This window comes from Periplaneta americana, chromosome 5, assembly GCF_040183065.1.
Source record: "Periplaneta americana isolate PAMFEO1 chromosome 5, P.americana_PAMFEO1_priV1, whole genome shotgun sequence".
Taxonomy (NCBI): domain Eukaryota; kingdom Metazoa; phylum Arthropoda; class Insecta; order Blattodea; family Blattidae; genus Periplaneta; species Periplaneta americana.
In genome coordinates, this window is record NC_091121.1 from 86,421,622 (window position 1) to 86,565,800 (window position 144,179).

The window sequence follows — 144,179 nt, forward strand, 5'->3', positions numbered from 1 at the left end:
TGTCAAAGCTCTTAAAGACAGTTCAATAAATTACCTACACCTTTTTATTATCACATTTATTTTGACTAACGTCCTTGATATATTTTATACTTATGAAAATAATACAACTATGAAAATTCTACTTCTCTGCACTACATTAGTTTTCCGAAATTGTTTACTATAAACACAAGCTTCGACAATGTTGATAATGGATTACAATATTACTAACTTTCCTGTCTTCTCCAGGTCAAAAAGACACCTCAGCGCTTGCATCACATGTCTCACATTCATGATGTTATGATGACTGCCCACAATTTGCAACACATCAGTGGTGTCTCGAGAGATTTTAATATTCTGCAACAAGTAGTCATGCATAGTACTTGTTGATGGCTGCAGATCTGAAATACAATAAAATTTGTCATTATAAACAGACCCTCAGGTGAAATATAGGTTGATTCAAAGTGTAATGTATGACTACTGCTCACAGAATAAGAAATGAAACTGTGCTAGAAAGGCTGGGCAAAGAAAGAATAATGCTCAAACTGATCACGAAGAGAAAAAGAAATTGATTTGGTTACTAAGAAGAAACTGTCTACTGAAGGATGCACTGGAAGGAATGGTGAATGGGAGAAAAGTTCGGGGCGGAAGAAGATATCGGATGATAGACAACATTAAGATATATGGATCATATGAGGAAACTAAGAGGAAGGTGGAAAATAGGAAAGATTTGAGAATGCTGGTTTGCAGTGAAAGACCTGTCCTTCGGCAAAAAACTATTAATGAATGAAGAAACAGTGTTATTTTACAAGGTGTCCAATGCATATAGTATATATCTATATATGTACGGTAATTTTGAATCCTTTGTATTTCAGCTGATGAAGGTAGGGCGATATGGCCGATGTGGGAATGCGAGAGCAGCAGTGGCGTGAGGAGAAACGGCGAGAGTGGGGTCAAAGGGCAATAGGGGAACTGGCGTGGGCACCGATCTTTCATATTATATATTCGTAAAATTTAACTCGCGATCATTCAAGTATTAACCACAGTCTAGTATATAGTCACGAAGCTCAATACGTAGTAAATATGCATCCATAGATAGTTGCTAACCACTAGGATCGCTAATATCGCCTCATTATAGGCAATGCGAAATAGTACCGGCACAGTCTATTGTTCGTAGCACCCTCACAACTCAAGCTTCGTGACTGTATATACTAGACTGTGGTTTTACTGTACATGAATCGATTAATTTATATCGTTAGTTGAAAAATATTATCGAAAGTGTGTCTTGTAAACGATTTTAACGTGAAATTTTCAACTGTGTTGTGGTTTAGAGGTTAAGTTGAGAAACCACTAAGCAGAAGATCCCTGGATCGATTCCGAGTGGCTGCAATACGTTAAGTAAAATTAAAATACATAAATATGTGTTGATCTTGATATATAAGTGCACTGAAAATACTAAAAAGTGAGGAGAGAGAAAAGGTAGCCCATATAAGAGAGAAGAGAGAAAAATAATAATAGTTTTTATTTGGGCGGCCGGGTAGCTCAGTTGGTAGAGCAGCTAGCTACGGACTGGAAGGTCCGGGGTTCGACCCCAGGTGGCGACAGGATTTTTTCTCGTTGCCAAACTTTCAGAACGGCCCCGAGGTTCACTCAGCCTCCTATAAAATTGAGTACCGGGTCTTTCCCAGGAGTAAAAGGCAGTCAGAGCGTGATGCCGACCACACCACCTCATTCTAGTGAAGAGGTCATGGAAAGCATGGGGCTCTACCTCCATGCCCCCCAAGTGCCTTCATGGCATGTTACGGGGATACCTTTACCACTCCTTTAGTTAAACAATCGCGTAATAGTCACCGTCACATAGCACGATTCTGGGCATCAGGCACATTTCCCCTTCACGGGCAGCAATGAGCGGGCAAAGGAGGAGAGGTTATGTTGTGTAGAAACAGTAGGAGTATCTGCAGCAATAACAAGCAGCATAGCCTTACGATGTCCGATCTTGATTCGTTCACTTCGTGCGGGCAAGTACCTGAAGCCCGGTAGGACAGTGTAATGATGGCGTCTGGCATAACACATTTGCGTTAATGCATAAAAGGGATCAATCGCAATAAAGAGAACGCCAGTAAATGAAGTTATACCCACTCAATGAAATGTGCATTCGACACAACACTCACCTATCACATAGTGTGTCTGGTGAGCTAGTTGGGAAAAAGTGGAAGGGGTGATGGGCGGAGCTTCTACGTTCTGTTTATTGCGATTTTCCCCATAAATGATATTATATGGAAAGTGGGCGGCTTTAAATCTAGGCGTATTATGGCTAATTATCTGTTAAAATTGTATCACTAAATAAGAATGAACAATACCTTTTGTAGACAAACATCGAAGAAGATTCAAGTTTAGAGGTGTTCTCCGTGCAATATGAGTACGCAAGGCCAGACTGGATATTGCTGAAAAACTTAACAAACCCACAGCTTTTTGTGCCATTGTTAAAAAATACTAGCAGATGCCTGAATAACTAAATAAAACAATTTCTACAGTGACAATATATAATCCATGTCATCCTTTGTGCTTCCACAATATTAGAAGAAAATTAATACGACTATATGGTACGTTCTAATGTCCAATCCACACTTCTTTGTTTTTCGTTAAAAGAATATCCATCTATTCAGCCACAATGAAACCCGTGAAGAAATGAAACAAACATCATCTCCAAGCAAAATCCTGTCCTCGTGATTTGTTTATATTTAGTTTCAAACATCACCAATAAATCTAACCTAAATACACCGCCGAAGATATTATGTCCCCGAAACTTAATCAAATATATGCACTGATATCTCCTCAATATTCTAAGACAAGCGTTCACGTGTAGCACTTTCAATACACATTATTATTATTATTATTATTATTATTATTATTATTATTATTATTATTATTATTATTATTAGTGCACATTTAGATCCTTATTTTCAATATCCTTTATTTGTCTTTAGGTTATTACACACACACACACACACACACACACACCATTTGGGTGTGTTGCCAACACCGATTTAAGAGATACCACCAAGAAGCACAGTGTGCTAAAGCCACTGGATTCCTATATATTGTTAATGAAAAAAGAAATACTTTTGCCTCCCAATGAAGTAAAAACTCCGCAAAATTTCTACACCTGCAATGATAAACTGTTCAAAATTCCTCGCCAGCTGAATGTTAAAAACCTCCATATTTGGTGGCAAGCCGCTTACATTGGCGACACTGCTGTACATTATATTTGGCAGTGTCGCCAACTCGTTGCTTGAAGACCCACTATAAAATAATGCATACTATAATTGCATACTAAAAAACAGTGCGAAAGTTGTAAAATGCACATATCATCAATGCAAGAAGTGATCATTTTGCCTCTTTGTGGATAAAGACAACATAAAACGACAAAATTAATATGACTATTACACTCTTACTACGTCATACTACTTTTGACCAATATAACGGTACGAAAGGACGTATTTCAACCAATCATGGCTGCTTCTTATCGCACAATTTTATCGCGTCCCTAGCATTTGTTTCTTTGTTTGCCAACATTTGAAACTGCGCTGGTCTGGACGTCAAAATATATATATAATTTAATTACAAACCACTCCCGTCGATGCACAGCAGTTTCAAATATGACTCGCATTGGCAATCAAGAACAAGAATTAATAAAAATCACACTAGTTCCACTTCTATTACGCACACGTCCAATATAACATCAATTGAACCACCAACCACATTCAAATTTGACAAAAGTACATTCAATAATTATTCCTTTCAATATTATTCATGTTTATTTCTTATGTCATCGTCGTTAATTAAAACTTTTCAAACACTTGTGTATATTAGTTAGGTTATGTTATAGCTTCTGCTATATGATATTATGGATAGTCACGTATCAGAGATTGTTTAATATTAAGATTTATTGAAAATCATCTGTCAAGTGTATAATAGATCGAGAACTTCTCGACGAGAAGGCATTGCTCACTACTGCCATCTAGCATGCATCTAGCGTAATATCTTTAATGTTGAGATGGTACAATAATACATTTCAAGACAGTTGTATTTTCGTAAGTCAATTAATATTTTATTGTATTGGAGTACTTCATTACTTCTACTATTTATATATTTTCTTCTAATCGTGTAATAGTCAATTAAATCCCACTCGAGTTTTGATTTTCTCTAGATAAATCTGCTCATGTTCCACTCGCAGGTTTATCGATAAAATCAAAACGTCTAGTGAGATTACTGTTGATAATTTTAGCCGCTGATACTTCCAGTTCAAGTGGAAAAACCATTCAGTTGGTGGAATTGATATTTGGGCATGTTCCATCCCTGATCAGTCACATACAGTACGATTATTTAGTCCTGAAAGTCACCGACAGTGTGCGCCTGGGTCAGGTGAATTCATTAAGTTACGCCAAGGGGTGTTCGGGCACAGTTTAATACATACAGTCGCGCAACTTCAACACTTTTTTTGCCAATTTTCACGACACTAGCGCTCAAGCGGCAGGCAAGGCACTGGTCATAGGGTTGATACAGCCAGCACGTGCTTTAAAGGTATGCGAGATGTTATAATAACGTTTTCATCAAGCGTCGGAATAAAGGCAATGTGTGCAATGACGAAAATTGCAGTAACAACAAGTTTAAATCTCCGAATTTGTCGTTCTTCAGATTCCCTAAAGATCAAGAGAAAATCATAACTCAGTCATAACCTATAATTCACTCTGTAGGTAGCCTACGTATTGTGTTCTATAAAACATTTATTAGTTATCAGTTACCTATTTGTATGTCAGGAAGGAGAGTTTAAATAAAAACAAAATAAATACCTGTTACAATATATTATTGTTTTGCAGAGATCATGTGTAACCATTCCGATTTTGATAATGTATCTACAGTTTTTAATGCAAGTAATTCCATAATTTTTGTATTCGTGTGTTTTTCTTTATATTTTTCAAAAGTTGAATGTTATATTGCATTCAAGTAGGGATTATGGTGTTAATTTTTTCAAGAATTCATGGCGTATTATAATCCTTTTGCAAAATATTCACTTCTTGAATAAATCCAGACTGTGTCGATAAATTTCTGATGTGTTGGTGTAGATTCATGTGGCAGACGTATTAAGTTCTCAAGAAATAAAAGAGCCTTTTTTAATTTAATATAAAAAGCAATCCTTTCTATAATAATTTGCATGACAGTTATTGGTGTTGATTTTACATTCCCAGTGATTATTTGAGCCGTTCAGAGCAGAAGTAGTATAAGTCAAAATTAAGTAATGAGGTTTAAAGTAAAAATTCTGTAAAATACATCGCAAAGTAGCAATTAATATATCCTTCGTGCTATTCACTGACTACTAATAGTTTAAATGAATTCAATATTAACTGCTACTTTGCGCTGTATTTTACAGAATGTTTACTCTAACCCTCATTACCCATTTTTGACTTACACCACTTCTGCTCTGAAAATAAAATTAGGCCTACATTTTCTGAGTTAATTAAAGTTACAATTTTTTCAACAAAGTTGTGTATTCATTTCTTCTCACCTACGTCATAATAACAGTAAGTGCATGTAAATTACGTATTATATAGGTAGGGTAAGTTAAAATTAAGCTTATGTGTGAAAACTGGAAATGTATTGTAAAATGCGGTAAACTTTCGATAAAAATTTAAACCATAATATCAGCACTATTAGCGACTCAAAATATTAATTAAAAAAATTGAAAAAACAATGAACTTCATAAATCAAAGTCTGTCAAATTAAGGTTTAAATCTTCCCCTTTTTTATTTTTAAGTTTACCTCAGCGGCCGAGTTTACTCCAATTTGCAGTATGGAAAATAGTTAATTTCTCAGGAAATCGGGAGAGGAGTTCACCACGCGATGTACCCTACGAGATATGCCCTACAATGTTGACTCTTCTCACAGGAAATATAGAGTTCCAATGGTTTATAAATATATTTAGGAATGTATTGAATTAACCGTCCACGTACAAACAATTATATTATTTCAAACCATGATACGTGATCAGGGCCATGATTCAGTTGTAAGGAGCAGAAAGAATTACGTTTATTCCCAGCTTCTGAAACTTGTAGATTAACTGCGTGTGAAATTCTTCCAGGATTCTAAAGTAGAATTAGTAAGAACCATATACACTTATTGTATAGCATAAAAATATAAAATAAATTACGCAAAACCCGTTTTCTGTGTTATCATATGTCGTGTGCACACTTTTAACTTGCCTGCCGCTAGAGGGCTATTGTCGCGCCAGCTGTCAAATGTTGGCATATTTTATACGTATGAGTTGCGTGACTATATCTATTAGACTGTGGTTCGGGTTAGTCGCTTTCATTCAGAGCGATCGGATGTCACGCGTCCGGTATGGCGGTGTGTTTCCAATACAGTTAAGCTGTACTACATTTCTTTACTGACCGCTCTTATCTCTACTCCGGAGCTCTCCCTACTACTCCTATTACTTCCCCTCTTTCGCGTCGCCGAGCTGTCAGGACTAAATAATCAGACTGGAAGTGGAGGAAGTAAGAATATGGAGTTGGCGCTGTTGGTGAATGATGGTGAGGGGAAGCGTGCCAGGTGACGGAAGGGGAGAAGAGAGGTTGAATGCAGAGAAATTGCTTTTAAAGGACATCAGGGTTTCAAAATACATAAACTATTTAATAAAACAGAGTAAAAGAAACTAAAATATTTGAACATAGAAGATAAATGGCAAATTAATGACATCATTTCTGTATTGAAAAATTATAAGCATAATATGAAGTCATTAAAACAATAATTTTAATAGTATGTACTTCTATTCTAGCCCTGTTGGCTAAGATTTACTCCATATTCTTACTCCCTCCACGGTCTTTCTAATCTGGGTCACATATAATGTATGTATGTACGTATGTATAACTTTGTGTGTGTGCCTTAAGGAAGAATATAAGTATTACACATGTTATGTGCACTGCTATTATCATGCTTTAAATTTCATAATGACCCACGCGACTGGCCAAGACACAGATGTCCGCATATTTTCTTTCAAATCTGGAAGAGATCCGCAGTTTCTTTTCATGCTCGGCACAGTGGACAGTAGTAATGGATAAATTACTATTGCGTGCATTATTGCAAGATTAATATTCAAATCACGTACAGTTCAAGTTGTGTATGAGAATATAGATTCTTTAATTGAGGGTACGAAGTAGATTGAAACAAATTCTCGCCCTACCCCCCCCCCCCAAATTCAGTTTTGGTTAGCTCTATTTGACAAAATCATGCCACATGTAGATATTTTATACAGTGAAGTACCAAAAAAAGACCAACACACCTTAATGAAATGAAAAAAGCATTATTTCATAATTTTCAAGTAGATATTCAGAAACTCACAGATACAAACATTAACTCTCTAGCATGTGTTGCATGTGAATATACAGCAATTCCTTAGCTCACAAAAAGGCGATATACTGATTCAGAAGTTCCCAAAGCTGTAGTTGCCAAGGACGTCAGTGACACTTCTTCAAGCGAAGGGACGATTTGCGTTCAGCGATCATCTCCTTGCTGCATTTTCCCATATACTTCTGCAGAAAACCTGTTATGCATATTCATTCATAAACAAAAACAAATTAAGAAAGAACTTAAAATATTATACAGGGACATCATTTTATTTTTAATTCAATTTTTAATGTACCTGAGTTTTAGAATGTACTGCATACCCACCCCTTCTACTAATGAAGTTCCAACTGTCCTCCACACAGAACCAAGGCCGCATATAGTAAATAGCACTGAGTTAGTGAGTATAGTACGTTTCAGGAACATGTTCGTGTTTTCCAGTGACGAAAGAGCTTTCAATATTGAATCATATTTTCGCACAGGTAGTGTCCGTTTGCCTACTCGCATCCCGATTTCCCCCACCTGCTTCTGCTCGCCCCTCTGTAAAATCTGTGCTGTCTTAGCTCTTTTCTGAAAACATTAATTTCTGTTAGGAATTGGACTTCTACGTAATATTATACAACTATTTAAAATAACTTAAATAAAAGGGTCTCGTGAAGTAATTAACTGTCACGTGATTTTCCCCCTTTCTACGACCCTGCGACATAACCACTTTGACGAACAGTAGATAGCATGTCTGAGTAATTTTCTCTCTGCGGGCCGGGCAGAAGTGAAGATTGAATTTACAGTAAGTAAGGTACTTTTTTATAGAGTAGATACCGGTACAGAATTACTTCAACATGAGTTACTACATAGTATGAAAGACGAAATTGGTAATTGAAATTAGATGTAATAGTCTATAGTGCGATACTATGCACAAAAGAACTGAAGCCTGTATCGAAATGAACGGCCACCATTTTCAAAAATGTGTTTAAATATCCATATTATGATTATTTTTCAATTTAACTTCATTCTCTATATTGTACGCTAATGTGCTGTAGACAGTATAATATACACTGCATAATGAATACGTTCGCATGGATAACTCAATTCGTGAATAAAAACACTTATTCTTAATACAGTACTGTATTTTGATTAAACAAAAACTTAATGAAAACTAACAAACTCAAAATTGCGATATTTTCTAGTTTACGTAAATGGATGAACTAAGTTTCTTCCCCCCTATATCTAGTAAAGTGATTTGTTTGCATTTTACGCAGTATCGTCGAACTTCAGTCGTGGAAGGGGGTAGCAAACGGTGTTTCTGGTTGTCAATCATTAATCCAAAGGTATAGCCAGGTTAAAATTAAAAATGTTAGTAAAAATAAAATGATGTCCCTATACATGCGAACATTTTCGTAATTAGGCCTAGGCAACCCAGGCAGTTGCCTTGGGTGGCAATTTCCAGGGAGGCGGCATTTTCTCTCTCTTTTTCTCTTCCCCTTTTTTCATTTTCATTTTACAGTACTGTAAAATTTGTTTGAAAACACTTGTTGGTAAATCTTTTCTGATGTTTGTTTTTGAACACCTTGTGGAAGTCGGATATTGTTTTGTTGTAGCATAGTCGTGGACATAGCGAGAGTAAAAGGAAAGTGTGCAGCTGCATAGTTATAATTATTGTAATGCCGATGTCACATTATTATACTATGAAACTGCTTAAATTTATTTGCTTTTTTAAACAAGAATGCACTGTTGAAAATCAAATTGGATGTGTGTATTATATTATCGCTATGAATTTATAGTGACCATGACTCTCAGTCACATTTTCAATATAATATTATATCGTCAACAATACTATTCAATCACTTTCCAGCATGTGCACTATATAATTCGATATAAAAGCTTTATTCCGCAAAGAGTTGGAGTTTATTTTTCAATCTGTTTTATACTTCCTATCGAAGTAACAAATACTCGTAATAATTATACACCCACAAAACCAATGCTTAAAAATGAACCACAGCCTGCCTTTCATAGATCAATTTTGTTTCAACGATGAATAAGTTTGAATATAGTTCTTTGCATAGAGTCTGATATGCTTCGTCAGATCGAATTTGATCACATCATCATTGCTTTCTCTGTGAAGAAAGTGCGAAGGAAATCTTTATAATTAACAAGTAAGATGCATGTACGAGTACAGTATCTTGATTCCAGTAATTTATTGTTTTCTGATTTCTGACATTTCATTTAAAACTAATTTAAACTAAACATGACCTGTATACTAGCTGCTCATGAACTGTTTGTGAGAGTTGGAGGGCATCAAATTTTAACACTGCCTAGGGGCGGCACTATACCTAAATCCGGCCCTACGTGCGAGGTGACTTTCGTGAAGTGTCAAGTGCACTTAATATTCAGCAATTATGACAGAGAACAATTTGGAAACAACATTTAATAAATATTTAAAGTTTTAGAGCAATAGTAAAGCATTCCCATGACTACTACTGATGCTGAATGCTATTTTTTCCAATCTTAAGCGCATAAAACTTTCCTGCGCAATACCATGACAGAAGAAAGATTAAGGCTTTCTGTCGACTGAAAAAGAATCGATTAGAGATAGTGTTGATTTCAATGAGGTAGTGCAGTGACTGATTTACGCATGGATAAGTTTGTTACTTTATTACCTGTTCCATGTACTTGTAAGACATTGTAATTATTCCTATTTATTTAAGGATATTCTGTATTTTACAAATTTAATTGTGATTCTTTGTACAGGATGGACCATAGACAAATAAATAGATACAATGACAAGTAGAATATGACTTCCAGTTTCGAGAATGAAACTGCAGTTGATTTGATTTAAATATTTTATTTTTTGTTTCGGTTACAAATTGAGAGTATGGTTCTATGATAAGAGAAGCAATTAATGAAGAGCATGTAATGTATTTTCTCTTCATATGAAGCGACGTCCCGTAATTAGCCCCAGCTCACAACAAATTTGTCACTAGTGTTCATTCTAAGAGTATTGTACATGTTTATTATCACCTTAATATTGCCAAACTTGCCATTACAAATCAAATGTGTGGTCGCACCAAAGAGTTTGTAATACTTATATTACAAACTCTTTGGGTCGCGCAGATCTGTAGCTGCTTCCGATGCTGAGATATTACCGAGAGAGGCAGCGCAGCACGGCTAATTTTATATGCAACTTCGGCGCCCTCATGCCCTAGGGAGGGAAATGGTGTCATTGGGCATGATCACACAATATAAATACTTTTAAGATACAATACAGACTTCGCTGAAAATTAAAAATGAATTGTAAAATGATCACACAAGTTCATTGGTTCATGTCGTAACTACTAATAACATTAATAATAGTCTTTATTAAACACGAATATGTAGGCGTATAACTTTGTCATTTTTAACTAATAAGTTATTAGCAGAGACCGGAACTTTGGCAGAATGCCTTTTTAAATGTGTTATATCTATTTTCATTTTGAAAGTAAATCTGCACTAATTATACCTTTGTGATTGAAGCGTCACAGTTTTATGTTGCCCTTTTCTGCCTTTTTTAATATAAATGTCTAATTTACAAAATAAATGCCTTTTTGCCTTTATTTGATTATTTATCTATTATTTATTAATTTATTATTAAAAATTGCCTACAGGTTTATTTTAATTTATTTATATAACCGCTACAATGAAAGTGACTTCACCGAATGTATATTATTGTCTTTCAGTTAGTTCATATTCTCTTTGCAACAATGAGTGAGGTCTAACGTTATTTTTCTTTCCGTTTTCATTGCGACGTTGTTGTAGCTAGCAGCAAGATGCCGAAATTCAGTGTTCCTTTACGAAGTAAATTGCAAAGTTACGTTAATACTTTTGGATCCGACGTATTTTGTACTGATGGTAAAGTACTTATATGCAAAATATGTGAGCAGTCAGTGAACTACGAAAATAAATATTTCATATCACAACATATCAGTACAACCAAACACAAAAATGCACTTTCCAAGGCTACTGGGAAGAAGATTTCTTTGCTTCCAATAGTAATTGCAACATCGTGTCGAAAATCTCAATTTGCATTCAAGGTAAAGCTTTTCTTGCTGTCGAAAGCCCTTTATGGAAATTACAAAATCCTACATTAAGACAGTTTTTAGAGAAGTATACGAACGAATCTGTGCCTAGCGAGTCAAGTTTGCGAAAATGTTACTTAAGCGAATGTTACGACGACACAATGAAAATCATTAAAGATAAAATTAAAAATAAGATCTGGATTTTTATCGACGAATCACCTGATCCTACGGGTCGTTTCATTGCCAATGTCATTGCTGGGCCATTAGGTCCTTCAGAAGATGAATCAATGAAACCATTCCTGCTTACAGCAGATTGTCTGAAGAAAGTTAACAATTCAACTATCGCGCAGTTATTCACCAATTCATTGCAGTTACTGTGGCCTGAAGAAATTCAATACGATAAGGTGTTACTTTTCATCAGTGACACTGCACCATACATGAAAAAGACTGGAATAACTTAAAAAGTGCTATTTCCAAACATGCTTCACGTGACCTGCGTAACACACGGCTTTCATAGAGTGTCAGAAGAGATACGATGCTTGTTTCCGGATGTCGATAATTTGATTTCCAGTATTATGAAGATCTTTCTGAAAGCCCCATCAAGAATTAGAATCAGAACTGACATTTAAATCCATTGCACCAAATATACTTCTGCCCCCCCCCCAAATCTATCATAACGAAATGGGGGACATGGGGTCTCAGCGGCACTTTACTACGCTTCAAATTTCCTGACTTTAACTGAGGTGGTGAACGCTCTGGAGGATGAAGCATCTTCAATTATAGCAGCCAAGAAACTTCTCAATTCTTCGGAAGTGAAAATTTATTTAACTTTCATGGCGGCCGAGTTTGGTTTCCTGCCACAAGTGTTCTGCCAGCTTCAAGAAAGAGGGCAGCCTTTGACGAAGTCAGTGAAAATTGTGGATGATGCAGTGCAAAGTGTCCCAGGGAAACGGGGTTCATTAGTTAGGGAAAAGTGTAAAAATGTGTTTCCGAAAAATTGTGATCTTGATAAACTTAGAAACATTTCAAAAATTCTACAAGGTGACAATTCTATTGCAGTTGAAATGAATCCTACGATCATGCTCCAATAACCTCTGTCGAAATTGAGAGGTCATTTTCTCATGTGAAATATTATTGTGTTATCTGACAGGAGACTCAACATGACCCCAGAGAACTTAAAAAAGCATTTGGTTGTCGTGTACAACGAATAAGGCATTGCAATAAATATGCCTTTTAATAAAAACTTTTTCATTTTTGTGTCAAGTGCAACACTATAGTCCCGTCGCTCTAATTTCCGGCAGCCAATCGCGTTGCAGGTCGTCTACATTTAAACGTGTGCGTCTTGTGATTCGCTGATTCATTTCTTAAGGCTCGATAAATACTTAATATAATCGCCCGCCATTTTAGCTCTTTTTTTGGCGTTCGCAGAAAACACACGAAGACGTTATTTGCCGCTCAATTATTTGCTGAATTACATTGCTTTTTATTTATTATCATAGGAGCTACGACATGATAACGTTTAACGGTGCGGCAAATAGATTCCTCGTAATGTAGCTCGGCAATGTGAGAACAAAAATGGCGAACGATACTAAGTACCTAGACTTCATAGAACATTTACTTTCTAAGACGTAAGCAAAGGGGCGGAGTCACGCCGGAAATGACAGCGTCGGGACTATAGCATTGTGTTTAAAACTTTAATAGTACATTATGCAACGAACCTATAATGGTAATAATTAAGACGCAAGTATGTTTGTTTATGATACGAGCACAAGCGAGTTTCATAATTTTCATACGAGCGTCTTAATTACCATTATAGGCAAGTTTCATACGACTTTTTATGCTCGACCATATTCCTAACTTGAAATTATTCAAAATTAGGTCATGTTATGGTTATGTGCGAACTGACCTGAATTGTGAGATGTGCGCAGACGCGAAAGTATTGATTTTTTTCCGAGGCCGAATGTCATTGACCTTGATAGAGAGTAAGATGAACATTAGTCTTGATATAACCTGGAAATTGATTTAGAATTGAAAAACGAGATGACAAATTGAATTTAGTTGAATATTATGTACAATTAACGCTAATTATTATACTAACAGAACATAACCTTATACGACAGTATTGGTTTTCCAGCCTCCGTGACTTTCCGCTAATTGTCTGTCGATTGCATACCCGAGAATAATCGATACTTGCGGTTTTATAACGGTACAAAGGTGACTTGACATTGGCTGATCACTTGAACTTTAATGAATAGGTGTACTTTAATGAGGTGCATTAAAGGGCTACTGCCAGGTGTATAATTACTACATTTCAGCATGGTCGAGCATAAAGTTCTTTAAAATATGACGATCGAGTTATTGAATAGTGTAATCTAGTAAATAAATGGGTCTAGTGCAAGGGTTTTGTAATTGCTTTTTATTGAGTATTTTAGGTATTTATAATGCCTTTTTGCCTGACTATTTTAGCTATTAATGATGCCTTTTTGCCTGCCTATTTTAATGATTCATAATACCTAAACTTCCGGTCTCTGGTTATTAGTTAAATGTTAATGTTACGTTATTAGCAATAACGTAACATTAGCATTCGGCTGTAGCTCTTAGTTTTGTTACTGTCCTGATTTCATTTATAGTAATAGTATAGGCTGTTGTTTTAGAATATAGAAAGAGTGAAGTAAAAAAAAAATATTTTTTTTTATCAAAATTGCATAAACATTTGATTTATCCCATTTGACGTTAAGCCCTCGGTAAGTAAGCATTTGATATTGAAATTTTTTGTTTCACTACGGATTTCGGATTTGGTGCGAGGAAAGACGTAGTCTACCATAGCCTTCTTCAGTTACAAGCCGGAACCATACGTTGGCAATACTGTAATTAACTGTCAAACGGAGGCCTACTATCCAGAACTTGTGTTTGCGCTAATGCCGATTTTCAAAGTAAATTAATGTTAATGTACGTGTGTGTCGATGGAATTATGTTCGCTGTCGTACCAAACGTTAATTGTTGATGTATTATAAACGAAGTGCGTGTTGGCGATAAAACAAGACAATAAATTAAAATATGGCTGCAGTCTTTAGCAATTTTTACGGTTATTATTATCGACAAAGTGATTGACAATAATTACTCTAAATATTAAATATTGTATAAACTACATTTTTATAGTCTTACTTGTGGTTTGTGGTGTATCAGAATTCTAGCCAAATTGTTGGGTCTCGCCTGCTATATCAATAAATTTACGCCGCTGATTTTCAAGTTCATTGTCAACAGCTGTTTTGTGATCCCATAAATGTTGCAGTTTTGTTGAAGATTCGGAATGCCTGCTATACGTCAGAAGTTCAGAACTATCTATAATTTGTAAATGCATACACTCACTTTGTTGGTTTTCAAGGTTTATTTATTAACATTTCTTTTGTAATAAATTAGTTATAAACATGTTTCTTTTCACTTCGTATTTACAGGATTTAAAGTTCACTGAGTTTACGCTAATTGGCACATACTTAATAGATAATGATGTGTTTTGTTACGTATTATGTCGAAGGTATGTTTCTCCATTTTTCATAGGTCTTTATATTTGGCCTTGGACTATTTAAAATTATATTTTAGAAAATTTATAAGAAATAATTTAAGATAACAGTATTGTTGTGGTGACTGGCGAGGTTCAAACTAAAACTAGCTTCCTGGGCATCTGAAATGTTTATAGAAAAGCACGACAGATAATCACATGAAATTAAAATGTATATGATATCCAGACCTTTCACGTGAGAGGTGAAACAACATAAAGCGGCAAAACATTGTCAATTTACTAGCCACATAATGGTTAATTGAGTGGAATAGGATATTGCGAAAGTACGTCGTTATTTTATTTATTTTTGGTACAAGTAAGATTTCTTTAAGTTTTTATTTATTTTTTCTTGTACCACCAATAAAAAAACACGTATGCTTTTAAAATTTTTAAGTTATAAGTGGCTGTATGCAAGTACTTACGCGGTATTATGAAACTCAAATAAAATACCATTTTGGATTCCGTAATAAATTACGTACATCACTACACTGAATCATGATCTTATGCACTTAGTTTTGTATCAATTAATGTCGTAAATGTACATGTGACAACGAAATCAAAGCACTAAAACGTCAAATGTCATGCCTATGTCGCCTTCGCCCGCCTCCACTCTGCGTTGCCAGACCTACCAATGCTCCGGCTTGTAACCGAAGATGGCTCTGAATCTACGTAAAAATGACGATGCAATTATTAGCCAAGAAAAATAAATAGGTAAGATGTTTGTGTGTCCTCTAAGATCACAGTCTACTATATACAGTCGCGAAGCTTGAGGTTATTTTTTGCAAATCTCGTGATAAAGCGCTCCACGCGGTTAGCAACTAGAAACAATAGACTGTCCACGGTCGATTGGACTGTGTCGTATTTACATTGAGTGCTAGCTCGTTGCGTATTTCACATTGATGCTTGTGAAATGTTCGTTATTGGTTGTAATGAAAATGTTAATGGCTAAAATACAATAATTACTACAGACGTAAAAAAATTAAGTTTGTTTTAATGAAATTTATTGATCACGTTTTATTTTCAATTCTGGTGGGATTATTATTGCTTAGGGCTACTTTTTTTTTCAAAGGATATGTTTTTAATTATAGCTGTTAATTTTGTTGTTATTTTTATTTGTTACTTTACTAGAGACGTAGAAAAAGTCCGTTACAATAAAATTTATTGATCACGTTTCATTTCCAATTCTGGTGTGATTATTATTGCTTAACCTCATCCCACTTTGTTAACTACGTAAGCCTACACTACAAGTACCGGTACACGTAAGTTAATCCATTAATTCATATTTCCATTATTATTGTTGTAAAGGGAAATGCAATTATCGCTATAATCTTGAATGAGTGAAGCGATTACAGTAAATTTCAGTTCGTTTTTCACAAACAAAAATAATATTAACCTATTTCTTGCAGGTATATTCGAGTTTATGGTGGAATTTAACATACTTCATTAAAATAATAAATTAACTTTATGCATTTAATATTTCAATAATGGAAGGAAGGTGTTAATTTTTCCAAAAGAACACAACGAAAACAATGACGTTATAGTTACCTACCTAGACTCACAGCGAGCGCTGCTGTGCTGTACAAAATTGAAACCCTTCGCGCATCGACATCATTGTGGCAAGTGTGGAATTTAACAGGTAGTTGTGATAGTGACTGCGAGTATATCCAGTGTGCATTTGATTAATCTATCATAATGATGCATTCTTGTAAGGCTTATAACTGCACAAATCTCTTCAGGAAAGGCTACAGCATCATTTTTCTTGCGTAAAGATCGATATTTAAATGTATATAATAGTTTAGGGTGCAGTTAATGCAGGCAATAAATAGCACTTTTGTGTAAATCGAATTATTCTGTTAGCTTACACTAAAACTATTTCGGCAAACATATTGCTGCTATTTTTTTTTAATAAGATTATTAACATTATTATAAAATGTGTTATTTCTAGCTTTCCCCCTAAAAAAACTACTGTTGCGATTGGTTATCTGACATTAGAAGAGATAATTTTATTCGAACAAATTATCACAACATTAATTGTATTCTGAACATTCCACAGAAGATTGCTTCCGGAAATCACATGAAAAAAGGAAAGTCATGCAGTTTCATTCCTCTTTAATTTTTCAGAATATCTTATGCTGGTGGTTCATTGTTGAAACAAGTTAAGTTTACATAGACCTAATTTCCATTGGCTTGAACTTCATCATTTGAAAGTATAGGCTATTTAGTAGAATTTCTTTTTTTTTTCGTGGTATAATATTATTTTTAGGTAGGAAAACATCCTATGAGAATTCTGAAAAGTACTGGAGTCTAATAACCAGACAATGGAACTGCTATTTCGAATTGTTCACACGTCCTTGATACTATTAGTGCGGAACACAATTATATGCTCAGTCTCAAAAAAATTGAGATTAATGGAAAAGGTGAGTTATAGAAAAAGAATGAACAGATTAGGAGTTTGAAAAATGAAAATCTGGCTTGTAAAAGAAAATGTGACAGATTGTTGTTTAGTCAACTGTCCGAAGACAGGCCTGAATGTCAGAAGTGATACCAAGTCGGCTCCACTTATAAGGCAGCTAGGTCAGGAGATAATGGGATAGGGTGGCCAGTTCATTTTCTCCTCCATTGCATACATCGCCGACTAGCTACATATTACACTAATCAGATTTCAGATGCATACAAACAATTGCTCTTTCTCTGACACATATCGTTAAGTGAGATGTACTGCCTGATAATAGATGTAGGCCTACATATCAGCCAGAACCTCAATCAGAGGATGTGACAGAAATGCTACTATAATATCAAACTTAAGAACTTGACTAAAAAACTGAATAAAAAAACAGCCTGATTAACGAAAATTTGCATGACATTGTAAACAGTAAATTTTTCAGATCTGACGCTTAATATAATGAAGAGAGCTACAATAGCCCATAATAATAATAATAATAATAATAATAATAATAATAATAATAATAATAATAATAATAATAATAATAATAATAATAATAATAATAATAATAATTTAATATAATGGCCCTAAATTATTATTATTATTATTATTATTATTATTATTATTATTATTATTATTATTATTATTATTGAGATTCCAATTTAATGCATTTTGAAGTAAGATTTAGTGGATTGATTAATAGCACTCAACATAATAAAGTCTCTTTACTTTTTTTAGGATAAATAATAGGTATACATTTTCTTCATTCCTGTCCGTTTTTATTGCCACTTTGTTCGTCACAATAACACTTGTATAGTATTTAATATATGATTATCAAGAGGATTGTTAGTTAAAAAAAATATATATATATATCATTATAGAGTATATACTGTAAGTACTTTATTTCTTCAAGTGCAGTAGGCAGGCCTTCGTACGAAACTTTATTGACGGAATGTAATCCAGTTATATTGGTTTTATAAATCGTATTGTGTACTTATTATTTTATTATAGTAAGGATAAACAAAAATTTCACAGTTCATCATATTTTGAGGCACAGTCTAATACATACAGTCGCGCAACTTCAACACTTTTTTTGCCAATTTTCACGACACTAGCGCTCAAGCGGCAGGCAAGGCACTGGTCATAGGGTTGATACAGCCAGCACGTGCTTTAAAGGTATGCGAGATGTTATAATAACGTTTTCATCATGCGTCGGAATAAAGGCAATGTGTGCAATGACGAAAATTGCAGTAACAACAAGTTCAAATCTCCGAATTTGTCGTTCTTCAGATTCCCTAAAGACCAAGAAAAATCATAACTCAGTCATAACCTATAATCCACGCTGTAGGTAGCCTACGTATTGTGTTCTATAAAACATTTATTACTTATCAGTTACCTATTTGTATGTCAGGAAGGAGAGTTTAAATAAAAACAAAGTAAATACCTGTTACAGTATATTATTGTTTTGCAGAGATCATGTGTAAATGTGTAACCATTCCGATTTTGATAATGTATCTACAGTTTTTAATGCAAGTAATTCCATAACTTTTGTATTCGTGTTTTTTTTCTTTATATTTTTCAAAAGATGAATGTTATATTGCATTCAAGTAGGGATTATGGTGTTAATTTTTTCAAGAATTCATGGCGTATTATAATTCTTTTGCAAAATATTCACTTCTTGAATAAATCCAGACTGTGTCGATAAATTTCTGATGTGTTGGTGTAGATTCATGTGGCAGACGTATTAAGTTCTCAAGAAATAAAACAGCCTTTTTAAATTTAATATAAAAAGCAATCTTTTCTGTAATATTTTGCATGACTGTTATTGGTGTTGATTTTACAATACCAGTGATTATTTGAGCCGTTCAGAGCAGAAGTAGTATAAGTCAAAATTAAGTAATGAGGTTTAAAGTAAAAATTCTGTAAAATACATCGCAAAGTAGCAATTAATATGGCCTTCGTGCTATTCACTGACTACTAATAGTTTAAATAAATTCAACATTAACTGCTACTTTGCGCTGTATTTTACAGAATGTTTACTTTAACCCTCATTACCCATTTTTGACTTACACCACTTCTGCTCTGAAAATAAAATTAGGCCTACATTTTCTGAGTTAATTGAAGTTACAATTTTTTCAACAAAGTTGTGTATTCATTTTTTCTCACCTACGTCATAATAACAGTAAGTGCATGTAAATTACGTATTATATAGGTAGGGTAAGTTAAAATTAAGCTTATGCGTGAAAACTGGAAATTAATGTAAAATGCGGTAAACTTTCTATAAAAATTTAAACCATAATATCAGCACTATTAGCGACTCAAAATAATAATAAAAAAATTGAAAAATAATGAACTTCATAAATCAACGTCTGTCAAATTAAGGTTTAAATCTTCCCCTTTTTTATTTTTAAGTTTACCTCAGCGGCCGAGTTTACCCCAATTTGCGGTATGGAAAATAGTTAATTTCTTAGGAAATAGGGAGAGGAGTTCACCACGCGATGTACCCTACGAGATATGCCCTACAATTTTGACTCTTCTCACAGGAAATATAGAGTTCCAATGGTTTATAAATATATTTAGGAATGAATTGAATTAACCGTCCACGTACAAACAATTATATTATTTCAAACCATGATACGTGATCAGGGCCATGATTCAGTTGTAAGGAGCAGAAAGAATTGCGTTTATTCCCAGCTTCTGAAACTTGTAGATTAACTGCGTGTGAAATTCTTCCAGGATTCTAAATTAGAATTAGTAAGAACCGTATACACTTGTTGTATGGCATAAAAATATAAAATGAATTACGCAAAACCCGTTTTCTGTGTTATCATATGTCGTGTGCACACTTTTAACTTGCCTGCCGCTAGAGGGCTACTGTCGCGCCAGCTGTCAAATGTTGGCATTTTTTATACGTATGAGTTGCGCGACTGTATCTATTAGACTGTGTTTTGAGGTATTATTAAGGGTCCGGATACTTATATTTGTGATATTTGTAGCTAGAAACTTGATAGCCTGCTACCTTGAGCTGCCACAGTAATGGCGCCGTGCGCACCGTTCTATTTGACCTATCCCGTATGGCCTGCGCAGCCACTGGTGTAGGGCCTTGAACGAAAGTGTAACATATTTTGTCGTCTGCTAGGAGAGAGATCTGCGATGATGAGGCGATAGTAGCGATCCTGGTGGTGGGCAACTATCCATGTTTGCATTTTTACTACATATTGAGCTTCGCGACTGTATATAGTAGACTGTGCTACGATATGGTTATATCACAGTCTAGTATATACAGTCGCGAAGCTCAATACGTAGTAAATATGCAAACATTAGATAGTTGCTCACCGCTAGGATCGCTAATATCGCCTCATTACAGGCAATGCAAAATAGTACTGTTACAGTCTATTGTTTATAGCACCCTCAAAACTCAAGCTTCGTGACTGTATATAGTAGACTGTGGTTATATATCTATTTTTTGTAGTTATTCCCAACGAGTTAGAAAGAGAAGACTATAGAGTGGCCATGTTGTCCTGTACAGCGCTCTTTGCGGTGCCACCGCGAAACACGGCAGATCTGAGCTAAGCGCCCACCTTTGTAAAAATTCGTCTGCTTACAATGTTGTATAACGGAGGTAAGAGGTACAAAAAAACGAAGAAAAATCATGCCTGTTGTGTGTGCTGCATATAACTGCAATGTCAAAAGGAAAAAGACAACTGATATATCATATTTCATGTAAATTTTATGAAGTTAAGTCCATAGTTTTGTTAATTAGCAGCATTTTTTATCATGCATAAATGTGTAACAACGCCCGGCATAAACAAAATAAATGGTTCACTGGTAATGTACTTAAACTAAGTACGGATAAAACCAATACAATTCCGTTTCAGACCCAGTGAAAAACAAATAGCAATACAATATTAAAACTGTATTTCGACACCGGCAGCCTTTATTTCTGCTCCATCTGTCCTTACTGCTTATACAAGAAGACGATGAGCTGTAGCTTATAAGAAGTAGGCCTATTTCGAAGACAAACGATTAATCGAATAAATGGTTCACTAGTAATAAATTTAAACTAAATTCGGATTAAACCGCTACAATTCCGTTTCAAACCTAGTAATAGCAATCAAATATTAAAATTGTATTTCGACACTCGCATCCAAAATAACGCAAAACTCTGGGGTAGGTCGTATTGTTGTTAGTATTTTGACTGGAAGGACATGAAAGAACATAATTGAGCACCCACGTGCAATAATGGGGTAAGTATGAATATATTTCGTAACTACTTACCCCATTATTGTACGTGGGTGCTCAATTATACACTAATAATTATCTGTGGTGCCACAGCCCTTGAAAGGCTCAGACAGACCAGCCGGCTGTTGGCCTCACGTTCACATTTCGATAATAATTATACTCTACTGTAACAAAAAAAACTGAAAGCGTGTTTTGTCATGTTTCACCCACGTTACAAGCTTGGAGGTAAAGGTTGTTTACTACAGACAGGGCCTACTTTCATTCTATATCTTATGGTATAGTAAATAGTTTTGCAACGTGTAGAGACTGGGAAAACAATTTAATAAAATCATCCGAATTATACTCGTTCATTTTATAGGCAATCTTGCAGGTCGCATTTAAAAGAACTTAGGAATATTAACATTTTTCTTCAGTATATTTGCTAGGACTTCTTGTCATAGTACGTGACAATTTTGCTTAGGTTATTCTTTTAAGCATTCCTTCTAGGAATAGCTCAAGTGTTTTAAATTTAGCGTACATAAGTTTAGATTAAGTTCCTAGCACGTATTTGACGAAATACTAGGTTTTTCCACTTCAGTTTAACTGATTTATGCAAACGTAATTACGACAGCTGACGATTCTAATGTCAGTTATCACAACGCCCACTTTGTTTTGGGCGCATAAGTTCATTACCGTCGGTCGTTCAATTTTCTTCAAACATGGCGGCGCAATGACCACTCTATATCTTACTCTTTCTAACTCGTTGGTTATTCCGTATGGCATGACCATAAACTCTGTTAGACACTATGGACGTTGATGACGAAGCTTCATAGATTGCTGACCGAATCTTCGAAATTCGAATTCCAAGTGGATTGTTTTTCGTATGCTCGTGTGCATCATGGAGTGTTATGGAGTACGACAATCGAATGAAGTAGGTACAAAGTTGTTTGACGTCTTTTATAACGTGTTTGCTAATTTGAAATATATACGTAAGTTTCATATTTAGGTTGACCATAATTCCTTTGAGTAAAAGTGGGACTTAATCATTTTCTTCAGGAAACAAGTGGGACACGATGTTTTTCTAAAATTCAGTATTTATTTGATTTAAACTTAATCATAAGATAGATACACATATCAAAATGGTAAATAATACTAAAAGAAGAAACAAATGTTAATAATTTCAAATTGTACTTGATAAAAATAGTGTTATAGCAGTGAGAAGAAATTAAATGCACTTTGAAAGTTATTAACATTTAGCTCGTCATAAATTAGGCTTCTGAAGAAGTATATTTACTTTTTTAAACTCCAATCTTACTTAGAAGCAGCTATTGCATTCATCAACTCTGGTTTTGGAAGCAAATATGAATAAAAATCATTGCAGTTTTATTTGCTGAAGTTGAAACAAGTTAGCAAATCACATGTTATACTCCTTACAATAAACCTGTTTCTCTCATCTGCCCATTGTGATGAACTGATGACAATAAAATGAAAATTCTTAACATTTGCTTTATGTGCTAGAACTGAAAAGAAATATTGAAGTACGTTAAGTAATTCAGTTAACTGTTTATCACATTAGCAAGAATTGAAGAAGCTACACCATTTTTCATGTGCCTTAAGCTGATTCCAGTGCTCACTGTCAGATTCAGTTTTATTTTTTGTGACTGATTTAACATGAATTATTTCATCAAACAGTAAACTGTCATTCACAATAATGTTTTTTTTTTCTCACTTAGCCATGTAAGAGTATTTTCAACTAAGCTTACTGACTGATTTGGCAGTTCTTTAAGCAACATCCAACTTAAAAATTTTATTGTCATTATTAATAGATAAAATCAATAGCATAGAGAAATTACCTTCCATGTTGACAGTACGGTATGCAAGTATTGTAGAAGAGATCAAATTTATGGGCACATTTGTAAAATGTTTACATCTTGCAAACTTAACGCCAAAAATCGGGATAAAAGCCTGTTTATTAAAAAAAGTCACGTCAAGTTTTTCAAGGCTCAAAAACTAAATAATCCCGATTAATCGGAACGTATGGTCATCCTATCATACTGTATTTTTTTATATTAGCCTGATACTGCTATATAATGGTACTGTAGGCCTATTAATTTTACGGTGGACATATAAATACGTCAGTTTACACTTTTCCACTTGCACAAAAAAAATTAGCAAACTTTTTTTCATAATAATTAGTAAACAACAAAACTTCGAATACATGTAACTCGCCTATTGGTCGTTATGTATTAATTTTCTTGGTCTTACATAGTCTTCAGAAGAAAGTGACTTGAATATCCGCATATTGTATAGTGTGGTATGAAACCGTATTGTAAAAATGAGCAATTTACATGTGACCGTAAATGTAATTGCGATCTTTAAAATGGACTTCAAATAATGTCAAGAAAAACTAGCGCTGAGGTAGTTCTCTTCGTACTCCGCTCTTGCAAATACGAATTTGTGACAGGTTAGGTTTGGTTAGGGGATTACTGAAGAATACGATACAGCCACAGTATAAAGTATTCTTCTTATACTGTAATACAGCCATATTACATTACAATGCTGAAACAGAGATGGCTACTTTGGCGTAATATAATAAATTGGATATATACGCAAGGCATGCCAAAAACTTTACGAAAACTCTCAATCTACTAAAAAACATAAAGTTCCGTATCATATTCTCCAGTAGATCCTTGATTAGTTTCCAGACCCGTGCAGACTTTGCCCGTACGTTCGTATTCTTGCTCCTAACGAAAAGAGAGCAGTGAAGGTCGACCACGCAATGAACGGGCTGGATGCAGCATCAGTGGCGTATAGACTACCACTGCAGTAATCAGACACGTTGCGAACTGTGTTATGCGTTCTATTCTCAAACATGAATAATGTATTATTTTAGAACTATTTTAGACTTCGCTGTCTGCATAGAAAATATGATAACTCAGGCTAAGAGCTGACTCATTGGTAATCAAATTCTGATCCACAATCTAAAAATGAAATGAAATTAAATATATCAGCAAGAAAGATCAGTCTAAGAAGCAAAAGAGGATTGGAAAATAGGTTTCCCTATTTCGATTTCTCGTCTTGTAGGTAGCAGTATAATAGAAGTTTGACGGTATCCAATGGTTTTGAGTAAAATTATCGTTTTTTTTACAGCACATATTGAATTGAAATTTTAGCCACGTACTGCTAATATATACTAAAATGCGCCCTACCAAAATTATTAATATACCGGTATATATTATGGACATATGGCTTATATTAATCTCCACCGTTTTCGATTCTACTGGAATTTGTGTTTTTTGAACACTCTGAATCAGTTAGAACGATTCAATCTTAAGACATTATAGGTCTTATGTTGTATCATAGTAAGGATTATGCTGAAATCAGAGGTGAACAACGTGTCATACAATTAGATCAACTCAAGGCAGCACTGAGAGCACAGAACGTAAGAATAATATATTTGAACTTAATGTACATAAAGTATTTATCCATATTGTTGTGATCCTCTACTTAATGTGATAATTTTATTTATTTAGTCATTCATTCATTAATTTTTTCATTTATTCATTCATTCACTCATGCACTTATTTACTGTATTTGTTTATCAATATATTTTTGCAGAGTTAAAGTCATGAGACTTTCTCTTCCACACCATCAGAAGTGACATTTGCATACGAGTAATAATAACAGTAGTAATCAGTTACGTAATATTTACTTTAGTGTATTTTATTTCGTCAATTTTTTTTATTGCATAGCGCATTTATGAAAAATAAGTTTCTCGTCTATGACAACAATCAAAACAAAAGCGAGAAATATCCTTAAAAATGGATAATATCATTGTGTGATGTGTCGAACACATAGTTCAGATTTTAGAAGCTACCGGTATTTTCTAAAAAAAACAGTCCCTTTTATGGTATTAATTATTTTTCACTTTATATCGGTAACCTCTGAAACATTTTTTTAAATGTTATGTTTATGTTTCTAAATACAATATAATATGTATGTTTTTAAACTTATGAACTCAGTTATATAATTGAAATTGGCACGGTTAATAAAATTGATGACATTTTGTTTGCATTATCGACTAGATGTCTGTGCAGGTTTCATACAGTCTACATAGTACAAGAAATCAGATCACTAATTGTTGTTTAATCGCACATTGTCTTTTGACATGAATGCGTCTTTAAAATCAGACCGAGATATAGGGTATCAGGACGGTAATGGCATTCTTTTGAGTTTCTCCTGAAAAATGGTAACAAATTGTTGTTTAAAATTGTGCAAATTTAATTGCATATCCGAGAAAAACAGTAGGCCTAGCTACTTGTCATAGCATACGACACATCAATTCGTTAATACACTGGAATGAATCAAATTTCTATTTGCCAAGTGATGTCGATTAGAAATCATGTTTCATTAAATATCCGCCTATTTTATCTCTGACTATTATGTTAATATCTTGGCCTTGCAAACGGCTGTTCAAAGTACTTCACAGTGATAAGGTAGATCGCTATATTCGTTATCAAGATTGTCAAGGAGAGTCTTATGACGCACTAAACATTTTGTAATACCATTCACTTCTATGAATAAGAAATCTTCCCATTCATCTTTGAATGATAAAATCGAAGACTCCATTTAGTAGGTACTGCTTGTACTTGGGTGAGACATAGTTGTAAGGTATACCTACTGATATGTTTCAAATCCATCACTGACTATGTATGACGTCATAATCTTCTACCATTGGGATGCGCCCGCTGCCACTAAGGTTGCTCTTTGCCAATAAACACGATTCTGCACGGGACTGGTTTAGGCTTTTGTTATACCTTGCATATACGATTAACTGCATCACCACAAAAAAAAAAAATCCCTTATATATCCAATGATTTTCAGTTCAGAAATCACCGTAACTACCCCAACGCTAGTTTCACCATTTTTCTTCTTCTTTTTTTTTTTTTTAATTAGCTATTTAACGACGCTGTATTGGTCTATCAATTATACGAGGTTATTTAGCATCGTTAGGATTGGTGATAGCGAGATATGTGGCGAAAATTCGCCTGACATTTGCCTTACAGTTGAGGAAAACCTCGGAAAAAAACAAACCATATAATCAGCCCAAGCGGGAATCGAACCCGCGCCCGAGTGCAACTGTGGATCGATAGGCAAGCGCCTTAGCTGACTGAGCTACGCCAGTGGCCACTTTCTTCTTCACTTCCAAATTTATGTTAACATTATTTTGATAAAATCTGTAGATAAAACTGTTCTAATAGTACAAAAATAAACATAAAAATGTCTGCCGAAATCTTAATATTTTTATCTTTATTGAACATCATCCTCTCATATTTGTACCATTAATCATATAACTCATGACAGTTCCATCATAATACAAATAATTATGTAGAATATTAAACCCATTTGTCAAAGTTCAATAAAGGTAAGCACACTTTACCTATGATAATGGTACTGCGAGGTTTGTGACAAGGCTAGAAGGTGTTTGATGAGCAGTTAGCTTAGATTGAAGTCTGTTGTAAATGTGTTGGTAGTGCTTACTTCAATTCAAGTTTTATCGATAAATCTCCAGAAAATCTACATTAAGGAGCATTTTTCCTTGTTTTATTTGCTTCTATGAGATGTAGACCTATATTGTTATTAGTGTCGTGCATTTTAAGTGCTATGTTCGGTTCAACTTTGTCGAGCATGACAAGAACCGAAGTCGAGTTGAAGCGAATGTGTGCAGCTCGCTCGAACTTGTCCCTTCAAGCTCGCTGGCCTCTCTTACCCACTCCTCCCATCCCGTCATGCTTTTAGATGACTAAGAATTTTATAACGTGCCATGTGAAGTTTTATTTAGTTGTAAGGATAGATGATTTTTATTACAAAAATATGAACCATAGAAATATATGTATATAGGTTATACGGAAATCACATTATGCTTTAAAACATACTATCTAACCTGTTTAATAAAATTAATTATATCATATTCATACTACACATTATCGTCAAGCATGCCAATGTTCGTTTTCCAGGAAGAGGCCTTTCATGTTTGTTTGCCAGTATTACGAAAATGTTTGCTGTCCTACTCTCCCAATATTTTAAACTAGCGTCGTGCATTACAAGCGCTATGCACTGTTCAAGATTGTCGAGTCTGGCGAAGTTCGATATTCGCCTATGTTCGTTCTGCATAAGGATGCCTGTCATATTTGTTCCACCTTGTTATAAAAATATTGGTGCTTCATGATTTTAGGTTAGGTCTTGCAATTAGTTTGTCATATGAAATAATACCAAGTTTATAATGTCTTGGTTGTTGCTCTCATGTTCGAACATTGCAGGACTTTTTTTAAACTGCTTAAGAATCTGAGCACGTATATTATGATTAGTTTTCATATGGAATAAGAAGTTTGAAATGTCTTGGTTTCCTCTTTCATATTTGAACATTGGACAATACTAATCGCTGCTATGAACATCAGCGTTTTTTTTTTAAGTATATTTTGTTTGACATATATTTATACATATATTTTTGGTGAATATTTAGACATATTAATAATAAGAAGAATGATCTAGACTCATTACTGTGCGTAACTTCGCAAGATATGTGCCTGACATCTTTATGCAGCTAAAGCATAAAGGCACAGGGAGAAGAGGAACTAAGGAGAAAGGATATCACAATAAGGCTACGGTGCGTCTGGAGTAATGACGGACCTAAATGTTCTAAGAAAAAAAAAAAAAGAGAAAAGCACCAAACATATGTGAGGAAGGGGAAAGATTGAACAAACACAAAGGCAGCTTCGGTTGTACAGAGACTTGACAAATATGAGACGAACATACGAGTAAGGCTTCAGACCGGTTTTCAATAGAGTCGGTTATTTTAGTTTACATGCTTCTTTTCCACGTATTGTTGGATGGCTAGGGCGAAGTTTGTAGTATCTTGATATCTCTCTCATGTTCGTACATTGTTATAAACATGTGGTTTTAGTTAGCAGCCACAAATATTTTCAACATAAAAATCGATGTATATTCTAATGCACTGTTAAATACAGTAGCTTCCCTCACCCATCACTTGTTACCATTATAACACTCGAGAGGTTCAGGATGCAATACTAGGGAAACGGATCTTTTACCTACTAATTCGTTCTGTTATGTTGACAATTAGTAGAAATGAAAAGAAGATGTGCCTCTTTTAGTATATAGTTCTTATGGAGATTTACCTCATTTTTTATTATTTTTGTTTTGTAATTAGGTATGCAGTTATCCAACAGAACAGATAAAACTAGTGTGTTTTCAAATCAGACAATGAGCTATGTATCATTTGTAACAGAAAAACTAAAAATCTCAAGAACATTGAAAGCAAAACTAGAACAACACGTTAGGATCGAACATGATCCATTGGAGTGAAATTTTGAAGAATAAATACCTAATCCCAGATTTCTCTAGGATATCAGTGGCCTTATTCCGTCTCCATACAAGAAATGACTACAGAATCATTTCTACAGAATATGACTCTATCCTTCACTTTACTGCCCACTATGGCAAAGTCAACAAATAATAAATAAAGACCACCTTTTCAAGTGTCAGGCCATCACAAGGATTTATGCTGAAAAGTCCTACTGGGATGGAAGACCACAAATGGAGGATATTCAAAGCCAAGATCACCAGCAAACAACTTTTTTATATGTATAGACTGAAACGTAGGTAATGCTACTAATTTCAGGGGATTATTCTTTGAGATATTTCAAACACAGACATTTAATATAACTTTGCTTGTTTTTGCTTCCTTCTCGATATAAAAAATTGTTTTATATGAAGCATTTCATGACATGTTATGGGAAAGCCATTGATTTAATTCTAAATATGCTCAGTCATCTTAAGAGAACAGTATATTATGATAATAAAATAATTGAAAGAATTTTAGTTTTGTCCTTAAAGGATGCAGAAATTTGATACAAACAACTGTAATATTTTGTTGTGCAAAGTGGGCTGACACAATGGCAGAATCCCACATCGAGTGCACACAAACTCAGTGTGACTTTAAATTGTTGTTTTCTGTTAGTGTACATACAGTAACGTCTATATTATGCAAATCTAGCTTTCAGGTAAAACTCCCTGTGAAGCAGACTTGAATAAATTCAAGGGTAGAATTGTTCTGAAGCCGGTGACGGTGATGAAGTTCCTGGGTAGCTCAGTTGGTAGAGCATTGGTGCGCTAAGCAAAAGGTCCCCTGGATCGATACCCAGCCCTGGAACAATTTTTTTCTTGAATTTATTCAAGTCTGCTTCACAGGGAACTGTACCTGAAAGCTAGATTTGCATAATAAGTTATATACATTACTGTAGGTACGTTAACAGAAAACCATAATTTGAAGTCACACAGAGCTTGTGTGCACTTGATGTGGGTTTCTGGCATCTTGTCAGCTCACTCGAGTTATGTGGATAAAAGGGGAAAATTGAGACTGTGACTGGTGAAGTTCCTGGTTAGCTCAGTTTGTAGGGCATTGGTGCACTAAGACAAAGATCCCGGGATCGATACCTGGCCCTGGAACAATTTTTCCCTTGAATTTATTCATGCTATGAAATGTGTTATAAAAAACAGGCAAAATTGTATTGAACTTTTTGTTTGAAATATCACAAAGAATAACTCACTGAAATTAATTACATTACTTACAGTTCACTCTGTATATGCTTATAACTGTATAGCACAGAGCACGTACATCATCTGGAGCTATATAACAATGAAAATACTGGTAGGCCTACATGAAGCAATAGTATGTTATAAACGTGTTTCCATATGTTATTTTTTTATACAACAGCATTATAAAACAATTAATAAAGAAATAATATCAGGTTTGTAATGATGGTTTGATTTTCTATGAAGAAATACAAGAATGATGTATTAAATATTATATCATGGCAAATCGTTTCATAATGTTAATTTTATGGCATACACTATGCCGTCATAATAGAAGTCACGACATTTCAGTTGGCATGGTAATGTTTTACAGCTCTGGTACAATAATGTGGCATATTATATACGGTTTTCACTAACGATAAAGACTTTATAATGCTGATGTACAAAAAAAAATAATTATACATTTATCAGAATTCCTCACTGAAAGTAATGTTTTGAAAACGGGTATACTGTCCAAATTTCACGAGAGGATCCCTGCTAGGGGAGTATGGTTCTTGCAGAGTAAGAGAAGGTAAGCTAGTAACTCAGCATCTTTGATAGATAAATATGAATCCTAAGTAACAAATGGCTACTTTATCTTGTTAATAAAATAAAAGGCTAATTAATAATGTAATATGAATGCTTTAATTGTAGAAGACTATGGTAATGATGTGGCATGGTGCACATGATGTTCTCTCAAATTGTAATCTATTTTTGAGAAAATGTCATATACCACATACTGTCCTGTATTGGCATCATAAAATTTGGTAGTTACTGGAAGTGTCATTTTTATGATCCATCACTCTGAGCTGTGTAGGAAGTGCATGCCGAAAATATTTGCTTAGCAGTTCAGTGATTCTTCATATGTGCAATTAATATCATCACCAGTAAATTGTTCTCATTACTAGTATGAGAGCAGTAGAAACATCCGTTTACCTATAATAATAGTGGAGTGGATTACTTCACTGGGCTATCATCAAATTTTGTACAGAATCCCAGTTAGCAGTCACACACAGTAAGGGTCGTTTTATGTGAGTCGAAATTACCTTTTTCAACAGAGGTATTTTTAATTTAATTACAACCAAATTCCAATAATGCTAACATAAGTGAGAATCATTGTATTGTTGGAATTTTGCACCATGGCATAAGACATAACATATGTGTTGCAGCTATTTCCATCATACAGACAGCATAAAGCCCATGCAGCAATTGCCAACGTGCTGACAAACAGAGGATGGGCAGCACAGACCCAGGTCTGTACATGATTCAGTGTGTGTTTGAAGACAATTCTCATAGGAGGGTGGATATAATTGCCATCAATAGAAGAACTCAGAAAGTGATGGTCTTAGATCCTACGATATGCTTTGAACAAGACAAATCAGGCACAGCCTTCCATACCTCAGTAAAAAATATGGCACTCTGCTTTACAACTGGGGTGTTACAGGCTTACTATTTGGAGCGAGGCAGTGTTTACCAAAATTCACATGTAATATCTTTAAATTTTGTAATATTCCTTTTTTGTGAGATTCAGAAGATTGTGGTGGAAATTCTGAAGGTCTCTTTTCAATTTCTGCACTATCATTTATATGTAAACACTTAAATTGTTATTAAAATGTACAAACTGAATAATTATTTTACTCATATCATTTTCTTTTATATTTTCATGTTTGTAATTCCAGATCCCAGTGATCAACCTCGCTTGAGGATGGATGTAGTAAAAAAAATATATGACAATTTGAATGATAACATAGACAGCTTATGTGATACCTTCACTCTAAAAAGTAGAAAAGCAAACCACTTTAAAAAGTTGTAAAATTAAGGAATTAAATTTGTCAGCAGGAAAGGGTTGGACTGTAAATACAAAAGCAGTAATTAAGACTGGCTATATTTGATATGCACAAGTTCTACAATCCTGCACGCATTGTATTTTTCACCTGAGATAATTAGGAACATTAAATCCAGACGTTTGAAATGGCAGAACATGTAACATGTATGGGCGAATCCAGAAATGCATATAGAGTGTTAATTGGGAGAATGGAGAGAAAAAGACCTTTGGGGAAGCCGAGACGTAAATAGGAGGATAATATTAACATGGATTTGAGGGAAGTGGGATATGATTGTAGAGACTGGATTGATCTTGTTCAGGATAGGGACCGATGGCAGGCATATGCGAGGGTGGCAATGAACCTCTGGGTTCCTTAAAGGCCATAAGTAAATAAGTATGTTCTACAATCACGTGTTCTGCAAATGTCTGAGATGAACTCTTTCTATCGCCATCTCACTGCATGATTTATTGAAAGTCCCCCTATTAGCCATGGTTCCTGCTAGATGTGTGGTATGTAGTACTCCATATTTGAGGTGTGAGTTAAAGAAATACTTGACTTCCAGTTAGAGGATGAGGATGGGGATGATGAGCAAAGATAAATTATGATTTTGATTAGAAATGGTTAGGAAAATTTACTTGTTTCCTCCCCACTCTCCAATGAGCACAGGGTTCAACTCCTTACAAATCTACATGGGACTGTTGGTTTTGCTTTTGCATTGAAGAAAACCATGTTAAGAAATAGCATCACTGAAAAAATTGGTAAGATGAATTGTGACCTGGTAAATAATAGACAATGTAATGATCAGGGAACGGATTTATATGGACTAAAAATATATGAAATATGTAAATATATATGTAGTTATTTTTACCAAAATATGGAATTAAATATGGATTTTTACCAAAATATGGAATTAAATATGGACTTAAAATTATAAAAAAATGACTATGTACGTTAAATATTGGTACATTTTAATCAAACTAAACAAAAAATATAATGGACGTACCTTATCTTCCAATGTAGTTTCAACAAAACACAATTTTTATTGTCTGTTACCATAACAATAGGTTACAAACATTTCTTTCAAGTGCTGAAAAGTGAATCTTCTTCTATTGTCTCTGAGGATAGATTTATACTGACTAAAAGAGCATTCGACGTCACAAGAAGTAACTGGTACATAATTCAATTTCACAATGTCTGCTGGGGATAAGTCCAAGTTAATCTTCACTGTTGATTCACCACTCATCACAGCAACAACCTTTTGTAGTTCTTCATATCCAGGGTTTTTTGAAAGTACAGTGTCCACCTTAGCTCTTACTGCATCTGCAACTTTACCTCTACCACGATTCAGTTGTTCCACAGTACTATTTATAATTTCAAAACTTTCAGATAGTGAAAGGTGCCTATTTTGGAGACTTTTGAGCGTTTTTATGATGCATGAAAATGTATGCTGAATGTGAGCTAAGTCATTCTTCACACTTATGTCACAGGTAACTGTTTTCGCAGTATCAATTGAGACTGCATCTTCAGAGTCCAATGCAAGGAGAACATTGTTAATAGAGTCTATATGTTCGGCATAATATTCAACTGCTTCTAGCCATGTACCCCATCTAGTTAAAATTGGCTTTGGTGGCAATGGAATTTCAGGGTACATTTCTTTCAACACGTTAACTCTACTGGGAGCTTTGAGAAATACTTTTTTCACTGATGAAATCAACAAATCTACTTTAGGGAAATTGTCTCTGACCACTTCTGCCACACGATGAAATGCATGCGCCACACAAGTAAAATGAGTCAATTTAGGATATACAACAGATAATGCTTGTCCAGCTTTGACCATATAAGGGGCAGCATCGCTAATAAAGAATAACACATTATCGTACATAATACCCTTTGGCCACAGGATACCCATAGCTTCGTTGAACAGTTTAACTATAGTTTTGTTATTGCACTTTTCTAGAACATCACAATGTAAAAGAATTCGTTCAGAATATTGTTCACTTAACAAACCGATAACTACATTACCAACAAGTCTACCTTCTTTGTCGGGAGTCTCATCAATGGAAACCCAAATTGAACTATCTTTAATTTCATCTCTTATCTTCTGTATTGTCTCATCGTAGATGGATGGAGCATACGTCTTCCTAAGTGTTGACTCATCCGGGATTGTATGTTGAGTATATTTTTCAAGGAATTCCCTGAAGACCTTATTCTTTAGTTTGTAGAGAGGAATATCAGCAGAGATGAGAGAACGGCACAGGTCGATGTTAAACTCAGATCTTACATTCGATGTTGTTGGTTGTGTTAAAAACAATTGTCTCTGCTTGGAATTTAGTTGTTTGTTGGCCTGATGTTTACTAGTTGTAATGTGTTGTTGCACCAGGAACTTTTGTGTAGATGATACTGCACACTGACACAAATTACAAAATAATATTTTATTGTCAGTTGATAAACCATCTTCTTTAAATTCTGAAATGTAACTTGTTAGTTTTGATTTTAAATTGACTGAATGACGTACTTTTGGCATATTTACCGTCTTTATAGTATGATTTACAAAACTGAACCTATGTGTACTCTGACTGGCATTTAACTGTTGAGCTGCACAACTGAAGTCTGTTAAAAATTTTAAATTAAATTAATACAGTTTTGTAACTTACTTTCCCATTGTTGATAGGACTGCTAATTTTCAAATAACTCTGATGTTAAAGGGATTACTGAACATGTGTTTAAATCTCTATTGTTGAAATGTATTTTTAAAAGTTAATGGAATTTTGTTTTGTTTTATTGTTAAACCTAATATAATATGGACTGTTTTATATGAAATATGGAAAATATATGGAAATTAACGAAAATATGTACTAAACTCTAAAATATGGAAAAATATGGAAAATAAAAGTAGGATTTTTCAACCCTACACATTGTGAAACATAAAGATAATGCAAAATATAAATTATATTAGCTTTATAAGTAAATATGTATTTACATATAAATCCTTTCCCTGGTAATGATATTAGATCATTTAGTACGAACGTGAATATATTTTATTTCATTCAATACCATCTTTAATCGGAAATTACTTTGTGAATCTTCTAATGTATCTGTATGAAATAGTGGATGATTATAATGTAGTAAAATAAGTATGTGGTATTTCAGGTCAAACTCATGTGATTATTCTATAGAACTATCTGTCACAATGCGAGTCCGTAAGATGTCAGCCCTCGTGGGGGCAGCACTCATTCTAGGTGGCTGCCTTGTATTGTACATGATGATGGATCTCGCAGTGTTTCCATCAGATGTTCATGATGTAAGTAAAGTTATTTGAAATATATTTTGGTGTATACATGAGGCTTCAGTTCTTCACCTGTAGAGATTTTGGTGCACCTACCTGTATGGTGATATTCCCTGAAAATGACAATACTGATTGGGACTTGAAACTGAAACCAAACTGCATAGACATTCAGTTAACTTAAATTAATATGATTAGGAGTTTTATTGTTGTCACTTATTTACAATTCTTTTTAATATCACGACCTCCAAACTTTTCATGTTAGAATAATTGGAAGCAAATAATCACACCTAGCTGGCTCTATTTGTATTTCAAAACCAAATTGTTGCAGTCTATTTCTGTTACATCAACATTGGAATACAAATTTTAACTTTTTTTCTGTTATAGAAACAGCTTTCCTTTAAGCTAATCACCAAAATATGGAGAGTGGGAAGGCGCAGCATTTACTTTGATCCACAATTTTGCACCCAAAAGAAAGATGGCATGCTTTCTTTATTAATGGAATTACATTTCATTTTTGTTATGTGAAAGTCACTTTTTCACAAATATAACAAAATTATCATCACTATTCATACATTTACATGGAATATTAATTTCTATTGCACCACAAAGTTGTCTCTCTGCAGAATTAAAATGTTTGTATCTGGTAAAATAGATAGGTAGTCGCATATCTATACAACACCACAAAAATGTTAAGAATTTGACACAAAACCAAGACAAAAACTAGCATACACTTGGAGAATTTTCACACCGAGCTAGATTAGCAATATGTAAACGACAGTAATCATGCAAAAACATTAATCTCCTCCACCACTCCTGTCCAAGGGGTGGTTGCAATGACTTTCATACTACAGACTGCCCACATTCTTTCTAAAATGAATAACATTAGACATATTTGTATTTTGAAAATCAGACCACATTGGCCATTTTCATTGTTGCATTCTTAATACCATAAAATTAGTACAAAAATAATCTATTTGGTTTGCATAACATTTTGGCTGTTGCTCAGTGTAATCAGTTATTTCAGTTGTTTAGGTTCTTATTTTTGCTTGGATTTATGAGTATTGTTGGATATTTGTCCTCCTCCAGTCTTTCCTTGTGTATTTAACAGATTTAAAATTTTGAAACTGTGTTTTCAGTTTTTGGCTCTTTTCTTATATTTTAATTTACTCGTATCTATAGTGTATCCTTCTACTGAGCCTTAAAGAGCACTTTTTTTTTGTAGTCTCTATGTTTCTTATGCTGATGATCAGAGAGGAAAGTTGTTACTGCTCTTGATTTTATAAAGTCTAATTAATGTGTATCTTGTAACTTGTTTTTAGTATTATTTTAATGGTACCACATAATATTTGGTCAAAGTCTTGCAATTTGTCATTGTCTGCCATTTCTTTATTGAGATCTGCAATGAATCTGTTCTTGTAAGTGAATTTTTCATTGCTAATATTTTGACCTTATTGATTATTATGATTGTGGATTTATTAATTTGTCCTACAGAATAATCTCTGTAATGTTGACAATTAATACTGAGGAGAAAAATTCGCTCTGGCGCCAGGGATCGAACCCGGGTCCTTGGTTCTACGTACCAAGCGCTCTGACCACTGAGCTACGCTGAATTCAATCCACAGCACCGGATCGAACCTCATAGCTAGCAGTGCATCACAACTGCGGAATCCCGGCCAAATAAGTCACTTAACTGAGTGCACTCCTAGTATAATGGCAGTTGACACTAGACATATATGTCAACATATATGCCTAACTTGGAGTCAGGCCGCAAAGGGAAACACTGAAGGAGGAAGGTTCGATCCAGTGCTGTGGGTTGAATTCGGCGTAGCTCAGTGGTCAGAGCGCTTGGTACGTAGAACCAAGGATCCGGGTTCGATCCCCGGCACCAGAGCAAATTTTACTCCTCAATATTAATTATTATGATTGTGTTTATAAAAATCTTTGCTTGGAAGGAACAAGTCTGGGAACATTTGCCAGTAGTATGTTAGTAAAGATTAATATTTATATGCTAAAAATAAGTTAGATGTCTCTTAGAATCACTTTTGAACAGATAACGATTTCAAATAAATTACTAATTGTTGTTATTCGAGAAAAATTATTTCATTTTGTAAGCATTTCAGGCCTCTTCTCCGTAAAAAATAATAAACATTCTTTTTATATAAACTGATTTCTGAATAATATGTATATGTGCATTTTAAATCTATGCTAATGGTAACTGCAAATCCCCTAAAATTTTGTATTGTTATGTAGTACAACAAATATGAGCTGTGATTATCATGAAGATACTGAAACCACAATGCTAGCACAACTAGTGTGTAAATAAATACGTCATGTTTCCTTGTAAAACTTTCCTAATATATTTTTTTTACACTTACTGTCATTCCACACATTTCCATCCACAAAGTGTATTGTTCTGTGGTTGATATCTCTGTGCACTACCTTTGATCAGTTGTTCTGACTTAAGACAACCAGAATGTATCATGAGCACCATGGGACTTCCTCAGTACTTCATACATATGAGAAGAAGACAAGTATAAATATTAAAATGTGTGACTACTTTCAGAACAAATGGGTACAGTTTGAGGGACGTTTGAAGCAGCTAGAAGTGGATCTACATCGACATCATGAAACTGTAGGAAAACTGAAGCACACCATCAGACAGCTCATTAACAATTCACCTGCACCAGAGTCATATCTGCATCATACAAATCAAACCACCACAACCACAACTATTGCCAGCATTGCGTCACAGCAAGATCTTGTGTGCAGCATTCAGTTTAAGAGTGTTCCCAAGACAGACATTCAGGTAAATTTGCTCACATAATGCTTTCTTTAAGAACTTCTATTCCCCCTTTTCCCTATGCTGCTGAAAAAGGAATCGTGTTTAATAATGTTACAGATGTTGCTTCATTCTTAGATCTCTTGAGTCGTGATGATTGTAATAGAGATGAAAGCAATACATATTAATAATAATTATTGTAATAATTCTGTCTCAGATGCAAAAACAGGACTATTGCAAATATGTCACATACGAAGAAGTTACACTGTTTTCTGCAGATCTGTCAAATTGAGACTTTATGTGTGTTTTGTACACACGAAATGAGTGTCCTGAAATTTTGTACTGGAGAATTTTGTATGTTATATTAAAATTCACAGCCAGAGTTCAATTTGAGAATAAACTTCACTTGCAGGTAAACATAAAACTTAATATCTCTTTTGTCTGTTAAGAAATTAATGTTGTCAGGCATTAACCATAATACAATTTAAGGAATGACTTTAAATGTTGAATATTTATCTGACATTGAAAGTAGGCCAAGAGTTGTTCAAAGCTCAGTTAATGTAAACTTTTTAGTTTTAGCAATCTGACTCAATAATGTTTGTTACAGATGTTGCAGGTATACAAGGAACTCAAATTTGACAACATAGATGGTGGAGCATGGAAGCAGGGTTGGAATGTGGAATACAGTGAACATCAGTGGGATAAACGCAACAAACTGAAAGTGTTTGTGATTCCCCACTCACACAATGATCCAGGTGTTACTCTCTTTGCTGTAGTAAACACAGAAATTTTGCATTAGGTTCTTTGCTGATCCAAACTCTTGTCCTTCTAAAGAGAGAAACAGTGTACCCTTGTGTATATCTATGTGTGTGTGCACATGCATGGATGGATTAGTATTGGTGTGTGTGCATGTGTGTGTTTTTCCCAATCCTTCATAACATCCTTTTGTTGCCACCTTCTCACATTCCATGACAGGCCGACCATCTATCAGAGAAGTATTGCAACTGGTTGAGTGTGCTCCCCTCTCTCTGTTCAGAGGAAAGAGCATTAGAGGCAAACTGCTGAAGAGTGGAAAAACCCCTTAAAAATTCTCTTGAGATCTCCATATGTTTTGTGTAATTTGGAGGCTAACTGTTCCCTATGAAAAGCCCTCTTATTTAGTATTCGTTTCTGATAAATAATTCGAAAAAATACAGTTACTTTTAGAAACTTTTCTTTATATTCAGATATCCATTACAGAGATACCCAATAAATTTGTTTTATTACAGTGGTACCTTGAAGCTTTAGAATTATTCTGTCATTCATATGAACTTTCTGTAGGCCTAACATATAAAATTCTTAAGTACATAATAAGCTAATCTGTTTTGTATTCTGACTTTCAATGGCTTCTTTTTCTTTTCTTTTTTTCTAAGGCTGGATTAAAACATTTGAGGATTACTACCAAAGCCAAACGCGCAATATTCTGAACAACATGGTTACTAAGTTAGCAGAAGATCCTCGCCGTAAGTTTATTTGGGCAGAGATATCCTTTTTCTCCCTATGGTGGTCTGAGATTTCTTCAGAGGCCAAGGATCAAGTGAAGAAGTGAGTATATTGTGCAGTAATCCAAATTGTACAGCTCACCATGACAAACAACAATGAAAGAGCAAGCTGTAGTGTTAAACTTTGTTTTTTACAGATTGGTGTCTGATGGACAGTTGGAGATAGTGACAGGAGGCTGGGTAATGAATGATGAAGCGAGTACTCATTACTTCTCAATATTACTGCAGATGATGGAGGGACATCAGTGGTTGTTGAGTCAACTTGATGTCAGACCAAGGTATGATCACCCTTTTTTTAAACTTTGATTGTGTATTTGTTTCTTTAACTTATTTTGCTTTTTTCATTCTTTCCTTCTTTCTTTCACTCTTAATTTATTCTTACTGCCTTCTTTCCTACTTCCCTTCCTTCTTTTCTACTTTCCTCCCTCCCTCCTTTCTTCTTTCCTATTCCCCTCCCTCCTTCTCTTTCTTTGTTTACTTCTTTCCTCTTTTTTCCTTTGCTTGCTTTCGTGCTTTCTTTCTTCCTTTCATTGTTCCTTTTTCCTTCCTCTCAAACAGCATATGATAATGTTCCACTAGATCACTGCAATAGCAGTGGTAGGATGCAAATAGAACTGACCATACATAATAGTACTATTTACGGTTCCAGGAGTAGTTGGTCCATAGATCCTTTTGGACAGTCCCCCACGATGGCTTTCCTGCTCAAAAGAATGGGATTTGAAAATCTGCTCATTCAGAGAGTACACTACTCTGTCAAGAAGTATCTTGCACGTGGCAAGAATCTGGAGTTCCGGTGGAGACAACTGTGGGGTGAGGTGATCCAAGCTTTTGTTATATTCATATATATTTGTGACATGTATGGATTGCAGGTGGAGGATGGAACAATCCACACATACATGACAATTGTGTGAAGCACTCGTCCTGAGGAAACGATGCGGTAGAGGGTAGAATGGGACCGGTCTACATGGGGGGAAGTGAACGAACCTGTCTGTACACTAGCATATGACCACTTGCTGCATGCCAGCAGATTTTGTTAGGTAGAGGCTGGAATGGGACTGATCTACATAGGAATGTTCTGTATATGATGCTCCTTTGTTACTTCCAGAGTTGAATTTTTTACTTACGTGAGAAATGGTTTGTCAATTTTTTCTGTAGCCCTCTCATCCAGGTACAGAATTAAAAGAAATCCATCGCGCTCAGTCGGATTGGAACCTGCTAATCTTTGAATCTGATGGCAGGCATGGTAACCAGTAGATCACTAAAGATGGCTCCTTTTTTTTTTTTCTTTTTTTAAGTTTAGTTCAGAAATTACTTTGGATTCACAGTTAGTAGCAGTGGTTGAATTAAGGGATCAGTAATATACTGTAGGCTACCAGAATTTTTCCTGTATGTATGAATGTCTGTACAAACTTTGAACGTTTATTTAAATGTAATTCTGTAATAAACTAATTTCTATAATATAATATAATAATATAATATAATATAATATAATATAATATAATATAATTTCTATTTATATCTTTCAATAAAATCAAGTACGACAATATCATTCAGTTATTTCTTTCATTATTCATTTTGACTTTAAAAACAAAGTTAGTTGATACGAAGGCCAGTCAAAACAATTGGATGGAATAATATTCTAAAATATGTAGATTTTTTGGTATAAATTAATGTATTATTTTCCCCATGAATTACAAACAGTGCTACTAGTTTAAGTAGCAATGTGAGCTACAGGCATCATTTCTATGTAATAAACAACAAAGGAATAATTAACATTTTAACGATGTTTTTACTTGTTACATGAGCATAGTGAAGATCTTTTCAAGATTTGAAAAAAGTGATTGGAAATCATGGATATGTGTATGTTGCAGATGAAGATGGATCTACGGATCTCTTTACCCATTTGATGCCATTCTACAGCTATGATGTGCCACATACATGTGGACCAGATCCTAAAGTTTGCTGTCAGTTTGATTTCCGAAGGTTGCCAGGTTATGGTATCTCATGTCCCTGGAAAGTTCCACCACAGATGATAACAAATCAGAATGTGGCCCAAAGGTATGTTAAAACTCTCTTTTGATATTACTTTAGGCTTCCACTGTGTTTTATGTCTGTGTTTTTTTGTGCTGTGTTAAAAAAACGCAACATTTAGGAGCTAAATGTCGATTCCATCATCAAGAAAGGCAAGAAAAGTAAAACCTATTTTTCTGGACTGTTCAACAGAATAACTATTGATAACAGATGTCAAAGTAAAAAGTTCACACCATGTTAAATCTTAAAAGATACTGAACTGAACTCTAAGGGAGCATATTCACAACATAGTTGGTGTGTATTGGTATACCATAGCACACGGAATGCAGTGAGAGTTCAGCTTGCCTTCAGACGAGAGTTTCAACATGTGGCATGTACTGACAAGACGATTCTGAGGTGGTACAATACACACCAGCTACATTCCTATGGGTTAGCCATAACTCTCTAAATGCTGCAGAATTTACACTGAGTTAAAATGTAAATGTTCGCACCATGTAAGACAATTTGCTTCTATCCAACAATGCCACAATGACAAGTGAAAAAGTGAGAACAGCGTAATTTTTTTTCTTATAGTGCCATCTGTTGTTTCCCACCAACAATTACAATTACACATCCCCTGAAATTCTTTGAGCCGTTCTTTCTAATAGTACCATATGAATTTCGTAATACGCATAGTTACAAAATTATAGTAAAAAAGTAAATCCATGGCACTACAGCCCTTGAAGGGCCAAGACCAACCAGCCTGCTGCTGGCCTCACGTCCACATGCCGAAGCAGAGGTGGACGATCATCCAACCAGAATGGAGGTATCATGTGGTTAGCATGATGATTCCCCCAGCCATTATAGCTGGTTTGCGAAACCAGATTTTCGCTACCTTTCGTAACTCCCCAAGTGCATCACGATGCTGGTGAGCACCAGTCCCATACACTGGCCGAAATTTCATGAGAAAATTTCTTCTCCCACGAGGACTCGAACCAGTGCACATTCCATAATTTGAGTCCTAGGTGGGATCCCTTAGACCACGATGCCATGGCACGGGACAGTTACAAAATTATAACAGTTTATAATCGTGGAGTGTTTTTGTGGACAATGCTGCAAAAGCCCATGGAAGGCTAAGTTTGACTGCTGGCCTCTCGTCCATACGCCTTATCCAACCAGTAAAGGGGTAATGTGTAATCAACACAATGATCTCCCTAGCCATTATAGATTGCTTACAAAGTCATATTTCATTATTCACTGTAGCTCTCAAAGTTCATCATGATGCTGAGTGGGCACTGATCGAGATTTCATGAGAAAATTTCTTTTCCCATGAGAACTTGAACCAGCACTCATTCTGTATCACTAGTCCAAGGCATGATGCCTTACCATGCAGCAACTGCATGGGATGTATGTTCATAATAACATAGAAATATTTGAACTTTGCAGAAAAGCATCAATTTTCTCCCTTCTGTTGTTTTCCTGTCCACATGTTGGAACAAAGGCTTAATTCCTAAATTTCTACAAATAAAATAAAACATTCAGCCAGAAGTAGCATGGATAATTTATCGTATGACAAATGCAACTCTTCTATTGGAATGAATCCATTTCACAAGATGCTACTTTGGCTTTGTTTTGCTGTGACCTTTTCTGATCACATGTGTTTAAACATGCTCGTAATTGATTATTGGACTTCTATAGACTCTCATTTGAAAAATTTACTCGAATTATTCAATATAAGAAGTTCCAGTGTCTGCATTCTTCACAGCATACCACAACAAAAAGCACCTCTATCCATAGGACTGTGATGAGCTTTTTATGAATTTTATCTCTAGACTGAGCTATCATTTTTCTAACCAAATATTTTAATTTCTAGTGTCCCCTACACTATCTATGGAATGCATAAAAAATTCACAAAGATAATGTTTTCCTTAGAGATAACATAAACACTATTGGTTCTCTCACATATTATCTGCCCTGCTCAATCCTCTTTGGAAACTCACAGAATTCTGAAACATTTAGACATAGAGCTCTGTCTGAAATTCAATGATGTGACATGATGGTTAGTTTTGTTGTTGTAGCATTGTTTACAGGGGTACTGTTCCAGGATGAAACAATATTTCTGAAAATATCATTTAGTAAAAGTATCATGCAACTTTTCAAGCATATATTATAGGTATAGCCAGCATTCTTGAACTACTACGACTACTGCTGCTGCTGTCACTGCCACTATTGCTACTATTTTCACCACTGCCACTGCTGTTGCTGTTCTTTGTTCAGTAATTAATACATTCTTAATTCCCAATTTTCATATCTGTTACAGAGCTAACTTGCTACTGGATCAGTACCGCAAGAAAGCACAGTTGTATCGAACCAATGTCATCCTTGCCCCACTTGGTGATGACTTCCGTTATGACCATGCTTCTGAGTGGGATGCTCAGTACAATAATTACCAAAAGATTTTTGATTACTGGAACAGCAAACCTCATTTATTTGTTGAGGTATGTTAATACTTTATGATCACTGCTTTGCCTTTGTCTCTAAAAACATTAGGAATAATAATGGTTACATTTGCACTGTTTTGAAATCGATCTGAATGCATGAATGTGTATCTGTTGTCTTGTCTTGTCTACTGGAAGAATGCGACTTTAAACCCACTCATTAAGTTGTAGGTATTACTTTACATGTGATAAAGACACTTTGGAAGATGCTCTCATAACCTCAACACTAGAATGAGGTGGTGTGGTCGACACCATGCACCAGTTACCTTTTTACACCTGGGTAAGTTCCAGTATTCAATTTAACAGGAGGTTGAGAATGAACTTCGGGTCCTTTCTGGAAGTTTGGTAACGAGAAAAATCCCACCATCACCTGGGATTGAACTCTCCCATTCTATAGCCATTTGCTTTATCAAGTAGGCTACCACCCAGTACTCACTAAGTTGTACAGGATTTTATATTGCAGAATAGCTTGTGGAAAAATAAACTAATAATTGAGAAAGAGAGAGACAGAAATATAATTTTAGTGTCATTTTTAATTAGTCTTGGTAGATTATGAAAGAAATTAAACACAGAATAAATATGGGAAATGCGGTTATTATTCGGTTGAGAAGCTTTTGTTATCTAGTCTGCTGTCAAAAAATCTGAAAGTTAGAATTTATAAAACAGTTATATTACTGGTTGTTCTGTATGGCTGTGAAACTTGGACTCTCACTTTGAGAGAGGAACAGAGATTAAGGGTGTTTGAGAATAAGGTTCTTAGGAAAATATTTGGGGCTAGGAGGGATGAGGTTACAGGAGAATGGAGAAAGTTACACAACGCAGAGCTGTACGCATTGTATTCTTCATCTGACATAATTAGGAACATTAAATCCAGATGTTTGAGATGGGCAGGGCATGTAGCGCATATGGGCGAATCCAGAAATGCATATAGAATGTTAGTTGGGAGGCCGGAGGGAAAAAGACCTTTGGGGAGGCCAAGACGTAGATGGGAAGATAATATTAACTTTACAGGGAGTTATTCCTGAAAGCTTAATTTGAATATTAAAATGGATTTGAGGGAGGTGGGATATGATGATAGAGACTGGATTAATCTTGCTCTGGATAGGGACCAGTGGCAGGCTTATGTGAGGGCGGCAATGAACCTCCGGGTTCCTTAAAAGCCAGTAAGTAAGTAAGTAAGAAAGATTATGAAGGGCATATTGGTAGGGCAACAAAAAATGGTTTATAAATTATTGTAATTACTACCGATAGTTTTCATAATGTTACCAATGATACAAATTGCATTCGATAGGTGTTCACACGTCACATTGTATTGCAAGATTAGCAGAGATTATGGAAAGTGGAAGAATTCCAATAAACTAAGCTTGAATTCCCTTTCAATTAATCTCGAACACAATTTTTAGATAAGAGTGATACACATGAGCATGCTGTAAGTGCTTCAGCAATTTGCAGATCTGAGGAATTGTGTTTGTAAAATTGATTTGAATCATATCTGAATAGATTTTAAATGGATAATGGCGGAAACAATGCTGAAACTAATCACAGAGGTCACAAGTCAATATAGTACATTATTAAAAAATTATTAATTTAACAAGTTTTGACAAATTATCATTAGAGATTTTAAAAATGCGTACTGCAAACTGTGTAAGGAGCTACCCATGTTAGAATCTTGATAAAATCTTAGAACTTTCGGTTTTCCATTTTTTTTTTTAATTCAGGGAATTGTTATAGAGGATAATTTGATGTAAATTGATTTATACTCTATATATAGAGCGCATAATGCCAATGTGCTATAAATTAATTTTACAGTATTATATTTTCGGGTATTACCAGAACTTTTAGCAATGAAGACTTCTTTGATTTTACTCATTACAATTGAATTCGTTATTAGAGAAACTACATAAGTTTTAAAAAAATTACAAAAAAAAAAACTTTCTGCAGCTTATAAATACTGAATGTACGTTCTTATCCTTTTAGGGTGAATTTTTATTTGAATTGCAATATTTCTAAATATTTTAAAGCAACATTTAATTGTATTTGAGAATGCAAGGGTGCCCTAAAGTTCTAAAGTTTGTGGACATGTGTTGTTTCTCAAATATATGAAATATTTGCAGTAAAAATTATAATAGTTTGTATTTACTTTGTATGTACAGTAATGAGAATAAAAATTATTTAACCACAAATTTAGTATAAAATGTATTTTGCCCTTCATACTAGAAAATGAAAAGAAAAATTCTAAAACATTTGAAAGTGATAACACTGATATTTTATTGAAATCCCACACTACAGCTCTTCAGGTGTGTCATCTTTTGTTACGGTTAGACCAGAAAAATATCTTAATAAAATCTGTTGATTTCATCCTCTTCAGGGAAATACTTTCATCACATCATCACTTAAAATAAGGTGGACATGCCTATTTTCTCCTACAGACGTGCAAATACATGTATTAATGTCAGAAACACAATAAACTTGCTTTGGCTAAAAATGGAATTGCGTGGTTTCTCAACTGATTCAATTATTTTTCATACACTTATTAGGGATAGAAATTAGATTTTCGTTCAAAAGTTCTTGGTTTTTACTTAATCCAGATTCACATCTGAGTAGTTTTGCAACTGCTTCCATTCTGTTTATAGCAGAGAATCCAATGTGATTTCTTTCTGATTCTCTAACATGCATGAAGCTTTTTCTTTAAATTATGTGTTTGCTTCAGATCTTGTATTCTGCAGTCTTTAGCTACAACTTCTCTAACATACTAAATGCCAATCGACCCACAGGCACAATTCGGAACTCTGAGTGACTATTTCAATGCAGTAAGAGAAGAGAGCAAGGCAGAAAGCTTTCCATCTCTGTCTGGAGATTTCTTCACTTATGCAGATCGTGATGATCACTACTGGAGTGGTTACTACACATCTCGTCCTTTCTACAAACGCATGGACCGCATGCTCGTCAACTACATCAGGTTGGCACTATCATCATTTTGTAGAACTTTTATATGAAATAATTGCTTAATGCAGCATGACAGAAACTTCATTAAATTAATTGAGCTAATTTTCAAATGGATAACCACACCAAATGTTGCGTTATATGTAATAACAGCACCAACAGCATAGGATACTGGACATGTTCTCATGATAAGCAGTAAAGGGAAGATTTTTTTTTTTTGAGAAATGACAAATAATTACGTAGTTACACAGTTGAATCCTTCTTAACCAGCGCCAAAGGGATCAGACTAATTCCAGGTAAGAGATTTTGCTGGATAATTGAATATATATTTTTAAAAATTACCTGTTCGTATTTTATGATGCCAACTGTTGAAACTGCAGCCATGTGAAGCTTATTTCTCACTCACTTTATAATAACTAAATAAACATAAAAACTGTTTGGATGTTCTTTATTGAAACACATTACTCAACACTAGAGAGAAGGATTTGTTTAAATCATCAGTCCTCCAGTGAGGGTGACCACAAGGTTCCTGAATACAGAACAGTTATGTTTTTTAAGTCGATTAATTAAAAAACAAAAAAAAAAAACAAAATTTTGGATTTGGGATTCGCTTGATGCCAAAATGTCATATTGACAAAATTATCTTTCTTGAAAATATAAATGATATTGAATGATATGTAAAGAGTCCCTAAGAATTTGTAATAAGTTGTTTTGTATTTGAAAGACTTGGAATTTTAATTTCACTAATAGTTGGTAGGTAGACTGTGGAAGGGAACCTCTCGCTCCAAATAATATACCTTTGACGACCCACTGATTAATAGGTATGTTATATTTAGAAGAGAGGAAAGTTTGTGCGAACTTCCTAATGTGACAGTAATAACGGTCCAGGCTATGGCAGTGCGGCAGATTTAATTTAATTTAATTTTTATTTGTATTTATTTTTTTATTTTATTTCTTTATTTTTATTATTATTATTATTTTTTTTTTGCTAAGCCAAAAGTGCTATTGTTTTGGTATTGCCGGTTAATTGGGTGTCAGTTACTAGGTTTTTTACTGTATTACATTTAAGAAAAGATAAAATATAAGACTAGACTACTTTATGTTATAAAAATAAATTTTTTGTGAAGTTAAAGGTCACAGTAATTTGTTAACATTTTAAAATGATGCTATATAAGTTTGAATAAAAAGTGTGAAGAGTTAATAGTACATTATGCAACGAGCCTATAATGATAGTAATTAAGAAGTGAGTATGGATGTTTATGAAACGAGCGCTTGCGCTCGTTTCATAATTTTCATACGAGCTTCTTAATTACCATCATAGGCGAGTTTCATACGACTTTTTATGCTCGACCATATTTCTAACTTGAAATTATTCATTTTATTTGTATCTAACTGACCTTGAGCAATACCTCGTAAATTGTGAGATGTGCGCAGACTCGAAAGTATTGATTTTTTCCGAGAAACAGATGTCCACATTGACCTTGATAGCCTATAAGAACCTACAGAGTAAACTAAATATGTTGTTGTTGTTTTCTAATGCCAGGCGTTTGACAATAAAGTCATTTGACCTCTTGCACTCCAATATTTTTCAAAGATATTATCATGACCAGCCACTGAAGCACAGATTTTGAGGTGTTCCGAATCCATTTCTTGGTTTGAGTTGCACAATGGGCAGTTAGGGGACTGATATATTCCAATTCTATGCAAGTGTTTGGCCAAACAATCATGGCCTGTTGCCAATCTAAATGCAGCTACAGACGATTTTCGTGGTAAATCGGGAATTAACTGTGGATTTTGATGCAGAGAGTTCCATTTTTTCCCTTGGGATTGAGTTATCAAATTTTGTTTGTTGAAGTCTAAGTATATAGATTTAATAAATCTCTTCACAGAGTAATACGTAGATATAGTAACAGGTCTGTAAGTAGCAGTGCTGCCCTTCTTTGCTAAAGCATACGCATTCTCGTTTCCCAGAATTCCACAATGGGATGGTATCCATTGGAATACAATTCTTTTATTGAGTGATATTAATTGAGAGAGCATTTTAGTTATTTCTGCTGTTTGAGATGAAGGTGTGTGTTTAGAGACGATTGATAGAATAGCTGCTTTGGAGTCTGACAATATAACTGCATTCCTAAATTTATTGATGTGGCATAGAAGATTCCTGAGACATTCACTTATTGCAATGATTTCACCATCAAAACTTGTTGTTCCATATCCAAGAGATCTATAAAGTGAGAAGAGACAGCACATAACACCTGCACCGGCACCTTGTTCTCTGGAGATCAAGGATCCATCGGTGTATAAATGAAGCCAGTTTTGTGGAGGGTACCTAATATGAATTGTCTCTAAAGACAATTGTTTCAGTATTTCAGTGTTTACTTCTGATTTCAGTATTTCTTCTGTTAAATTTAGATTATATTCTATATTTAATAGAGTTAAGAGGTTTGGTTTAATTTGTAAGTTTTCTTTTAAATTCGGCATATTGATTTTCTGTTTTAATTCTTGAACAATGGATATGAAACTAAATATTAACTTTGATATAACATTGAAATTAAATTAAACATTGAAAAACGAGATGACAAATTGAATTTATTTGAATATTATTTACAATTAACGCTAATTATTATAGTAAAAGAACATAACCTTCTGTGACAGTATTGGATTTCCAGCCTCCGTGACTTTTCGCTAATTCTCTTTTGATTGCATATCCGAGAATAATCGATACTTACGGTTTTATAACGGTACAAAGCTGACTTGTCATTGGCTGAGGTTTTATAATGATACAAAGCTGAGTTGTCATTGGCTGAACACCTATACTTTAACGAGTAGGTGTACTTTAATGACATGCATTAAAGGACTGCTACCAGGTGTATAATTACTACATTTCGGCATGGTTGAGCATAAAAAAATTAACATCCATTATGTATCAAAGTATTACCAATATCATGGATTTTGGATGAAAATGTTTAAAAAAGTCACTGAAAGATCAATTCATTGTAACTGGCTTCGTGGATTTATGTTAATGCAACATTACTAATCTTTCATAGTACAGTAAAACTTCATTTATAATTTTCTCACATATGCTTTTCACACTTATACATTATTTTCTGAAGTCCTGGCAAAATTCCTATACTTTCCATGGTAATTTATTTCAGTTATACGTTTTTCACATCTTATATGATCGTATTTTAAAGCCTGAGAGGTACCAAACTTCTTTTATATGTTATAATTAAATTTTGCTCGAAATTAAGTTTGCCGTGAAAATGTAAGAACACGAAAATACCATAATTACCCCATCGAATATAATAGACAGACCAATCTTTTATCCTAAAATCCTAGAAAAAAAAAACTAGCGAAATAATACTTACCTGTGCTGAAAACCACTCAAGATTAAGATTATGTTATCAAGACAGGTTATAAAGGCACTCCCTTACCTCTAGCTATACATCACATTCATTCTCATTTGCAGTATCAACATGTCAACAGGTCTGGGTTGATGTCAGAACATTGATTGACAGTGACTATATACCACTCTTTCATCAGTAATTATTGATAAATTCTTTTGCTTTAATTAAAGATGCACAATTATTGTTGAGAGTTGTATTCATAAAATCTCACAATGAAAGAAAAAATGTTAAGTCATTCTAGTAGTTAATAATATTATTCTTATTAGTGAGTGTTATTAAAAATGGACAAGAAATTACGAGTGAAAAGTGCGCAAAAGACGACAAAACACGAACTCACAGTGGCTGTTTCTGTCAGTTGTTTTCCACCATATCTTGTAACATAAATAGAGCGTTAATTTTAATTTGTTCGTATCTGATTGCGAATATAATATGCATTCCAGTTTTCAAGACGTCATTTTGTCAAAAAAGATGCGTGTTATAATCACGCAAATACAGTACAATATTTGTGTTCATTGTTAAGATATGGCTGGCTTTGAAATTCCTGGAAATTTGAAGCTGTCTATTCTTGTCTCTGCACGTATTAGCTTCAGTAAATCAGTTATTTGCCAGTGGGAGAATAAATTCAGAGAGAGGAGAGAAGTGTGTAGAGGGAAGAAAAGAACATTTTAAACAATGAGAATTACTTTTCTATCGAGTTCAAAATCTAAAAGAGTCATTTTGACTCATGCCATCTTTCTAGTGTTAAACAATGAGAATTCATATTCAAAGCTGTGACCGCAGTGAATACAACCATACTAACAGCCCCCCCCCCCCCAAACTGAAAATATTTTGACAGACTCAACATGACCTCTGATTGAGGTTCTGGCTGATATGTACATCTGACGATATGTATCAGAGGAAGAACAATTGTTTGTATAGGCTACCGGTACTTCTAAAGTGTGATTAGTGTAATATGTAGCTAATCAGCGATGTATGCAGTGGAGGGGGAAAGGAACTGGCCATCCTACCCCAATATCTCCTGGTCTAGTTGCTTCATAAGTGATGCCATATTGGTATCACTTATGAGGTTCAGACCTATCTTCGGACATTTAACTAAACAACAACTCAACCTGATATGACAAGAGGGTTGCTAATTGGTTTTTGAATTCCAGTGAGTGGAAGAAAGAGGAAGTGTGTTTGTAACTGACTTTTTTTTTTTTGTAAAATAATCACATGTTATTAATTATTAATGCTATTTCAGATGTAATTAAATCCTATTTCTCTTATACGTTTTTCTCACACGTTTTTTTTTCTTCAGACGTCTAAATGAAGTTTTACTGTAGTTTGGTGCAAATTTCTGTAATTCTGAAATTAATTTCAACTTCCTTGAATAACTTTTCTTGTTATTTAATATATTCTACAGCACTATTGCATACCATTTTCCTTATGATTGAAACCAGCTCATCCCTCAACCCATATGCTTGATTACACTCCCAAGTGTCACTTGCATCATTTTAATGTATCTGTCTTAACATACAAGTTAAGAAGAATCTATAAAGACATGTAATAGTCCGTCTCATAATGTAAATACTCAATAAACATTTGTTATTTATTTTATTCCTTAAAATCTCGAGCTTTTCTAAAATCTCTTAACTTGAATAAGAATAGTTCTTGGACTGTTTGAAATACATACTCAGACTAAAAACAATGATCTATGCATCACATTAGTAGAGACTGATTTTCTTATATTCATATAAATGTTTTAGAGCTGCAGAACTTCTGTTCACCTTGGCTTGGAGTACTAAGGAGAGTTCGTCTGATTGGCTGCTAGCACCAGAATCTGGGTTCACCAAGCTGTTGAGTGATGCTAGAAGAAGCCTCAGCTTATTCCAGCATCACGATGGCATCACTGGGACTGCAAGAGACCATGTTGTGGAAGATTATGCCAAAAAGTAAGACTACAATACCATAGTGAAACTTTTCCTAAGAGTGAAAATTTTCTTACAATAATAAATAATATATTTTAAATATGAATATTTGTACGAAGTTGTAACAAATGCGTAATATTAGGACATTCGATAAGTAATGGCAACAATGCTGTAAATCGGTGCTCCTAGCAGTGACCATTGAAATCTTGTACTACGTAATAGAACAGCAATTGTTTCATAAATTTGTAATATTGAAAGTCTCGAAGTAGCCATATTTTGTAAATATAGTGGCTGTTTCTGATTTGTAGTAAACAATATAGCCATAAAGGTACGAACAAAGGTGATTCTTAAAAATCCAAGTTGCAAGAGAAAAACATCCAACTCATTGCTTTAGGGCATTACAAGAAGCCTGTGGGAGAGAAGTCCTACCATACTGAACTATTGCAAGTTGTGTGGAAGCAAGGCATTCACTTTCAATCAAGAGTTGACATCTGAGGAGCTTTAGATTGATCAGTGAGAGAAATATCCAGAAATGTTGCTGCAAATGGAGCCTGCAGTCTTCCAAGAATTTGGCAACATATTGTTGTCATGGCAGGAGACTATTTGAAGTATGTAATGTCAAAAGTAACCTAAATAAATTTAGTGTGAAACTATGTTGCCATTACTTTCGAATGCCCTAGTATTTTGTAATGATGAGAGATTTTATTCCTATTACTATAGCTTACTAAAAACTTGAAACTGTAGTGTTGTTTATTTTAGAAGGAATTTTGGGACGGTAATATTTCGGCAAGGTTGAGCTATTAAATTGCCTTCCTTATTGTCAAGTTTCTTTATTCCTTTTCTGATGGCGTATTTATTAAACAATGCAACGTCCTAGCTGTTCAGTAATTTATAGATTAGATTAGATTAGATCTTTATTAGCCGAATAGAATTACAAGCATTCATGGCATCGTCAGTACACAAGAAAAATGACATAACATACAATATAATACAAAAATAGACTTAATTCTAAATAAATTTAACAGTTTAATATTAAGTGACATGCAAAAAAAAAAAAAAAGAGAGAAAAAAAAGGAAAAAAAAATATATATATAGGACAAGCTTGATCTTCAGTCTCCACTGTTCTACCTAGTATCTTCTCTTTTTGCTTTCCCCTGTCTTTTCTTCAACTCTGAGTTACCTGAAACATAAATGGTCAAGGGCAGTATCAAGAAACGTTAAATTCTAAAATTTTAAATTTAGGTATTCATTTGTGCAAAATGGCATATGTGTTAATAAAATGTTCTTTACCTCTTTTTTGAATTTTCTTATGTTAAGTTCTTTGATTTTCTGTGGAAGTTTATTATATAAATTGCTGCCTCTATGTGATATGCTGTTAAGACTTCTGGTAAGCCTGTGGTAATTCAGATGTATGTTTTGGGATGTTCTGGTGTTATACTCATGATAGGTTGAATTTGTTTTAAAGGAATCTATGTTTTGATGAATAAAGCACACTGTTTCTAAAATATATATGCAGGGTACAGGTAAGATTTTTAGTTCTCTGAAAATTTTTATACTTTCAGTCCGAATAGGAACTTTTTTAATAAATTATAAATAATAAATAATAATAAATTTAACCTTCGATTTCACTACACAATATATCAAACTAAAGATTGTACATATTTAGAATATGAAGGATCTGCTGCTGTATTTGCAAGTAGTGCCAAGTAAGCACCAATCATTGTCTTTGTTTGCCGATGAACACAGTTTCGTTTGTTTACATCAGTATCAACCTTACACGTGACAAGTAAAGGGACTCAGCGTATTCCGTATCTCAGTGGACCGGTAGACAACAATGACGTTACGCTGCAACGAAATAGGAAGAAAACTGCTGGAAGGTCAATAGTTATCATGGTGGCTGTGCGAGTTGTTGTATGTGTTACGCTAGCAAGATTTTGCGAATTTTTCATACTGTCATCTCACTGAAAGAAAAGACAGCACAAACAATTTATTTCTTGAACCAGTAGTAATAACTGGTCCATTGACATGTTTGTTCATAAGCCATTAACATTTTCTTTTACGTTGTGCTCATTACAAACAACACAGCAGAACACACCACCATGACACAATTCCCACTCTTTATAAGAATCAATCAGATTCACTGATGAAGGCTGATGGACACTGCCGTCACCTCTTCACGCTGATGGAAGTTCTGCTATAGCACTGGAGCATCAATGACGTCATTGCTGAAATTCGGAACACCATGATGCCATGTGATTGCTCAGTGCTGAGATTCGGAATACGCTTACTGTCACATTCAAATGGTGCTATAAAACATTGCACGTCAGAGGTGTACACAGGAACACAATGTTTAGAAACTTTGGTTCTTAAAATAAACATACACTTAAATATTAAATGCACTCTTAAATCCTATAAGTGTTAATATGGTTACATATTATAGTAAATTAAAATTAAAATTTCGAGGTAATATACTGAAAGGAATGGTGAATGGGAGAGGAATTTGGGGCAGAAGAGGATATCAGATGATAGGCGACATTAAGATATATGGATCATATGAGAAGACAGAAAAAGGAAATATTAGAGAAAGCTGGGTTTGCAGTGAAAGACCTGCCCTTGGGTAGAACACTGAATGAAATATCTCTATGTTCATGCTCTTTGTATATTACTGGCATTAGCATTAAATCATTATGTATAATAACATATAATGTGTATAACTTGTGTACATGTCTCAATATCAGATCAAAGACCGAAAAAGACTGATACCACTCTCAGTGCAAATGTGTGTTGTGTTGTGCAACAGGTGATGCCTGCCAGTAATCATAACTAGATAAATTATATCTACGATCATTTCGAGGTTTTCCAGTAGTAATTTGTATTCAGGTTTTCGAATAATAATTTGTATTCAACTACCTTTTGTTATGGCTCTTGTTAAAAATGTTTGAACATGTCTGAATAAAAAGAAATGTGAATCTTGAGATCTGACAGAAAATCGAATTCCACACATAATGTTAAATTATGCTCCCAACAGAAGAATTATTGGAAGAGCAAAAGCACAAGGAGGGATCAATAGTAGACAATGAGGATGGAATAGAATGGACCAAGCAGCCCATACTGTGATGTTGATGATTTTTTATACTTTCACAGTATTTTTCTTCATATTTCATAGAGAGAATTAATTTTTATCTCGGAATAAGATGCAAATTTATAAATCATAAAATTCATAGCAGAATATGTATGTCTGCACTCTATACAAAATTTATTTCTAAATAGAATTCTTCTGTTTAATTGTACTGTATCAAAATTTAGGATGATGTTAAACATGGTATTATGTTGCAGGATGTTGGACGCCATCACAGGGATGCAGTATGTGATGCAGCAGTCTGCACACTTCTTGTTGTACCCACGACATGTGAGTTCTAGAGTTTGAGGTCGCATACTCTCTTTAACATGTAACAATGTAATTGCTGCTAATTTTATGCTCTTCGTGTGCTAGATGGCATATCATCCCAATACAGAATCTGTATACTTTGACCTGGATGATATGAGGAAGCATCACTACAGCATTCCTGAGAAGACAATTGTGTTTGTTGGTGATGGCCTGGAATCACAGAGAATTGTGCTGTACAACTCCTTGTCTTGGAGGCGAAAGGAGCTGGTGACTCTCAGAGTGTCCACTCCTAATGTTAAGGTGAATACATAAGGACATGTACTTACATTGTGTAAGGTTTTAAGGCCATTGAAAGAAATTTCATTAACATATTTTAAAAGAATATGAAGAACATGAATGAAATATTTGTTTTCATACATGAAATTTAATGCAGATTCCATATACAGGGAATATCTTTTAATTGTCCTGGAGAGTTGGAATTTCCCAGTCGCGGCTGCAGAGCGACTGTCTCCGACTATGCATGCACCCGCTGTTCGCCTGGCAGACAAGCAATGTACAGTTATTTGTACTTATCCAGCTCATATTTTATGCTCAAAATGTCCCATATTGACTGCTACATATTACTGACACCTTCTTATAAAATTATTATTAACTTTTACAAATATTATTTTAATGTACCGAAGTACATATGACATTTCCATGCAGATATTCTGCGTCATCATACGATGAAAGATGTGTGGACTTCAGTCCTACGTGCATAGACATCTATGACGTAGTGCAGAGGGTGGCCACTAGAGGGAACCCAAGAGTTGGAACTTAATCTGAGACGATTCTGGCCGACGCCGGGGTGGGTATCCGGTGTGGCTTAGTGGATAAAGCATCAGCACGTAGAGCTGAAAACCCGGGTTCAAATCCCGGCACCGGAGAGAATTTTTCTCTGTTCCATTACTCTTTCATCGTATAACTTTTACAAGTTCAGCAGCTCTGATTGACTCCATTTCTGCTCTTATGTAGTCTTTTACAATAATTTATTGAACCTGTTTTTTTTAATTTTTTACTTATGCAATTAGTCAGATTTACGTGTTTTATTTTTAAAACATAAAGCTTTGAAAACTATGATGTAGTTTTTTTATGACATATTTTAAACCCCTCTGACGTGAGATATTTAATAAATCCTAAATCTTGTGGGGCTCAGTGTGTTAAGAAAACTGCTGAACTAAAGAGGTATCAAATTACAGTAATGATCGATTTTCTCACACAGAAGTGCATTTGTTATATAAATCTGCTTAATGGTAACTCAGGTTATTCATTCTTAATTCAGACTTGATTTTTTGATCTCTACATATCTGTAGGTTGTTAAAAGTTTACTATAGTAAGGTAGAAAAAAGAGTCATGGGTAGTCCATTTACAAAATATGGAATTTAAGAAACGTTTTGAGAAGATAAAGGAAACATCAGGTAAGACAAAACAGTGACTGCATAAAAAAAAGAATAATTGACTGGGTAATTTTTAATTAGTTATTTAATGACGCTGTATATGTGGTTATCTAATGTCACAGAAATTGGTGACAGGGAGATGGTATTTTGGAGAGACAAGTCTGAAGATTCAACATGAATTACCGGTATCTAACATTCGTTTTACAATTAGGAAAAACCTCAGAAGAAACCCAATCAAGTAATCAGCGGGATTCGAACCCACAGGGCTCAGGAGACCACCTCCTTATAAGACCCAGGCGAGAAATTCTGAATTGGCAACATGATTTGATTTCTCCTGTCACTTTCATACCACCATTCTTGTCATTTTATTCCAAGATTGCTACAAAATTCTCCTATTGAGGACTTTCTTTAAAGAAAGTAATAGATAATTGACTTGTTTCATTGTTGCAGGTGACAGATGCAGAGGACAATGCTATTCCTAGTCAGACGAGTCCTGTGTTCCAGCAGGTTTCTGACACACTATCAGACTCTCAGTATGATATCACTTTCATGGCTGATGTACCTGCAATGGGCTTGACTACATACCTCCTCCATGCTGTACTTCCTGCTCAGAATCTGTGAGTAGCTTTTGTTCTTTTGTGTAATAAACTTGCTTTCTTATTCTCAGAAACAAGCTTTCAACATTGCTGGACGTTACTAGCATCATCCAGCTTTGAAACGAAGTGAATGTCTTTTTTTCTTTGGAAATTCATTAAATTATTGCAGTCTTCAGTAAGCTAATGGGGATAGAGCTTGCTCGTGCATGGATATTATCCTTTTAAAGTCTGCGACATTTTAAAATTATACTTCAAAGAACATTACAATTTGCAAATCCTGGTCCTGAAAAGGACCAACTTCAGTATTTTGATGAGATTATTGACGGAGCAGTGTATCTTTATAAACTCACGCACGGGATGGAACCATTAAGGAGAAAACTTAAGACAAATTTTGTGGCTTAGAGGAAGAGATTGTCTTACAGGTAATCCATGAATTTAATTCAAGCCTCAGAAGGTATTCATAATTTAGTACCATAAATTCGAATCATAAAAAACCATCAAAAGAAAATGTGTATAGCTTCTGATGCCTAGAGATTTAGAGCTATTTAATTGACTCCGTTCTTTTGGTATAGAAAAGGTCAGAATAATGGGCTCATGGAGCAGAATTCTTGAGGGATAATCTCACTGGGTTCTGGTTATATTCTGTTTCTACCATTAAGTTATTTCAGTAAATTATATTATGTGCATGCTTTATTTATTGCAGAGACAACACCATGTCTCGTGTGAAGTTGCTGAACTTCCTTGGTTTTCCTCCAAGACTCGAAGGCTTTGAATACATTGAAACTGTGGAAGAAGCAAAGGAATTCTCGATACACAATGACCACATGTCTGTAGCTTTCAGTGAACAAGGCCTCCTGAAGGCTGTGACATTGAAACAGAGTGGCATCACGGTTCCTTTACATTTGGACTTTGCTAGGTACAGTACAGAATCTGTCTGCTGTATATTGATAAGATCTTCCTGTACGAGTATGTCCAGTATTTAATGTTGGGTGTCCTTTACTTTGTTATATCTTAAGTGCAACCATTGCATAGAACTTGAATCATTTTCAGTGAGAAACATAAACATAAAATGTTAATCAGAAACAATTAGAAACCTAGTGTCCTTTATAGCAGGCTTTATGATTATGTCTGACTTAATGGAGTCTTGTATTATGAATGCTGAATATTATGCATAATTCTAGTTTTTTTATAGGTGTATGATTTTGGACTCTTCTTATGTGTAGGATTAAAATACTGTATTATGCATCCAAGGGACGAGCTGTATCCCAAGGAGGCCTCTGCTGTCGGATTGTTATGATCAGTTTGTATTTATACGGTCTTACTAATAAAAATTCTTATACAGACGTTTAACTGCCTTATACTCAGTGCTTCTCTTCTAGAGAAGAAGGTGGTGGAACTCTGTGTAGAATATATTATAAATTATAACATACGGAGAGATGATTACTATCCATTGCATGGGAAATTTGTCCTTTTTAACCTCCTTTACATCCACCTTTAAGATTTTCAAAGCCTAAGCGAAGTTCAAAGAAAAATTATGTTAAAGACATAGTTAATAACATATTCTCTCGAGTCTGTGATGAAAAATAAAGCAAAAAGATGCCGGAACTGGAATGCTGTTCCAGAATGTTCTGCCAGAAAAAAAAAGCACAGCTTAGGCTATACTTAAACAGTTAATAGCTCGTTTATAAATCGTGTGTAAATTCCAAACTAATAATCACTCTCTCTCTCTCTCTCTCTCTCTCTCTCTCTCTATATATATATATATATATATATATATATATATATATATATATATATATCTTTTGTAACAATACAATAAGTTATACAGTTACGTCATAGTTTCGTCATTATTTTATTACGAAAGGTAACAGAATAACTACGATTCTTCATTGCATCTGATAGTATGCCGCACTAAGTATCAATAGTACAACTGGACCTGATCGATTACCATGCTATATTTTGATCAAAGAATACAGCTACAGCAATATTATTCTAATAATTATTCTTTGCTCTTTGATTTGTTGTTCTGTGGTAACAAGACAATAATTATCATAAAATGACAATCGATATGAACAGCTGTTAGAGAGATGCCATTTTTTTCTCTATATACAATGCTTAAACAGGGGGTTCCATGTGTATAACTACAGCAGAGCAATTCCCATGTATAGTTGCACACTGCTTATACACCCATCACTTATTATTACTAATGTTTTCTTCCCAACTTTGCATAAGTCCCATATAAAAATTATACACAGTTTATTAGTAAGACTGATACTGTATTATAGAGCTGCCCCTGTCAATTTTTCTGTATAAAATGCGAGTTGCCTATATTGACACAATCTTCCGGATTTAGAGCGATGACATAACTTTTATTTTTAATATCATATTTTCATCCCATTGCTATTATTACTATTGCTATTAAAATGCATATCCCCTTCCAAATTTCAATCTCTTGCATTTCATCTCTCATAGGTTGGGAGATCTAATATTATATGCACTCTGTGATTGTCAAGAATGACATAAGACCAAATATGTTACTATAATAATACCGGACAGCTGGTGCTGCTATCTAGGTGGCTGGAGTGGTGATATTCGCGAAACAAGCTGTAATCAACTGCAATGTATATTGTTGCTGGGCTAGTTAATAGTTTTATTAATTAGTGCTGTGTTAAAATGTCAGGGTGTGTATGTGCTATTTATAATTGCTACAAAATTACAGCATTACAAATTGCTCCAAATCATACTTTCGATTTCCGAGGGATCATAAAACGTGAGTCAACAACATTCTTTTGTAGGCCTAATTCCTTCGTCTTTGTGTTGATAGAAAAATATAAATTAGCTTTTTTATTTAGACCTAATAGATGAATAGAAGTTAAAATGTACCTATTGGAAATTTTAAGGTTTTATCAAATTAAGTTTTATTGTTGCCCACATGCCTTTACTAATTATTACAAGCATCAGATTACTATCAATTTTATCTTTGCAGTTGTCAGCAATGCGTATATAAAGCATTATTGTAAATTCATTCTTAATGTCAGAATTGATTTTGTCTCACTAAAGCAAAGAAAAAGTATGTAACAATTAATTACGGAAAGTAATATGAAGTATGCAATATTTCTTATAATATGCAGCTTTGATATAAGATAATAATTTTACATTAAATACTATTCAACATTTCCTAAGTGTTTCATATGTTATTCCACATCTTTCATATTAGTAACTCACATTTTAAAGAATAATCTGAATTCCGCTATGTTAATAGTTGTATTTGTGGACGTAATTCCATGCCGCTCCGCTAGATGTCAGGTCCGCGATATTTCGCACTCACGTCAATGCTGATAGTATACAGCTGTCCGGTATTATTATAGTAAGGTATTTGATAAGACATTAAGTTTGCTATTTTGCCAATATGGTTGGATGCTTGGTCGCGTAATAACTTAAGTAAAGATCCTCATGAATAAAAAATTTAATTTTTCCTCCAGGTGCATACATCTCCTTCCAGATATCTTCCTTGTAATCCTCTTCTTCCTCAGTGATTTCATATAACCTTTGATTATACATCTTCAAGAAATGGTGAAGCAACTTTATTTATGGCTATATATGTGGTACAAGGTAACAGAACATACATTAAATGAGTTGTGGTTAAGATGAACTTTCTCATAAACTGTCTTAAGTTTTTAAAGACTAGATTTGCTCAAGGGACAAAAAGAGTAATTGATAAAGGCTGCATTTTTAATGTTAATCTTCTGACCTCGCAGTATTAAAAAGATGCAGCTTTCGTTGACATTATTTCTTAACAAAAATTCATTTGGATATTTCGGAAATTTAGTCTGTTAGTTCATTTTCATATTTTATGCTTAGATTCTGTGTCCATGATAGAACAGATTTTTAGCTTTACAATACAGTAAGATGTACAAGATTAGCCATCTTATTTTATATTAATTTCTTGTTTTAAACATTTAATGTCATACAGGTATCATGCAAGACCAGGCTCAGAACGTAGTGGTGCATACTTGTTCTTGCCAGATAGAGATGCAGAGACAGTGCCATGGGATTCTACCCCTGTGAGAGTGATAGAAGGTCCCCTGTTCTCACAGGTTCACACACACTTGCCAGGTGTTCAGCACACAGTGACTCTGTTTAACACATCAGGTACCAAAAACAATGATTGTGTTTTTATATAATAAAGTCTGTTTTGTTGCTTTATACAGGTTATTTCTGTATCCAAGACATGAAAATTTGGGACTTTTATCATGATTTTAAAAACCAGATAAAGTGCTCATTAACTCATAATTCAACATATGTATTGGAAAAGCAGTCCAGAGTGCAGGCAACCTGTTACAAAATTGAGTACCTACCAGGTCTTTCTTGGAAGTAAAATATGCCCAGAACATGATAACTATGAGAGCTCTGCCTTCCTACCTCTTGTGTGCATCAGTGGTACAGTTCCAGAACAAAAAATGACCTATCGCAGTTTTCTTAATTCTAGATTCAAAACTTGAGCATGCTCAATGCTCCAGAGCAGTGGTACACACAAGATCACTTTGGCAGTTATTGAAATTCATTTTACATCGATTGTTGTAACCTGAATGGTATTTGAAAAGATGCACCGAAAATTGATCTATTCTTAATAGTAGATGTATATTTATGAATCGTGTAGTAAAATAGAATGTTGGTAAACAAAATTAACCTGCATAATTAATTTAAAAAAAGAACTCTTTCCTCAACAGTATCCGAACCCTGAGCTTTGTAGTCTGTGAGCAAGCATGATGGATTGTCATAATCGAGGTTGTCATACTGTATCGTGTTTTTTTAATAATGACTCTTAGGCATTAATTTGATCTTATTTTCAGATTAATTTCGTACTTTTGCATTAGTTGTGAAATACCTTTCTGTAATACTATTCAAACGCTAAATTCGTAGAAATTATCTATGTTGATTAGTTCACTTTCACTGAATCATATAGTTGATCACCATGTGTTGAATGCTGGAATTTTATGTACATAGGTGCAGACAGCATGGGTCTCGAGGTGCAGAACATTGTAGACATTTCAGATCAAGTGAATTGTGAGCTGGCCATGCGTATTTCCAGCAGTATAAAAAATGGAGATGAGTTCTACACTGACTTGAATGACTTACAGGTGCGTAACTTGTATTGGTGATGTCACTTGGGGGTGGTGGTGGCCCAAAAGTATTAGATGATAATTTCATAGTTTGTTTTTCATTTGGATTGTAAGTTTGTTATTACTGATAAAGTCATTAGTCTTCTTTATACATGTGCTGACATCTGTTAACTTATACTGTATATCTTGATAGTAAGTTATATTTTAATACTGTTACAGATGATTCGAAGGAAACGTTTCTCAAAGCTTCCATTACAAGCCAACTACTATCCTCTGCCATCTACGGTCTTCATTCAGGACCAGAAATTTCGCTTCACTGTAGTGACGGCACAGCCACTTGGTGTGGGTTCTCTTAAAGAAGGGCAAATCGAGGTGAGTTAAAACAACAAGACTTGTTTAAGTTAAACATGAATGAATTTAAATGTACTCTAACCCTACAACCGCACTCATTCGTACTCCAAGCCAGTCACATGTCTTAGTTCATTATCACTTTGTCGTCATTGCTAACAAAAAGGGCAAAATTGCTTTGCTTTAATTACATTATAAACTTTTTTTTTTTCGCTTGTAATTTTCAGTGCAATATGAAAAGTTGATATTGTTATTGTCTAAACACATTCATTCATTCATTCATTCATTCATTCACTCATAGTTTTCTGCCCAAGAGCAGGTCTTTCTTTGCAAACCCAGCATTCTCCAATCTTCCCTATTTTCTTCCTTCCTCTTAGTCCTCACATACACTCTATACTAATAATAAATCTGTAGCCGAAATTTTTCTGGTAATTTTCGATTTTCCAAAAATAATTGGTCCTAACATATATAATTAACCACCCTGAAACCGAAAATCGCTTTTTTGAAATTTTTGTTTGTATGTCTGTCTGTCTGTCTGTCTGTCTGTTACCTTTTCACGCGATAATGGCTGAACGGATTTCAATGAAAATTGGAATATAAATTAAGTTCGTTGTAACTTAGATTTTAGGCTATATGGCATTCAAAATACATTATTTAAAAGGGGGGTTATAAGGGAGCCTGAATTAAATAAATCGAAATATCTCGCTTATTATTGATTTTTGTGAAAAATGTTACATAACAAAAGTTTCTTTAAAAATAATTTGCGATAGGTTTTATTCCTTGAAAAATTTTGATAGGACTGATATTTAATGAGATAAATGAGTTTTGAAATTAAAATAACTGCCATCTAAGGCCTTATAATGAAATAAAAAACAAATAACTTCGTATATAAGGGGCCTTGGACAGCAACAATCGAAAGCTATGAAAGATAGCCTACAGAGAATGTTTCTGTGTTTGTATGAAGTAATATCGGAAGCAAAATTAACCGATTTGTATAATTAATTATTATTTCACCATTGGAAAGTGTAGTTTCTCTAGATGGACATAATGCTATAATGTTATTACAGTAACTTCTGATATAATATAATATAATATAATATGTAATGTAATATTATATTATATTATATTATATAATTTAAGTTATTTGAAGGGTTCAGAACCATAGTGGGCCAAACGCCATTTACTGAATACGTAGAAAAGAAGGGTTAAAATTAAGTTATTACCGTAATTCAATGGAAACATATAGCAAGTAAAATAAAGTACCTAGACATTAAATCTAAATGATGTCAGTGTTCATTAAACTATGGTTGCATGTAATAACAAATAAGAAACATGTTAAAGGAATTGTCATTGCACCAAATGAGTGCTCTCTGGACCGAAATGATCGCATTTTAATTATTTAAACACAATTTAAATTAAGTAACATATTAAACGATTTATCCTTCTATCAAACACGAATGTTCCCTGGATCAAATGTCCTATTTTAATTATGTAATTACTTTATATTTATTTCTAACGGGTGCAGCGGAGCGCACGGGTACGGCTAGTTCATATACTATATCTTAATGTTAGGTATCATCAGATATCTTCTTCTTTCCCGAACTCTTTTTTTCGTTCATCATTTCTTCCAGTGCATACTTCAGTAGGCAGTTTCTTCTTAGCCAATGACTGAGCCAGTTTTTTTCTATCTTTTCCTGATCAGTTTCACCATTATTCTTTCTTCACCCTCTCTTTCTAGGACACCTGTATCTTAATGTTAGATATCATCTGATATCTTCTCCTTTGCCACACTTTATCCATTAACCATTTCTTCCAGTGCATCCTTCAGTAGACAGTTTATTCTTAGCCAGTTACCCAGCCAGTTTCTTTTTCTTTTTCTGATCAGTTTCACCATTATTTTTTCTTTACCCACTTTTTTCCAGCACGGCTTCATTTTTTATTCTGTTTTTCCATTTCACATGTTCCATTCTTCTTCATATCCACATCTCAAATGTTTCCAGTCGTTTCTCTTCACTTTGTCGTAATGTCGATGTTTCTGCTCCCATACAATGCCACACTTCACACAAAGCATTTCACTAATCTCTTCCTTAGTTTTGTTTTTCCAGAGGCCCACAGAAGATGATCCTTTTTTATTAAAAGCTTCTTTTGCAATTGCTAACCTCATTCCTGGCATCAACTCATAATACTAGGTACTTATAGTACACCCCAAGTATTTGAAGTTGTCTACTTGTTCCACTGCCTCATTTCGAATTCTCAAGTTTACCTTCTATAGTTTTCTTTCGATAACCATGGTCTTCGACTTGTTTGCATTTAACTTTATCCCATACTACTCACAGTTGTCATTTAGCTCCATTAGCATACCCCTTAGCATCATCTCCTCTTCTGCTAACAACACCTGGGGGGAACACGTTACGGACACAGCGGGAAAAGCATGGAGAGCGTTACACTTTGTGATGAGGGTACTAAGAAAAGGCTCTGATAAATCCAAAGAGATTGCATATAAATCACTAGTACGTCCAGTAATGGAATATGGTGCTGCATGTTGGGATCCTTACAGATTAGAACATATTAAGACACTGGAAAAGATTCAAAAACGGGCTCTCAAGTGTTGTCGGAAAAATTCACCATTAAAATGGGACACACTCAAGGACAGGAGAACGCGAATTCGATTATGCACACTGTTCAAAACATACAGAGGTGAGCCTGCCTTGAGAGAAATAAAAAATAGGTTGCAACCGCCAAATTACTCTTCAAGGAACGACCACTCATATAAATTGAGGGAAAGAAGACAGAGGACGGACACTGGAAAGTTTTCTTTTCTCAATCATACTATCAGGGACTGGAATGCTTTACCTGTAGACTTGCTAAAGGCTTTACCAACAACCAAAAACGTATTTAAAAATAGGCTTAAGGACGATAAACGATAATTATACACAGTATGTAAAGGATGTAAATGATATTTTATTATTGAAGTGTTGTATCAGTGAAGAATTATGTTGTGTCAGTGAAGTGTGTTGTGTCAGTGAAACGTGTTCCTGTCAGGGAAGCTTTATAGTTTATAGTGGCAGTGCAAAGTATTTGAACAGTGAAATGTTTTTGAAGTGTTAGTGAAATCAGGATAGAATCAGTGAAATGTGTCGTAGTTCCAGTGCAGTGAGTGAGTTGACAGCGAAATGAGTGTAATGTGGAAAGGTACTTGTGCAGATATGAATATATCATACTCGTGGGTTTTAGTTCGAACTTAGATTTAAGATACAAATTAGAATTATTTTAAATGTTATTTTAAGTGATCGTGCTTCATTTAATGTAGGATATTCCCTATCATTATTATTATTATTATTATTATTATTATTATTATTATTATTATTATGATTATAAATTATTGTTAGTATTAATTATTTGTGTTAATTATTGGTATTATTATTAAGTGTATTTTTAATTAACAAGTTTATTATTGTCATTATTGAGTGTAATTAGTTACCACTGCCACCGGGTATATACACATTGCAGTGTGAATAAATACATACATACATACATACATACATACATACATACATACATACATATCATTAACAAATCTTATGCACTTCATTCTTCTTCCTTCTACTATCATCCTTTCCAAGTTTTGAAAACAGTTCTTCACTAAATCCTTGAAGTAGATGTTGATCAGGATAAGTGTTAAAGAGCGTCTTGTCATACTGCTCTTCCTATTTCACTTCCCTCCGACATTTCTTCTCCTATCCTGATTTTGACTTGTTTCACATAAAGATTACTGAATAGCCTCCCTTTTTCCAATCCACACCAGTTTTCTTCAGGATCTCCATAAGTTTATTCCAATCCACTCTCTCAAAAACACAGTTAAAAAGAAATATAAACCATTAAAATTTTAAAATTAGTGCATCTTTACTTCTCAGTATCGTTCATGCAGTGAAGTACTCTTCAGATCTGAATAGTTATTGGTTGGCATTCGTCATGTTTTGTACAAAGGGCAGTCTTGATTTTTTTTTTTACTTTCCATAAATACTCTTAATCTGGCATAGTAGTTTTTATAAAATATCACAATTTTATAATTTGAGTGAATGATAAAGCAAAAATTTACAGTAATATTTTTGTCATAAAAAGGTAAAAGGTAAGGTAAAGGTATCCCGTAACATGCCATGAAGGCACTTGGGGGGCATGGAGGTAGAGCCCCGTGTTTTCCATGACCTCGGCACTAGAATGAGGTGGTGTGGTCGGCACCATACTCTGACCGCCTTTTACCCCCGGGAAAGACCCGGTACTCAATTTTATAGGAGACTGAGTGAACCTCGGGCCCGTTCTGAAAGTTTGGCAAAATTGGAAGAAATAAATTTTGAATGGTTAATGATTAATAAAGGCATTGGTTGGACTTCTTCCATCGTTGGTGAATTAAAAATACCACTCACAGTGCTTCGAAGATCAGATGTACCTAGGTAGACAAAAAAAAAATACCTTTCCCATTCCTGACGAATACAAAATACCACACACCATATTTCGAAAATTCGAACTCATTTCTTTCAATAATTTTTACTGTAGGACAAATTTTCTTTCCTGCATAAGTACCATCGAAATTATATTTTCATCATTTTGAGTTATTATTTAAACCAGTAAGTTGTAGTATACCTTCAATCTGTGGAACATTTGGATGCTTATAAAGTGACAGCAATGTATGCATTTGTCCTTACATTTTGTATTGTGTAACTTCTGTAAATAATTTTAATTGTAACCTATGTTACTGGTCAGTGATGTATGCAATGGAAGGGGAAAGGAACTGGTCACCCTAGCCCATTATCTCCTAACTTAGTTGCTGCCTCATGAGTGATGCCTTAGTAATGTCACCTATGAGATTCCAACTAGTCTTTGGACTGGTGACTAAAACAACCTGTAAACATCAGATTTATATAAAAAATGCATATTTTGGTTATATTTATGCTTATGTGACAAGAAGCAGAAAATGCATTTATTGAGGCAAAAGATTCATAATGTTTATATTTACACATTTAAGTTACATTGTTATTACACATAACAAAGAAAGCTCGCTAACACAATATGCACAGTATATTTGTAGAACATTTACAGTAAACTGAATAACTCGAACTTTTAGACCAATCTGTGAGTATCTGTTTACAGTTTTATAATTTTCAAATAAGTAATATGTCTATGTTGTATTCTGATACTTCGGTTGCATTTTTTTTTAATCCTCAGTTTTAATGGATTAGATGCGTGCATATATTGACCATTTTTTATGCATAGAAACTCTGTCTATTTAGAAGTTTCAATTTGTAAGGCTTCTCTTTAAGATTGTTGATATTTCAAACTGTGCGTGTACAGTTTATAATCAAAACACCAATATATATGTTATTGTTGTTTTCTAATGCCAGGCGTTTGACAATAAAGTCATTTGACCTCTTGCACTCCAATATTTTTCAAAGATATTATCATGAGCAGCCAATGAAGCACAGATTTTGAGGTGTTCCGAATCAATTTCTTGGTTTGAGTTGCACAATGGGCAGTTAGGGGACTGATATATTCCAATTCTATGCAGGTGTTTAGCAAACAATCATATATATATACTTACTTACTGGCTTTTAAGGAACCCGGAGGTTCATTGCCGCCCTGACATAAGCCCGCCATCGGTTCCTATCCTGAGCAAGATTAATCCATTCTCTGTCATCATATCCCACCTCCCTCAAATCCATTTTTATATTATCTTCCCATCTACGTCTCGGCCTCCCTAGAGGTCTTTTTCCCTCCGGCCTCCCAACTAACACTCTATATACATTTCTGGATTCGCCCATACGTGCTACATGCCCGGTCCATCTCAAACGTCTGGATTTAATGTTCCTAATTATGTCAGGTGAAGAATACAATGCGTGCAATTCTGTGTTGTGTAACTTTCTCCATTCTCCTGTAACTTCATCCCTCTTAGCCCCAATTATTTTCCTGAGAACCTTATTCTCAAACACCCTTAACCTATGTTCCTCTCTCAACGTGAGAGTCCAAGTTTCACAACCATAAAGAACAACCGGTAATATAATTGTTTTATAAATTCTAACTTTCAGATTTTTTGACAGCAGACTGGATGATAAAAGCTTCTCAACCGAATAATAACAGGCATTTCCCATATTTATTCTGTGTTGAATTTCCTCCCGAGTATCATTTATATTTGTTACTGTTGCTCCAAGATATTTGAACTTCTCCACCTCTTCGAAAGATAAATTTCCAATTTTTATATTGTTATTTCGCACAATATTTCCGTCACGAGACATAATCATATAGTTTATCTTTTCCGGATTTACTTCCAAACCTATTTCTTTACTTGCTTCCAGTAAAATCCTCGTGCTTTCCCTAATCATTTGTGGATTTTCTCCTAACATATTCACGTATCCGCATAGACAAGCAGCTGATGTAACCAGTTCAATTCCAAACCCAATATATATATATATATATATATATATATATATATATATATATATATATATATATATATATATATATATATATATATATATTATTTTAAAATAACGAATTAAATGGTCACATAATGCATTTAATTTTTAATGTACATGTTTTCTTGTAACTGTAGTAATATTTCCTTTCCCATAATTTCATTTTTTCTTCTGTTATATTCAGATAATGCAAGATCGCCGTCTAAACCAAGATGACAACCGAGGCCTGGGACAAGGTGTGACAGACAACAAACCTCTACCAGCCAAGTTCAGATTAATACTGGAACAGCGACAGCCTAATTGTCAGGTAAACGCTTTATTAGAAATATGTTGTTGTTGACCAATGCTAAGGATCTTGGATTTCTTCCATCCTCCTGCGGGTGTCTCAATAATATTTGGTGAGCTGCAATGGTAAATCAGCCTCTATTTTTTTTATTGCTGGGCATTGTAGCAAATGTTCTTAATCCATGATGGAGTTTTCATTTCTACAGAGGGTCCACTGTGCTTGCTGGTAGATATTAATTCGATGTAGATGAGAGGCGAAACAATCATGTCCGGTTGTTAAGTGAAATATAGCAACAGCCTTTTTTCGTGGTAAATCTGGGATATTATTACTGTCTAGCAGAATGTTCCAAGGTTTGCCTTCGCTTTTCTTCAGGAATTCCTGTTACAAAAGGATTGGACTATGTCTTTGATCCTGGCTTTTGAGGCATGAAAAGAGATTGTATTATTTTGAGTTTGTCTGATGTTTGTTCCTTTTTTGGCCAGGAAGTCAGCCTTCTCATTACCTACTATTCCACAGTGTGAGGATAGCCATTGAAAAAACTACCTCTTTATGAAGTCCTTGTAGCATTTTAAGAGCAGAAAGAATTTCTCTTACTCGTCTATTTTCTGGAGGACTTGATGTTAGTGCTTGGAGTCCAGATTTACAATTACTAAGTATAACCACTTTGTTAAATTTATGTATGTCATGAAAAAGTTATTTCAGGGCTGTATTGATTGCTTCTAATTCACCCTCATAATGAATGGACAGTGTTCCAAGAGATTTGTAAAAGCTAAAAATGTCACTGTAGATTCCTGCTCCAGCATTACTGTGTTTATCAAGCAGAGATCTATCTGTATAAATATGAAGCTATTCAGATTTTATATATCTTGTACATATGGTTTCAATAGCTAGTGATTTTAATACTGATTGGTCAAAGTCACGTTTTGCAGTGATGTATTGTATCAGATTATTTTCAAATTTAATTTCAGGCTGAGAGAGTGGGTGTGCTGGGAGTAGAGGCTTTTCTATATTATTAGTAGTTTGTACATTGTATTTACTTTGTAATTTATAAATATCCTGGAAGAAGCCAGATTGTGTTTTGAGGTTCCGTTCAGAATTTTTATAGTTCCTCCAAAAATCATTGTTTGGAATTCGTTTTAATTTCTCAAATAAAATAAGACTTTGTTTCTCAATTTCGTTTTTAATAGAGATATTGTTAGTACTTATTTGCATGGCTGTAATGGGGGTAGATTTAACGTCACCTGTAATTATCCTCATAGCTTGATTCTGGACCATTTCTATTTCATTAAGTCGTGTTGGTGTTGTAGATATAAGAACTTCACTGCCATACATTAAAACTGGTTTGACATAAGTCTTATATGTTGTATTTAGTGTATGTACTGAACAACCCCATTTACTTCCAGCTAGCCTTTTCATCACTGTCACTCTATTTTGCACTTTCTTTGTAACCTTTTCAATATGCTTTTTCCATGTAAGTTTTTGAGTCTATTTTTACACCGAGGTAAGTGTAAGCTTCTATTTCTTCTATGGATTTGTTATTAAATGTGAGTAAGACTGTGGGTTTAGTGGGGCGAGTAAAAATTTGGTATTAGGTTTTAAACAAGTTGATATCCAGCTCAGTCTTAAAGCACCAATCTTGTAATTTCAGTATAGCTTTGTTCATTTCTGTTGTTAGATGCATATGTTTCTTTAGTGGTGCTGATGTCCACATTATGAGATCATTGGCATACAGTGCACATTCAACATTTTTTGTATTGTTTAACTCAGATGGTAAATCATTGATGAAAATATTAAAAAGTGTAGGACTAGATATTGCCCCTTGTGGAAGGCCTTTGTGAGTTTGTCTGTATTTTGATAGGCATTCATTGAATTTTGTTGCACAAAATCTTTGATTCAAAAAATTGTAGAACCAGTTTAGCATTTTATTATGTATTCCAATATTAAATATTTGTCCAATAGTTTGAGTCAAGGTACAGAATCGTAAGCACTTTTGAAATCGACATAAACAGCCAATAATGTTTATTGCTTGTCCAAACAGTCTTTAATTTCTTGGCTAACCCTACTAATTTGTTGTGAAGTTGACTGATATTTTCTAAATCCTGCCTGTTCTTTGGTTATTGTGTTTTGAGTTTTCAAATAGCAGATGAAAATATTAGAAATTAGAAATATACAAATCTTTAAAAAAGTCCATTATAAATTAAAATCTTAATTCTTTTTTCAGCCCAGACACACACTGTATGTGTAATTTTTAATGTGAAATGTTTAAGCAGAACTCTGTATGGCATAAAACGTAATGCAATACAATGATATCACTCATGGTATAACAGAAAGAAAACTGTAAGTAGTGTTCTATGTGGTCCGTTTCGCTCTCTGCTTAATGTTCCTCCCTGTTTTCCACACATGCAGCAAGTGATCTCACTTTCTATCTTCTACTCACTATGCAAAGAGTTTAAAAACTCAAAGAGCCCAAGTGGTCTGTGCTGGGAAGCAATGCGAATAATGGGTTAAATGCTCCCAAATTCAACAATTGGACAACAACAACAAAGTGTACTTGTAGTTTACAACCAGAAAAGAGTCAAGTTGGATTTACTGCAGATTGCGGAAGATTCTTGGTAGTCAAAGAGACTTGAGAGCATGAGTGTAAGACTTTTTCTGTTTTTTTAAGTGTCTGTTAGTCTTGTCCCATACTTCTACAGCTCTTCTTTTTTGCCTTTCTTTTTTCTTTCTTGCAAATGATATGGATTATTTCTTCTTTAGCACATATGTGAAAAGTTTGTGTTCCCTTAAACAGAAAATACAGTGGTGGCTAATTAATGGCATTCAAATGACAGCTGAAATTTGTATTGCTACCCTCTTTTCGTCTTTGCTTACTCTTTTCTAAGGCGTTTTATTGTCAATTCCTTAATAAAATATTTCAAAGGATCATTTTAAGAAGAATTTCTCCCTATTGACTTGGTCCGAAATGCTGAATTTGTTACGTATTTCTCCATTTGAAATTTAGTATCAGAATATTTCAAATAATGTAATGAACTTGACTGTTTTATTACAGGGTACTGCATCTGAACATCCAGCAGGCTTACCAACATTAGCAGCTCATGTTGCATCACTTTCTCTTCTGCATCCAATATTCCGCTTGCTTTGGCAAGGGAAGACTCATGAAACATTAGAGTCACAGTATACACCAGTAACACGGGAACCTGGGTGTGACTTCCATGTTGTCATGCTCCACACATTTCCACCACTCACAAGCAGCGCAGCTGGTCTGGTTGTGCATCGCCAAGAGACTGATCCTTGCTTTCCTCAGGAGCACTTCCCTCTTAGCAATGGACTGGTGAGTTTACAACCATAATAAGTTCCCCTGTCATTTTCATTCACCCATTGTTTTATCATCATCAAAAGTACTACCACACCATCACTATAGCCCCTACTCCTACCCTTATCCTGTCCTCATCATTCATTTATGTCGAAGATGTTTTGACTTGGAAAGCAACTGATTAACATTTCAGGAACTTCTCTTGTAAATTTCTCTATCAGAAACTATAAATATCTAGATATGATATGATATGATATGATATGATATGATATATGATATGATATGAGATATGATATGATATATGATATTATATATGATATGATATGATATGATATGATATGATATGATATGATATGATATGATATGATATGATATGATATGATATATATTTGTCGTTAAGCACTTACTTCTGGTGAGATGGCACTTCACATGTTTTGCATACAGTGCCATCCCACCTTATTACATAGCAAATTTATGCAAGTCATAACTTACTTCCTTCTCTCTTTCACTTATGTTCTCTTTAAATGTATCTTGTCACCTCTCGTTCACCAGCCTACCTATCTATATTTCCCCACTTCTCCACTACTGACCCCCATACTTATATCCTCCCTTCACTTCCTATTGATATCTTGACCCCCCCCCCCCCCTACTATTTTCTAATATCTAGAAGTATGAAATTGCTTCAAATATTGCCTTGAATTAAATATTTTATTTTTATTTATTTGGTTTGTTTCTTTGCTCGTTTGTTACACAAATGGCACCTATAGAACTATTGCTCTACCCAAGTCAGTACTTACATAAGTTGGTAACACATATACACGGTGGAAGTGATATAATATGCAGTTTGAAGGGGGCATTAGAATAAATTAAAATAAATAAAACCTATTATGCGTTTTATAATCAATGCATAGTTAATTAGAAAATTAGGCTGAAACTCTGCATAGTTTGGCAACAATGTACTGCCGACTTACCTTTGAATTCACACAAAAACTTAGATTGAAGGGTAGCATTCCATCCCTTAGTCACTGCAGTTTGGTAGCCAGACTTCCTAATGGCAAGAAGTAATTTGTGTTCTTTGGGTAAAGGGAGATAAGTCACAAAAATGAGTTTGGAGGTAAATGAAAGTTAAACTTCAGACCCTTATTGCAAATAATTTTCTACACAAATAAAACACATCAATTGCTAGTATTCTTTTGATTTTTGCACACTTTCTTGTATAATTTAACTTGTGTTCATCTGGGGAACAAAATTCCATCTGCATAAAAAATTATTTATCCCCCACAGAATTACACGTGTTAATATCTTTATTTAATTTGCAATAAAACCGTCCATTTTATTTAAAACTGCAAAGGAATAAATCATCTTTTTTTTCAGTTTATCTAATGATAAGAATAAAATTCAGAATCTTACAGATAATACTTATCGAGTAAAACAGGTTAACATTTAGGGGAAAATTATTCTTTTCTTTTAAAAATATTGAAACTGCGACACTACTGCACATGTATAATAGCATAAATTCAGAAAATTGTGTTGGGATAAATTATGAGTAATAAAATAAGTAAGAAAATTTTACTTAATAGGAACTTAACAACCTACACTTAATTGTAATATTATAAGAACAATCTGTTTGAACGTATTTTGTATAATTTTAGTTATCCTGACTGATGAAGTAGTTCTCATGCTTGCCTGAGGATCCCTAGTTCTGTCTAAGGCCGATGAAACTCTTAAGTCCAGCTTCTTTCAACTCAGAAAGTAAATGTAATGGATTAACTGGATGTATAGGATTCCTTTGTTCGTGAATATGCTGTACCAGTAGGTAAATAAGTTTAAATTCTGTGTCCAAGTCCACCTTTACCAACCAATTTGTAATCTCAGTTTTTAAGTACAGGTGTTTTGATATGATTTGTATTAAAAGATCAGTGAAGCAAAGAATCGCTAAAAATCTATTTCATAATCGGCAAATATTAGAATTTTGTGTGTGAAAAAAAAAGTTTTGGATAAACTTGCAAAAAGTGAAAGAAAAATGTTTACGAACTCTTGAAAAGTTCTTAAAAATTTAAATTTCCTTTCGCCCCAACAATCGTATTATAAAACTTGGGGAGGGGAGAATGTCCTAACAAAGACTTTTTCAATTACAATTTTTTAGTGATAGAATGCTAGTGCTTCACCACAATGAAAAATACAAAGTCATCAGAATTCCAGCACTGTTAATAAAAAAACTATTGTTGCAGCTTAATGTAAGCAGCCTGCTGTCCACACAGTTTGGAAACACAATGAAAGAGGCATCTCTCACCTTCATGGATGAAGGGAAGACCCTTCAGAAAAATATTGCACGTCCAGTATGTTTGATGGAGATGTCAGCATTCCTGTTTCCAAGATAGCCTCTCTGAAGAAACATCACTTTGAACTTTTAATATTTAAATATGTAAATAATGGGGATGTAGTAGTGATGAGAAGCTTCAAGACTTTCTGGAGATGTTCCAGAAAAGAACTGAACTAAGAGTGTTCAGGCTGGGGTACATGTGTTACAACTGCTGAGCAACAAGTAAAACTTAATGACACAGAAGTCAGATGACAAACTTAAGTTACTGTATCAGTGGCTTCATAGCATCCACATTGTCAGACATGCAGCTAACATACAGTCCATATGTATAAGAACAGGCACTCTACAAGAAGTTGTGAATGAATTTTTTGATATTCATTTAAGAACTGTTTTCATAACATAATATGGTTGTGATTTCATCTTCATAAAGAAATAGACAATCTAAGTGTGTCACATGTACTGTATTATGAATGTCAGTTCACAATTTTAATTCAATTTAATTGATAAATTGTTGGGAGATCACTTTTGGAACCTATATGGCTATGTGTGATAGCATTCAGCATATATAGTCCCATACAAGTTAATTGTAATACGACAATAATACAGTTTTGTATTTATTTGAACTTTATTACAGTTACGTATACGTGTATCCTTTCTTGATAACTAATATGTTCTCATTTCTGTTTGACAAATTGTATTATACAATTTGACAAAGATGCCACAAGTTTTGAACAAATTAGAGATTATATCATGTGTTGTTTAATGGAACAATCGAATTTTATGAGTTTCCTTTTGCTGCAAATACCCCTCATGTTTTCGTTGGGATTGATGTTCAGGGAGTTTCTTGGCCAGTCTACCACATCAACATTGTGATAATTAAAAATTTTTTTTATTTTCTAAGAAATGTGACAAGTTAGATGTTGCTGAAAAATTCCGTCTCTACCTGGAAACCTTTCCTATAGCTCAGGAGCAACTCTCCTCAGTATTTAGACGTACTGGTCAGTTATCGTGCCATTAACTGGTACTAAGGATCCAAGTCCATGGATGAAACATCTCCAAGATTCTTCTTCACGTGGCACATATACGGAACCTACTGCTCCAGCACTTCAAAATGACTCTTATAAAAAAACAACTTCAATTCTGATGGGCAGAGACCTAATAGAGACTTTTTTTTATGCTTTTGTCATGTAAGAAGTTGTTTCTTTGTAGATTTTGGATCTTTTTTTTTTTAGTGCTAGAAGTAACCAACAGACATGTTGTTGTTATCTAATGCTGGGCTTTGGCAACGAAGCCATTAGCGCTCTTGCTCTCCAATATTTCTCTGTAGTGGATCCATCAGGTAAAACTTCACATGTTTGTAGATGCTCTTCATTTAGCATAAGTGTAACCGTTTTTTAAGTGGGCACCAATTTTTTGTTTGCAATGGTGGTTACATCACCCACTCATGTAAACTCCCAGTATGACTGGAGGGCCACACCTGTCGTTGATTAATGGGTCCATCGGACCTGGCCGGTAGGAGTTTTAGAGTCCACTGACCTTTCTCACTAGCACCACTTGTGGAACATTTCTATGCCGTGGCAGGCCAGGTTAAGAGATGAAATAGCATTTCCTCTATTTCTGATGGTATGGTTATACAGCCATTACTCGGTCCCCAGAATCTCATTTGTAAAAGCAGGTTGCACCACGAGCAGGTTGAGGTTGGGTTTTGGATAGGAGAGGTTATGGAATGCACTTCACTATCCCTTGTGTCCCGTAACCAACAGACATTGATGCATGCAGATTCGCTCCCATATTCCCTGTCTTGCAAGCCAAATCTACGGTGTTGAGCCAGGGGTTTAATTTACTTCTCCTGAGGAGCAAGCATTCATTGGTTGGCGAAATTTTCCTTTTCCTGCTTTAGTTTGCTTTGTCATGGATGAACAAGTTTTTTATATTCGAGTTCTGTTTAAGAATTCTACTTACCATCTACAAAGTATAAGCTACTTCTCTGAATCAGACAAGAATCTAAAGATAATGCCACATTTGTACAATTTATATTAGGTCTTATATCCACCAAAGAAGTATAAGAACTTCACAAAAAAACAAACAAAAAAACAAAGAAGTAAAAGACATCCAAAGAATTTCACCTTTATCATGAAACACTTGTCATCTAGACGGTAACTAGTTTAATCACTGAGCAAACCATGCACAGAAAGTAGTGTAGGATCATAAAATATACAATGGTGCCAACTGTAGGCAACTATGGGCAAAATGATACAGAAAACTCTTGTTTCAATTCATTTTCACTGAACTGTAAAAAATGTTTGCGTCATTCTCTCTCTTTCTCGCTCTCTATATCTACCTTTGTGTGTTTGAATGTGTTGATGGTTTCTCAGATGCACTAATTTTTATTCTTGGCAGATTCTGTGAAATTTGTGGTACAGTACGCAAAGTGACTATGAGCAGGTTTTCTCTGAGTGCCAATACTTAAATTCCTTCTGCTATCCTCATTCCACTACTTCTCCATTACTGCTTTATATTACTCCATTAACACTGTATAGTTTCTCTACTTATCAATTTTATCTTGTCCCTGTAAGGATTATTTACAAATTTGGTCAAGTTGGCTTTGCAAAGGTGACATAACTTGTGACACACTTAGTCATATTTCTTTCCCTAAGATGGACCAATAAGAAGTTAAAATATATTTTCAAACTTCCCCTTTCATAACATGCAAAAACTATATCATAATTTAAAAAGCATACGATTGCTTCATTAATGTGTCTCAGATATTTACTTAGGATCAGAGTTGGATGTTCTGAGTATGTTAATTAAGCATTAAAGTAGACCAGTCGAATGATATCTTAGGAAAACCAGTCGAATGATATCTTAGGAAAGTACCATTGGTGACAGATATCATCTTTAGGAATAATCTTTATTATAACAGTATTAGAGCAATCAGCATTCTTTGTCTTTCTGGGTTTCTGGGTTTAGTTTTTAATTTTGAGCGAGTGGTTTTTCGAAAGAAGCTTGTCATAATGAATTTTAATGCTCCCTTATAATGGTTATATTGGCTGTTCCAGCTGAAAGTAGCACAGGCTGTAAAGGTGAAAGATGATTTTCTTTTTTAGTGGGTTATTTTACGACGCTGTTTCAACGTCTCAGGTTACTTAGCATCTGAATGGGATGAAGGTGATAATGCTGGTGAAATGAGTCTGTGGTTTAGCACCGATAGTTACCCAGCATTTGCTCATATTGGGTTGAGGGTAAAGCCCGGAAAAAATCTCAACCAGGTAACTTGCTCCATCTGGGATTCGAACCGGGCCACCTGATTTTGCGGTCAGAAATGCTAACCATTACTCTACAGGTGTGGACTGAAAAATGAATATAACAACATGTAATAGCAATATTATTAATAAAGCAGCTAAGCGCCATAGATACAGCAGTCTTGTTTTGTCTCCCTAAGAAATGCTCAAAATGTTCGCCTCTCTGGTTAATGCACTGTGTGATTATGTTGAGCTTATTTTGCAAGACATTGTGTAACTCATTCTCAGTGATGCTGTTGATAATGTGTGATGTTCTCCAGTTCGAGTATGCGTGAATTATTGTGATATGCTTGGTTTTTAAGGTTTCTTCAAATAGAAGTCACACATATATATATGAGGCTTGGTTAACTCTTCACCAAATACCAAATGCACTCAATCAAAGATGCTCTTGCACTTGTGTTGATGTGCTGTGGTCCCATCTTGTTGAAAGCATGCATACCGTAAAATGGGGTGAATAGGATCAAAACTTTATTCTTGGTTATAAAGTTTGTTATAAACTGTACTTGAGCGGGATCACAGTCATTGGTTACTATTATTGTTTTAGTAAGCAATGACTGTCTTCCCGCTCAATTGCAGTTTATAACAAACTTTATAACCAAGAATAAAGTTTTGATCCTATTCACACCTACTGATCCTATTCACCCCATTTTACGGTACTGTTTCTCCTCTTGTGTCTACTGCGCAACAAACATGTTGAATATATGTATCATTTATGTGCCATCATGATGGTCTAGTGGCTAGAGTGCTGGACTTATAATTCTATGTCATGGATGGGCATTTAGTGGTTCTGGAACCGGAAGTGCTTTGAAATTTCTCTCCAGCACTGAGGGATGGGACTGTGATTTACAGTGCCAGTTCTTTGTATCAGTCATTCTGTACCGTACAAATCAAAACAATTGAAGGAGTCAGAAGCAAAGGGGTATAAGAGCACTTTAGTTAGTTTTGAGATAATGTGATTGAAAATATTTAAACTTTCGTAAATTCCGTGAAGTTTTAATTTTATATCCCTTTGCCATTATGAAATGTGATTAATATGATTTTATATAGTAGTTCAAACTTTAAATGTTCGCTCCTGAAAACCTGCAAGAAATGATATACAGTATAATGTTTTGCCTTGGAGAAACAGAATTCTGAATTATTTTAGTGTTATTTGAGGTAGTTAACGCGAAAAACAGTTAATGGATTTGAAAAGTTAGTTGGAAGAAACAACATTTACAGAATTTGACAAAAAAGCAAAATACCGATAACATAGTCCTTATAAGTTACCTTACATTTTATCTTTTGAGATCACTCGGCTCTCGGTAAGGCATGCATAGCCATATCTAAAAAAATTCATTGAAACTCCTGTGGTGAAAGTATCTGGAAAAATGTTCTGAATACCTACATGATTTTAAAAGAATTAAACAGTCCAGACATAGTATTGTCAGACGTTTCACTCTTTCAGACAGAGTCTATTTAAAAAACTCGGAAAGTGATTTGGTTCTCAATTTTCAGCTCGAATTAATATCAGTGCAAAATAATACTTTTTTCTTTTAATTAGATTTAAAACTTCACGGAATTTACGAAAGCTTAAACATTTTCAATTACATTTGCTCAAAAGTGTTTTGATTTGTATGGTACAGAAGGAGTGATATAAAGAGACCGGCACTGTAAATCACAGCCCCATCTCTCTGCATTGGAGGAAAGTTACGAAGCACTTCCAGTTCGCGAACCACTAAATGCCCATCCATGTCCTATAGACTCAGGTTCGATCCTCAGCATACCCCCCGATTTATAACTGTGTTAGGAAAGCCAGGTAACACAGGGTTTTTCTCCAGGAACTCTGGTTCCCCTGTGCTGTTCTGAGGATAAGTTGTTGCTGGAGAAAATGAGTCCATGCAATAAAAATTGAAAAATTTCTATTGCATCCATGATGTACCAGAATCATGTATTTTGATTATTTACATAACGTGAGAGGTAGAACCACGTCTCATCTCACATGAAATACAGTTGAGAATTTATAAGACATTGCGCACTTTCTTTATATAACCTATTTAATCTGACAGGATTAAGGTCATAGACCCTTCTCTTCCATTAAAGTCCAATAGAGGATTAATAGGACCAGAGAATACTAGCTATAGAGCACAAGGGGAGAGAAAAAAATCAGTCATTTAGCAGTATCTGCTGGGAGAAGCTCTTGAACACTCATTATTTGTACAGTTTCAATTGCAGCCCATGAACTACATGATAACAAAATGAGAAAGCCTACATATAGACTTCTGTGGACTCATATTTATTCTTCTGGCAATATCGTCGTTCCATCAGGTGTGTGCAGTCAGCATTGTTTCATATTATGCATCTGGTTTAGCACACTTTCTTCCTTCCGATTTTTTTAATTGGTTATTTTACGATGCTTTATCAACTGCTATGGTTTCTAGCGTCTGCATGAGATGAAGGTGAAAATGCTAGCAATATGAGTCCAGAGTCCAGCACTGGAAGTTACCCAGTATTTGCTCTTAATGGGTTGAGGGAACACTCCGGAAAAAACCTAAACCAGGTAACTTGCATCAATCAGGATTTGAGCCATGGCTCACTCCTTTCATAGGCATGCTAATCGTTACTCCACAGCTGTGGACTTCCCGAAATTTCTTAACTTCTTAACTAATAATATTGTCAAATAATCCTTATCTCTGGTGTTGACATTGTCAGGAATGTAACAGCAAATGACTCTTGAGTAGCCTTGAAGGATTTTGATGATGAAAATTATCATTCCACATTAAACACCATTTTCTGTAGTTTCAGAGGTATTCTGAACAGATCATCTGCAAAAATTGCAAAACGAACATTTACATTAATCAGCGAGTACCATGCTACTTTCTGTTGCTGGGACAACTGATCTGGTACATACAGACATATGGACACTTACACTTGTTAAGTGTCTTTGCAGCAGAAAGACTTTAGGAAATTTATTATTATTTTATTTTCACAAGCTTCCTCAAATTTCGAGATTATCCATAGATTATCCATATAATTGTAATTGTATTCTTAATTTTGTAGTTGTAATCCCCTGGTAGAGGGGGAGAGAAGGCCTGATAGCCTTATCTCTACCAGGTTAAATAAATAAATAAATAAAATAAATAGACAAAACATACCAGATACTTGCACATAATTATGATAATATGTATATTAAACACAATGTTACTTCTACAACTTCCCTGCACCAGTGCCAGCTCAAAAATCAAGGTGACTTCGACTCCTTTCTCAATGTTTTCAGTATTAACTTTGTCTGTCTTTTACTTGATGCAATAGACTGTAAGGGCATTTTTTTTTTGTAATTTTTTTTCTGATTATGAAAGGCTGTCTCCTACTTTTCTTTTGTGTCTATAGTTTTATATTTTATTTGCATTGCGCTTATTAGAAATCGAAGTGGTCTTAGTTAATTTGTGATGAAATAAATTGATGCTGCACGATGAATTTTCACTATATTTTCTCTGTGTCATCTGACTTCAGTTGTGTCACATATGATTGTACAGTTGAGATTGTCCCTCTCATATAGTTTTGTATCTCTGTCCATCAAAGCAGGCTACAAGATACCTCTCCCCTCCCAAAAAAAAAAAAGACAAAAAAGAAAATATTTTTGGAGTGATTGTTTCTATCTATTGGAGACATTGGTACCAAAGTTTTCTGCTGAAGCGTGTGTAGAACAATGGATTTAATGGTAATATAGAACTCTGCAACACTGTGTACAGTATTGGACGAAATATGTGGTGTTTGGTGATGTATATAATAATCTGACAGTTCAGAATTGTTTACTGAATCATGTTAGTGCTTGATATATCAGTCTGTTTTACTCAATTCACTTTTGAATGGAAATTTGTTACAGAGGGTGTTACTCTGCACAGCTCTTGACATTTGACTTTAGTAAAGATGCTATTTCCTATGCATAAAATCTATGGGTAATGCATAACACTAATGACAGCACTTGTCACCTATGAGTGTGTCCTTACATAAAGTGACAAGAGCTGTGCTGACCACTTTAGCACTTTTCTTATAATTTTATATTACTTCCCTTACAAATACAGAATATTGATTCTTCATCACTACTGTACATGAAGATATTTTAGTTTTTTCCCCTCTGCTGTGAAAGTGTAATTTTTGTGTGCGTATGTGCATGTATGTGTGTGAATTAATATTCGACTTTAGGAGAAAAGAAATACAAGGAAGCTCTTATATTCAATGTATGAAATGTTTTAAATATTTTTGAACTTGTATTTTAAGATAGGTAGATGAAATTGCGATATTTTTAATGAAGTTTTGTTGGGTTATATTTACTCTTGTTTTAGTCCTGTTATAAAGAACTCACGTTCTGATCTCGTACTCATCAGCTCTCAGTACATTCCATTTAATACGTCATGACTTCTTTCGTACATCTAAGAACAATTAAGGCTCCATACACAATTTACGCAACAGCCCTTGTAGCACAACATTATGTTGTGCAAACGTGCTAACTTGACTTGGTCAAATACTGTAGAATGATTAGGGCAAACTTCAGTTTAGTTGTGGTATATATTGTGATAAGATGTCCTCAGAAGCTGCTTGTATAGCAATTATTGTAATTGCTTATGATACTACAGAGACAGAAAGATGTTCAAAATGTAAAAGAAAGTAGACTCAGGAACCATTCTAAACTGAACCGCATCTAGGCAAACACTACCATACAATTTCAATCTATTGCACAGTAGTACTTGTTGTTGAAATAATTTCGAACCACATAGTTCAGTCTGCATCACACACAGTCAGCATGTTTGCACAGCGATCTTTGTTGTGTATATTGTTTGATTGTGTATGGGGGCCTTTAAAAGCACAGTAACAAATATCTTAAGTTCTCTGTCTTATTATTGAAATGCTGGGTGAGTAGATTGTAGAGAAACTGCAACATGACAAACTGGGCTCTCAGCTAAGTTGCTCAGAGAGCTTGCTATTGCTAATGAGTCTAGACATCGGATTTTTAGGCACTAAAAATTGCAGTTTTAGGCGCCTAAAATAAGCTCAAAATTTGTAAAATTAGGCTCTATTTTAATGAAAATAGGCATTTTAGGCACATCAAGGTATCATACTTATTTCTTTCACTGAAATTTTTAGTTATACACTAAAATACGCACAAAAAAGTATGTTTAAACATTAAAAAAGAATACTATATTATATTTATAAACAGAGCTGCACAAATTTAATATATTGAAACTAATGAAATAATGATTATTGATATCAAGATTACTCATTTTAAGTTATTGAAATTCAGTTCCATGCTCAGACTTTATTATAATTATCTGCACAGTACACCACCAGAATTTTTTCTAAATTCTCCACAGTTAACCTTTGCCTTTTGTCACTGAGAATCATTTTGAAAGCAGAAAAACTTCTTTCAACCGAAACTGATGTGAGAGGCGCAAATTTTAAATTAGGTACAATAGAAACATCAATACTTACTGGAACATTTACACTTTCCCCCGATATCACTCTTGATACTTTTTCCAACAATGAAAATCCTACATTCTTATTTAATACGTTGTCCCACTTATTTTTAACTTTTTTCCCAGTTTCGCCCAAAGCAGAATGTATGTTCACTTGAGCTTCCTTTACTATTGCTATCTGGCTACAAAGAGATTGTTTTTCACGTTCTAATTGTTCAATGCTTGCAGGTATGAAAGAAAAGTTTGATGTTATGTAGGCAATATCGTTTTTCACTCGTGAGTCATTCAGACAATCTTTCACTGCTTTCACACACGCTGCACTATCAGTTTCAGGTAATTTATCAATAACTGTGACCACTTCTTTAAAATACTTAGAATAATACACCACTGACTGAATCCAGGTTCCCCATCGTGAAACAACCGACTGAGGTGGGAGTGGGATATCTGGAAAGTTCTCTCTGAATATTGAAATCCTGGATGGGGCTTTACAAAAACATTTTTTTGTGTTAGAAATAAACGAATTGACAAGAGGAAATTCATTCCGGATTGTTTCAGAAACCCTGTGAAGGCCATGTGCTAGACAGGTTACATGCGTGAGGTTAGGATAAAATGTTTTAAGAAGTGGAGCTGCAGCAACCATGTATGAGGCAGCATCAGTACAAAACAACAGAACTTTAGAATCGTCTATATTACCTGAGTATAAAGACTGTAGGCCTTTATTTACAAAATAAGCAATGGCTTGGCTATTCACTTTCGAAAGTTCCTTAACACATACGAGGTGTGGAATCGAAGGTCCATCAGGACTAAGTTTTCCTACTACCATATTTGCTATATACCTATTCATAGGATCTGAGGTTTCATCCACAGAGACCCATATGTAAGAATCACCTATATCCTCCCGAATGGAAGCTAAAGTTTCATTGTATATTCTAAGTAATTTTTTCTTAGGGTCGACTCAGATGGGATATTTTGTTTGCAGTATTTTTGTAAAAACTGTCTTAAAACCGGATTTTCAATTGCATTCCAGGGAATGTTAGCAGCAACAAACGCTCTGGTTAAATCAGCATAGAAATTGCTGCTGAGATTGGATGAAGTAGGCTGTGTTAGTAAAGTTTGTTGCAGTTGATTTTTCTGCTGAGCTTTAGCCTTATGAGCCGCTCCTTGCACATGCTGCTTTAGGTGGCACTTCTTTTCTTGCGAAATCTAAAAATATAAAGTAAACTGAATTAAAATAAAATCCTAATTGTTGTATTGCCGTATTTCTATCACAAAGTTAGTGGGTTCGAACAATCAAAATTTTAATGACCTGCAAATACTTTAACTATCGGAATTTAAAAGGTTAAAGTGTAGTGGTCTTAAAAAGAATTATACCTCAGGATAGCTCAGTCAATGTATAAATATTATAGGCCTACTCATTAAAATTAATAGAATTTATATATTTCAACTATTGTTACATACCTGTCTGCTACAAATCTTGCAGAATATTATTTTTCCATCATAAGTGAATTCTGAATATTCTGTTAGCCATTGCCGGATCATTGTAGATTTTGCACTTATATTTTTCGGCATTATCGCGTTAAACTTCACAGGAAAACGTCCTACCGCTCAAAACTTCTCAACACAAATAAGGTGAGGGAAAGAGCAACTGTTAACGAGCATTCAAATGAACCGTTGTTATTGAGATTCAATTGGACAAAAATACAAAGTTCCACTTATTGTTACATTTCCTGGTACTGTTAACACTAGGAGGGCCATTCTTTTAAATATTTTGTAACGGTTTACCCTACTAATTCGCAGTTTTACGACTTTTCATAAATATTTCAAAAACCTCTTTCTCCAAAAATTGTGATTTTATGACACTCTGAAGGGCAGTACAGCTAATCGGTTTCAGACCGAAAACAGTCATTTTTATAGTATAGTATATCTCTGAATCGGTAGCAGCACATGTTGTGATTGTTGCCTGCTTCAAAACTAAGGTTGGTTCTTTGTCGGCATTTATGCCTCCAAACATGTTAAATTCGGTGAAATCTATTGTGAGTGTCGTGAGATTCAAAACATTTTGTTTCCTTTATCAATGGTTTCATGGCCGGTGTGAAGCAAACTTTCCACTTTTTAAATGCCTTAAATTTCGCAGTGAATGCATGTATAAATTATAAAAAGTAAGAGTAAAATGCGAAACTTTACAGTGAGTTAGGCATTTTTAGGCGAATATTAACAAATTAGGCTCTAATAACCGTTTTGGGGCATTTTAGGGCACTATAAAACTCTTTGAATACCTTTCAATTTCCATGAAACACAAATATTAATAATTATTTTTACTTTTCTCCTAAAGAAACAAAATAGGCATTTGCCCTAGAATCCGATGTCTGCTAATGACGCATCACTTTCGCCAAAGGTCATCTCACGTGAGTTGTGTTGTCTTTTGTAGAATTATTCTGACACAATTGTACTGGTGTGATTGTTATTAAATTTTAGCATAAAATGGCACTCAGATATAGCATTGCACATTGTGTGTTATTGAAATGTGGCTCTGGAGAAGAATGGAGCATGTGAAATGGACAGACAGAATAAGAAACGAATCTGTGTTGGAAAGATTGACTGAAGAAAGAATGGTGTTGAAACTGATCAGAAAGAGAAAAAGGAATTGGCTGGATCATTGACTGAGAAGAAACTGCCTACTAAAGGATGTACTGGAAGGAGTGGTGAACGGAAGAAGAGTTCGAGGCAGAAGAAGATATCAGATGATAGACGACATTAAGATATATAGATCATATGCAGACACTAAGAGGAAGGCAGAAAATAGGAAATATTGCAGAAAGCTGGGTTTGCAGTGAAAGTCCTACCCTTGGACAGAACACTATGAATGAATGAATTGTGTGTTCATGTACGTACAGTAATTAAGTTTTAACAAATTTGGCCCACTTTAACGGCAATTTCAGAAAAGATTCCTAGGTGATAATGTACGAAGTTGTGAAAAGATCCATGGCTATGTGAGTAAATTGTACAAAAATAATCCACATACTGTGTTTGGAAGATATGAAAATAACATGCAGAGGAACATTGTCTCTATTTCTGAATCATAACTGCAACAAGTGTAAAAAGATGTTTGGAACAAGAAGGCAGGCAGTTTCAGCATCCTTTCCTAATTTGGATGAATAAATGTTGTTTTAACTGCTTATATTTATTTAGTAGCAGTTTAGCTATAATTATCACCCAGAAGTTCCCTATATAATAAATCTGTATGAATCAATTTAACACAGGAGTTGACTTTTCTGAATACCTATATAATAATCCAGATTAGATTTCAGTGATATAACAACAGCTGAAAACATCAATTTAGATCTAAGACAGTAAATCTGGGTTCTGTTAATCCTTTAAATGCATTGCAGATATGCATTTGTGATTTATCTGTCTGTCTCTATCCATTTCAAACAATTCATTTCTAACTGGCTGAATGTGATATTTAAATACTTTACAAAATGTAATGAAAAATTCATATTTGAGCAAACATAGTTAATTGCTTCAGGAACTTGCAGCTAAGGAATGTTTCATATATAATTAAGTATAATATTTTATACATACACTTACATTACCCATATGTACATATGCATATACAAATAAAAACCAAAGTCGAAAGTGCATTAGTATCACAATCAAAGCAAGTAGTCTATACTTATCATAAGCGAAACTTTCTATTTTTTACTTTTTCATGAAATCACGATTTCAATCGACACTTCTCATTTGTCATCTTTCTGGGAGTGCTGGCAACACTGTGCAATCCATTGGAAATCGTTGTCGTCATATTTGATACATTATAAACCAAGCTCCCCTAAAGTGTTAGATCCAGACTGTGATGGTCAGACTCTGGATAGAGATTCGCAACCATTCTTTTTTTATTCATTCAATGTAGAAACATGGAGTGTGAGATCATATCATGTTGCCACATTAAAGTACACTTTTTTTTTTTATTCCTTCAACATGTATCATGTATCACACAAAACAGCTATGAATGCCTTTATTTAAAATTGAAAGCCAACGTACATGTGTCTAAACACAAAAATGGCCCTCTCAAAATGAATATTTTTTTGTGAACTACTTTCTTTGTTAGTGATGTTCATCTGCTCATGACTTTGGGTACGAGCCTCTCATATGAAGTGTTGAAGTTCTAAAATTAACACAATTTTGAAACAGAGATTAAGCTGAAGTTATATTGAAGCAAATGATAATGGTCAGTGACGAAATTTTATGTCGCAACGAAGTGTGAATTTTTTAACATCGACAGTAAAGAATGTTGATTTGTTATATGCAATAAAAAGGTATCCTTAAATTTTCCAAATTGATACAAGGCAGATACAATACACGTGTGTGACCAGTTATGGCCGTTTTATACTCAATTCAAGAGCCAGTCAATTGTAATCCAGACATACCTGTATTTTAATTGTTACATGAGTATTTATATATTCTTATCTGTTATAATATTGTAATTGCAAATTTTTATTATTTTATTGAACACTATTGTATATCCTTAATGAATTATTGACATTATGTGCATTGTTGCATTTTTATTGCTTCTCTAAGATAATCTTCATAAGCCTATTTCTTAACAAAACTGTCTGAACTGTTTTTAGTTGTATATAATTAATATGCATTCTTATATGATAGTGTGACAGCGACGTGAGATTCGAACTCACGACCAGCGTCCCGCAAGAAAGCAGATTGCACAGGCTCCACGGAACATTGAGTGACGTCGCACAGTGGAGAGAAGAGAGAGGGTGTATTACGTCAACGCGACGAGTTTGCGCGCGCATCTGGTGCTGGTAGAGAGGAGAGGGCTCTGGATTTTTCCGTCGAAATGGTCTACATCCTGTCTCAACTCGGCTACTGTCTCGTTTATAGTTGTAAAATTCTGGTTTAGTTTATCCAGATCGGCCTTAAGTTCGTCTTTCACAATGGCGACAATTCCATCTACGTGGGCCGAAACACTTTCGATTTGTGTAGTGACGTCATCTTTCACTCCGCTTATGTCGCCTTTCACTCCACTTTTGTCGCCTTTCACTTCACTTATATCGTTCTTCACTCCACTTATATCGCTTTTCAATTCCGCGATGGCTTGCAGGATCAGCTGTAGGTTCTCCATTGTCGATTCTGACACCAATGTAAATTTTATTAGTAACAACAATGTAATTTATTCGTCACACAATAATTCCTTTCTACAATTCACCTTAAACGCTATCGTCAACAATTGGATTTTCACTCAACACAATATTCGTTATAAAACTCCACCGACGACAATGACAATTTACTTGGACTAGTACGAACAACAATGAACTGTTAATCTTAACTAATATTTACAAAGCACTATTTACAAATCAGAACTATCAGTTCTCAGTTCACAGTTCTTCTATCTCAGTCACTCGAGTTCACAGTATCTCGAACCACAGACCTTCAGAGACAGTTCACTGTACTCGAACTCGGGTCCCTCCAACTGCGGTCCACTGCACTCGAACTCGGGTCCCTCCAACTGCGGTCCACTGCACTCGAACTCAGGCCTTCGGATGCTGACGCAGATGCGGACTCACACTCGAGTCGAACTCCGGCACACAAGTCTGGCTTGCTTGCTCTGGCTTACTCACTGACTGAATAACTGAAAACTGCTGTCGTTCCTTCGCGACCGTAATTTATAACCACAGCGACGTAGCCTCGAAAGTTCCACGCGTCTCTAGAGATGGCACTCCAGAAAAATCCAGAGCCCTCTCCTCTCTACCAGCACCAGATGCGCCCGCAAACTCGTCGCGTTGACGTAATACACCCTCTCTCTTCTCTCCACCGCGCGACGTCACTCAATGTTCCGTGGAGCCTGTGCGATCTGCTTTCTTGCGGGACGCTGGTCGTGAGTTCGAATCTCACGTCGCTGTCACAATAGCATATACTTTAAGTATGAAAATTAACTAATTTTATTAGCAATTCGTCTTGTTTGCCGTGTATACTGAAAGAGTAAACTGTAAACCAAGTTTAGAATAATTGATTACCTGATAATAGCAACATTACAGTATTTGAAGACTCTTCTAGTAGATGAGAGATGTTTACTTTATGTGATAGCACTGCACTGTTTCACTATTTCATCCTCACTTCTTCATTCCTGTGGTTTTTTCGCAGTTTTGTAAGGCTCTAGGACTAGGGTTGCCATAAAGAAAAACAAAACCAGAACATGATCAACAGACCAATTTGATCAAAAACAGGAAAAGTATGAATTTCTAAGGAACTTACACTGTATTTAATATAGACACTAAAATATCATTTATTTACTGCAGACACATCAGTATCACTTTTTAGTTAAGTTCTTAAATGGACAAGATTGGACACTTCAGTAATATACTTTATCTTATCTATCATCTTTTTATTTGGCATGGGCATTACATTTTGTATCATTTATTTTAGTGGCACACCATTCAAGTCTGTGCATGACCACCACAGTACCACTCATATTTCTCAGAACTGTAAACAGAAGAAACTTTGTTTTTTAATGACTTTGTGAAATTCACTGCAATTTACATTTTTCATATTATACTGCATTTGCATAATTGCATTTACTGATTTAAGTGATAATCTGTTTCTTTGTCCATCACTGAAGTAACGGTTAGTATGTTTGAACATGAAGTGAGCAGGACTGGGTTCAAATCCTGGTTGGAACAAGTTACCCGATTAAGGTTTTTTTCTAGGGTTTTCCCTCAATACATTAAGAGCAACTTTCGACACTGGACCCTGGACTCATTTTGCTGGCATTATCACCTTCATCTCATTCAAATGCTAGATTACCTTTACAGTTAATAAAGTGTTGTAAAATCAATCAAAAAAGATCTTTCTTCTGTCTATTGAACATTCTTCATCGAAAATATTCTTTCAGCGTTGGCATTATGCTCAGGTACATATAAATAGAATTCTACAATTTTCAGCAGTTCTCAGTACTGCTCCACAGAAACACAGATGTGAAAAAAAGTTACTTAGATAAGGAACTTTCCTCTTTGTTGTCCGATAGGAAATATTTCAATTTCATCACCTGGTTAATTAGAAGGCTCCCATTCAGTTCGCAAGATGTATTATTTCGCATACACTTGAGTCTCATTTCGGTGCTATTCCACAAATTATTGCTCTTTTTCAGATTTCTGTCCAATTGCATTCAAAATTGCGGACTTAATCTTTTTGGCCCAGACTTCCTTTGCAGACAGACTATCCGTGATATCCGTGACATATGGCAACCCTATCTAGGACAAATGTCAAGATGAACCCAAAAGGAAATGGATCATGAACATATTTGCCCTACTAATTAACTTAGTTTTCTTTCACTTCTTATGGCTATTAGTGCCTTGAGAGTTTTGAAGAGTCAAGGTTCACATCTTAATGACGACTGAAGGTGCAATATGGGCCTGTGGCTGGAGAAACTGTGTCTTGTAAACTAATTACACTTTCTTATTTTAACAGCTTCTTACCCCTTTTCGGGTTTTGTTGCGTTACTTCTCCTTCCCCTTCTTAATTCTTCGAGCTGCTTGAGAATTCTGGAGAACCTAAATGACTTACAGACCTGAACCACAGTCTTATACAGTCACGAAACTTGAGTTGTTGAGAGTACTAGGAACAATAGACTGTACTGGTACTATTTCGCATTGTCTGTGATGAGGCAATCCTAGTGGTTAGCAACTGGCTGTAGATGCATATTCCCTACGTATTGAGCTTCGTGACTGTATATACTAGACTGTGCCTGAACCTTAAATAGTATGCAATTAAGTTTTTGTAAGGAAGCTAAAATGGAAAACTTAATGATGATATATGTCAAAATGAATATAAGGATTTAGTGACTCAAACTCTGGACAGTCAGTGTCAAACCAATAGCAGCATTGAAGAATCTTGGAGGAAAATTAAACGAAGCATACATTCAGCGGCAGAGAAGATCCTAGGTTATAGAAAATCTCAGAACAGAAATGGTTGGTTTGATGAAGAATGCCAGGAGGCATTGAGCCTAAGAAATGACTTCAGAATTAAAATGATCCAAAGGAATACTAGGAACAATGTTGATGAATTTAAGGAGGCAAGAAGAAAAGCTAAGACACTAATCCGTAGAAAGAAAAAAGAATACGAAGAAAATTTACTACGGGAAACACAAGATAGATACAGCAGAAATGACTCGAGAAAATTTTTCGAAAATATTCGGAAATTTAAAGGCGGCTTTCAACCAAGAACAACCTGGTGTCGGGATAAGGATGGCAATCTGGTTGGCGAAACGGCTGGAGTCTTGAAAAGATGGACTGAACACTTTAGTGAAACAATGAATCCCGACATAAATACTGAAGAGGACACATCATCAAATGAAACCATTTATTTTGGCCCAGAAGTACAACTAAAAGAACCAAGTAAACTTGAAGTTTTTAATGTAATTAAGAAAATGAAGAATAACAGAGCTCCCGGTGAGGATCTGATAACAGCAGAGCTGATACAGAAAGGTGGAAAGCGTCTCTGGACCTACATATATGAATTAATATTAGCGATTTGGAACAAAGAAGAAATTCCTGATGAATGGAGAACAGCCCTGATATGCCCCATACACAAAAAGGGCAGCAAGCTGGACTGTAACAATTTCCGAGGAATCTCGCTGCTGAATGTTACATATAAGATTTTTACAAATATAGTATCTAATTATATTAAAGCATATACAGATGAATGCCTGGGTGAATATCAGTGTGGTTTTAGGCAAGGACGAAGTACAACCGATCACATATTCACAATCAAACAGTGTTTAGAGAAGACAAGTGAATATAATATCCCCATACATATGCTTTTTATAGACTTTAAGCAGGCATTTGATAACATGAATCGATTTAAAATTCTGGAGGCTATGAGAGAATTTGGTATCCCTACCAAATTGGTAAATTTAACAAAAATAACCCTCTCCAAAACATATAATAAGGTAAAGATACAAACAAAACTATCTGATAAATTCTTAACAGTAAATGGGGTGAGGCAAGGAGACTCCTTATCTACAATTCTGTTTAATATTGGCCTTGAAAAAGTCATTAGGAACATTGATATAAATTTTAATGGTACCATATTTAATAGGACCAGACAGTGCATGGCCTATGCAGATGATATTGTGGTCATGAGTAGATCTCTTGGAGTGCTAAATGAAATAGTAACCCAAATTCAAACAGAAGCAGAGCACATGGGGTTAAAAATTAATAAAGAGAAAACTAAATATATGAGAAACATAAGACCAAGTGGCATTTGTAATAAAGATATTATAATAAATGGACATAAATATGAGGAAGTAGATTCTTTTAAATATCTAGGAGTTCTAATTACCCAAGAAAACACTGCAGATGCGGATATGAGGCAAAAAATTGCTGGGGGAAATAGATGCCTGAGAGCCCTTAACAAAACTTTGAGAGCAAGATGCATAAGTAAAAAAGCAAAACTTACATTATATAAAACAGTCGTAAGACCAATTGTGCTTTATGGCAGTGAAACTTGGACTCTGTCGAAGAAAATGGAACAACAACTGATGACATGGGAAAGGAAAATTCTAAGGAAAATCTATGGTCCTAAATATGAGAATGGGCACTGGAGGATTAGATATAATACAGAACTGAAAACTCAATATAAATCTCCAGATATTGTTGCTGAAATCAAAGCCCGTAGGTTGGAATGGTTAGGACATGTAATCAGGATGAATGATCAGAGAATACCAAAAAAGATTCTAAACACAAAACCAGAAGGCAGGCGCAATATTGGCAGACAGAAACTAAGATGGTTGGATGGAGTGGAGGAAGATTTAAGGACTCTAGGCGTGAGAAGATGGAGGCAGAAGGCTCTGGTTGGACAGGAATGGACCAAAATCCTAAGGGAGGCCAAGGCTAGACTACAAGGGCCGTAGTGCCAAAGAAGAAGAAGAAGAAGGAAGCTAAAATCGCATGTACATTTTCATTTTTACTCATCTTCTCTTTTCCCATATTCAGTGGTACATTTTTCTGACATTGAACCTTTTTTTCCCTCGCCCTCTTACATTTTTAATTAATTATCTATGAAATGTTTAAAAATATAACTCAATTTTTATTTCAGTTACTTAAAATTATGGTTGTATATATAGAGATAACATGCAGTGAAAGTATTTCATTGGTTTGTGTATGAATTTAGTATGAGACTGAACAGATGCAGCTAATAACAAGTTTCCATTATAGTTTAATCCTAAGTATTTTTAATGAACAAACTCGAATTGTAGACACATGTATGTGATAATGAAAGGTTAGTGATAGTTGCTTTTCCCACCTGGTTTATTTACTTATGCGTGTGTGTTGCAGTGGTGCCCTTGTTCTGTGTGTTTGACAGGCACAGGTGGATTTGTACAGTGTTAGCTTTCATTCTTCTCGTGACGTACTTTATAATTTCCTCAGTAGAATATTGAAGATTTATATCATTGTCTGATTGCTATGTTGTATCTTGTTGTATGATTGAATAAAAATATTTAAATACTAAGTAAGCAAATTACGCAATTGTAAACATTACTCTTCTGTTAGTATTTTTTATATAAATTTTTAAATTGATATCTTAGCATGGTGCATAAGACGTATTTCTTTTTTTAATACTAATTGAAGTATAAAAATAAAATCAGTCATTTATAAATAATTAAAATATTTATTAACATTTCAGATTTAAAACCATAAATGTTCTTCTCTAGCTCTCAAAAATTAGTATTGTATCATATAAAGTTTTATACGAGTGTTTACATTATATTACTTAAAAATTTTTGTGCAAGATTTCAGAATTGAGACATACTGTAGTAAGTATATGCCACATATTGAAATAGTGATTTCAGGATAGCTTTCTTAGAAACTCTCATTCATTCATTCATTCATTTTATTCCATAGATCTTACATGAGCAATGAAGCTTTAAGATGTGGAACATGTCAACATTTTACAATATTACAATTACAATTTTTACAAATTTTTATAGTTTTACAATTTAGTAATTTTCTACAATTTTTACAATGTTGTACAATTTTTTTTTACATTTTGGCGAGATGTAGTGAGATGAAATGAGGTCCGAGGATTCGCCAAAATATTACCCGGCATTTGCCTTTTCGGTGGGGGAAACCTCGGAAAAACCCAACCAGGTAATCAAATCAAAGGGGGTAATCAAATCAAAGGTGTTGATGCCAAGGACTCGCCATAGACCATCCGGCTTCAGTCCCACGGCTGTGGAAAACCTCGGAAGAAACCAAAGTCCAAAGGGAGATCTAACCCAAGCCCGAACGCAGCTCCGGAACAGCAGCCCAGCGAGTCTGCCGACTGAGCTACATCGATGGCTCTACTAAAAGTATACAATACATAGCCAATCAGATTATTAAATTTACAAACGCAAACGATCATTCATAAGTTGAGCTATATTATAATACAAAACAATTTAATTAAATTTAAGGTATAAACAATTCAACCAGTTGTGATATACAGAAATTGATAATACATATCATGCAAACTACTTCAAATTACAAACACAAACAATTTATCAGTAGAGCTATATAGATTACTATTCAATTTAAAGCATATACAATTCATCGGCCAAAACTATACAAATATATACAATACAAAGTAGCATACTTTCATTAAGCTATACAAATTTGTGCAATTAATATCAAGTAGATTAATTCAATTTATAATCATAAACAATTCATCAGTTGAGCTATACATATTACCATTCAATTTACAGTAGGTCTATATACAATTCATCAGTAGAGCTACACAGACTAGTAATCATTTTAAGAACATATACAATTCATCAGCCAAACTATACAAACATATACAATCAAATTAGTTCAATTTACTAACTTATTTTCGTTAAGCTATACAATTCATATGAAGTAGATTAATTCAATTTATAAGCTTAAACAATTCATCAGTTGACGTATACAGTACATACAATTCATCAGTTATGCTAAACAAAAAATACAATACATAGTAAACAGATTAAGTCAATATAAAAACATATTTTAGTTGAGCTATATAAAATTGTACATGTCATTTAAGTAGAATAATTCAATTCACAAGCATAAACAATTCATCAATTGTGTAGAAGGTATGAGTATGTAGAAATTTGGTTAATTCTTTTCTGAACCTTTTCTCGTTGTTCTTCAAATCTTTAAGATTATTAGGCAGTGCATTGAAGACTGTTATACATGAATAGCGAACTCCTTTTTTAAAACAGCTTAGACTAACAGAGGGTAGATGAAGATCTGATTTATGTCTTGTATTAAAATAATGAATGTCTTGATTAGTACTGAATTTATCTTGGTTCTTAATATACAGCATCATTAGGGAAAGAATGTATTCACAAGGTAAAGTCAAGATTTCTAAGTTTCGGAAAATATTTTTACATGAGGTCCTTTTATGCACACCGGCCATTATTCTTATAGCTTTCTTTTGTAAAACAAAAACGTGTTTAGCTTCAGACGAGTTACCCCAGAATATTAATCCATATTTCATTACAGAGTGAAAATATGCAAAGTATGACATTTTAAGTAAGTTTATATCACCAATAGTAGATAAGGATCTTAATGCATAACAGGCAGAGCTCAATTTACGAGTAATACATTCTATATGCGTTTTCCAGTTCAAGTGATTATCCAATTCTAAACCAAGAAACTTTGTGCTTATAGATTCTTTGAGATGAGTTCCATTTAATCGAATACTGTAGGAAACCTGAGCACTATTGTGTGTACTAAATTTGACTGCACTGGTTTTATCAACATTAAGTGCTAGTTTATTTGCATGGAACCATTCATTCATTAGATTCAGCACTGTATTAGAAGTGTTTATAAAATGATCGTATTGTTTGCTTGAAATAATTACACTTGTATCATCTGCAAATAAAATTACTTTAGATAAATTGTTTATGGTCAAGGCTAAATCATTAATATAAACTAGAAACAACAATGGACCTAAAATTGACCCCTGCGGAACACCATGTTTAATATTTCTAAATTCTGAATAAGTAACTTTATGACTATTTGGTACATTTATTTCTACTTTTTGTTTTCTATTTGATAAGTACGATGTAAACCAACCCAACATCTCATCTTTAATACCATAAAACTTCAATTTTTTTACTAATATACTATGGTCTACACAATCAAATGCTTTAGCCAAGTCACAAAAAATCCCACCTACATGTAGTTTCGAATTTAATGAATTTAGTATTTCATCCACCAAACTAAAAGCAGCATTCTCTGTCGATTTTTGTTTTCTAAATCCAAACTGTTCTAAAACTAATATATTGTTGGACTCCAGGTAATGATATAATCTATTATACATAACTTTCTCAAACACTTTTGAAAATGTTGTTAATAATGATATGGGTCTGTAATTAGCAATAGTACATTTATCTCCCTTTTTGTATATTGGTTTTACTATTGAATATTTGAGTCTTTCTGGAAAAATACCACATTGCATTGACAAATTGCATAGATAGCTTAACTCTTGCGTTCAGAATTTAATACAATTACCATTTTCTTATCTTTATATAGTAGAATACTTTTACTTTTTTTCTTGTATTCTTATAATATTACAGGTATTAGGGGGTTCAAATTTCATCCATTCTTTATTAACAGTATTTGTGATCATAACAGAATTCAAACCCTGATTATATTTCAAAATAATTGTTGTTGTTTTCTAATGCAGGCATTTGACAATAAAGTCATTTGACCTCTTGCACTCCAGTATTTTTTAAAGATATTATCATGGTCAGCCACTGAAGCACATATTTTGAGGTGTTCCTAATCCATTTCTTGGTTTGAGTTGCACAATGGGCAGTTAGGGGACTGATATATTCCAATTCTATGCAGGTGTTTGGCCAAACAGTCATGGCCTGTTGCCAATCTAAATGCAGCTACAAACAAATTTCGTGGTAAATCGGGAATCAACTGTGGATTATGATGCAGAGAGTTCCATTTTTTCCCTTGAGATTGTGTTATCAAATTTTGTTTGTTAAAGTCTAAGTATGTAGATTGGAGTGGTTAAATGGCAAGTTGTAGCCAATTTAAGTGAACACCATATTTTAACGTTTTGGTAGCTACTTCATTCACACACAACCTCCAGAATGTCTGGAGGACCACACCTGCTATTGGTCGACGGATCCATTGGATGTAGCTGGAAGATCTTGTTGATCACCAGCTTTCCCTCCTTAAGCCACTGGAGGACGATTTTAGTGCCATAGCAGGTCAGCACTAGGAACAGAAAAGTAGAAAGAGGAGGAAGGAAAGTGAAATGAACCCCTAGGCCTCGAATGCTCTAATGCCATCGGGGTCGAAGAAATTAAGAGTGCAGTCTGAGGACTGGATAGGAAAGGGTAAAGAGGAAATTAGGTATTGAATAGAGGAAAATTGTAATTTCAAAATAGTACCCCAGCTCATCGATACACTTCTGCCAATGACTAGGGAGCTTCTTTGATCCTTCTTGAAGGAACATCTTTGAGTGATTGTGCAATCATTTCAGAACTTTTTCGTTACCATTGCACATTTTTACCTTCTAAGCCTTTCCCAATTGTCGAAACAGGTGATTGTCGCATAAAGTTAAATAAAGGAGAATGAAGATATTAAATAACAAATGTATTATTATTCCCTGTCAGATAACAATTATTCATATAGGCATAAGGTTGCACTTATTATAGCAAAGCACAATTATTTGATTAAATATTATATTTTATAAATTATGTGGTTCTGATGTGTTATGAAATGACTGAGCTTTTTTCCGGCATGCTAGTACCTCAATTTGGAGACGAATCTTCATGAGCATGAGGATTAGAGGTGGTTCCGAATTCAAGTGATTTCTGTCTTTTGTTTTGATTGATATTAATGATTTGATACCATGCTCGCGCAAACGTTAAGGAGAATGGTAAGTGATGCGAAATGGCAGTATTGGTAAGCTCATTCGACTGTCATGAGCAGAAACAAAAAAGTCTCATTAACATGTTTTCGATTTTTACTTTCAGTGAACTGTCAGTGAATATTCCAGCAGGTTTTCTTTTAATTTTAAAGGAAGATCAGTGGAATTGGTGGTGTTGGTTGTGGCGGCGGCAGCAGCAGTGGTGATGGTGGTGTAAAAAGGATCATAATTCAATCTTTGATGTTGTCTTCTCTCTTAATTTGTGTCCAGGTACTCTCTTCCAATTTTAATTTCCTTTCCTCCAATTTTATTTGATCATTTTTCAGTTCGAATTTCTTTTCTTCAATGTTGAATTTTCTTTCTTCTACTTTAAAGTGAGACAAGTGACCAACAGGTTTGGAGCTCACATTGATTTTTCCTCACAGCCTCAAATTCCCTTGCAAGGACAAATAATCACGCCTATTTTCCCTTCATTGCGTCATTCAACACCGTCCGTCTCACTTCATTATCTAATTCAGTGGTCGTCAGCACTTGCTGAAATGGGTAGAGTGCATGGAGGGTAAGGAAATATGCTCCATCGTGTACAAGGGATAAAGAGGCAGCATACCCGCCAGCAGCCACGAATGCACGCTAAGGCAAGGTCTTATCCGCAGGTAAGATACGCTAGCCCGAGAGTGCAGTGTTCTGATGACTGCTGATCTAATTATTGGATAGATAGGATGTACTCATCCTGTATGTGATAGTATTTTATTTAGTTCTAAAGGTCCATCTTAACAAACCTTAAAGTTACATACCAAAAATAAAAACGTTTCACGCAATTCAAGAGATTTCATAAATCTCCTGTCGCTTTGTTTTCCTTGTTGCAATTCAGAGAGTCATTTATTAACTTAAAAGAATACGGTATATTTTTAACGGATTTCGCCCGTTAAGTTGTCAATAAATTAATAGAAGTAAAGTGCATAATGATTTTAATTTCAACATGCTAGCATTTGTGCAATTATGCGTACATCTAAGTTCTTTATGTACTTAGTTCATATTTGGACCATCCCAGCAGTAGCTGATAAACTGTTCTTAAACGTGGACCAATCCCACATTGCCGCGGTGTTCGGTGAACGCGACGAAGTCTATCATCTATCTTCTTGTGAAATTACGAAGTTCATCGCAAGAGAGTGCTGCATACATAGGACATAAATACTGTACAATGGCATAATGGTCAATGTTTTATTAAACATATGTTACAGAATTGTGGGCATTCTATGAAGAGAGCTGTCATTTTAATGAGAAACTAGAGAGTACTGCTTGAACATGTTGCGAGCGACGAAATTTAATATAGGCATAATTGCTCAGAGGAGTTGTATCAGTTGAACATTTGTGACGTACAGAAAATCAAGGTGGTCATGTATAACTCTGCTATACAAATTTAAAGGTGAGAGTCGATTATGTAGGCCATGTCTGGGCTTATCTACGAAGTAGGTTAAAATTGTGTTCGTGTACAAAAATGATACTAATTAAATGTAATATTGACATCATTGCTGACAGCGATATCCATTAATGTATTTTAATATAATTATATGTGTATATACATGCGGACTGGTCTTCATTAGCAGGTTAGGCATAAAAATGAGTTCTTATTTTGCAAGTTTGTGCAGTCGTACCCTATCTCATGTCAAAGGGTTGTTTAGGACAACATTGATCTCTGTGACAAGCATAATCAAATAATAATTATTTTGTAGTTATTGCATACTATTTCTTGTAATTTGTAGTTTTTATGGTGATATTATGAAGACTTTGTGTTCTTGTGGCCATTGAATTGCTGTGGTTTAGGATACTGGTATTAACTACTAATTTGTTATATTTTTTATATTCCAGACGAAATGCGACACAAGGCACAAGTATTTATACTTTTGATATTACTGTTGGTGTGGGTAGAAGTTAATGGAAATCATCAGGATGGTATGAAAACAAGACGTGATGAGAGAAGACGAAACAAAGATGACAGCTCAGAAGATGAACAAGAAGAGTACGTTTATTCAAATGGTATAGATAGTATTCGCTCTAAAGCTATGAGAATAGTTCCAGCCCCTGATCTGTCAAAATCGGAAGAAGAAAAATGGAAAGGCGATTCCAGTGAAGATGACGAAACTAGAGAAGTAGATTCTGAATTGCTGTCTGAACCTGCCAAGTGGATTCAGAGAATGATTGCTCAGGTTGAGGCAGCAGAAGATGATTTGCTGGGAGAAACAGATGAAGATAAAATTGATGCTAGAGATGATGATGCAGAGGATGTGGTAACCACACCAGAACCACCAAGGGAACTTACACCTTTAGAAAAACAAGGTTAGAAAACTTTTTTTTTACAATGATTTTGGTGAATGTAGAGTATCCAACGCCCACTGAACGAATATTTCACTTTTATCACTGCCAATGTTGCGCTATAATCATATATGCATGGTAGGCTATAACAAAAACCTAAACTAACCAAATCTAACCTGTCAAAGAAGCACCAAGTTATACTAAATATGTGTAAAATTGGCCTATGTCTCTATAGTGAGCGGGACATAAGTAACATTGACCATGATTTTGTATAGAAGTTTTAGTATTTCGTTACATTTACGATACCACATTAAGGTACAAATGTATTTACTGCAACTCGCGCGAAAGCTCTGAAAGCCTGGCTGACGTCACAGGGGGAAGTAGGGGGTCAGAGTGCAAACAACAACAGATACACTCTAAACATCTAACTGAAAACATTGACCACTTACCTTGAGCTGCTGGTCGGAGTCCTCAAGCTCTTCCATCCCTTCCATTTCATTGTCATCGTCGTCATCATCGCTGATCTATTTGTCTTTGTTTTCTTCCAAGAAAATCCAAGTTTTTTTTCAGTAGAGTTCTAACACTAGTATTGCTCTCATCGAAGCCAATTGTGTCTTTCAGTTTCATTCTTAATGTGCTGACTGTTGGAACGCGTTTCTCGGTAATATAAAAGTCATACACTACCGGTATCCTACGCACTATACCTTGATCAAACGCGTCTAGTTCTAAGACATTACTTTTAATTGTTCTCTTCTTATCCACCATTTCGAAATACGTATCGTTGCCACTATATTTTCTTTGCTTCTGCCACGATTTTTTTGGACACTACTACGAGACATGCCTGTAGCCACTGTCACTCGCTTTTGAATTTTATGTAGGGGAATGTCTGTCCCTTGAGAAGCTTCCTTAGACATAAACACGAGTACATTGTTTATAACCTCTTTAGTTTGACTGTGAAGCTTCTTCCCTTTTAATTTTGAAATAACTGGAGCCATTTCCGTAACAATAGGTCTAATTGCAACTTATAAACACATAAATTAACTGTATATAGGCCCAATACCATACACGCACACACACACACACACACACACACTTTAACTCTATATACGCCATTTTTATATACAGTATTATACACACTTAAAATGCTACAACTGAATACTCCCGTAATATAAATACAGGGAGACTACTGCAAGTGCATAGCCTATTATAGTGAGCAAGCGACTGGCTGACAAAGAGAGAAATGTTTTGCAAGTGGAATTTACGCCTGACAAGAGACTGTTATCTGCCGTTTAAATCTCAACGGTCTCGAAGCTTTCACATCTTTCGTGTGAGCTGTACGTGGATTCTGCTCAAGTCATAGACTATGTATGCTACCTTATACAAAAGAAAAATTTAGTGCTGACGCCAATTTCGCACCGAAATAGAGGTGGAAAGTTGCTTTGAAAGTAGGGGCCTGGTGTGATTGCTCTATCGAGGTGGATGGGGTAGGTGGCAGGGAGGAGCAGCACATACATCTCATTTCCATGCGTTTTCTTACAGATCCCAGAATATGAGTTTTCGTAAGGTCGAATCAGGGACAGCTTAGGTTAGATTAGTCCAGGCTTTTGGTATGCCTGACATATACTCTCAATTGTCTAAGAATGTCACTACCCTACCCAAACATCTCTCTCCCACGCAATCCCATAGTGTCTTTGTTGGGAAGGGTCCATGCTGTCTGTCTTCCTTTGGTAACACTATTTTAAAGATTTATCGAAATTTTTTATGGGATAGTCAGTTTCTTCTGTAATTTTATCATTTTTATTCAGTGTTTGAATACAAGGCACTTCATCCTCATTGCGCATTTCATTGTTTCTCTTTTCTACCATAAGGGGTACAAGGAGTATTTTGATAGCATTCTCTTTTCTACCGCTAGGAATGCAAGAAGTGTCCACCAAAGACCAGAATAGGATTATCACCTTTCGAATGTGAAAAGTAGAGACAATTAAACTAGTGGGGGGTTGAAATATACCATTATTGATCCTTTTTTTCTTGTAATATCAGTCTTTATAATGAAAAGTGATTCATACGTATGTCATGGATAAACATATCTTGCATAAATAAGTATGGACCAATTTAAATAATAGGACAATTCCATGAAATGGTCAACCTGTAGCCCATTTTCTTCTTTAAAAATAAATACCTGTTGTTGTTTAGTCAACTGTCCGAAGACAGATCTGAACATCACAAGTGATAATAAGAGAGCACCACTTATGAGGCAACTAGGCAAGGAGTTAATGGGGTAGGGTGGCCAGTTCCTTTCCCCCTCCATTGCATACATTACTAACTAGCTACTTTACACTAGTCAGACTTCAGATATACACAATTATTTTTCATCTGACATATATCTTCAAGTGAGATGTACTGCCTGATAATAGATGAAAATATCAGCCAGAACCTCGCTGAGGAAAAATGAATAGGCCTATATATATCTGTGTGTGTGTGTGTGTGTGTGTGTGTGTGTGTGTGTGTGTGTGTGTGTGTGCGCGCGTGCGCTCGCGCGTTTTTTTTAGAAAGTACATGATTGTGAATGTGACATATTTCTTTATTCTAGAGCTCAATAGAAAAGTTTATGACCTTTAATTTGGCACCAATTTTAAGTAAAATTTTTCAGTATTATGCAGATACTTGTATTTATGTCTCATACACTTACAGATTTTAACAGACGGCTAAAAGTACATCTTACTGGACTGTTTATGAGATAAACTAAATGTTTATAAGTATAACAAAAAGTCTGAACTATTAATTAATCATGGCATTAAGTTGATGATAAATTTGTGAAAATTTTAATTTTACATTCAGCATCAAAATGTGCAATCAGTTTTGTCATCAATTTCAGAGTTGCTATATCTTCATGAAAATTTAAATACAAAGTACATTCACTATATTGTACAAGTTCCCACAGAAAAATAATATTCTTTTCTGTTAGTTAAATAAATATTTTGGTGGTCGAACGTAGAATCCTGATCTACGCCTGAGACCGAAAATGAACTCTTTTCCTTACCTACAGTCAAGTCCAGATTGAAGATTGGTGCCTGTTAAAGTTATATTTCAGTGCTTCTGTGTGTGATCACTGTTTGCAAAATTTGCAGTTTTATTAACCCTCTCAGGTTTACGAGGTGGGCAGACAGGGTTAATTAACTGCAGAGAGGGCAACTTGTCTAAAGGAAAGAAAACCCCAAAATCAAAATTGGTCCTCCAAGTTGGGGGTTGTGTGACAGGTTGGTTCCTTTCCCCGTAAAAAATTCTTACTCATATTACTCAGAGGAGCAGCAATAGCCAGACTGATTACAAGATGACGACCCCGATGGGGGTGGGGAGGGGGTGTATGTGTGTGTGTGTGTGTGTGTGTGTGTGTGTGTGTGTGTGTGTGCGTGTGCGCGCGCGTGGGCGTGTGCATGTGCGCGTGCGCGTGTATAACTCAGTACCCAGAGACTCATTTGTTAAAAATAGGTTGTACCACAGGAAGGTGAGGATGGATTTTGAGCAGAAGAGGGTATGGAATGCACTTCACCACTCCTTGCAACCCACACTGAACAAATTAACTTCTTTTCAAATTTATTCAAGATATTACAGGTAGTTTATACAGAAAATAGAACACCTTAGCAATATTAATTGATTTTATAGGAATATATGACTCTGTTTGAAGTTATACATTACTTGAGAAAGTGCAGATTTTAGATGTTTAAGGTAAAAAGTTACGCTGGATCAGTGATTTCAGTACCGGTATTCAATGATTTACTGCAACAAAATATGACAATGAGGCTTCTCACAGGATTCAATTTTCAGTACTGCATTTTTTAAGATTTATTTCACTGATCTGTCCCTCAAATAGAAAGATCTCAAATGAATCATTATTTGCTGATAATGTGGTTGTCAAGTTCAAATAATCGGAGTTGACAACTAATAAACACATCCCAACAATCCCTGATACATTTACATAACTGTCATCTAACAATTTAGTGAAATAAGTGCTCACAAAACTATAAATTATTTTCACTTGGAAATAAAAACCAATGAAAATTTTATTACAGTTGAATGATAAAACATTAAATGAAACATGTGAGATCAAATATTTGGAGGTTGTTACTTCACTACTCTGTTGTAATTCCAATTTTGTAATAATAATAATAATAATAATAATAATAATAATAATAATAATAATAATAATAATAATAATAATAATAATCCGTGGCCTAGACCGACCAACCGGCTGCTGGCCTCATGCCCACATGCCGAAGCAGAGGTGGACGATCATCCAACCAGAATGGAGGTATCGTGTTGTTAGCACGATCCCCCCAGCTGTTATAGCTGGTATTCGCAACTGGATTTCACTACCTATCATAGCTCCCCAAGTGCATCACGCTGCTGGGTGGGCACCGGTCCCATATACTGGCCGAAATTTCATGAGAAAATTTCTTCCCCCATGAAGACTCGAACCAGCGCGCATTCCGTAATGCGAGTCCTAGGCGCGACCGCGATGCCACGGCGCGGGACAGTTTTGTAATAGTTTTTATATTTTAGTTTGAAGTTGTGTAATCTAAATGCATCCTTCTTCATATTGGACACAAGTGACCAAAGTTGGACAGCAAGACAGAGTTACAGTAATGTTTTGTAATGCCTGATTATCATTAATGTAGCTGTCTTGTATACTGTAGACCTATTATGTATTTAACTGTTTTTAATGTTTGGGGTCAATAATAAGCGACTGTATTAATATCACTGAGTTTCTGTTACAGCCCTGGAACTTTATGAAAGTGGCTTGGCGATGCTAAATGTAACACGTCCGAACAAACTCGAGGCATATCAATTGCTACAACGAGCTGGTGAACTGGGACACAGCCAAGCAAGGGTGCTCGTAGCATGGGCACAACTTCTGGGCTCTCCCACAGCTCAAGACATAGAGGCAGCCAAGCAGGCATTTCAAGAACTGGCCGAACTTGGCGTTCCAGATGCTCATATGGTAAGTAGAATAGAAACAACACAATACTATTCATTAAAATAAATGTAATTAGAGGTACATTACGCTAATCTTGAGCACTGGAGTCTCTGCATAATCATTTTGCCCATCTCATGGAGTAAATTAACAATATTGAAAATGTAGGCATTGTAGGACTTCTATTAAAACCCCTTTTTTTATATTGTTTGTTCCAGATTTAAAATAATTAACTTATACCTTCTGAAGCTTAATGAATCAAATTTATTTTATAGGTGACATGTTAAACACTCTCTTCTTCTAGCCCAAAAAAGGATCCCATACCATATGCTACGTACAATTCAGTTGTTTTTAATATTTGTGTCAGTTTGATTTTCAAAATGATTCTCTTGACGAGCAATGGTTATTGATATGGGCTTAAAGGAGAAAACTATTCAATTATTTCACAGGGCTCACCATGCTTTTTTTTTTTTTCTTGCTTATTGAACGACTCTGGATCAACTACGAAGTTATTTAGTGTCAATGGAATTTGTGATAGCGAAATGAGGTTGAGGATTCGCCATAGATTACCTGACGTTTGCCTTATGGTTGGGGAAAACCTTGGAAAAAACTCAACCAGGTAATCACCTCAGCAGAAATCGAACCCATGCACAGTGTTTTCAAGAGGCTCAAAAGCTGGCCAAAAATGATTTTTTCACTTTTAATTTTATGATGTTTGCAATATACCCCAACTATCTCCAAGGTCTGGGGGTCATAAAACAGCCACCCTCGTAACAGGTCTAATTCTACGCAGTTGTATTCGAACCTTTGAAAGTAGTGCATGAAGTGTCATTTTTGCTGTGTTTTGATTGCGTGTTTTTCAATTAGAATTTCAATTATTATCTTTTGTACTTCTGTGGTTGATTTTCAGGTAAATGTTATTATGGAGTGTTAGAGATATGTTTCTGAATTAAGAATACGTTATTATTATAATGATTAAGTATATTATGTTTCGCTGAGGAATCATAATCATATTATGTAAAATTTTATTTTGTGATTCCTTAAGTTCGGTCTTTATGCAGACCAGCAAAAATTGCCTCACTTTGTCCCGTGTTATTTCCTTGACCAATGTGTAGCCTGACATGTTTACTTGATGATCTTGAAAGGTAAAATTGCCCATATTTGCCCCTTTTGATAAAATTTACATAAATATATGTATTGGCGTATTTCAAATTAATCGTCTAAAATACGAATATTCTCAGTATCAGTTAATTTCTTCTCTACAGCAAAACTATGTTCAATTTGGCTATCAAATAGTTATAAAAGTAAAAAAATAACAAATTTTTAGTCATTTATTTTGGTTTCAGAATGGAGTACCGTTGCAAAAGGAAAGAATTGTTTGATACTTTACAGAAGGAAAAAAGTGGTCTTAAGAAACAGAAAGACGTAGTATTGCAGTTTCTTATTACAAAAATCGGTCTAGAAGTCTCCCATGATCAAATTAAATTGTTGGAAAGACCTGTTTCTCGTTTTTGCATTAATTTGTTTCGCAGAATCGATAAATCTAACAGGATGAGTGTTTGATTTAAAAAAAAAAACGTGAGGGTGGGTGCGTCTCGGTGTTGTGTGAGATTCACTCAGGGTAGCCGAGGTACGGTTGTGGTGTAGGATGATGTCAGGAATATTACCAAGCCGGCTACTTATATAAAAGGCAGTGTAAACTCCAAAACTATAAGTTTATTGTCGTATTCACTTGGTAAATCCTAGAGTATGTATTTCCGGCTGACTTATAATTCAATCGTTGGTCGCACTTCTGTATCGACTCTATGGCAGCTCCGAATAAGCTCTATCCGATACTATAAATTCAATACTCTGCCCAGTACACTATGATCGAAGCTCCTAAACGTTGACGAGTAGTCTCACCGATGACAACGTTCTATCTATCGAGTCTTCGCCGGAAGAAAGACTATTAAGTTGGGCCGCCGACACCAAAAAAACTCAGTGTGTCGTGCCGTCGACACGAAAAGAAGTCGTAGTCCTGTCGACACAAAACAAAGTAGTTATTGTGCCCTGTATGTAGGGCCGCCGACACGATAAGAAGTTGTGATCGTCGACACGAAGCAAAATAGTTATTGTGTCCTGTATGTAGGGCCGCCGACACGATAAGAAGTTGTGTTTGTGCCCTGTATGTAGGGCCGCCGACACGATAAGAAGTTGTGATCGTGCCCTGTATGTAGGGCCGCCGACACGATGAGGTGTTGTGATGCTCTCCGCTCCCCGTCACCCTTATTTATAAAAACCTATCCTACGCTAAAACTAACTATCCTATTGGTTAAAAACTACGTCACTTAACCGGCCTAAAATCTATTCCCTATTGGTCCAAAGTGACCTCATAAGTTGAACCACGATCTCTTCTTATTGGGCGCGAAATACGTCATCTCTAAATTTAGACTTTGGACTTCCCACAACATCTAATTAGTTTGTAGATCTCTCAAGAATACTCGTTCTTTGGAAAACCCAAGCTTGGCAGTATCTTTCCCATGGGTCCAGTCCAATTTTGGCTTTTACGCTTGAAAGAGTGTCTATGCAAAACCCTGCCCAAGGTGGCCATAAATCTGTCCAATTCTGACAAGTGACGCAGACGAACACCTGCGTGGGAAGCTAATTCTAACCAAGTCGCTGGGACATCCCCGCGAATACATGTAACAAAAATATGGAGATATCACTTCGCTATTAAATCGGTCTCTCCCTCTCCTAATTACTGCTTCAAATGCCCATCTACATAACCATTGGAAATTCCCGAAAGAGTTTCCAATGTTATGAGATGTCCCCGCTTTCTGTCTATAACTAGCCTCCTAGTTCCCCTTCGCGGTCAGCCGGTGATACATTATTTACAATACAATCTGATTATAATGTCACTACAAACAATTACAATAAATAGTACATATATCTTCACAAGCCTTTCTATGTACACAACTCTCACACAATAAGCACAACAATGTACAATTTATATTCACATTTACATATTGTGACAGCGACGTGAGATTCGAGCTCACGACCAGCGTCCCGCAAGAGAGAAGATCGCGCGGAGCACTTTGGGATGGCGCGCGGCGGAGAGGGGAAAGGGCCAACGTGGCGAGAGAGTGGAGAGAGAGTGCGCGCGCATCTGGTGCTGGTAGAGAGGAGAGGGCTCTGGATTTTTCTGGAGTGCCATCTCTAGAGACACGTGGAACTTTCGAGGCTACGTCGCTGTGGTTATAAATTAAGGACGCGAAGGAACGACAGCAGTTTTCAGTTGATTAGTCAGCCAGTCAGTGAAAAAGTCAGAGCAAGCAAGCCAGTCTTGTGTACCGGAGTTCGACTCGAGTGTGCGTCCGCAACTGTATCAGCATCCGAAGGCCTGAGTTCGAGTGCAGTGGACCGCAGTTGGAGGGACCTGAGTTCGAGTACAGTGAACTGTCTCTGAAGGTCTGTGGTTCGAGATACTGTGAACTCGAGTGACTGAGCTAGAAGAACTGTGAACTGAGAACTGATAGTTCTGATTTGTAAATAGTGCTTTGTAAATATTAGTTAAGATAACAGTTCATTGTTGTTCGTAATAGTCCAAGTAAATTGTCATTGCCGTCAGTGGAGTGCTATAACGAATACTGTGTTGAGTGAAAATTCTATTGTTGACGAGAGCGTTTAAGGTGAATTGTAGAAAGGAATTATTGTTGGAAGAATAAAATCCTATTGTTGTGAGTTAAATAAATTTACAATATGTACAATACCATTCATTCACATATTTACATTTATTTATTCATTGATCAATTACACACTCTGCGTGCTTGGTTGTACCAGCCGCGCTGTACAGGTTCACCTGGCTGTACGCGTGAGACTAACTATCCTTACTCTTTCTCATTCCTGCCTCCTTGCCTCTCCTGTTTGAAAGGCCTCAAGAGTTGCTTGTGGTACCTTCCAACAGGTTTACTTTTTCCCCTTTCTACCAATTCGAAAGTATGGTCTCCGTATTTACTTTTAATTTCGTAGGGCCCCTTGTACAGTAACTCCATGCGTGAGTAACGTCCTCTAAGGGCGGAAGATAACTTCACGTCCCTTAGCAGTACCAAATCGCCGGTTGTGGGCTCCCATTTGTGGCGATATCTTTTGACTTTACCGAGTCTATACTCAGCCTTTTTCCTGATTCGGTCGAAAGCTAGTTTACACAGTAGTTTATCACTAGGAGGCTCACCCTCCTGTATTGCCTGCGGCAAACTCTTTATCATGGGATCAGGATCGATCCCTAACATCAGTTTGATCGGAGCTATTCCGGTCGTTGGATTGATAGAGTGGTTCATGACTCTCTCTATCACCTCACATTGCCTAAACCAGTCCTTATGATATCTGTGACACAGAATACGGAGGTACAATGATATATCCCTAAGCGCTCTTTCGCAGGGATTACCGCTGGGAAAGTATGCGGAGCAATTGTATAGCTTCACGCCCGCATCTTCCAGCCTTTTGCAAAACACTTTCGATTTATGTACCGACACATTGTCACTGAGCACCGCTGTTACCGGGCCGTACGTCGGTATGTAATCTCTAACCAGCTTGTCAGCACACAACTTACTAGAGATATTTCTTAAAGGGTAAATCTTTACAAATTTTGTGAATACATCGTACGTAACAAATATGTACCTGTGTCCGAAGGACGATGTGGGCATTGGACCGTGTTCGTCCACTGCTACAAGTTCATTCTTTTTATCCCTGATAATGACCTGTGGTACATTGTCATACCTTACATGTAGAGGTTTCGCCTTCTGGCAGACCTCGCAGCGAGATATTACCCTTCTAACCTTCTTTGCCAGTTGCTTAATATAAAATGATTCTGACATAGTTAAAATAATCCTACCACTCCCAGAGTGACACATAGATAGGTGAAAGTTATTTATAAGTTCATTCTCCATACTCGCAGGTATGTATATCTTCCACTTCTGGATATCCCTACCATGCAATTTATACAAGATACCAGAGCGCAATCCATACACTTCATCTTTCACCTGTGAGATTTCTCTAGCTTTGTCCATTAAGGCCCTTATCGTGGAATCCTCCTGCTGCAAATCTGCAAGTCTTCGAAATTTTCCCGTCAGAGCTCCATTCCTCGTGGAATCAATTTTCATCACGGCAATTTCGTACGCGGGGACGGTGATAGTTTCCGGTAGCCCCGATTTGGAATTCAAACGAGAGAGACAATCACCAAAGATATTGTCTGCCCCCGGAATATGTCGGATCGTCACATCATGAGCCAAAATTTCGTGCACATATCTAGATATTCTAGAGTTCGTCAATTTGCATCTACTCAGAAACGCTAGGCTTACATGGTCAGTAAATATGATGATCTGCCTATTAAAGATATACTGACGGAACTTCTGTAGTGCGAAGTACACAGCAGAAATCTCTAGTTCCGTGATTGATGCGTTGCTTTCGGTACGCGACAGTCCCCTAGACGCTGTGGCAATCACATGTCGCCTATTATCTTCATCTGTCTGACATAGAATTGCTCCATATCCATATGAAGACGCATCAGTATAAATCTGAAAAGGTAGGCTGTCGTTAGGCCTTTCCAACAGAATTGAGTCGGCGAAAAGCAGTTTCGTTCGATCGAATGCTTCCTGCTCTGCCGACCCCCACCTGAAGGGTGTATCCTTCTTCAACAATGCTCTGAGTGGGGCTACATGCTTAGCATAATTGACGAGAAACCGATTCTGGTATTGTAGGATACCTAGATATCTACGAACCTGTTTCCGGTTCTGCGGCGGCGGGATCCTCGAAATGCTCTGAATTCTCTCTTGGTCCGGTCTAATTCCGTCAGACGAAATTACGTAACCCAGGAAAACTGTCTCAACTTTAAAAAATGCTGTTTTCCCCAGCTTGACTGTCATACCAGCCTCTCTCAATTTAGTAAGTACAAAATCAATATCTCTAATATGCCTATCAACATTATTGCCATATATAAGAAAATCGTCAATGTACTGTGCCAGAAAACCTTTCGTCGAATCACCAAAAATTATGTCAAGTGCCCTTAGTAGCGCAGATCCAGAACTCGCGATGCCGAATGGGCATCGGGTATACTGATAAACTTTCCCGTTATGTAAGAACGCTGTGAATTTTCTCGAGTCCTCGTCCAGCGGGATCTGCCAATACGAACTGGTCAAGTCCAAACTAGTGAATATAGAACAGTCACTGATACGGCCTAACAAAGTGTCCACTGACTCCGTCCTGAAATTATCTTTAACTGAAAACGAGTTAACGTGTCGGGCATCGATCGTTACTCTTAAGCTTCCATTGGGCTTCCTAACCCAGCACAATGCATTTACGTAAGGCGAGTCTGATACTTCTATAACTCCATCTTTTAACATTTCATATATGACTTCGTCTGCCTGATCCCTTAAAGATAGGGGGATGGGTCTACATTTATGCCGAAATTCCTCCATTCCTACCACCTTAATTTTGTGTGTATACACTCTATACAGACCCGGCGCGTCTGAAAAGACATTTAAATGGCTTCCTACAACATCCATTAAGTGTTTTCTTTCACTCTCACTCAGGCCGTGTGCCTGGCTAACTTTATCTCTTACTATTTCGAAAGTATCTGTCCTCCTATTGTTAGATGCGACTACCTGCCTAAGATCGCCCCGCGAATCCCCATTACAATATCTGGCCCTACCGCTAATGAGATTACGTCCTATTTGTCTCGCCTGGACTAATTCGCCGATACACAACTCGCATTCTCCGCAGTCTACTTGACACACTCCCCTAGTTACCTCGTTACCTTCCCACGGGTTAACCTCTATAATTACATTCTTACAAATTTTGAGATGCTCTACGAAAAATAACTCTTCCTGTAATTCTATCTCTCCCGTGGTTCTCTCGTCTATCTCTGGTCTAGAACTATTCCTACTGAATGGGACATGGCCTACACTGCCGTTACCTGCCGTAACCCCTAGTCTGTTTTCCCTGAAATCTAATAGCGCGTACCATTCATAAAAGCTTTCTACTCCAATAATGATGTCGGTAGTCAACCTTTGTATCACAAGAAAAATCGCATTTAATTTCACGTCTCCGCACTCTAACTCGAACCATACTTGATATTTTACCTTTTCCTTCTTCTTGCTTAGGGCGCCCGCACAGTACAGTGAACATATGGGTAACGTTTGAAGTTTTATTCCTGAATCCCTAACCTTTTGAAAAAATTCCAAGCTGCATACATTATTTGTGGAGCCCGAGTCCAACAACACACAACACTTTATCCCAAATATTCTAGCATCTATATATGGCAATATATAAGTCCCATTATTTTCTAACTCTGGGTTAGTAATCTCGCTCTGTCTCTTTACGCTTACCGCGTTGGTGGATTCTTTTGATAATGACTTACTGCACTTAGCTACAGAAATCTCCGAACCCTTGAGACTTCTGTCTAGCAGTTTCCCGAGTGTGATGCAGTCGGTTCCACTGCTATCTCGTCTCTATTTCTACTATTTATAGGCTCCCGGCCCATATTCATTCTGACCGGACTTTGCTGACGTCCGTTCATGTCTCTATTCCTACTTTGTCCCACGTTACACTGTGTAGGTGGCCTATTGCACCCTTGTGAGGCCATTTCTTGTAGGACGTCTCGTCTTTCTCTCTCCTGCTCCTGTCTCCTCCAATCACCTCGATTTTGCGATCCCCTGCTAAAATTAGGCTGCCAGAATCCCTGTCTGTAATTCCTGTTCCGAAGCCAGTGTGGTTGGGTTCTAAGCCTACTATTTCCGTTCTCTTGTCTTCCCGTGTACCATCGTATGTGGTTAACCCTACGCACGGGACCAACACCTCCTCTATCGTTTCTCACCCTGTTATGATTGCTCTGGTTATTCCTAATATTATTGTAAGGACCCCCAAAGGGCGGGTCACTCTTCCTCTCCCTGTTGGGACCATTCCCTCCGTTCTGACCATTATGGTATCGACTATATGCATTGTTGGGGCTCCTATCACAACCCCAGCTACTCTGATTTTGGGCTCCCGTCCTTGGGGATGAAAAGGCTGTACTTGCCCCCTTCCCCGCTTTCTGGTCGGTGGGGCTTGAACCCTTTCCTTTACCATGTTCGTAATCTGCCTGTCCACTACATTCATAGTGCGTGGCGTCCGAACCGTCCAGCGCAGTCAATAGATCTATTGTTTCCCCGAAGTCTCGGGGCCCTGCTACGATCAGATTATATCTGATGTTCTCTGGATACTGCGAAATCACAGTTTGGATCAGCTCTGAATCCGGTATTGGCGGATTTAGGCTTTTCCCTTTCTTAACAAGTTCGAGAAAATAATCTATCATAGAGACGCCTCTTCCCGCGTCAAACCTGCTCTGATTATTTCCTTCCTAATTCTTTGTTGTTGTCTTTGTCCCAAGTATCTCCGAAAATTTTTCTCTGAATTCCTCATAGGTGACATTATCCCCTAGGACCATTAGCGCCCAGTTGAGTGGTCGGCTCTTTAGGCTCTTTCGTACGACAGTCATTTTTAATTCATCCGGCACCCCTCTTACTCTAAAGTACGTTTCTAGCTCACTTATGTAATTATGTGGGTTTGAAAATTCAACCTCATCAAAAATAGGGTAACCAATCTCATTCATAATGTGAGTGGGGTACTGAGGACGGCCTAAATATGCCTTGTCGTTTACATTTATCAACTCATTATGCACATCATCCCGTGAGGTCTGACATTCCTCACCAACACAATTGTTGACATGTCTTACATTTATGTTACTACCTGATGCCGGGCTCTCACTTGTGCCCTCTTGTCTAGAAACTGCACGGTCCGAGTTGCTATGTCCGCTTAAATTTGCGGGACTATCCCCATTTAGTACGTCGTTTATTGTGTTTAATTTACTTCTTAATTCTTCCAAACATTCGTTATCCGCCCTTTCTTTATTCTTTATGGCTTGCTTGAGACCGTCCACTTCCTGATCCATCTCACCTATTTTCTCTTCCACCGAATTCTGAATTTCTCGAACCTTCTCCACTATCGCTTCCTCAACAGCTGATTTTAGATCGCTATTCTCTTTCATAGCGCTATCTCTAACTCTGACTTCTAAATCCTTCATACTTTCTGACATCCTATCCATAGCTATCTTCAGTTGGTTCTCCATTCCAATCCCGTTCTCGGCTAATTTCCCCTCTAGCTTCTCTATTTTGTCTTCCATCTTGTTTCCTCTTTCCGCTAATTTTGCAATATGATCTCTAATCTCCTTCGAACTTTCCCCCAATCTATTTTCCATATGTTTTATTTGTTCTCTACTTTCCCTTGAATTATTTTCTAATTTAGTTTCCATTTGTTTTATTTGTTCTCTACTTTCCCTTGAATTGTTGTCTAATTTATTTTCCATGAATTGTCTCATCTGCTCCCATAACTGTTCTAGCGTCATTTCCCCTTTGCCACTGTCTCTACTCTGTTGCTTTTCCACTGTTCGCTCTCCCTCTATTTCCTGTCCTGCGTTATTCTCGACCTCCTCCCTAATTTCCATAATTTCCTCGTCCTTCCTTTGCTCCATGGTTCCCTTGTTTCTATTTCCTCGTCTTTCTCGTATTTTCCTAACTACCTTACTCCTATGGCTACGTAGTATCATCTATATGCTACTCTGTCATCTATCCGACGCTTGCTTTCCCAATAATCGTCTAACTAGGCCTGTATTTGCACTCTACTCACTTCCAACAAATTACGCAATACACTTGTTTCACTCTTTCCCCCAAAATCACACAAAAAAAAATACTTATATATATATATATATATATATATATATATATATATATATATATATATATACCCAAAATATCACACCAGAAATTGAAACATATACACTTTATAATTATTCCTCCAAAATATCATATACATATATACACATTTATACGTCCTCCCTTCATACTTGCCACCGCCTCTCCGAGTTGCCTTCTCTGGTGGTCTCCGTGTTGCCTTCTCTGGTGTTGTCGTGATGTCGCGATGGCCTGGTCCTATTCCCGCCTTCCAGCGTCGTTCCTTGGCTATGCAGGGCTGAACTGCTCCGTCCGGTCCTCCGCGTTGTTTGGTGCTGTGTTCGCACCCGGGGCCGGTCACTGGAACAGCTGTCTTCCTTCGAGCCCCACGTTGGGAAGCGCCATTTGAGGGTGGGTGCGTCTCGGTGTTGCGTGAGATTCACTCAGGGTAGCCGAGGTACGGTTGTGGTGTAGGATGATGTCAGGAATATTACCAAGCCGGCTACTTATATAAAAGGCAGTGTAAACTCCAAAACTATAAGTTTATTGTCGTATTCACTTGGTAAATCCTAGAGTATGTATTTCCGGCTGACTTATAATTCAATCGTTGGTCGCACTTCTGTATTGACTCTATGGCAGCTCCGAATAAGCTCTGTCCGATACTATAAATTCAATACTCTGCCCAGTACACTATGATCGAAGCTCCTAAACGTTGACGAGTAGTCTCACCGATGACAACGTTCTATCTATCGAGTCTTCGCCGGAAGAAAGACTATTAAGTTGGGCCGCCGACACCAAAAAAACTCAGTGTGTCGTGCCGTCGACACGAAAAGAAGTCGTAGTCCTGTCGACACAAAACAAAGTAGTTATTGTGCCCTGTATGTAGGGCTGCCGACACGATAAGAAGTTGTGATCGTCGACACGAAGCGAAATAGTTATTGTGCCCTGTATGTAGGGCCGCTGACACGATAAGAAATTGTGTTTGTGCCCTGTATGTAGGGCCGCCGACACGATAAGAAGTTGTGATCGTGCCCTGTATGTAGGGCCGCCGACACGATGAGGTGTTGTGATGCTCTCCGCTCCCCGTCACCCTTATTTATAAAAACCTATCCTACGCTAAAACTAACTATCCTATTGGTTAAAAACTACGTCACTTAACCGGCCTAAAATCTATTCCCTATTGGTCCAAAGTGACCTCATAAGTTGAACCACGATCTCTTCTTATTGGGCGCGAAATACGTCATCTCTAAATTTAGACTTTGGACTTCCCACAACATCTAATTAGTTTGTAGATCTCTCAAGAATACCCGTTCTTTGGAAAACCCAAGCTTGGCAGTATCTTTCCCATGGGTCCAGTCCAATTTTGGCTTTTACGCTTGAAAGAGTGTCTATGCAAAACCCTGCCCAAGGTGGCCATAAATCTGTCCAATTCTGACAAGTGACGCAGACGAACACCTGCGTGGGAAGCTAATTCTAACCAAGTCGCTGGGACATCCCCGCGAATACATGTAACAAAAATATGGAGATATCACTTCGCTATTAAATCGGTCTCTCCCTCTCCTAATTACTGCTTCAAACGAGCAGTGTTAGATAAAGAGTTTGTATGTGATTTAAATGCTATAAAACCTACTCTACAGAAAAGAGGAGGACCACATGCAAAGTCTGGAGAGAGCAGTAGTAGGTCTGAGTGTAGAAAAACTCAAAATGTAAGAAAATCTGCAGAGATCGCGAAAAATTTAACATTCGCTGCAAAAATAAAGTAAGTGCAGAAATAACTGGCATTGACAGGAATCTCATCCATAGATGTGGAATTATACTTGCAACCATATCCTGTGGATCTGAAATAAACACAAATGAATTTGAAAAATATGCAACTGAGACTGCCAGATTATTTGTCTCACTGTACTCTTGTTATCCCATGCCTGTCACTGTACATAAAATACACATTCATGGTTCGACTATTATTTCCGAGGCATTACTTCCAATTGAATAGTGAATTTACAAAATGACTTATATCCCTAGAAGTAGTTTTGAGAAAATTAAAGACAACTGTTTTTGACTTCGCTGAACCATATATTGTTACAATATAATTTTTTATATGTAAGAGAAAAAATTTTAGTATAAAAATTCATACTTTTGTACTCTTCTTCAGGTTGTAAAAAATTTAATTATCTTCAGGACTTAAGTTGTTCTGCAAATTAACTTCCATTCTGCATCATAATTATTAGGTTATTGACACATAAACATGTTTAACTAAATGTATTTAGCCTATACAAAAATCATAAAATATCCTTATTGAAATTGTTGAATAACATTATTTTGAACAATTTTTTAATCACAAGAGCACAGACCTCTGATGGAGAAAAGTATGATGTTGAAGAAATGTTTCTGAGCAGTTATTGCCATTAAGAATTTGATTAGTGGGCTGTTCTTATTTTGTCCCGGACAACTGTTGCAGAACAACCACAGTTCATTAATATACTGGATGTGACATAGTTATCGAAGTAGTGTGCAGGAGAAAATTACATACCTCATTAAGACGTTTCTTGGCCTGTCCCTCATGGTAGACACAAAAGGACATTTCACTAGTTTTCATGCTGTGCACAGAGAAAACTGAGACGGTGAGCTGGCGATAGTAGTACATATCTTGAACTGGTGTTAGGCAAGCATACATTTTTCATGTAGTCAAATGTGACAGCAAGAAAATCCTCTCTCTCTAGATACTTAACTTGGCTCCATTTTGCAATACTTTTTACTTCAGCTACAAGTTCAGCACGATTACTGAACATATTGCTTTTCATTTTCATGCTCTGTTTTTCAAACGTAATAAATTTTCTCAACTGATGACAACAGACAAAAAACATTTTGTCAGCTGATTGTATAATTAAAATTACTTATTATGTAAGTTTCTTCAGTACTTGACAGGCAAAACACCTTAAGACCAGGACTAAATTCGTTTTACCCCTTAACCAAATATTCTACTGCTAAGGAAAACTATACAAAAGTCGTGGATTAAAGTCATTCTGTTACTAAACGATGACCCTTGCACATAGTAACATAATCATGCTCTCAACTCAAAACTCCCAAAATGTGGACTCAAGTCGTTTTGCAAATTTATCATTCAATTGGACAAATATCGGAAGAAGCACAAGAAGCAAGGTATAAACACCTTAAGCAATTTCGTGAACTGTATTCCAGAAAGATTTCAAGAGAGGCCATTAATCGGGATATATTCAATCGACTCCTTGCCACCTCTGATCCTTTTATAACATCCTTCCGCCAAGAGAACCGAACAAAATACAAAAAAAGTATACTACATGTGGAAGTCATAAACCTATTGAGTTCTGAAACAAACAAGGGATGGCTCAGGCCTACTGCAAGCGCATTCACAACTTTTGGAGGGGAGGACAGTACCAATAGTAGTAACAGTGATCAATGAACATTCTTTACCCTACTAAAGTGCTAAAGTGTTTCTGATTCTGTATTGTGTACGTGCTCACTTAGAATTTATTATTTATTAAGTGCCTCTGTAATAAATATAATAAACAGTGTAGTTACTTTAACCATTAAAAAGTTACTATTAAACAGTCATGAACATAATCGTAAAATGTTTGTAATACTTAATGCACAGATTAATTCAATCAATACTAATATATATATATATATATATATATATAAAGTGTTAAATTAAGCACCTTTATTATGGACGAAAAAAACTGGGTCTACCACTTCACTGTTCAAGTATACCCAGCGGAACGCGAGCCATCAGTTGAGAAACATTGTCCTAAGATAAGCAAGTGGAGCTGATATATTGTTAATATGATATTATCTTTCAGTTGGTACCAAAAATTGGTAAAAAAAAGTGTTGAAGTGGCTTTTAGTATTTTTGGCCAGCTTTTGTGCCTCTAGGAAACACTGTGCCATGCCTGAGCGCAACTTCGGATCGACAGGCAAGCACCTGAGTCGACTGAGCTAAGATGGTTGCTTCTCACAATGTTATTGGAACTTCATTGAATGAAATTGGTTGAGATAGAGGAAGAAAAAATTATTCAGACTTAAACTCCATTAGTTTTAATTTATCTTAACTGAATATGAAGGTAAAGACTGCTTACACTTAATGACTGCTCATGAGGGCTTCATGCTTTTCATGACATCGGCACTAGAATGAGGTGGTGTGGTCAGCAAGACACTCAGACTGTCTTTTAACCTTGAACATATATGCAACTCTTTGCTGAGCCTTTACTGTAAAAAAGATTTCTAATTTTCAAACATAAGAGTGGGTTCAGCAGTTCAGTGGGTTAAATAATAAAATATGTATCTTAAAATGAAAGGCACGAGGTTGAAGAAATGTTGGAACATAAAAACAAGTCTGACCAAATAGGTTTGAACCAGACTCTGATAAACTAATCCTAATCCTGTTATTATTAAGAAAAAGATGTAATTTACAATATGATTATTTTCAAGATCTGCAAAGTGGAGTTTATAGAAAAGTTTAATAGCAATTTTTCTAAGGGCTAGCAAATCAGATAGTGAGAGTTAGAATATTGTTAATATTTCGAATCTCTCACTCCCTGCTGAACATCAGACTTTCTGCTTTTTTTTTTTTTTTAATATGACATGAAACTCCCTTCTCCTCCTCATACAATAATTACTTACAGTGTGCAAGCTGCAAGCATTGGGAGATATACATAAAAGGAGCATATTCTCTGGAGAAATCTCTCTTGAGCAATACATGTTGTAAGAACATTTTCTCTGTTTCATATACATAAAATCTGCCTGCAGCCACATGAGGTTGCTCTGTGACTCTAAGAATTTACTCCTCTTTCATTTGTTATCTAGTGCAGCTGTATAAACAAAAGTCTACTCCACACTAAACAATTTCCTAGTGGTGGTGACAAGGTAACAAGTTAGAGTTGAGTGTCATAATTGACCTTCTCATTTAAATATAACATAAACAGAGGAAGAAAGTGGAGTTGAATCTCAAGCAGGGTTCATGGATGTCATAAAGCGGATTCGATAATTTTTTGCAAATGTAATTTACAGGATGTAAAAAAAAATAATAATAAAAACAATAGTTAAAATGTACAAAACAAATTTGGTTCAGACAACAAAGAGATACATATAAGAAAAAGGATCTTCAATGTGAAATATAGATTGAACCAAGAAACGATTTGAAGATGACTGGAAATAAACAAACTGAAAGAGTACCAGTACCTTACGTTTATATTCTTGTAATTATTAACAATCCAAAAGATATATATGCACATGCATCACTTTTTGAATGCATGTTATCATTGAATTTTATAAGTTGTTTTAATATTTTTACGTATGATAATGTTCCTATACTGTTTTATTCATTATGTATGCATTTTATATTTCATATTTCACTTGCGTTCAATTTGTCTAATTTATTGCTTTCACCTGATGATGATTTCTTGTAAAATCGAAAATATTCGTGGATACAACCAAGAATTATGTGATCATTGTAACAAAAGTTGTTTTTGTACTAATCTGATAAGTTGTTGACTGAAATTGTAATATAATTTTTCTTTTCTTTACTAAATAAAGCTCTACCTATAGTTTTGTTACAATACTGTTACCCTAGAAAGTGTTGCTTTAGTCAAGTTACATTTTCCTTCTGAAATCTGTAAATGTCATTATGATCAACCAATGCAGAATTTCTGAGAGCTTTATAAGCTTTCTTCAGTTCATAAAACACATTGCTCACTCTGTAAGTTTTATGTATATGAATGTGACAACTTTCTCCAGAGTCAAGAGAAGATTACTCTTGTTTGTATATGTCACTCATTGTGTGTTTTCATCAGAGACAAGAACAACTGTGAAATTCTCATTGAATGCTTGAAATCGTGAAACATAAAAAGCATTGTTGACAAGATTTTTTTTTCTTCCTTAAAGCATGTGAAAATGTTTTTAGGAAACATTGACATATGTCTGTTATGTTTTCTATTGAAAGGTACTTCTTCCAAGGTTCAAAGATTTCAGTCAAAGAATATTGTGAAGGTTGAGATTGGATACAGTAAAATCCCTCGTAACTGGCACCCATGTAACTGGCAATACCAAAATAACGACACTTTTGACTGGACAAAAACAAGAAAAAAGTTTAAATCTGCCAGATTGCCATAGTCTGGGCCATCAGTTTTGCCTCATTAGGAAGTTCGCACGAACTTTTATTTTCAGCGAATATTCGAACTTAAAATTTGTGTTGTGTGATGTGTTTCAATAAAGAAAATTGACACAGCTTTTATGCTTATTTAGTTATGTTCGGGTGCTCAGCGTTACCACATTAGGAAGTTCACATAAACTTTCGTTTTCAGGGAATATTCTAAACTAAAATTAGTGTATTATTTGTGTTGTGGAATGTGTTTTAATAAAGAAAATCCACACAGTTTTTATGTTTAGTTAGTTATGTTCGGGCCATCAGTGTTGCCTCATTAGGAAGTTCGCACGAACTTTCATTTTCAGTGAACATTCGAACCTAGAATTAGTGTATTATTTGTGTTGTGTGATGTGTTTTAATAAGGAAAATTCACACAGTTTTTATGTTTATTCAGTTATGAGCAAGTGATAGAGAAATAAGCTTCATAAGGCTGCAGTTTCAACATTTGGCACCATGAAATACGAACTTTTTTTTTTATATATACTGGTATTTATTCAATTATCCGGCAAAATCTTATATCCGGAATTAGCCTGGTCCCTTTGGTGCCGGTTAAGAGGGATTCTATTGTATGACTGTACAAAGTCAGTTCATTGCCTTGAATAACATTCTGTTTATTATACATATATTTGAAAAAAAAATAAAGTTCTGCACTTTGACATGTTCAGTGAGTAGCTGTTCGAAATTTTTACAGTGAGGTTCTTGCGATTTTGAATTTGCAGGGCTTGGGCTTTTTGTATGCCACAGGCATTGCTGTGAATGCCAGTCAAGCAAGAGCCCTCGTTCATTATACATTTGGCGCAATTGGTGGCAGTTCTTGGGCACAAATGGCTTTGGGTTATCGTTATTGGTCTGGCGTCACAGTTGCTGCAAGCTGCGAAAAAGCCTTGGATTTCTACAGGAAAGTTGCAAACAAAGGTAAGTGCTGGATCTTCTTCTGTATAATAGATTCATTACTGATGGTACTCAAGAGGAAGTCATGGAAGTATGTGTTGAGGTTGGTAAAGATGGAATAAAACAATTTTGAACATTTTTGTTGTATTTCAGATTGTAACAAGGATAAAGGCTGGTTAGAAGTAGTTACGAAATAATTTTGAAAATTTTCATTGCAATTTTCTTTCTAGACCTTAAAAAATAAATCCTGGAAAGTTTTACACATTGAAACATTCCATATATGAACGGATATATTAAAATTCTTATCTTTGAAGAATAAAAGAAGGAAGGCAACTGAATTTGTTCAGTGAAGAATATTTTTATGAAACTTGTATGTTCATTTTACTTTCCAAATTAAGAAAATTCGTATATATGTGTGCATTTGCTCTCGTGTTGTGTGTGTTGTTAAATATTAAAAAAATGCACAACAATTTATATCACTCTTACCTGGAATTTTGGAAGAAAATTGAGACATACACAGGAGTAATTATGAGAACATCTTACAACTTTAATGAATTTTAGAAATGCATTACTCATAACATAAATATGAAAGATAGCAACTTTCCTTTTATACAGTATTTTTCCTTCGAATGTCATTGGGAAGGCATTTTTACAGTTCATTCAGCTGAGCTTTTCTCAATGTATACAGTATAGTTGTTGTGAACTTATTCTTTTACCAATATATACAGTACAGTGTTGTTCTTGCCAACTTATAAAATACTGCCTGTTACTTCAGTACTTACTGTATAACTTAATTTGCATACAGTTTTTTTATAGCACATGATATTTTGTTTATACTGTCTACAGCCTATGCAGCACAATGAGGTGACAGCTATACTATATTTTCTTACACTTTCTCTGGTACATAAATATCTTTGGAAAATACTTATGTGACTTTATTCTCTTTGTAGAAAACATTTTTCTTATTGTATCAGTATGTGCAATGCTTGAAATGTAATTTTGTTTCATGCTTAATATTTATTTTACTATTCTTTTAGAGCAGTGGTTCTCAAATTTCAAACTTCTTAGGATATATTGCGTGGTGGTCCCTTTACAAATTTGTAAATGGCCTGCGGATCCTTTTTCTTAAAAAAAATAGTAATTAAAAATTGAAATTAACGACAATTAACATATAGGCTACTGTTACTAAAACATTTTTTGACAAACAGTTATTACATTCAATGTGATGGGTGCATCTGCTTTGCCTGAACCAGTTCTACGTTTGGCTTTGTTTTGGCTAGTGCAACTCTCATATCATTTGTTGCATCTAATCTGTTTCGGTATTTTTTTTGATACCAAGTAGTGTGGAAAACGTCGTCTCACACTCATAGATGGTTGCAGATGGAATCAACACCCTTAGAGCCATTTTTGCAACATCGGAATAGAACTGTGCCATTTCAATCCAAAAATTACTACAACACATTTTATGGAAAACATGTTTTGCACCCTCATCACTTGTCAAATCAATAAACTGTTCTTGAATTAAATTGTCCTCCGAAGACAGATCACTAATGGTGAGTACAAACAAGTTGTTAATAAATCGATAGTATTTTTCAAATTCTTGTAAGTTAGGAAAATAATGAGAAATTTCTTCGCTAAGAATTTATACATGGTGTTTCATTACCTCAAGGATATCTTCATCAATCACATTTTCATCAATATATGTGTTTAGCTGTGAAAATGGGGCAAAGTTCTTCTTCTCTAACTTTGAATGCTGTAGTTCGAGCCTCATTTTGAAAGCTGTCAATTTTTCATGACAACCCACAGTCTGTGGTGCACTCTGGATAGTTCCTGACGAACTAAGTGGTCTGTGATCCTTGGCATGTGTGATCTGTACTCATAGAGTCAGTGCGAATAATGGCAAGTTAAGGTTCCTGCTATTGCACAAAAATTAGTAGTAGTAGTAGTAGTAGTAATAATAATAATAATAATAATAATAATAATAATAATAATAATAATAATACAGTTAATTTTATAGATTATTTTTTTTATTGCAAAATTGTTTAGCCTTACATTCTCTTGTCTTTCCATCCCACTTAACAAAGTTCAATGTAAAATACAGCTGAAATATGTAAGAAAATTATTATTGTTGTTATTGTTATTGTTATTATTATTATTATTATTATTATTATTATTATTATTATTATTATTTCTTCTTGTTCTTCTGCTGTATGGATTGAGCTTCAAGGTCTATTCCATCTCAAAGAATCTTCCCAGCAAGCTCTGGGCCTTCCCAGTGATTATTGTCCTCTTGGTTGATATTGCAGAAGTTTTTTGTCATTCTGGTATGATTGATTCTTCCCATATTCTGAAACCTGTTTTCTTTAAATCTATCAATTTTTTTTCCTTAACTGATATATGTTTAATTTTTCTTGCATTGCAAAACTGGTTTTATGATCTCTTAAGAAATATTCTGACACCTGTCATAAAAACGCATTTCAGCTGTTTCAGTTCCTCTTTTATCTCCTCTGTTCAGAGCCTAATTTTCACTCCCATATGTTAATAGTGGAAGTGCTAATACTTTATAGAATCTAATAATTATATATTTTCTCACTATATTCTTTAATGTTCTCTGTATAATTCCGCACATATTATGTTATATATATTTTTTTCAAATTACATAAGCATTATTATTAAAAAATTAGCATCTTAACCTTTTGAATCTTACGAGAAATTTGAAGCAATATTAGTAAATGTTCCCATATAATAGGACACCTAACCATGTGATCAGCATGGCTCAGAGACACAGAAGACCTTTTCTTTTGAGAATAAACCCTGACTTTGCTGAATTTATAACCAGAATCACTAGGATTTTAGTCACAGCAGAGCACTAAATTATTTATTATTGTTTGTATTTTTGTCGGGTTAAAAATGGATAAAACAATGAAATTTGTAATAATTATCAATTATTAGTTTGTAAATAATTTATAAATGTAAATTGTATTCAGAATCAAAATATTCTTTCTTTGCACAGCTTATAAGCATATTCCTTAATTTCCAAACCAGTTGCATAAGTACCTAGTATACGGTAGGCTACTTCATTAGTATGTTATAATTAGTGACTGTTATTGGCTGTATTCGTAGGAATGTAATTCTGATATTCACTTCACTTACTCTCTTTCTCTTCTACCTTGCCGGTGCAGAGATAATGTTGATATTAATAGTTAAATAAAATAGATGAGTTCTGCAAGGGTAACATGGTAAGTTATGTCAAGGGCTCATTAATCGTCTAATGGTAGTATAGCATTACTGCTTTGTAACAACTATCCAATATTGTCTGTTGGAATGTGATCAATTTACTTTTTCTTCACAGTTTATAGTCCTCTTATCTTATTTTATTTTCCCTTCCTCCCTTCCAGTGGCGGCACCAGCATTTTTAATTTGGAAAGAAGCATTTGGGTGGGCAGAATTTAATCAAGGTGGGCAGCTTTCTTTATATTGCTATTGAAGACTAATTATTGCACTAATCATAACACATATTGGTGTAATGTAGCAATTAGAAAGTCAGCATGTTACAAAAGTAAACAATGGCAAAAAGAAGAGGGAAAGGTGTATGCAATAAAAAAATGAACACATAGTGTTTTACTAACATTTGTCGTTTTACATACATAGTGCAGTAGAAACATTATACTGCAGAAAGTTGTGGAATAAATATAATGAACTTAGAATTGATGAGTAAAATGGGTTGGAAATATTTCCGAATTAAATTTTACTTACATTTTCAATACCTTTAGGAATGGCAGTGAGGAGCACAGAGGTTGGTACAGGTTAACTGTGTGGCCACTAGTCTACCACAAACCCTGCCTGCTTAAACTGTTCCTTGCTCCTTCCAAATGATTAGACACTCACTCTTGGTGATACGTTTTAACAAGCATGTTTTCTTGTCTCCTGTGTGGCTCTTGTCACAATTAGCACATTTTAGTACGTCTCAACCCTAAAACAACTTTTGTACAGCATGGCCCGCCGAAGTGGTGTGCAACTAGAAAATGAGTCACAGTCCTGTCATTCATCTGCTATATGCGGAACCCGAATCACGTAAATTGAAGTGGGTAGGCTTTGGATTCATACATACAATTTTAATTGTAAAATAGACGACTATGAAAATGAAAAATATGAGAATAATTAGGATCAAAACCTAGTAGTAGAATTGCGTTTTTGTTTAAGCTGTAAGATTTCATGTGTCAATAAATAGAAGAAAGAATTTTGTTAAAATTATCAATAAATGTATAATTTATTATTGATAAATTCCAAAAGGTGCGCAATTCGTATTTGATATATATAGAGTTTAGGGATAAAATTATGAGAAATATGTATTATCATATATACTTATATTCATATATGAGGCCTTGCTGTCCTCATTGAATAATCAATGACTATAAGTAGTCATACTTATTGGAGAAAAAATCGTTCCGGCACCAGGAATCGAACCCAGACCTCTCAGCTTTGCATGCTGAGCGCTCTTTCCATCTGAGCTATACCGGGACCCAATTCATGGGGCCAGCTGAACTCTCCTCCTTTTGTATCATCAATGGCAATGCAGGTAATAGGTCATTGATGATACAAAAGGAGGAGAGTTTAGACAGTGCCGTGAATCGGGTCCCGGTATAGCTCAGATGGAAAGAGAGCTTAGAGCACAAAGCTGAGAAGTCCTGGATTCAATTCCTGGTGCCAGAACAAATTTTTCTCCAATAATAGGTATGTATTATCACATTCACAAAAATAAGTTTGTATTGGGAAACAAGAAAGAAAGACACATGAAAGCCAAATATCACTGTGCCTGACTGCAGAATGTCTTAATTGTAAGCATTCGTCCCAGGTTCGGCCCTGGAAAAGCCAAGACAGGCTTGACTGTGAAACTAGCAGGCCCGGGATCTAATTTTGGTTAGGACAAGTTGCCTGGTTAAGATTTCTTTTGGGGTTTTCCCCTCATCCCATTAAGAATAAATGCTGGATAAATTCTGGCACAGGCCCTAGTCTCATTTTGCTGTCATTATCACTCATCCATCCTGCCTACTTCCCTACTTATGTTATCCTATCATGCGAGACGAACAGATTCCGACCCAATGGGTGCCCACTCTCAGAACAGGATTCTTCACAATAATAGCCCCCCCGCCCCACCCCAAAACTTAAACAAAGGCAAAGGCGCAAATGGTTACACGTCAGTATGCGCAATATTAGTAAAAAAATTAATAATAATTTCTGTTATGGTTAATTAATCTTTACGTAATAATATAATAGACCTAATAATAATAATAATAATAATAATAATAATAATAATAATAATAATAATACATGAAATGGGAAGTGATAGTTCATTTTGAACAATTGAAATTAATTGGAGGGAGTTTTTAACAAATATGTGGCGGTATTCTTCTTAGCATTCTTCTCTCTGTCTCTGTCTATGTCTCTGTCTGCCTTCCCCACCAATAACGCAGATTTCTTTGGCTTGTTCAGCAGTCGGCATTCCTTTTTACATGTACAGTTTCCCTGAAAAGGAATGAGACGATTGAATATTCCTAAGTCTCAGATGTAAAACACTGCGCATGATCAGAGACCAGAGCACTGATACACAAGATAACGAATATTGAGTTACTTAGATTCAAGCTATTTGGTTTGTTACTAGCATCGTTCCTGAATTCACTTCAAAAACTGCAAAAAATATGATAATATTACGTAAATAAGAGATAAATATATACGTAAATCGTGTAGTTAAATCGACAATGGACCTTCATGACTAGATCGACACTCCGCACAGAAAGGAAAGCTTTCGTGTCGTTTCAGTAGCTCAGACGCTAAGATCTCTGTGTGTTGTGTAGAAGAGAGCGAGTTCGATTCTTAGTCTATATCAACGATTTTTTTTTCTAAATAACGTTGAAATAGTTTTTTACAAAGTCCTCAGATTAAGTGTTAATGATCACAGAAATTACAAAATTACAAGTTATAATATTATAAACGTTAATGTAATGAATGCGTTTATACACACACACACACACACAATGTAAATGCATATATATATATATATATATATATATATATATGTATTAGAAACTAACAATTAAAATGAAATTAAAAATATATTCGTAAGCCACACAGACAAACGATTACAAATGTTTAGAGTCCTTAGGCCATGTCATTTGTTGAGAAATTATTACAATATTTTATTAGTAGCTTTCCCATATGTGTAATAAATGCACTCGCACAAAACAATTTTTGTTAAAAGTGTGGCTTTGGATTATTTCATTCTCACCCCTTCAGTTGATTTTAACTATTTTATCTACGTGTTTAATTTAATGTGCATACAATTTAATTCATGTTATGATTGAATGTATAAGCACTGTTGCAGTTATTGATTAATTACATATATTAATACTAACTATTAAATGCATGTGTTAAGTAACTAATTGCAGTATCTTTTGCAAAATCTTGAATGTTTAAGTTGTCAATAATATTTCTGTACTATATACTATAAGATGTTAAAAGAATTTGCAATAGATTTGGGATCCTCTACTTTATAATCACTAATTTTAATGAAAAAATATTTTCTTTCTTAGGATATCTACAAGTTTAATTTTAATAATATTCCGAATAGCTTTAATTGCATTATCTGGATTTTGTGCTTTTCTATTCAAATGTGTTCTATTTCCCTCTTTCATAAATTTTGATAAATTACACTGTATTTCTTGTAGTATTTAAAAATATGAGAATAGTTACATTGCAGCTCATTACATATAGATTCTTCTTTTTAATACATGAGATTTTTAAGTCCCTGCATTATCTACATGATTCTACTTTTGAATTTTTTCACAACATTGAGTGGAGAACATCCACTGAAGTGATTCTGAAATGAAGTGAAAAATACAATACATTTACTCTTAATATCAGTAGTACCAGTAACATATACGTTTTTCCAAGATTCATTTTGTAGACATAAATGTAAATAATCACTAGATACAGTATTTACGACCTTTTTTTAGTTTTTAAATTAATATTTTGAAATTGTTCAGTAACATTGGAAACAGGATATGTTTATCATGTTCATACAAGCCATTGATTATAGGTGCTGCCGAATAGGAATTCAGTCTAATTCAGCGTACAAAACTTTTATCAATGGCTGTGCTACTTCAGCTTGTATGTTGGTGGGGAAATGAGTCTACAACTAAGATTTCCAGTTTCAAGGAGTGAATTTAATTTACTTTTGCGGAAAAGTTCCGAGAGATAATCTATGTCTATGTCACTACAGATCACAAATTCCATATGAGATTTCTAAAGTCTTTTCTTTACAAATTCAATGTTGGCTATAAATATTAATAAATATTAAGAAATATGAATGATTGTAGTTAGAAGTGTGATTTACATTATAAAAAGCAAGAAGTTACATTCTTCGGCAAGATTCGAACTTTTCGATGTTTGGTTTTGTCGTCCAACACATAAGCACGGACCTATTCAATGCTTATGTTAATAACCTACAATTTAGCTGTAGCAATGTGGTGTCATAACTTGGGGTTTGTTTACTTAATGTAATTAGATTTAATTTGATTAGCTTCGCAACAATTGGACTTCCTGTTATATCCTGTTATTTAAATATTTAAGTTAGAGTTGATTTATTAACTCTTACTGTGCAAGATGACCCTTATTTCAATAATTCTATATCACGTTAAATAGTCATTGTCTACACTAAAGTATTATCATCATCCCTCATTTCTCATCTTAATGGCGAACCGACGTGACATGAGACAGCGAGTTATAACTCTAGTTGAAGCTGGATATGGGGCTAGATCTGCGGCCGTTTGGTCGGTGTTTCTGGAAGTACAGCCGAGAGGTGGGTTCATCGTTACCAAAATTCAGGGGAGGTCGAAAATCGCCCTATTCCTGGGCGTCCCCGGATTTCTTCATTGGAAGAGGATGCTCTCTTATTCGAGGAAGTTCGACAGGACCCCTTTCGGACTGCTAACGAAATAAGAGCAGCATCTAACTTTCCCGGCTCTTCACAGACTGTGAACAGCAGGTTGAGGAACCGCGGTATTAGGAGCTGGAGGGCTGCGCAAATGGAAATATTGGGGGAAGCACAAGCTGTCGACCGTCTTGCCTTCGTTACCAATCGAGTAGATTTCGATTGGAAAAATGTAATTTTCTCCGACGAAACAACCATTTCGAGTGATTACGAAAGTCCTGTCCGTGTCTATCGTGAGGATGGTCTCACACATGATCAGCGCTATGTGCACCGACGTGAAAGATCGGGGCGCTTTAGCATACTGTCACAGTCTAGTATATACAGTCGCGAAGCTCAATACATAGTAAATATGCAAACATTAGATTGTTGCTCACCACTAGGATCGATAATATCGCCTCATTACAGGCCATGCAAAATAGTACCGTCACAGTCTATTGTTTCTAGCACCCTCAAAACTCAAGCTTCGTGACTGTATATAGTAGACTGTGATATCGTGTTGGGTGGATGTCTTACGATGGACCTGGCGTTATAGAACGCATCCATGGCCGGTTTAATACGGGAACTTACGAGCACATTCTGGAAAAAATATTCCTTCCTTCCGCCCCTAGAACGTTTTCCCGAAGGAACATTGCTGTTCCAACAAGATAACCATCCCGTGCACTATGCCGCAAGCATTCAAAGATGGTTTCAAAGTAGACCCGAGATCAAAATCATTAATTGGCCTCCGAAGCCACCTGATTTGAATGTCATCAAAAATTTATGGGCGGAATTGAAAAAGAGAAGGATAGCCACCTATGCCCACCGACGCCCTCGAAATCGAGACGAATTGTGGGATCAAGTTGTTGAAACCTGGGAAGATCTCGCCGGGGATTAGAATTTATTCCACAATCTCGTGACATCCATGCCGGACCGACTTAGAGCTGTAATAGAAGCTGATGGCATGTGGACAAGATTTTAAGTTAACAGGTCTCTTTTTGTTTCTTGTGATTTTTGTTTGAGGAAAAATACTCTTAACTTTCAAGTAAGATTTATTTTTTTGACGAGGTTCAGCCCACTTGTAATACCCAGAAATTGGGCATAAATTATTCATATTTTTCGACAAATTAGATACGGTAGTCTAGGAACTCTGAAGAAATTAATTACACCTCGATAAAAAAAAGCTTCACCTGGGATCGAACACGAGACGTTTCGGTTAAGCAGTGGAACCGACACACTACTATATGAGCTACCGAGACAAGACGGTGACAACAGCAGTCTAGAATGTAGATCCCATAGCAGGCATTTGCCATTCGGTACAGAGGAGCAATGATAGCTTGTGACCCTAGCTATGTTGTGAAATCGTGGCCTTAAATGGCTGTCTTCTTCGTGATTCTTATTTTTGTCCTTGTCCTTGTTGTGGTCCTCATAACAATTCTTGCTGTATTTCTCATGTTATGTATCGTTACGTCGATATCGAGTGAACCGCGCTGTAGAACTTTAACTTCCGACGACCAAGAGTCGTCTCATTCCTTTTAAGGGTAACTGTACCTAACATTTTGCTGAAGAAAATAGAAATGTTAAATTGCCACCCTTCGTAATTTTCCGCCCTAGACCACTGTCAATTGTGGTCATTTGGGTGAAATGGCACTATCAATGATTTCTGTTCTTTTCCCAGTCCAATGTATTGGAAAAGCTCTACTGTATTATATAAATATTTATTTCACAGCTGTATGTATTGTTCTTTGTGTGTGTAAATAATCTGCCATACAGATTTGTATTACATTTGTCATTGTCATGATTAAACGAGTGTACAGAACTGACATGATGTGTTGTAACATCCTTTATAAAATGTTCAGTCATACGTGTATATAAATGTGGAAGATTACTACTCCTAAATGTCATCTTACATAAATTTGGTCCTCGTGTAAACAGAGAGAGGCGACAAAAGTTTTTCCTTCACTTCAGAATATGGAGATAGATGAATGTGCATATGTTTCATTAAACATTACATTTCTATAACAATAGCATTTCAGTATTATATTAACATATTACTCAGGGACTTGTTTGAATCATTGTGTAATGTGTATTGTGCTTGCAGTTAATTTTAACTCTTGTTATTTTAACACATTATTTCAAATATGCGTGAATTGATGACTGTGCAACTTCCAGTTCATACTCGTAATTACAGAACATTATAACCTAGCCTTTTGGTGTGGCAGTAATATTGCAGTTATGGATATTTTGCCTTTTCTTGTATAATAACTACAGTCCTGCCTTTGGTTACCTAAAGCTTCTAAGCAATTCGTAACAGTGTGCAAGTGTGCATATGTATGAAGTATAGCTTAGCCACATCTAACACTACTTGAGTCAGGTCTGCTGTTCAGTGAACATACGAAAACAAAACAAAGCTAGGGGGTTGGAAATGAGTGCTCGATAGCTAGCATGTTAATAACAAAGAAGAAATGTATTTTATCAGAAAGAAGGAAAAATGTTTCATTTGAAGCACTTAAAATGTTTACTGTTGTTGAATGTAATATGTAGATACTAGTAAAGCATTATTTTAAGTTTGTGCTAGCATTTATATTTTTTCATTTGTTAATTCCAACCTTTAATTGAATCGGTCAATGGAATAAGGACTGAAGTCCAGAGAAGTAAATTTTTCAGGAGACGAAAAAAACATCACATCTCCTAAATCATTAGACCAACACTAACAAAATTTTGCACAGTTGTAGGTCATAGTGCACCACTCTGACTGATAATGAACACTCACGTATGAATTTAATAGTATGGGTAATAAATAGGATGATAAGTGGTGGACTTCGGTCCTTATTACATTGTTTTACTACGCAGGTGTAAAAGTCAAGCACAATAATCTGAAATAGTGAATTTTATTTATTGAATGAGTTGTATTTTCAGAATACACACATCACTTGAGCTAATTGTCTAGAAAAAAAAAAGGATATGACATCAGTATGAATAATAATAATACTTACAGATGCCTCAAACTAGCAAGCTGTCTCGTTCGCGCAGGCGCATAGAGCACTTCTCCCCTACCACTGTCTGCCTACTGCTGTGCACTGTGGACTAGAACGGTACAGCTCAGTTCTAATAACAGTTGAGAAGGCTGCATAGGGAGGGTACATCTTGAATACATTGTCAAGAGGTCAACTTTTCAGATAATATGACTATACCTGGGTATCGGAGCCTAGGTGGGCCCCCTCCGTTAGCTCTACTACTTCTCCTCTCCTGGCAGCTTCCTAGTTTGAGGCATCTGTACAATAAAGAAACTATTTCAATGTAATGAGCAGCTGCCTTCTGTCCTTAGTCACTGCCAACATTCTGAGTTCTGCTACCTTCCTCACCCTTAATATTCTGCAAGTACTGCTGTGCATTCTCTCATAGGCATTTCAGGAGTTTAGATACATAAATGGGAGGAGTGATAGTAGGAGGAAAAAGAATAAAATGTATAAGATTTGCTGATGATATGGCGTTGTTAGCAGAAGAGAAGATGATACTAAGGGATATGCTGCTGGCGCTAAATGACAGCTGTGAGCAGAATGGAATGAAGATAAATGCTAACAAGACGAAGACCATGGTCATAGGAAGAAAAGTAAAGAAGGTAAACTTGCGAATTCTAAATGAGGCAGTAGAGCAAGTGGACAGCTTCAAATACTTGGGGTGTACTAAAAGCAGTAACATGAGCTGCTGCCAAAAAGTCAAAAGGAGGATAGCAATAGCAAAGGAAGCTTTTTATGGAAAAAGGAGCATCTTCTGCGAACCTCTGGAGAAAGAACTAAGGAAGAGACTAGTGAAGTGCTTTGTGTGGAGTGTAGCATTGTATATGGGGCAGAAACATGGACATTACGACGAAGTCAAGAGAGGCGACTAGAAGCATTTGGATATGGAAAAGGATGGAGCGTGTGAAATGGATAGAGAGAATAAGAAACGAAGCTGTGTTGGAAAGAATGAGTGAAGAAAGAATGATGCTGAAACTGATCAGAAAGAGAAAAAGTAATTGGCTGGTTCACTGGTTGAGAAGAAACTGCCTTCTGAAAGATGCTCTGGAAGGAATGGTGAACGCGAGAAGAGTTTGGGGCAGAAGAAGATATCAGATGATAGACGACATTAAGATATATGGGTCATATGAAGAGACAAAGAGGAAGGCAGAAAATAGGAAAGACTGGAGAATGCTGGGTTTGCAGCTTGCAGTGAAAGACCTGCCCTTGGTCAGAACACTACGAATGAATAGGTGAATAGATACATCACGTATCTTTGCACTTTTAATGGCCCATGATACAGCTGTGGTCCTGTGGTACATTGAGATTGGGAGTCACGTTATTCTTAAGGAGACAGAAGCTGCTCATGACCATTCCGCTCATTACTTTACGACCTCTACCTGGTGTTTGTGCAAATGATGGTATGGGAAAATCTTGTATTTTGATACCTGAAACACTTCACCATTTTGAGATGCGCTTTTCTTGAAAAGCTGTGTGAAATACCCATCAAAGTCTTTGAAAACAGTGTGTGTCATTTCAACAACTTGGAAGTGACGTTTAACAAGTTCAATCCATTCACTTGGGATATCCACTTTTCCGCCTGCAGCACCTTTATGAGACTACTCTCCAAATCGTACTCGTAGCTCAGCCAATACAATAATGTCCGAAGTCCCGGACATCGGACCTTGTTCCATGGATTGAAATTTTTAAGCCGCTGTAATATAATAACGGGCATGGATATCAGTCATTTTAATAGTGCATTATGTGCGCCTTGCCTTTAAGAGTAAATTGTACTCAAAAAACCATTTTCGGCAAAACTTGGACTTCGACCCTTATTCCACTGACCGCTTCAATTAGATCTAAAGTATCTAGATGCGTTTTAGTTATTGTAAAAATTGTGTGGTCCCTGAACTGTGTATTGAGTTCAGAATTTTTTTTTACTTCGATTTATTTTAAGTTACTACAACTAATACATAATGTTAACAAAAGCGGTTGTAAGAAGAAATTTGAATTTGCCAGGATGCGACATAACCATTCAGACGGACAGTAAGCGGTCTGTACTTCTCTGCACTTGCGATATCTATTTAGCCACACTCTTAGAGTCGGAATAAATAATGGTCTGCTATTGGTAAAGGGAATATTAGATTTTATGCAGCCTTCATCATAATTTTAAAAACATTGAATGAAAAAATAATGTGTTACTTGCTCTGAAATAAAACTACTAAATAAATTTTATGAATCAGCAATAATAATTTATATTATATTGAAAGAGTTGAGTTTCTGGTGTTATATTATTTAGTTTCTGTTGCTTAATAACTTAAATTTGCTATAAACTCTTGAAATAGCGAGTACAGATGACGACTTTCGGAATTTCTTCGAAGATGGATTAGTAAAGATACTGGTAATAGGTTTTATTTTACGTGATTATGTTCTCATATTTTACATTTTGTTTTATATTTTGTCTATTGTCGACTGCCGGTCGTCTTTAAAACAATGATGAGTTGAAGTCATTTTTTTTTTTTTCACTCAATTTGTTCCTGCAGGATTCAGCAGTAAGTTGTTCAGCTTATAATTATTTGTGTTGCAGAAAATCTAGAGGAAAAAGACAGAGAATAGTTTCTGTTGTAATATTGATAACTTCAACTGGAAAAATTTCCTTCAATTTCGGAACTCTCCTTACGCTACAGTGTCTTTGCAAGGCCCCCCCACTCCTACCAGAGCCTGCTGTCCTAGGCCATGGTGTAGGTTGGCACGATTATGTACCGAGTTCTCCTATAACATTTTCAATATTTATGAACTTATTTTGATACAACAAAGATTTTATAAAGCAATTTCTTAAATTCAAAATTTGTGCTAGTAGGTGAAATTACTAAAGTGATAGTTACTATGTCGTATATATACGAGTATATCTTTTGTCAACCAGTTGACCGAGAATATTTTACAGTCTGTGAGATTGGCTATCTGCTTACGGTTTGGTGATGATGAGTTTTGTTGATGATAGGAGAAATGGGGGGTATCTGTAGAATACCTGCCCCAACATTGCCTTTGTCCATAAATCCGACTTGGACTTCCTGGGATTTGAATCTGTATCTTCAATCTGGAAAGCTGATATTGCCCATTTGGCTTATTCTAAGAAAAACACTTCAGAAGTTCAAAGACTGTAGTTTCTTCATATTTAGTTAAAAGTAAGAGAGAGATAGAGAGTAAAAAAGAAGCTCTGAGTCCTAGACTTGAATGTTTTGTTTAAGTAGGTTGATTAACACGTCTGTGTAAGTCAAAGATGTCTTAATCATCATGACAAGAGGTGAAAGTCAGGTTCTTCATATTCTTCTTATTTTTTCAGCCCGTTTTCAGCCTTGATTGCACTGACCATTTTCCACCATTCATCTTACTCCAGAAGCCCTCTCTTTCCATCCTCTGACACCTGCAGATTTAAGGTCTTCCTCAATCTCTTCCAATCATCATAATTGGGAGCGGAGTCGTTCAACTCTTTTGGTTCCACATGGCTGGGTGAGGGTTAGCTTTTTACAAGAATCATATCCATCCTTCCTCATGACACGTCCCAGCTATCTAACTCTTCTTGCTTTGACATCACTTATAATATTAAGGCTATGGATCAGTGAAAATAACGAAAAACCATTAAAAAATGAAAATTTTGTTTTTAACTCTAAAAACTAAAATAATGTTTCACTTTTCTATATCTGTGCTTATTTTGGCCCTATGACAATTTAAAGCCCATCAGGACGAATGTAACATTCAAAATGCTCTAATGAATGCAGTTTTTCTCCAATCTCAGTGAAATTTTGCACAGGCATCCACAAAAGCATGTGAAGTGAACTGACACGTGTGTTTTCTTATGCTGTTGAAAGTATTCAAATCACCATGTGTTGAGGATGTGATAAGTTTTAAAAAACTGAAAAATTAACAACTAAAAGAGTAAATTGTTTGTTTTCTCAAAAAGTAATTGAAATAATATGAAAAGCATGTGTCATTTTTACATACATGTTTCAGGAATAAATTAAATATAAATTTAAAGAAATATTATGTAAACTTTGAAAATTAGGACAATTATAATTCAGTATTAAGAAAAACAAGAAAAAGCTAATCATTAGTAAATTCATTTGAATATCAAAGTGAAAATTTGTATATTGCTTGTCTACATTGTAAGAATTATGTGGTAAAAGTTTCAGACTAATTGGTGTAAAATTGTAGAAGTTAGAAATTTCATTAATCCATAGCCTTTCCACCAAAGATACACCTCATGACTGTATCTAGTTTTCGAAATACTACTATCATTCACTGGGTCATATATTTCTGAGAATTTTCTTCTAAAAATCTGTTTATTTTAATTGTTTTTACTCATAAGTCATGTTGAGCAACAACCATAAAATGTATAAGTCTTATTAATGTTTTGTATAATTTACATTTTATATTAATATTTATTTATTTATTTAACCTGGTAGAGATAAGGCTGTCAGGCCTTCTCTGCCCCTCTACCAGGGGACGTGACTTATGTGACGTGACTTCAGGTGATTTTGTAACCCATAACATTTATTGGTTGCCATTAGTCTATGGTAAATGTCTGCACTCAACTTGTTACTTGTAAATAAGGTTCTTCTCTGAAGCCTTCGGAGAATGACGCAAACCATGTTGAAACTAGTCTATCAGGTATTTTACCGTCAGAATTTATAATATTAACATAGTGAAGCAGTTATTACTTGTTTAATAACGTTTATTGGTGATTATACAAGTGTTAAAAGAGTGTATTCAAGAAAGAAGAAGGCTCTTAAGATTTTAATTCAATTATCCTCTCAAACCTGTATTCACAAACTTCTAAATATTCCAATCTTGATAGATTTTCGAGGCGTTATCACATTGTAAATAGAGAAGTCAGAATCAATGTGCATTTTGTAGCCCAAATACAGTATTCAGGTTAGTTTAGTTATTAGATTACAGTATTAAGTTTAATAGTAATGAATATTACAGATACGAGGTCCATCTCTTATGTCACCTGGAATTTTTCTACTTCTGGAAACACAAACATAGATTTAAGATGTAAGTACCGAATACATTTTTGTCAGGAATATAGATCGAGACACATGATATGTTGTGTGGAAGAGATGTTTTGGCAAATGCTAACAAACCTGTTTGTTGTGTTTTTGTTTGGCTTCAATGAATCTATTAACTTACTGCTAAAAATCTTTTTTTAATGTATTTTGGATTTTTGTCATTTTTGTGCTTCTATTAATGTTAAATGTGAATTTTTTCATTGCCAAGCATTCATTTACAGCCATGAAGAAGGCTTTCCTTTAGGATGTCAATATAATAACTGCAAAATATTATAAAATCATACAAATTTGGGACTATTTTTTAGAAATTTGAACCTTTCAAATTTCCACTGGCATAGGATGTTTCAGGAAATGTGATCCATTCATTGCTCAGAAATAACTGTAGGTACCGGTATTTGCCTCGCTAATTCCATTGAAACAATGTAAATGTAAATATGTAACAGAAGTATTTTCTTATTAAAAAAATGTCCAACATTTAAAATTACTTGTAGATTACTGCGATTTTACATATCTATGATTTACATAATTTTCAAAGTCTTGATGTTTTATGTAACTGCTTTTCATTATACTGAAATTTTACTTAATATGCTGAGAGTTATTATTATTCACTATTGGCTAACACATTACTACTACTACTACTACTACTACTACTACTACTACTACTACTACTATTACTACTACTACTACTACTACTACTACTACTACTACTACTACTACTACTACTACTACTACTACTACTCCTGCTGCTGCTGCTGCTGCTACTACTACTACTACTGCTGCTGCTGCCGCCGCCGCCGCTAAGCAGTCTATGATATTCTCTATGGCATTCGACAGCACTTGTCATTCCTGGTGGATGGGGTCTGCTACAATCGCACAATACAGTCTTTCTATCTCTGTCCCTGCCTTCAAGGACATTGCAACTGATAGCTGCTGTTCAGTTGCGTATGAACTCAGTTGACATTTGTATTGATGTACGTACATCTTAGTTGAAGATTAATGATTGTGGCTTAATATGGCACCCCAAAAATTTACATTACAACAAAGGGTTTATCTTGTCGAGTGTTACTTAATAACGAAGAATTATGGAACAATGTGACGATGTTTTGCAACACAATTTTCTGGCGTTCCTGTTCCACATATATTGAACCTCGTAAAAAAGTTTAGAGAAATGGGGTCAGTTCGAAATAAATGTGGAAAGATAAACCCAAGTGTACTTACTGAGGAAGAACTCAATGAGATAGGAGAAAGGTTAGAACATTCTCTTTGAAAATCTCTCTACCGTCTCTCACAAAAAACGGGTGTTTCGAAAACCACAACATTTAGAGCCACTAAAATTCTTAAATTTAAGCCCTGCAGAGTGACAATAGTGCTTGAATTACAGCCTAGAGATAATGTGAGTGGTGTGAGTTTTTGTAACTGGATTTTACAAAGTGTTGCCGATGGCATTGTGAATCCTACAGTAATTATTTTCACAGGTGAAGCATGGTTTCACTTACATGGCCATGTCCTAGTACAAAACAATAGATACTGGAGTATAGAAAATCTTCATCTCATTCATGAAACTCCTTTACATGATGAGAGGGTTGGCATATGGTGCGCTGTAGCTGCATGTAGGATTATAGGCCCTATATTTTTTGACGATACAATCAATTGTGACAGTTACAGAACACAAATACTCAACCCATTTTTTAAACAGTTAACCAATATCGAATTTCAGAGTGCTTATTTTCAGCAGGATTCAGCAACTGCCTATACAGCAGCCGAAACATTGAATATGATAAGCAAAATATTCTAGGACAGGGTTATTAGTAGAGGATTATGACCCTCTAGGTCCCCCGATTTGTTAGCCTGTGATTTTTATTTATGGGGAAATCTAAAAAATAAAGTATACAAAGACATTCCGTGAGTTAAAAGACAGTATTGTACGAGAAATCGGGAGAATTACAGAATGTCAATTTCTTTCGGAGATGTCAGGAATGTGTTGTCGCAGAGGGACATCATTTTCAACACTTTCTATAGTCAAGGTTAGTAAACAATATGAATACCGTAATTCCAATAGCCAACTCTAGTGACTGTAGTGGACACTGTTCATCGGGAATGACAAGCACTGCTTGCCACCAAGTACCGTAGAGAATATCATAGGTCACTCTGTATTATTATTCACTTTTGTCCTAAATTATTCATTTATTTAATTTTGTTGTGATGTAGATTATTATTACATTTTTCTTAAGATCATGTTTCCTGCAACATGTTTGAGCCAGAAATACCATTTGTCGATTTTTTGGGAGGTAATATAGAAGGGTTGCTCTGTAGTTCCTTTCTCTGCAGTATGCATCTACTTACTTTTGCGTGATCATACAGAAAAAGATAATGTTGGAAATTGCTTCTTGATTTTGTGAAATCACAGCATGATTTGTATAAAATTATCAGAATTCAAAATTGAATTGGATTCCCTAAAAGTTTAAGCAATAGAAAAAAAAATAACTCCAACTATTGGATATGAGACATTAGATTTGTATAATCAGTGTCTTCATGAACTGTAAGTTTTTCACGTTAGTATTTTCAAGAATTTAATTCATTTAACAAAAAGTATGTGTGTCTAGATAATTCTGTTGAATTCAAATAATTTCGGCACATTAAACATGTCATTTCTTTAATACTGTTGTCTTAATATTTTAGCGAAGTTTGACAGTATGTAGCACATATAATTCAGAAATGCATATAGAGTGTTAGTTGAAAGGCCGGAGGGAAAAGACCTTTGGAGGTTCTGAGACGGAGGTGGGATATGATGATAGGGGCTGGATTAATCTTGCTCAGAATGGGGACCGATGATGGGCTTATGTGAGGGTGGCAATGAACTTCCAGGTTATGTAAAAGCCATTTGTAAGTAAGTAATTAAGTTGGCAGCACAATAGAAGTCTTTAAATTTGATTTATTACTGTACAACTTATCATAACCTTAAGATTCCATAACAGATTTTCACAAAAACGTAGTCTAATTATAAATATATGGGTGCATATGAAGCTATTGAAACTTAATATGTATATTCTCGCTGAAATCCGAAGACTTTGCTTTTATGATTTCTCTATATGCGAAAATTAAAAACTTGTTACCTAAGGGTTTGAATAATGTGAAGTCTTTAATTGCTTATGAAAGTAAGTTTGAAACAAATGCTTAGTTTTAGACAAGAAACGAAATGGCGAACATATTGTAGTAATTTTTTCTAGTACATTCTTTTCAAATACAGATGGTTTTTTCTCGTCTTTGCTGATAGCTATTGGAATCAGTTATTTGAAATGCAAATCACAGTCACTTTTTCACACATGTTTTCTTAAATTTTATCCACATTGATTTATAATTTCTAAAGTAGATTTGATGCCACATAAAGTCTTTTTTATTCATCTCATACAACACCTGAATATTCTTCCTTCCTTCAGTGGTTGTCTGGGTTGATGGTTTTGTGACTTATTCATCTCATGGAACACCTGAATATACTTCCATCCTTCAATGGTTGTCTGGGTTGACGGTTTTGTGGGCTTTTATGGACTTACTCATCTCATGGAACACCTGAATATTCTTCCATCCTGCAATAGTTGTCTGGGTTGATGGTTTTGTGGGCTTTTAGAGTGGGATAATTTTAATGTTTGTAATTGTGCGCAATTTTAAATGTTTGCTGTGGACTCATATTATGTTCTTACGTTAAATGTTTTATGTGAACTTGGAAGGTTGTGGGAGTTTGTTTTACAGATTTACTGTGAATATAGCCATTCATGCATATCGTACATTGAGAATTTCAGTGTGATAGGATAATATTCTGTAGAGATCTCTTGTAATTATTGCAGTAGTAAAACATCGAGACACACAAAACCTACATCGGTAATGTGATGTTTGATGTATAATTACACGTTACGGAATGGGCGAGTCCTCATTGGGGAAGAAATGTTCTCATGAAATTTCGGCCAGTGTATGGGACTGGTGCCCACTCAGCATTATGATGCACTTGGGGAGCTATGATAAACCAGATATAATGGCTGGGAGATCATCATGCCAACCACACGATACCTCCATTCTGGTTGGATGATCATCCTCATCTGCTTTAGGACGTGGGTGTGAGGCCAGCAGCCAGCTTGTCGGCTGTAGTGCTACAGATTATATATAATTAATACAATAGTATTATGGTGGGGTTTTTATATTGCAAGGTCCATTCAATAAACATTAAAATAATGGGAATTGGAGGAGTATTACAAATACAAAAAATGATCAACAGAATGTTTTAGAGGGATTACTTGTCTAATGCTGAATTCAATACTATAGAAGTAATTCTTCATCTCTAATTCATTTGAAACTACTGAGGCTGTTGAAAGTTGTAATACTGTATTGCAATACAGTAGATGTGATCTAATGGATGCTTGGTAAAACTGAAGTAATCGGAGTAAACATACTTCATAGTTATGCACTATTAATCCCATAGAATTAGACTGAAAGAGAAACAAAGTCCCTTTTGTTATGAAGTAGATGGGATGGGGCATGAAAATGAATGAACATGACCATATTCATTTATAAAAGTGTTAATAATAGTATTGGTAAGAGAGGAAA

General features: G+C 35.3%; 3 protein-coding genes across 11 annotated transcripts in view; 2 read left to right on the forward strand and 1 right to left on the reverse strand.

The window, feature by feature from the left end:
* LOC138699949 (FAST kinase domain-containing protein 2, mitochondrial-like) overlaps window positions 1-3,219 on the reverse strand; it is a 15,342-nt gene extending 12,123 nt beyond the window's left edge. Inside the window, exons 1-2 of the mRNA XM_069826170.1 lie at window positions 2,337-3,219; window positions 209-377 (exon numbers count right to left, since the gene is read on the reverse strand). Of these exons, the coding sequence (XP_069682271.1) occupies window positions 209-377; window positions 2,337-2,457 (290 nt within the window). The 5' untranslated portion in view covers window positions 2,458-3,219. The remainder of the gene's footprint in view (window positions 1-208; window positions 378-2,336) is intronic.
* Window positions 3,220-22,472: 19,253 nt separating this feature from the next.
* Window positions 22,473-76,444, forward strand: alpha-Man-IIa (alpha-mannosidase 2). Of its 5 annotated transcripts, none has more exons than XM_069826175.1 (22): window positions 22,493-22,583; window positions 31,474-31,557; window positions 35,281-35,431; window positions 37,980-38,222; window positions 38,803-38,950; window positions 39,608-39,779; window positions 39,874-40,014; window positions 40,386-40,546; window positions 41,608-41,794; window positions 44,067-44,244; window positions 47,019-47,203; window positions 52,340-52,525; window positions 55,838-55,910; window positions 55,995-56,189; window positions 57,776-57,942; window positions 58,625-58,837; window positions 61,895-62,073; window positions 62,929-63,062; window positions 63,264-63,416; window positions 70,044-70,166; window positions 73,195-73,476; window positions 75,690-75,982. In XM_069826175.1, the coding sequence occupies exons 3-22, from the start codon at window positions 35,321-35,323 to the stop codon at window positions 75,837-75,839; spliced, it is 3,381 nt and encodes a 1,126-aa protein (XP_069682276.1). In that variant the 5' UTR covers window positions 22,493-22,583; window positions 31,474-31,557; window positions 35,281-35,320; the 3' UTR covers window positions 75,840-75,982. The 5 variants fall into 5 exon arrangements, with proteins under 5 accessions (XP_069682274.1, XP_069682276.1, XP_069682278.1 ...); XM_069826176.1 differs by lacking the exon at window positions 22,493-22,583 and adding an exon at window positions 22,596-22,641; XM_069826173.1 differs by lacking the exon at window positions 31,474-31,557 and having other exon boundaries at window positions 22,473-22,583.
* Window positions 76,445-100,597: 24,153 nt separating this feature from the next.
* The window catches only part of LOC138699953 (protein sel-1 homolog 1-like), a 55,712-nt gene continuing 12,130 nt past the window's right edge, over window positions 100,598-144,179 (forward strand). Inside the window, exons 1-6 of one of the 5 annotated variants that reach the window (XM_069826184.1) lie at window positions 100,598-100,881; window positions 101,325-101,792; window positions 106,544-106,767; window positions 123,378-123,573; window positions 126,948-127,007; window positions 139,501-139,569. In XM_069826184.1, coding sequence (XP_069682285.1) covers window positions 101,330-101,792; window positions 106,544-106,767; window positions 123,378-123,573; window positions 126,948-127,007; window positions 139,501-139,569 — 1,012 coding nt within the window. In that variant the 5' untranslated portion in view covers window positions 100,598-100,881; window positions 101,325-101,329. The other 4 variants (XM_069826183.1, XM_069826186.1, XM_069826185.1 and 1 more) reach the window with 4 other exon arrangements.

Coding starts and splice junctions, on each gene's coding strand:
- alpha-Man-IIa (XM_069826173.1), top strand. CDS start 22,561: ATGGAGTACGACAATCGAATGAA. Junction 57,943..58,624: donor GTACTTCCTGCTCAGAATCT/GTGAGTAGCTTT, acceptor TATTTATTGCAG/AGACAACACCATGTCTCGTG. Junction 70,167..73,194: donor AGCGACAGCCTAATTGTCAG/GTAAACGCTTTA, acceptor GTTTTATTACAG/GGTACTGCATCTGAACATCC.